General features: G+C 43.9%; 2 protein-coding genes across 9 annotated transcripts; one reads left to right on the top strand and one right to left on the bottom strand.

Moving 5' to 3' along the window:
- Nucleotides 1–12,270: 12,270 nt before the first annotated feature.
- LOC106612817 (calcium-binding protein 8) lies at nt 12,271–74,738 on the top strand. 2 transcript variants are annotated; one of them, XM_014214341.2, is made up of 6 exons: nt 12,271–13,012; nt 28,929–29,053; nt 33,242–33,385; nt 37,712–37,824; nt 70,309–70,465; nt 72,781–74,738. In XM_014214341.2, the coding sequence occupies exons 2-6, from the start codon at nt 28,936–28,938 to the stop codon at nt 72,906–72,908; spliced, it is 660 nt and encodes a 219-aa protein (XP_014069816.1). In that variant the 5' UTR covers nt 12,271–13,012; nt 28,929–28,935; the 3' UTR covers nt 72,909–74,738. The 2 variants fall into 2 exon arrangements, with proteins under 2 accessions (XP_014069816.1, XP_014069814.1); XM_014214339.2 differs by lacking the exon at nt 12,271–13,012 and adding an exon at nt 13,999–14,541.
- Nucleotides 74,739–80,858: 6,120 nt separating this feature from the next.
- On the bottom strand, nt 80,859–93,465 carry LOC106612816 (polypeptide N-acetylgalactosaminyltransferase 17). Of its 7 annotated transcripts, none has more exons than XM_045724604.1 (13): nt 92,755–93,464; nt 92,148–92,557; nt 91,618–91,801; nt 89,234–89,400; nt 87,087–87,282; nt 86,392–86,589; nt 86,110–86,227; nt 85,565–85,750; nt 83,601–83,738; nt 83,304–83,399; nt 81,598–81,759; nt 81,393–81,474; nt 81,015–81,146 (listed from the first exon to the last, which is right to left on the bottom strand). In XM_045724604.1, coding segments are annotated over exons 2-13 (1,767 nt in total). In that variant the 5' UTR covers nt 92,386–92,557; nt 92,755–93,464; the 3' UTR covers nt 81,015–81,144. The 7 variants fall into 7 exon arrangements, with proteins under 7 accessions (XP_045580558.1, XP_045580556.1, XP_014069807.1 ...); XM_045724603.1 differs by having other exon boundaries at nt 81,017–81,146; nt 81,344–81,474; XM_045724602.1 differs by having other exon boundaries at nt 80,859–81,474.
- Nucleotides 93,466–144,179: the final 50,714 nt, after the last annotated feature.

Consider the following 144,179-nt stretch of genomic DNA (forward strand, 5'->3'; position numbering starts at 1 on the left):
GAAACCCAGAGGACAATCCATCCAGGAATTTTTTGTTGTTGTTGAGGTCATTGGACTTTTCAATGCTTTTCTATGGGGAAGACTAATTATTAGGACCCAGATTGCAGTTCCTATGGCTTCCACTAGATGTCAACTGTCTTAGAAATTGTTTGATGTTTTTTTTTTTTGAAAATGAAGAAGTATTCTTTCTAAGTGTCACTCAGAAGGACTCTAGTCTTTCGGTGCGCGTGAATGAGTGTGCACTCCTCGTTGTTTTTCTCCGGTATTGAAAACAGTTTATTCCGTCTTAAATTTGATAGATTATTTACATATTAGGGTACCTGAGTTTGGATTAGAAACATTGTTTGACATGTTTGGACCAAGTTTACAGGTAACGTTTTAGATTCCTTTGTAGGCATGTTGGGCGAGTTGGAACAGGTGTATTTCTGAATCAAACGCGACAAATAAACTTACTTTTTTGGGATATAAAGAAGGACTTTATTGAACAAAACGACCATTAATTGTGTAACTGGGACCTTTGGGATTGAAAAAAGATGAATAATTTTTTTTTCTCGCTATTTCTGACTTTCGCGATGCATCTGCTTGGTTGGAAAATGTTTTGAATGCTTTTGTATGCGGGGCGCTGTCCTCAGATAAACGCATGGTGTGCTTTCACCGTAAAGCCTTTTTGAAATCTGACAACGCGGCTGGATTAACCTGTTGGGGGTAGGGGGCAGTATTCACACGGCCGGATAAAAAACGTACCCGATTTAATCTGGTTACTACTCCTGCCCAGTAACTAGAATATGCATATAATTATTGGCTTTGGATAGAAAACACCCTAATGTTTCTAAAACTGTTTGAATGGTGTCTGTGAGTATAACAGAACTCATATGGCAGGCAAAAACCTGAGAAGATTCTGTACAGGGAGTGGCCTGTCTGACAAGTTGTTGTTCATCTTGGCTCTTTTTATTGAAGACTGAGGATCTTTGCTGTAACGTGACACTTTCTACGGCTCCCATAGGCTCTCAGAGCCCGGGAAAAAGCTGAATGATATCGAGGCAGCCCCAGGCTGAAACACATTTACGCTTTTGGCAAGTGGCCGATCAGAGGACAATGGGCTTAGGCGCGTGCCCGAGTCGACCCCGTGCTTTATTTTCTTTCGTCTGTTTACCTAAATGCAGATTCCCGGTCAGAATATTATCGCTTTTTTACGAGAAAAATTGCATAAAAATTGATTTTAAACAGCGGTTGACATGGTTCGAAGTACGGTAATGGAATATTTAGAATTTTTTTGTCACGAAATGCGCCATGCTCGTCACCCTTCTTTACCCTTTCGGATAGTGTCTTGAACGCACGAACAAAACGCCGCTGTTTGGATATAACTATGGATTATTTGGGACCAAACCAACATTTGTTATTGAAGTAGAAGTCCTGGGAGTGCATTCTGACGAAGAACACCAAAGGTAATAACATTTTTCTTATAGTAAATCTGACTTTGGTGAGTGCTAAACTTGCTGGGTGTCTAAATAGCTAGCCCTGTGATGCCGGGCTATCTACTGAGAATATTGCAAAATGTGCTTTCACCGAAAAGCTATTTTAAAATCGGACATATCGAGTGCATAGAGGAGTTCTGTATCTATAATTCTTAAAATAATTGTTATGCTTTTTGTGAACGTTTATCGTGAGTAATTTGGTACATTTTTTGTAAATTCACCGGAAGTTTGCTAGTTCTGAACGTCACATGCTAATGTAAAAAGCTGGTTTTTGATATAAATATGAACTTGATTGAACAAAACATGCATGTATTGTATAACATAATGTCCTAGGTGCGTCATCTGATGAAGATCAGTGCTGCATTTAGGTTAGTGCTGCATTTAGCTGTCTTCTGGGTTTTTGTGACATTATATGCTAGCTTGAAAAATGGGTGTCTGATTATTTCTGGCTGGGTAATCTGCTGACATAATCTAATGTTTTGCTTTCGTTGTAAAGCCTTTTTGAAATCGGACAGTGTGGTTAGATTAACGAGAGTTTTGTCTTTAAAATGGTGTAAAATAGTCATATGTTTGAGAAATTGAAGTAATAGCATTTCTAAGGTATTTGAATAACGCGCCACAGGATTCCACTGGCTGTTACGTAGGTGGGACGATTTCGTCCCGCCGGCCCTAGAGAAGTTAACAAGAAGTTAAGCTTTTAAATAATGTATGACAGTTGTATTTTCATGAATGTTTAATATTACGATTTCTGTCATTTGAATTTGGCGTTCTGCAATTTCACCAGATGTTGTCGAGGTGGGTCGCTTGAGGCACGTCTAGCCCAAAGAGGTTTAAGATACTTCGAGACCTGTATTGAGAGCCTAGTTCTTCGACTCTGCTCATCCATTGTTGACACTAAGCATCTGGCAGGCTGTTGGCTCAGTTTTGACCCTGAGTGTTCAGCGAGCAGTGTAGTGTTTTGACTGGGATCACAGGCTTCACATGGTGGCATGGCACACACTCAGGGGACGGCCTTGATTGGCCTTAAGGCTAATCCTCTTGTTAACTGAGAGGAGTCAATTAACCAAATGACCGCCGTTTGAACAAGGTGTCACACATCTTTGTCTCTGTGGCATATCAATGTTTTTCTGAACAGAGTAATTGCATTTTAGCAGCATAATTAACTCAACAGACTAATGACTTGCAGTGAATCACAATGAATCACTGATAAATATATAATCCATCTCAATAGTAAGCAGAGGAATGCGGGATGCCATACTCATTAGTACAGATGTGATAATTGTGTGTTGTGTGTTCTTGATTTCTGTCAGTCACATGTGGGAGTGTGAACCAGTCAGGGGTGACCCATGTTCTGTCTTTTAATGCATGATGGTTGCATGTGTGTGATCTATAAATGTTTATTGTCCCCAAAGGAGAAATCCGTTTGCAACAATTACGTACATATCCGGTTTCTATACTTTTGTATATATAGTGTATTTATACTCCAGACTCCGATATTACTCGTCCTAATATTTCTACATTTCTTAATATTATTAGTTTACTTTTAGATTTGTGTGTATTGTTAGATATTACTGTACTGTTGGAGCTAGCACAAACACAAGCAGTAACATCTGCTAAACATGTGTATGCGACCAATGATTTGATTTGATCAGAGGAGAGTTGTGGGAGGAGCTATAGGAGGACGGGCTAATTGTAATAGCTGGAATGGAATAAATGGAACGCTATCAAACACATCAAACATATGGAAACCACTCTGTTTCATTTTTTCCATTCAAGGCCTTACAGTGAGCCTGTCCTCCTATAGCTCCTCCCACCAGCCTCTTCTGGTACACATGTTTGTGAGTGTGCAGATTTAGTATGTGTTATGGTATTATGTTTCCTACAGATGTGTTTTCAGGCAAGGAGCCAGCAGCTTTCTAGGCTGAATCACACCACTGATTAAGACACATCACACTAACGTAAAAATAAAGGTCTGGTTTCTGATGCTACAGTGAGAGGTGGGTTTCTGATGCCACAGTGAGAGATGGGTTTCTGATGCCACAGTGAGAGGTGGGTTTCTGATGCCACAGTGAGAGGTGGGTTTCTGATGCCACAGTGAGAGGTGGGTTTCTGATGCCACAGTGAGAGATGGGTTTCTGATGCCACAGTGAGAGATGGGTTTCTGATGCCACAGTGAGAGGTGGGTTTCTGATGCCACAGTGAGAGGTGGGTTTCTGATGCCACAGTGAGAGGTGTGTTTCTGATGCCACAGTGAGAGGTGGGTTTCTGATACCACAGTGAGAGGTGGGTTTCTGATGCCACAGTGAGAGGTGGGTTTCTGATGCCACAGTGAGAGGTGGTGTAACGATGTACACTGAGAGTCGGGAAGCAAGTTCAGGGAGTGAATACATTTAATAAATTAATGAACAAAACAAGAAACACGAACAGGTCACCGAAACAGGAACAATGACGACTGGGGAAGAAACCAAAGGGAGTGACATATAAAGGGCAGGTAATCAAGGAGGTGATGGAGTCCAGGTGAGTGTCATTATGCGCAGATGCGTGTAATGCTGGTAACAGGTGTGCGCCATAACGAGCAGCCTGGTGACCTAGAGGCCAGAGAGGGAGCACACGTGACAGGTGGGTTTCTGATGCCACAGTGAGAGATGGGTTTCTGATGCTACAGTGAGAGATGGGTTTCTGATGCCACAGTGAGAGATGGGTTTCTGATGCTACAGTGAGAGATGGGTTTCTGATGCTACAGTGAGAGATGGGTTTCTGATGCTACAGTGAGAGATGGGTTTCTGATGCTACAGTGAGAGATGGGTTTCTGATGCTACAGTGAGAGATGGGTTTCTGATGCTACAGTGAGAGATGGGTTTCTGATGCTACAGTGAGAGGTGGGTTTGGGTGCCAACTTTGCATCCCCATGTTGTTCTCAGCTTCCAGAGCCAACAAAACTGTCAATGTCCAGGTCACAATGTTCTCAGCTTCCAGAACCAACAGACCTGTCAGTGTCCAGGTCACAGTGATCTAAGCAAATAGGCTCTCAACAGTAGAAGCGCAGGAGCTGCTATTGCATAAGAAGCATCACAATTACAAGTTACGCAAGGTTGCAGAATTGGTATGCATTTCAGTGTCTAGTAAGACATGGTGGGTGATGGGGATGTGAAGGTGGGAATTGGTTGCTTTGTACGTTAAATGCTTAACTGCCTCTAGTCTCAGTCACACTTCATGACGTTTCACTCAGAGCGGGTTGAACTATGCCATGCCATGAATGGATTTTATTGCATACGTGGACTCTACTGAGGGGTTATGAGAAAATGTTCTTTGGGCATTGGTTATGTCTGTCATATGAATAACATGTCATCGATTTCCTTCTCCTCCTTAGACATGGTCAAGGCACACCTGTGGCATCTCGTAAGCTGATTTACATACAGTGTATTTTTACAATAAAATGTTAACATATCTCAAATATAATAAAATGAAGGTGAGGAAATAGAGGAGAAGCTGGATAAGACTGTCTGCTAAATGACTAAACTGTCAATGTAAATAGTTCTATTCCAGTTCCTGAGGCCACTAACAACACATCATCAGGGCAGTAAGACTGGCCTGAGATGCCTCCTGCTTTAACAAAGATACAGCCTCTTGTTAATGTGTTGATACACAGCTCCTACAGCAGCTATCAGGGAACCTCCCGAGACGGCAGGGTGAGGAGAACACTAGTTGTATGTACTTTTAATGATCAGAATGGTTAAGACTCACACACAAAGGAGCACGAGTCATTTTTAACGGCACCTATTTGTTGGCAATTTTCGCTGCTGTGTCTACCGTATCTACAGTAACAGTCAGTCTGAGTGTCCAAGGACTGGTTCCCTACGTCATCTATGTTGCTGCTGTGCCAATCAGCCTGTGAGATGTTTTTGTTGTCAACCTGTGTGAGCTGTACAGAACATCACATTCTTTCCACCTTGGTGCACCAAGTTGTTAATCTAACAATTCAGCCTGAATGTATTGTTGGATGTACTTCTATTTTATCTAGTTGTCTCATCTGTTGGCTAATTGGGTTGGTTAAAGTGCAATGCAGTCAGGTGGGTCATCAGCTGTTGCAGCAACAGCTAGGTTCTGGTCACAAAACCAAGCTAATTGATGATAATGGTGTGATGTAAGATACTGCTCTAGCAAAGTGTGTCAATTGACAACATCACGGCTACTTTCATCTGTTGAGATAATTTACATTTACATTTAAGTCATTTAGCAGACGCTCTTATCCAGAGCGACTTACAAATTGGTGCATTCACCTTATGATATCCAGTGGAACAACCACTTTACAATAGTGCATCTAAATCTTTTAGGGGGGGGGTTAGAAGGATTACTTTATCCTATCCCAGGTATTCCTTAAAGAGGTGGGGTTTCAGGTGTCTCCGGAAGGTGGTGATTGACTCCGCTGTCCTGGCATCGTGAGGGAGCTTGTTCCACCATAGGGGTGCCAGAGCAGCGAACAGTTTTGACTGGGCTGAGCGGGAACTGTGCTTCCTCAGAGGTAGGGGGGCCAGCAGGCCAGAGGTGAATGAGCGCAGTGCCCTCGTTTGGGTGTAGGGACTGATCAGAGCCTGAAGGTACGGAGGTGCCGTTCCTCTCACGGCTCCGTAGGCAAGCACCATGGTCTTGTAGCGGATGCGAGCTTCAACTGGAAGCCAGTGGAGAGAGCGGAGGAGCGGGGTGACGTGAGAGAACTTGGGAAGGTGGAACACCAGACGGACTGCGGCGTTCTGGATGAGTTGTAGGGGTTTAATGGCACAGGCAGGGAGCCCAGCCAACAGCAAGTTGCAGTAATCCAGACAGGAGATGACAAGTGCCTGGATTAGGACCTGCGCCGCTTCCTGTGTGAGGCAGGGTCGTACTCTGCGAATGTTGTAGAGCATGAACCTACAGGATCGGGTCACCGCCTTGATGTTAGTGGAGAATGGCAGGGTGATGTCCAGGGTCACGCCAAGGTTCTTAGCACTCTGGGAGGAGGACACAATGGAGTTGTCAACCGTGATGGCGAGATCATGGAACGGGCAGTCCTTCCCCGGGAGGAAAAGCAGCTCCGTCTTGCCGAGGTTCAGCTTGAGGTGGTGATCCGTCATCCACACTGATATGTCTGCCAGACATGCAGAGATGCGATTCGCCAACGGGTTATCAGAAGGGGGAAAGGAGAAGATTAATTGAGTGTCGTCTGCATAGAAATGATAGGAGAGACCATGTGAGGATATGACAGAGCCAAGTGACTTGGTGTATAGCGAGAATAGGAGAGGGCCTAGAACAGAGCCCTGGGGGACACCAGTGGTGAGAGCACGTGGTGCGGAGACAGATTCTCGCCACGCCACCTGGTAGGAGCGACCTGTCAGGTAGGACGCAATCCAAGCGTGGGCCACGCCGGAGATGCCCAACTCGGAGAGGGTGGAGAGGAGGATCTGGTGGTTCACAGTATCAAAGGCAGCAGATAGGTCAAGAAGGATGAGAGCAGAGGAGAGAGAGTAGCTTTAGCAGTGCGGAGAGCCTCCGTGACACAGAGAAGAGCAGTCTCAGTTGAATGACCAGTCTTGAAACCTGACTGGTTTGGATCAAGAAGGTAATTCAGAGAGAGTTAGCAAGAGAGCTGGCCAAGGACGGCACGTTCAAGAGTTTTGGAGAGAAAAGAAAGAAGGGATACTGGTCTGTAGTTGTTGACATCGGAGGGATCGAGTGTAGGTTTTTTCAGAAGGGGTGCAACTCTCGCTCTCTTGAAGACGGAAGGGACGTAGCCAGCGGTCAAGGATGAGTTGATGAGCGAGGTGAGGTAAGGGAGAAGGTCTCCGGAAATGGTCTGGAGAAGAGAGGAGGGGATAGGGTCAAGCGGGCAGGTTGTTGGGCGGCCGGCCGTCACAAGACGCGAGATTTCATCTGGAGAGAGGGGGGAGAAAGAGGTCAAAGCACAGGGTAGGGCAGTGTGAGCAGGACCAGCGGTGTCGTTTGACTTAACAAACGAGGATCGGATATCGTCGACCTTCTTTTCAAAATGGTTGACGAAGTCATCCGCAGAGAGGGAGGAGGGGGGGAGGATTCAGGAGGGAGGAGATAATAGAGATAAGAGAGACTGTTGAGATGTTTTCATCTTTCTTTTTGACAAATGTTTTGACACGTTTTAATTTTACATTTTTTACAATTGCTTTGTTTATTTCGGAGTCAAATTATTGTGATAGCTCCCTGGTTTAAAAACGAGATGTTGGTGGGAGTTGCATTGTATGCCACTTTGCCTTCTCCTTACCTCAAATCCTCATCTCAGAAGCATCTCTAGCTGTGCAAAAGCAATGGTCATTGTGGATTAGCCATGGTCATTTTACATTTCCACTCAGTTACCTTCCTCTGCCCAGCTAATGGAAATCATTTTCCTATTTTTCAGTCACTGAAACTGACACAAACCTCAGAAATGCAGGTATTTTTAGACACTTCAGTCATTTTAGGTATGGTGGATATTTGAGGCTATAACTGTAACCGTGAGTGTAAAAATGTTGCCACTACGAAAGTAAAATAATCAATTTATGTGCTTTCAATTTGAGCTATTAGGTAGCTATCAGAACCATCAGCCCTATCTAGCCATGGTTATATTGACCATGAGCAGTGCTTGATATTTTTATTTTTATTTTATTTATTTTATTTAACTAGGCAAGTCAGTTAAGAACAAATTCTTATTTACAATGACGGCCTACCAAAAGGCAAAAGGCCTCCTGCGGGGAAGGGGGCATGGGATTAAAAAATATAAATATAGGACAAAACACACATCACAACAAGAGAGACAACACAACACTACATAAAGAGAGACCTAGACAACAACATAGCAAGGCAGCAACACATGACAACACAGCATGGTAGCAACACAACATAACAACAACATGGTATCAACACAACACAGTAGCAGCACAAAACATGGTACAAACATTATTGGGCACAGTCAACAGCACAAAGGTCAAGAAGGTAGAAACAACAATACATCACACAAAGCAGCCACAACTGTCAGTAAGAGTGTCTACGATTGAGTCTTTGAATGAAGAGATTGAGATAAAACTGTCCAGTTTGAGTGTTTGTTGTGCTCGTTCCAGTCGCTAGCTGCAGAAAACTGAAAGGAGGAGCGACCCAGGGATGTGTGGGCTTTGGGGACCTTTAACAGAATGTGACTGGCAGAACAGGTGTTGTATGTAGAGGATGAGGGCCGCAGTAGATATCTCAGATAGGGGGGAGTGAGGCCTAAGAGGGTTTTATAAATAAGCATCAACCAGTGGGTCTTGCGACGGGTATACAGAGATGACCAGTTTACAGAGGAGTATAGAGTGCAGTGATGTGTCCTATAAGGAGCATTGGTGGCAAATCTGATGGCCGAATGGTAAAGAACATCTAGCTGCTCGAGAGCACCCTTACCTGCCGATCTATAAATGACATCTCCGTAATCTAGCTTGGGTAGGATGGTCATCTGAATCAGGGTTAGTTTGGCAGCTGGGGTGAAAGAGGAGCGATTATGACAGAGGAAACTAAGTCTAGATTTAACTTTAGCCTGCAGCTTTGATATGTGCTGAGAGAAGGACAGTGTCCTTCTAGCCATACTCCCAAGTACTTGTATGAGGTGACTACCTCAAGCTCTAAACCCTCAGAGGTAGTAATAACACCTGTGGGAAGAGGGGCATTCTTCTTACCAAACTACATGACCTGTGTTTTGAAGGTGTTCAGAACAAGGTTAAGGGTAGAGGAAGGCTTGTTGGACACTAAGAAAGCTTTGTTGTAGAGCATGTAACACAAAATCCGGGGAAGGGCCAGCTGAGTATTAGACTGTATCATTTGCTGTACCCTCAATATAGTAATCCTGCAAATATAAACAGTGCAGCACACACAAGCTCCCAATAATGCCTACATTAACCTGGCATAAATTTAAAAGAAAATGTTTTTGACTTTCTTCCACAGAGTGAAAATTGAGGTAGGCTATTACATCAGTGCATGGAACATGACACAAATGTTGATGAATGTGTCTGTGTTGGAAGTTCCTGGGGTATTGGGAGCTTTGAGGGACAGGAGGCCTATCTCCAAACGCCCAGACATGGGTTGATTAGAGTGGGAGTGGTAATGCACTAAACACCTACAGGGATGCTCCCTCACTTTAAAAACAGCCATAGCATGTCAACTCGGTTTATAGTCAACCTTCACATCTGCACCACAATAGTGTAAATCCTAAAGGGGACCATTTTCTTAACTCCTAAACTGTATGGAGGATTTCTCAGGACATAATCCATACATTTACTCTGTCCCTTGACACTATAGCTTCCCTCTCAGAATCCATACATTTACTCTGTCCCTTGATGCTATGACTAAACCCAATTGAAATGTCTTTGCAGGTAATCTTGGTTTTCACTGATTGGCCGAACGACCTATTTCAACAGCGTTAGCAGCAGGCCTGATGATGCAGCCTGCCTGGCACCATGTCCAATGGCCAATATCTCATGATGCCGTTGGATTGGCAGGAAGATCCTATGTTGTTACAGATATGGTTTAGAAATGCCAACACATCTCCTCAGCTGTTGTCAGGTGTTTTGGGCCAGATTTGATATTTCAAGTCAGCTAATCCACAGCTTCCTTCGCTCCAGATCCAGCCTCCTTCACATGATATTGGCTAACCTTGGCTGTCTCAGTGGGAGTCGGGATATCCAAAAAACATATTTCCAAATCACACATGTGTATAATACACACTTGTATGTGTGAAACAGGACACATATAAGGTACCTACCAAATTCTATAATCATTATTATGCACACACAGGGGTCACTGTTATTTCAGCAAGCCATGACGCCAACCATCTCAGATTGTTCTAAAATTGTTTCCGTAGATATAGACATTATTCACACACACACACACACTCACACGCACAAACACACACACACACACACACACACACACACACACACACACACACACACACACACACACACACACACACACACTCAGCTCACATGAGATGAGCCTTCTGAGGCAGCTGGTGGAGAGATTGAGCTGAGAGCTAATGGAAGGTGTGAGAAGTGTGGGGGATTCTCATTTACGCGTGTGTGTGTGTGTGTGTGTGTGTGTGTGTGTGTGTGTGTGTGTGTGTGTGTGTGTGTGTGTGTGTGTGTGTGTGTGTGTGTGTGTGTGTGTGTGTGTGTGAGAGAGAGAGGAAAAGGTTATAATGAGGAGTGAATTAATTAACAAAATCTTGAAAAGGAAAACAATCTCCACTGTACTTTAATATTATACTTAATTAGCTTTTGCTGTATGCTTAATTTGCTTGAATAATGAGCTATCAAGTGGTTCAGTTGCTATCTGCAAATATTCCCACAGCACAGACAACACAGCAGCCAGAAAGGATTCACAATTGTATCTGGTATTTTGCCACATTTTGCCTGGATCCACATTGTCTCTGTAACACCTACAGTGATGAAAGACTGTAAGTAAAGGTATTTGTAACAGTATAGCTTCCGTCCTTCTCCTCACCACTACCTGAGCTTGAACCAGGGACCCTCTGCACACATCGACAACAGCCACCCTTGAAGCATTGTTACCCATCACTCCACAAAAGCCGAGGCCCTTGAAAAGCAAGAGGAAACACCTACTTCAAGGTCTCAGAGCGAGTGACCACCGCTAACTAGCTAGCCATTTCACATCGGTTACATATTCATGAAACTAATGAGTGTGGATACAACAACTTTGTGGGTGTTAAAAATTAGTTTTACAATTCACAACTGTAGCTTAACATTGCAATGTCCACAGCAGACTCATGAAGAGTCTTTCTCAGTCACAGGAGTGAACAATTATGTGGAACTTGAAGAGGATAGAGATGCTTTCTAATTTAACTATCTAAATTACCATGAAATTAAAAATGTGATAAGTATGTCAAACTTAAAGCTGGCTGCCTCTATGCTACAGGCCTCTCACAAGTTCCAAATCAAAACTGACTTTTACTATGACATAAGCAACTTTTCTCTCCCAATCCAGACACATGGGATTTAGCCGCACATTTAATGTAATCTTTATTATGAAGCTACACGAATCCCTGGGATATATTTTTATTAAATATTAATAGAAACCAACTTATTACTGATTGTGGGACCACTCAGCTATAGAGCCATAGGGAATGTGATGTTAACTGGGTATATATTTTTTGCTCAGGGGGCCTGTCTAACATGGGTTTTTAGCACAAAATTATCATTATCTGGCAAGAAAAATGTGGGGCCCTCTAGGAAAAAAATTGCAGTGTGGGGCCTAAAGGAAAATAATTGCCTGGTGTGTCAGAAATGCCAGAGACAATTTTTGGTCCCAGTCTGCCCCTGTTAACCAGGGAGTAGTGGCTGTCTAGAGAATTTCTGGAGATACTGTTCAGTTTAGTGGAGAAGATGAAAATTATTCTGTTGGTGACTGTGAAATCCATAGCAGTCTTTATTCATGCAGGCTATAATGTTGCAACAGGAGTCTCCGGAATGTTAATTATACCGTGCATTTAATCTTCTGAAAATGAATAACCTGAAAGTCTAAAACAGCCAAAGGGAAGATAAAACGAAGTATTGAAGAACATGAATGAGCTGGATTTAGGTGACCAATGACCATATCATATAAATTGACTCAAATGTATGGATGAGAATTGATAGGCTATGTTAGCCCTTTGTAACCTCAAAAGGGCGTAGGCTATGCATAATTTAAAAAAAATGAATAGTTAAGTTCCCTAATGGTTGCAGATTGGGATGCAAATGAGCCCACATTTCAATAAGGCGCGCAGACCTAACGGATAGTAAGTAAGCAGTGCTAAAGCAGAGCAATGACTCTCCGCTGGTCAGTCGGTCCTTGTTGAGTGCAGGCGGCACATTGGTTAATAACAACAGCTTGTGGAAGAAGAAATTATGACTGAACCGTTTTCGCAAGGATAAGACCTGTTATCCGTAGAAAAACCTAGAATTGACACCGAAAGGTGGATTGGAGAGGCAAACAACCGTTAAACACCGAACTCTAAAGCGTCCTGAGAAATTGATTGTGTAGGAGCTTCGCCTTGAACGCCGCTGAATGCTCTATCATCAATCTCTCCAGGCGTTTGGCACCAATAAATCTGCCAGCTATAGGACAGTTACACGAAACAAACGGCTTGGGTTACTTAGACAACCTTTTATGAGCGGTGAGCACCTATATCACTGTAGCATATGGATATGGTGTGGACGGATAGGGGCTGTTAAAATTGATGGGACTTGGTCCAAAAGTGCAACTGTTTGATTGCGCCGGCTGGAACTGGGTCAGTGAATGTTCCCAGTAAGCTACGCATGGACTTGTCAATATAAAGACGATCAACCAACGCATCCTTTTGTTGTGGTGGAAAAATTGTTCCACATTGTAGCTTGTTGTAAAAACAACCATCATTTATGAGCATTCAGGCGAGGTATTTAAACTGGATCCCAGTTCGTCTAATTCGGGGATCCTATCGACTACGGATTTGATTAATCGCTTTCAAAGACAACCCACTGCTCCCCTGAAAGGTAAATCTGGAATTCAAAAATACATTTGAATCATTTTCAGTAACATTTGAACTTATCTGTACCCATTGGAAATAGCCTATTTCTGACTGCCTTAGTGTTTAGTGGTTCTTATACACCTGTTGTTATTTAATAGCCTACGTTCCTCTGTCTAGCATGATTGACCATTATTTGATGGAGTGAAGATAATTTTGAATGGATTGACAGTTTCAGTATGATGTTTGAATTTTCAAATCGCCTAAATGTGTGCTATATCTTTCAAATGTAATCGAATTTATCCTGACCTGATTTCAGAGTAGGCTTAATAGAACAGTCTTCATCAGACTATCATAATTACATTTTTCTATTGGTGTTATTAGAGAATAGGCTTGATTCTAAAATCGATAAATAAAACATTTATTTTGATATTGTGGAGTAGATAAAGAAAAAACTGTAGACTAATCACAGAACTGCATCATCATTTCGATCTTGTAGGGCAGGCCTACCATGGCATGAATTGGCGAGTTATTTTCACAAGACACTGCACATTTCAATGTAAATACGAAAAGACCCAGCAAAATGCCATGACATTTCAGTGACTGATGGAGATGGATAGTTGATCCCAATGCATTATGATTATCAGATCATTCCATGTCAACACTGACCCTCTATCATACTGATGATGAGTGTGTGATTAACAATTTACCAGAAATTCTTCTGGATAGCTGTGTTGATCTGGAGGTGTGAATTTCTATTTTCACACATCTCATTAGAACAGCGAGCTGAGTGTCCCTCCCGCGGGGCTGTGAGGCGCTATGGGTGCTACTCTGCCTGTGTCACCGCTGAGTCTTCCGTGACGCCCGCTTTTTACGCGTGCTTATCATTGTATGTCACTTTTTTTTTACACATGTCGCGCACCAGGTAGGCTTTTGCGACATTTGTTATCGCGCAGGATGCCGCGACGCACTGTGAATACACTCTGAGCAGGAGCGCAGCCGCAGACTAAAGGTTCTTGCGGTCATTGGGAGTCAGGACTCACTAATGAGTCTTCAACCTTGTTTCCACATGTGGAGGAATGTTTGCCTGAGTGTTTGAGTGAGTGAGTAAAAGAGAGAGAGAGAGGGAAAGAGAGACAGAGAAAGAGAATGAGAGAGGGAGAGAGAGTCAGTGGTGAGTGAGTGAGTGAGTGAGCCAATATACTGCCTCTTTCACGGCTCAAATATTATCAACGGATTTCCGGATACTGATGCTGCTGCTTTGGGAGAAGCCCAAATTCGTGAGGCAGCAGTCGGGCTCAGTTGTCCGGGGACAGGCAGCCTGCTGCTGCAGCTGTGTTTAGGACTAGGAGTCTGCCTGCAGAGACGTCTGATGGAGGTGACGGAGCAGGAGCCTCAGAGTCGGACAGAGGAACCTGTACCTGAGGTAGGAGGAGAAGGAGAGGGAGAGTTACCGGGTTCAGGAACCCCTACCCCCAGAGACATGATGGAGAGCCCGGTGAAGGAGCCTGTTGTGCTGCATCTGTACCCCACCACAGAGTATGGGGATCAGTATGGGTAAGCAACAGAACAGCAGGGACTGGGAGACTGGGATCTCTAACAACCTTCTGCTCATATACACGTATAACCTGTGTAGTGGACTGGGCTGGCAGTTAGGATGGCTGTGGGATGTGTATTCCTCTCATTTTAGGAAGTATTACTTCCCTTGTCATGTGGTACCAGAATATATGTTTTGTTATCTTCACTCTTTTTTACTTTCCTTTGTCACTTGACTGTAACAGAGTTGTAATCAATATTGGTGGCATACTTTAACATCAGTTGTCTTCAATCATAGTTTAGTGTCTGACCTTCTGTGGCTAGTGTTTAATGGCATTATTGATGGGTTTTTAGAGTTCAGATTAAAACTGTAGAGCTCATAGCAGACGATTACTCATAGAGTTCGTTCCATTTCAGCAAGCCATGACACCCACCATCTCATATTGTTCTAAAAAACCATACAAAACTATAACATAAGTATTCCGGAAACATTATTTTGTTGAAATATAATTTGATCTCTGAGAAATTAAGCTAATTGATTGCACACAAATTGGCCATTTTTATTTATAGTACTCATATAATATTCAACAGTTATAGTACCTAACATCAGATTTGGACCCAACTTTTTTCTAACAATGAGTAAGACATGAGGATCCAAAGAAATGGTCAAAAGCCACCCACTCCAATCCAACCCCATTATATAGTATCACATCTCTGTCTGACAAGTAGTATGGAGCTGCGGCTCTGAGTATTGTTTTCTCATCCTATTTAATGTATTGTCAGTGAATTTGGTGATTGTTTTTTGCCCTGTTCAGTGAAATTAGTCATTGAAGTTGTTGGGTTTATGTCCCATCCAACATCCTGATATTACCAATTTCAGACCACTAGATGGTGCCGTTTCTGCTATTAGGTGATTATTTTTTAAGGATGTTAAAGGGATTGTTCATCCAAATGACAATGGACATATTGCTTTTCTTACCCTGTAAGCCGTCTATGGACCAGGTATGACAGCAACCCATGCTTTGGTTTAGTTTACCTGGCCACTGTTTCAAATGTAAACTTTTTAGCATTTGTGGTACAAATCCAATGCAAGTCAATGGTACCTACAGCACCAGTCAAAAGTTTGGACACACCTACTATTTCTACACTGTAGAATAATAGTTAAGACATCAAACCTATGAAATAACACATATGGAATCATGTAGCAACCAAAAAAGTGTTAAACAAATCAAAATATATTTTATATTAGAGATTCTTCAAAGTAGCCACCCTTTGCCTTGATGTCAGCTTTGCACACTTAGCATTCTCTCAACCAGCTTCACCTGGAATGCTTTTCCAACAGTCTTGAAGGAGTTCCCACATATGGTGATCACTTGGTGGCTGCTTTTCCTTCACTCTGTGGTCCAACTCAGCCCAAACCATCTCACACTGGGCCCCCGAGTGGTGCAGCGGTCTAAGGCACTGGATCTCAGTGATAGAGGCGTCACTACAGACCCTGGTTCAGCAGTCTAAGGCACTGCATCTCAGTGATAGAGGCGTCACTACAGACCATTTCTTTGGATCCTCATGTCTAACTCATTGTTAGAAAAAAGGGTGGTCCAAATCCGATGTTAGGTACTATATTTATTGAATATTATATAAATCTTATAAATTAAAATGGGCAGTGTGACTGCAATCAATTAGCTTAATGTGTCAGAGATCCAATTATTTTTCAACAAAATAATGTTGCAGGAATGTTAATCTTATCTATTTCTAACAATAGATACGATTTCAGAACAATTTGAGATGGTGAGTGTTGAAATCCTATTTTCTAGTGCTTTTTGAGGTGGAACGACCCAACCAGACTACACTTCACATAAGGTGTCATGAGGAAATGTATCATGTCATTGTGCCATTTAGACTTCTCCACTGGAGGAAATGCAGCAGAGGTACTACTGTTGTCACCCCGCTGTACTTTACCTTCAGTAGTTGGCTAAAGGCTTTCTACTGTATACTGTATTTATTTACACCAGACTAGTCATGGTGAAGGAGGCATCATGTTGGCTTTGGGTTTAGTTACTCTGTTAATCATATATCCTGATGCCTAGTCATCATACCCCTATACATAACCACCTCTATCACTCCAGTATCCTTGCACATTGTAAATATTGTATTGGAACTGACCCTATATATAGCTTCTTACTTTCTAATGTTCTTATTTTTATTTCTCGTGTGTTTCTGTTCTAACTTATGTTATTTTTAGTGCTACATTGATATTAATTACTGCATTGTTGGGTTTGGAGCTTGCAAGAAAGACATTTCACTGTACTTGTGCACATGACATTAAAACTTGAAACTTTAGTTATGTGTTGACATGGCTCGTCAATAGAGACTGCTGAAGGACTAAATTGTGTTGTCAAGTATGGACAGGTTTAAGACCTTGGGTTAACTATCAGGCATGGCCACATTGGCCAGTGTCAAGCCACAACCTTCATTTAAAGCTTCAGCTTTCATTGATACCTCATGTATCATTGCTTACTGTACAGTATGTGTAGGATTGATCAACAAAAACATACTTTTTTGGGGCAATATATACTGTATACACACCGGTCAAGGGTTGTCATAACTAGAGATGTTTTAAAGCAGTGTGTTGAGGGTTTGTCTTTTGACCTCTCATGAGCAGAAGGAACTATCAGTATAAACTACATGATGAATATTCAGCACCATACGTCTTTAACTATATAACAGTTACAACCTTGGCTATAGGCTCTCTTGCATTGTGCTGTACAGCTGCTGCTGCACTGTAACTTACAGTACAGTATGTGAGAATCAACTTAAGTTCGATCATATTTTACACATGAAATGCATCTTTCAGAAGTTTGTTGGGAATTTTGTTTTGTGTGACCCTATGATCATTTTGTGTTGGTCTGATCCAATTCAGAGTATTCTCAACATCATACCATACTATGTCCAACTCCATCATACAGTTGACTTTGTGTGTGTATGTGCGTGCTGTGGATTTGGGAGTGAAGAATGGCCATCGGGTATCCCCGGGCATCACACAGAAGGCTAATGCATAACACTGCTGCTGCCTGAATATTCAGCACCATGTCTTTAACTATATAACAGTTACAACCTTGGCTATAGGCTCTCTTGCATTGTGCTGTACAGCTGCTGCTGCACTGTAACTTACAGTACAGTATGTGAGAATCAACTTAAGTTCGATCATATTTTACACATGAAATGCATCTTTCAGAAGTTTGTTGGGAATTTTGTTTTGTGTGACCCTATGATCATTTTGTGTTGGTCTGATCTAATTCAGAGTATTCTCACACACACAAACACAGTTGGGGTCTTCACTGACACAGCAGGTTGATTGGTCATGCCTTGCTCCCCTCTATATGCCTCAATACATTAGTGCGGTTTTGGGAGAAGTAACAGGATGATTAGTCATGAATAGCCTCTGGACACAGGCACAATCCTAAATGAGACAACAGGTTGATTAGTTATGCTTTCCAGCACTCCCTTAGGACTGAGGTTAGGTCCCCCTTTAGGTGGCAGGCTAGTGATCATACTTTTCCTCCCCCTCTCTCCTCCAGGACATATGCATATGCATAGCCTTCTGACCCACTCCTTGAGGGCAAGCCAGAATATACAGTATCATTTGTGGTCTAGTGAATCTGTGGTCCCTGATGCATAATATTCCAAGCTGGAGGAATGTAGATTCTCGCTCTCTCTGTCTCTAACAGGTTGGTTTCAAAGCACACCATTAGTAATGAGTTTGCCATTAGTAATGGGTATATGACAAATAACAAATCGTTATACAGTACACTGTGTTCAGTCTCACAGAACCATTTCAATTAGGTCTTGATTTGGCTGCTGTTAAAGGAATTGTCGCTATACACTGTTGACCACAGCTAGTGCTGTACACTGTCCTGATTTCTCTACCAATTTAACAGTCTAGCTAAATACAAATCTAGATCTCTGTTTGGGCTATGATGCATTGGTTTACATTACAGACTGGCTGCCAGAGTCTTTGTTTTACGGTCTATTACTAATGCAACTTAAATATGATACATCTTTTGAAGACATCTGTAAAAAAGACCACTGCCGTAGACAATATGCAGGCTTTCTTCCAGCGTTAGAGACAAAAGTTTGCATACTGAAGTCTAGCCTACAACAATCTGAAATATTGATGCTTGAACTAATAATTATATCTAAATGTGAGGCATTTCTGCTGCCTGGTTTATTAGGCTGTAAATCTTAAAGTGAAAGCCAGACCACCTCTGCTTTCTCTATTGTACGCCCATATAGTAACTAAAGGGTGTAACATTATGCATTTGAATCATAAGCAAATAAAATAAGTAGTGGGTTTTGTTGCCACTTCTGGTCGATCTACTGCAGTGTCTGCAGCACAACTCTCTGTGTTTGTGTGCGCGTGCGAGCGAAGAGTACACTGTTTCCCACTTATGTTTGTTCAACACTGTCCTGCTGTTAGAACAATGCATACAATACAGTAGCGGATGGTTTAGTTGGCTCAACTCTGTGCTGTCTCTCTGGACTCATACACACATCTTGTTTCAGTTGCATGTAGTTCTGTTTTATCCATGGTCATTTTATTCATGGTCATAGATTTACTAACCTATACTCTCACTTGCCAGACTCACAGTGCTACACCCGCAGAGATATAGGGGCTGTGGGAAGAGAATCACTAACCTACCCCTGGGTCTGGAGGAGACCCCAAAAGTAGGAATGACCTCTCTGGTTATCCTCTCCCTGCTCTGTATTCTACTCCATGTCTGCTGCAAAGCTCTGGGTTCCACAAGCCTTTTAAACAGAGTAGCTCTTAAAGTGTGAGAAACGTGAGACAAATCCTAATGTATAGTAGGACCATAGAGTTACAATATACTGTATATAAACACCAAAGTGAGCCAATTATATTTCTTTGCACAAGGGGATGCCATTGATTGATATTAAATACCCAAGATAAATTAAAACTAGCACTCAATGTGGCCCTACGATAAGTAAAACATTTCAATAATCTTATCAATACTGTTCGTATGGGGTGCATCAGTATTTCAGAGATCAGAGCGCAGTAGTATGTTACACAGAGAAATAATGCCACGAGACAGATGAGTTAGCCTAGTTATAGAATTACAGGAAAATAGACAAGACTGTATTAGCAGTGACAGAGTACAGTTTTTTATTCTTTGATTGTTCCAATTTGCCGTCTTTGTTTCTTAATTAATCAATCTTAAAATCTCACAAAAAGCGATCTTTTGCACAGTAGCAATCAATGGTACACTCACTTTCCCGTTTACTGACAAACTGTCACAGGTCAGGTTTTCTCCCTTGAGTGTACTACTTGAGGTTGCCACTGGAGTGTACCCTTGGGTTACTTCTAGTATCCAGGTGACCCTGATTGGGCTTATCGGGATCACCTGCTGGATGACTATTTAGGTTCCTCTGTGGACTGGGCCAGTTTCTCAGGTCTCATGTTTGTTCAGTGTTCTCATGTGCCCTTGCTTTGTTGTTTTGCTATGAAGACCTTAAGTAAATATTCTGGATTTACCCTTACCTCTCCCTGCTGTGTTTCTCTGCACCTTGGTCCGAGTTCATACTAGCACTAATGTCACAGTAGACCTGAGCCTCAAAATGGATCCAGCAGAGATTTCCCCGTCGTCCGAGGGACATTCCGAGCTCCACCACTTACGGTCGGCTCTCACTCACCATGGAACAGTGATTGGTCACCATGAGGCGTGGCTGAAGACATTGTCGGAGGATTTAGGAACTCTTGTGTTCACTCTGCAGACGGGACAGACAGGAGCAACTGTTGCTGCACCTGTTGCGGTTTCTAACCCTCCACTTCCTACCAGCTCATCGTCTTCCTCCCCTCGGGAGCCTCATCTCCCAGCACCGGAGCTCTATGAGGGGCATCCTGGGAGGTGTCGTGGGTTCCTGCTCCAATGTTTGCTGGCCTTCGAGCTGTAGGCATCAACGTTTCCCACCGAGCCTTCCAGAGTGGCATATGTCATCTCCTTGCTCTCAGGACAGGCTCTGGCCTCGGCCACGGCCATCTGGGAGCAGCAATCAGACATTTGTTTCAATTGGTAAAGCTTCACTCAGGAGATGAGGAGTGTTTTTGATCACCCCATCAGTGGTAGGAATGTTGCTCAAAGACTCATTGAGCTGCGGCAGGGCAGCCGGAGCAGAGCTGATTACGCCATTGACTTTCGGACGCTCACCGCTGAGAACAGTTGGAATATAGAGGCACTTCACTCAATCTTTCTGAACGGACTCAGTGAGGTTCTCAAGGACAAACTGGCTTCCCGGGACAACCCTGACACTCTGGAGGAGCTTATCGTTCTGGCCATCCGGATTGACAACCGGTTTCGGGAACGTCGTCAGGAGAGGACGGAGGGGTTCCGAGTTGGATCCAGTGTTTTGGGCCCTGCTGAGGGAGTCGATTCTTTATTTGTTCCAATGCCGTATGCTGGGCCTGCTTGTCCTGTACCCCGTCAGGGTTCTCAATTCGGCTATGGTTCTCCTTCATATCCTTCAGAGGAGCCGATGCAATTGGGAGGCACCAGACTTGCCTCTCCGGAGAGTCAGATACAGTCTCCTGCGGCCGATACGGTACGCACCTTGCTTCCGGCCAACCTGCGTTGGGACAATGGACAGTTGGACATTCCTGCTTTCATAGACTCTGGGGCTACTGGCTGTTTTCTGGATCGCACATTAGCTCACCAACAGAAGCTGCCACTCACTGAGCTGGACACTCCGTTGTCGGTCACTGCGCTGGATGGTCAACACCTAGGGTCTGGGAAGGTGAAGCAACTCACCATGCCTATTCAGCTACGAGTTCTGGATGACCATGTGGAGCTTATCCAGTTACATCTGGTGAACTCTCCTGAACTTCCCCTGGTTCTTGGACATCCGTGGCTTTCCACCCATAATCCTCAAATTGACTGGCCTTCGGCAAGAGTTCTGGGATGGAATCCTTCATGCCAGTTCACCTGCCAGCAACTCTCTCCACACCTTTCCGGTCCTGCTCGTCTGGAGACTTATGATCCTCCTGTTCCTCTGGCTGGGTTTGACAAGCGTGACCTTTCCCGAGTACCTCGGGATTACTGGGATTTGGGTCAGGTCTTCAGCAAACAAAGGGCCAGCAAACTACCTCCTCACAGGCCCTACGATTGTGCCATCGACCTCCTGTCTGGTACCACTCCTCTGAGAGGAGGGCTGTGTTCTCTCTTAGGTCCAGATACTGCAGCCATGAACAGTTACAATGAGGAGGCGCTGGCAGCTGATGTTATTCGGCCGTCCACTTCACCTACAGGAGCGGGTTTTTTCTTTGTTGGGAAGAAGGATGGGAGATTACGTCCCTGTATCGATTACCAGGGTTGAAATAACATTACCGTCAAGAACCGTTTCTCCCTTCCTCTTATGTCATCAGCTTTAGAGAGACTCCAGAGAGCTACGGTTTTCTCTAAATTGGATTTACGGAACGCGTACAATCTGGTGCTCATCAGACAGGGAGATAAGTGGAAGACACCGTTCAACCCTCCTAATGGACATTATGAGTACCGGGTCATGCCGTTTGGACTTACTAATGTTCCAGCCTTTTTCCAGGCCCTGGTTAATGATGTGCTGCGCGACTTCCTTCACCAATTCGTTTTTGTGATGCATCTCTGAATCCTGAAATTAGTTCCCCAAAGGTTGGAGAGTGGTTGCAAGTCAAAGCATGACAAATATCCCTCTATTGAGAGTGGTGGTTGGGGGAGTGTTCAGTTGAGTGTGTACACTACCTTACCCATTGGCCTATGAGATTTAAATACACTGCTCAAAAAAATAAAGGGAACACTTAAACAAGACAATGTAACTCCAAGTCAATCACACTTCTGTGAAATCAAACTGTCCACTTAGGAAGCAACACTGACTGACAATAAATTTCACATGCTGTTGTGCAAATGGAATAGACAACAGGTGGAAATTATAGGCAATTAGCAAGACACCCCCAATAAAGGAGTGGTTCTGCAGGTGGGGACCACAGACCACTTCTCAGTTCCTATGCTTCCTGGCTGATGTTTTGGTCACTTTTGAATGCTGGCGGTGCTTTCACTCTAGTGGTAGCATGAGACGGAGTCTACAACCCACACAAGTGGCTCAGGTAGTGCAGCTCATCCAGGATGGCACATCAATGCGAGCTGTGGCAAGAAGGTTTGCTGTGTCTGTCAGCGTAGTGTCCAGAGCATGGAGGCGCTACCAGGAGACAGGCCAGTACATCAGGAGATGTGGAGGAGGCCGTAGGAGGGCAACAACCCAGCAGCAGGACCGCTACATCCGCCTTTGTGCAAGGAGGAGCAGGAGGAGCACTGCCAGAGCCCTGCAAAATGACCTCCAGCAGGCCACAAATGTGCATGTGTCTGCTCAAATGGTCAGAAACAGACTCCATGAGGGTGGTATGAGGGCCTGACGTCCACAGACGGGGGTTGTTCTTACAGCCCAACACCGTGCAGGACGTTTGGCATTTGCCAGAGAACACCAAGATTGGCAAATTCGCCACTGGCGCCCTGTGCTCTTCACAGATGAAAGCAGGTTCACACTGAGCACGTGACAGATGTGACAGAGTCTGGAGACGCCGTGGAGAACGTTCTGATGCCTGCAACATTATCCAGCATGACCGGTTTGGCGGTGGTTCAGTCATGGTGTGGGGTGGCATTTCTTTGGGGGGCCGCACAGCCCTCCATGTGCTCGCCAGAGGTAGCCTGACTGCCATTAGGTACCAAGATGAGATCCTCAGACCCCTTGTGAGACCATATGCTGGTGCGGTTGGCCCTGGCTTCCTCCTAATGCAAAACAATGTTAGACCTCATGTGGCTAGAGTGTGTCAGCAGTTCCTGCAAGAGGAAGGCATTGATGCTATGGACTGGCCCGCCCATTCCCCGGACATGAATCCAATTGAGCACATCTGGGACATCATGTCTCGCTCCATCCACCAACGCCACGTTGCACCACAGACTGTCCAGGAGTTGGCGGATGCTTTAGTCCAGGTCTGGGAGGAGATCCCTCAGGAGACCATCCGCCACCTCATCAGGAGCATGCCCAGGCATTGTAGGGAGGTCATACAGGCACGTGGAGGCCACACACACTACTGAGCCTCATTTTGACTTGTTTTAAGGACATTACATCAAAGTTGGATCAGCCAGTAGTGTGGTTTTCCACTTTAATTTTGAGTGTGACTCCAAATCCAGACCTCCATGGGTTGATAAATTGGATTTCCATTGATTATTTTTGTGTAATTTAGTTGTCAGCACATTCAACTATGTAAAGAAAAAAGTATTTAATAAGATTATTTCTTTCATTCAGATCTAGGATGTGTTGTTTAAGTGTTCCCTTTATTTTTTTGAGCAGTATATATATATATGTCACACATAGCCTCTTTCTTTCAACTCCTCATTCGAACGAATTGCAAAAATCACTGAAGCTGGAGACATATCTCCCTCACTAACTTTAAGCATCAGCTGTCAGAGCAGCTCACAGATCACTGCACCTGTACATAGCCCATCTGTAAATAGCCCAACCAAATACCTCATCCCCATATTGTTCTTTTTTGTTTTTTATGCTCCTTTGCACCCCAGTATCTCTACTTGCACATTCATCTTCTGCACATCTATCACTCCAGTGTAAAATTGCTCAATTATAATTACTTCGCCACTATTTATTGCCTTACCTCCCTAATCTTACCTAATTTGCAAACACTGTATATAGATGTTTTCCTATTGTGTTATTGACTGTATGTTTGTTTATTCCATGTGTAACTCTGTGTTGTTGTTTGTGTCGCACTGCTTTGCTTTATCTTGGCCAGGTCACAGTTGTAAATGAGAACTTGTTCTCAACTGGCCTATTTGGTTAAATAAAGGTGAAAAAAATTAATAAATTCAATTTCAATTTCCATTGGCAGCAATTACAGCCTCGAGTCTTCTTGGGCATGACGCTACAAGCTTGGCACACCTGTATTTGGGGAGTTTCTCCCATTCTTCCTTGCAGATCCTCTCAAGCTCTGTAAGGTTGGATTTGGAGTGTCTCTGCACAGCTATTTTCAGGTCTCTCAAGAGACGTTCGATTGGGTCCGGGCTCTGGCTGAGTCACTCAAGGACATTCAGAGCCTTGTCCTGAAGCCACTCATGTGTTGTCTTGGCTGTGTGCTTAGGGTCATTGTCCTGTTGGAAGGTGAACCTTCGCCCCAGTCTGAGGTCCTGAGCGCTCTGGAGCAGGTTTTCATCAAGGATCTCTCTGTACTTGGCTCCGTTCATCTTTCCCTCGAAGCTGACCAGTCTCCCAGTCCCTGCCGCTGAATAACATCCCCACAGCATGATGCTGCCACTACCATGCTTTACCTTAGGGATTAGCCAGATTTCCTCCAGACGTGACTCTTGGCATTCAGGTAAAAGAGTTCAATCTTGGTTTCATCAGACCAGAGAATCTTTTTTCTAATGGTCTGAGAGTCCTTTAAGTGCCTTTTGGCAAATTCCAAGCAGGCTATCATGTGCTTTTTACTGAGGAGTAGCTTCCGCCTGGCCAGTCTACCATAAAGGCCTGATTGGTGGAGTGCTGCAGAGATGGTTGTCATTTTGGGTGGATCTCCCATCTCCACAGAGGAACTCTGGAGCTCTGCCATAGTGACCATCGGGTTCTTGGTCACCTCCTTGACCAAGGCCCTTCTCTCCCAATTGCTCATTTTGGACGGACAGCCAGCTCTAGGAAGAGTCTTGGTGGTTCCAAGCTTCTTTGATTTAAGAATGATGGAGGCCACTGTGTTTTTGGGGATCTTCAATACTGCTGAAATGTTTTGGTACCCATTCCCCAGATCTGTGCATTGACACAATTCTGTCTCTGAGCTCTACGGACAATTCCTTCAACCTCATGGCTTGGTTTTTGCTCTGACATGCACTGTCAACTGTGGGACCTTATATAGACAGGTGTGTGCCTTTCCAAATCATGTCCAATCAATTGAATCTACCACAGGTGGACTCCAATCAAGTTGTAGAAACATCTCAAGGATGAACAATGGAAACACGATGCACCTGAGCCTCATTTTGAGTCTAATAGAAAAGGGTCTGAATACTTATGTGAATAAGGTTTCTAAACCTTTAGAACATTTCTAAAAACCTGTTTTACACTTTTTCATTGCGGGGTATTGTGTATAGATTGATGAGGGAAAACTATAATTTAATACATTTTTTTAATAAGGCTGTAACGTTACGAAATGGGGAAAAAGGGAAGAGGTCTGAATACTTTCCGAATGCACTGTAAATATATTTTTGTAAATATATATTATTTTTAATATATATTTGTATTATTAAATATATTTTCCTTATTTATTATTTTCCCCTAACCCTACCACCCCTCCCCTAATTGGAGTAAACGAATGGACAACAACACTTAGGCTTCTACTTCCAGCTTATACATACTACAGTATATACATTTTATCTGTGAAAATCCTCCAGTTTTGATTTGTAATTGCCATATACACTACATGACCAAGTATGTGGACACCTTGTAGTCAAACATCTCATAAAAATGTATGGGCATTAATATGGACTTGGTCCCCCCTTTGCTGCTACAGTATAACAGCCTCCACTCTTCTGGGAAGGTTTTACACTAGATGTTGGAACATTGCTGCAGGGACTTGCTTCCATTCAGCCACAAGAGCATTAGTGAGGTCAGGCACCGATGTTGGGCGATTAGGTCTGGCTCATAGTCGGCGTTCCAATTCATCTCAAAGGTTTTTGATGGGGTTGAGGTCAGGGCTCTGTGCAGGCCAGTCAAGTTCTTCCACACAGATCTCGACAAACTGTTTCTGTATGCACCTCACTTTGTGCACAATGGCATTGTCATGTTGAAACAGAAAAGGGTCTTCCCCAAACTGTTGCCACAGAATTGTCTAGAATGTCATTGTATGCTGTAGTGTTCTCCTGGCATCCGCCAAACCCAGATTCGTCCGTCGGACTGCCAGATGGTAAAGCGTGATTCATCACTCCAGAGAATGTGTTTCCACTGCTCCAATGGTGGCGAGTCCAATGGTGGCGAGCTTTACACCACTCCATTCGACACTTGGCATTGCATATGGTGATCTAAGGCTTGTATGCGACTGCTCGACCATGGAAACCCCTTGTGCTGACAATGCTTCCAGAGGCAGTTCGGAACTCAGAAGTGAGTGTTGCAACCGAGGACAGACGATTTTTACGTGCTACGTGCTTCAAGACCATTCGTTCCCGTTCTGAGAGATTGTGTAGCCTACCACTTCACGGCTGAGCCATTGTTGCTCCTAGATGTTTCCACTTCACAATAGCAGCACTTACAGTGTACCGGAGCAGCTTTAGCAAGGCAGAAATTTGACGAACTGACTTTTTGGAAAGGTGGCATCCTATGATGGTGCCATGTTGAAAGTCACTGAGCTTTTTAGTACGGGCCATTCTATTGCAAATGCTTGTCTATGGAGATTGCATGGCTGTGTGCTTGATTTTTTACACCTGTCAGCAATGGGTGTGGCTGAAATAGCCAAATCCACTCATTTGAAGACGTGTCCACATACTTACTTCAGCAAGACAAAGGAGCTTATCGTGAACTACAGGAAATGGAGGCCCGAGCACGCCCCCATCCATATCGATGGTGCTGTAGTGGAGCGGATCGAGAGCTCAGTTCCTAGGTGACCACATTACTAAGGAATTATCAAAGTCCACACACACCAACACAGCTGCACCATTGAGAAGATCTTGACTGGCTGCATCACCGCTTGGTATGGCAACTGCTTGGCATCAGACTGCAAAGCGTTACAGAGGGTAGTGCGTACGACCCAGTACATCACAGGGGCCAAGCTCCCTGCCATCCAAGGACTCTATGCCAGGAAGGCCCTGAAACCAACAGGACCCTGAACAGGTTATACCTCAAGCCATAAAACTGCTAAATAGTTAGTTAAATATTCTGAACAAAACTATAAACACACATGTAAAGTGTTGGGTCCATGTTTCATGAGCTGAAATAAAAGATCCCAGAAAGTTTTCATACGCACAAAAAGCTTATTTCTCTAAAATGTTGTGCACAAATTTGTTTACATCCCTGTTAGTGAGCATTTCTCCTTTGCCAAGATAATCCATCCACCTGACAGTTGTAGCGTATCAAGAAGCTGATTAAACAGCATGATCATTACACAGGTGCACCTTTTGCTGGGGACAATAAAAGGCCACTTTAAAATGTGCAGTTTTGTCACACAACACAATGCCACAGATGTCTCAAGTTTTGAGGGAGCGTTCAATTGTCAGTACGTCCAACCGGCCTCACAACCTCAGACCATGTATAGGGCATTGTATGGGCGAGTGGTTTGCTGATGTCAACATTGTGAACAGAGTGCTCCATCGTGGCATTGGGATTATGGTATGAGCAGGCGTAAACTACGGACTACGAATACAACTGCATTTTATCTATGGCAATTTGAATGCACAGAGAAATGTGACAAGATCCTGAAGCACATTGTCGTGCCATTCTTCCGTTGCCATCACCTCACGTTTCAGCATGATAGTGCACATCCCTATGTCACAAGGATCTGTACACAATTAATGGAAGCTGAAAATGTCCCAGTTCTTCCATGGCCTGCATACTCACCAGACATGTCACCCGTTGAGCATGTTTGGTATGCTCTGGATCGACGTGTATGACAGCGTGTTCCAGTTCCCACCAATATCCAGCAACTTCACCCAGCCATTGAAGAAAAGTGGACCAACATTCCACAGGCCACAATCAACAGCCTGATCAACTATATGCGAAGGAGATGTGTCGCGCTGCATGAGGCAAATGGTGGTCACACCAGATACTGACTGGTTTTCTGATCCCCACCCCTACCTTTTTTTAAGGTGTCTGTGACCAACAGATGCATATCTGTATTCACAGTCGTGAAATCCATAGATTAGGGCCTAGTGAATTTATTTCAATTGACTGATTTCCTTATGAACTGTAACTCAATAAAATCTTTGAAATCTGCATTGACCCTTTTTTGCACTAACTCTTTTGACTCATCACATACACGGCTGCTTCTGTTTATTATCTATCCTGTTGCCTAGTCACTTTATCCCTACCTATATGTACATATCTATCTCAATTACCCAAGTTACCGTTACTCATTCTGTATTTAGTCTTTGTGTTATTATTTTTCTATTATCTATTTTTCTCTCTGAAATTGTTGGGAGGGGCCCGTAAGTAAGCATTTCACTGTTAATCTACAGCTGTTGTTTAATGAAGCATGTGACACATAACATTAGATTTCTCTCGCTCTCTCTCTCTCGCTCTCTCTCTCTCTCTCTCTCTCTCTCTCGTGTTCTGATCTAACTGTTCCTAAACTAATCCCCCCCCACCCTTTTTCTCTCTCTCAGGGACAAGATGCCGTTCCACCATGTGACGGCAGGGCTGCTGTACAAGGGGAACTATCTGAGTCACTCTCTGTCTGAGGACAACGACTGTGACCAGCTGGCCAGCATCTCTGTGGAGGAGCTAAATGGTGAGTCCCCTCAGGGCTTGGGCTGGTACTACTGGGGCTAGGTTGGGTCGGGCTTGGTTCGATTACGTTGGGTTGGTTTGGTCTTGGTTGGGTTATGTTGGGTTGGGTCAGGCTTGGTTGGGTTACGTTGGGTTGGGTTGGGCTTGGTTGGGTTACGTTGGGTTGGGTTGGGTCGGGCTTGGTAGGGTTACGTTGGGTTGGGTTGGGTCGGGCTTGGTAGGGTTACGTTGGGTTGGTTTGGGATTGGTTGGGTTACGTTGGGTTGGTTTAGGCTTGGTTGGGTTACGTTGGGTTGGGTCGGGCTTGGTTGGGTTACGTTGGGTTGGTTTAGGCTTGGTTGGGTTACGTTGGGTTGGGTCGGGCTTGGTTGGGTTACGTTGGGTTGGTTTGGGCTTGGTTGGGTTACGTTGGGTTGGGTCAGGCTTGGTTGGGTTACGTTGGGTTGGTTTGGGCTTGGTTGGGTTACGTTGGGTTGGGTCGGGCTTGGTTGGTTCGGGTGAGAGGGGATAGAGATTAGAACTGGGACTGTGGATTTGGCTGGTGAGAGGCATAGAGGGACTTTGAGGAAGGCTGGGATTTGGGTGTTTGATATGGGCAGGATAAACAGTAGGCTAGAGATAGTAATGGGATAAGTAGTAAGACAGTATTCTGAGCCTAAACACAGTTTTGGCATGAATCAGTGAGGTTGGACCAGTCAAAATAATTATTGACAAACAACAGTTGCTCCTGTCGCTGGAGCCAACAAACCGTTGTCTTTATAAACTATGAACCTTCTTAACTATGACTACATTTTCTTAACATCACTTATCACACCAGTAGAATTCGATTCATGGGCTTTTGCTCTCTCTGTTTTTGACATTAATTAGAGGCAGTAGCTGAGTCTGTGTTTATGAGTCTGTGTTTGTCTTGTCTTTTGTGTGTTCTGTACGTCGTTCTGAGACTAATCACGCCACTGGCCAGGCCGGAGGTGGAGCCCAGCCCAGGCCTGATCGATATTATCCTATCCTCTGCTGGAATGAATAACATCATCACAGTGCTCATAGTGAACTACACTAGATGCTTCAACCACAAATACTGTATTAATCCAATGATGTCACATTAAAGGAAACTTCCACCCTAAAACTATCTTTTGGCATTTGTTTCAGTAGTCCATTGTTGACATAGTCCCAAAATGTTTTGCTTGTCAGCAATCAGGTTTTCAAGATATGTAACTTTCAAAATACAGAAATCGTCACCTTATGATACATTTTGCATGATGCAAAATGTATCATACAGCGACGATTTCTGTATTTTGAAAGTTTTCCTTTAAGGTGTCTATGGAAAATTGGATGCAGAGTGCACCGTAAATAGCTAATAGCCACCTACTCTTGTCAAAGTCGGAGTGATGTTATTATGCTACAGCAATATTGGCAGTTTGCACTGCATGGCTTTCTCTAGTTTGATTTGTTAAGTTGTTTTGGGACAGCGGTAATGTATTGGGTAAATGTAATGAATTGGGTAATGTATATAGTTCTTATTGGGAGGTCCTTATAAGGTCAATCAATGCAATAGACAAATACGCATATACTGCACCTCTGTCAGCAGAAATAAAGACAAAGTTATTGATCATATATACACACTACACTACAGTAATGATTAGCAATCATCTCCTTGGCTTATTAGTTTATCCATAGTAGCTTACACAAAGCTACCATTTAGCATGTTCACCATTTCCACCATGGGGATATTTACTGAGGCAATTTGGTGTTCCTACCTGTAAGTGTCTATCTATGGCCATTAAAGTGATACAGTGTAACTGCACTATCTGACTCACCACATACGGCACGTTGTCGTCAGACAGCTTTAGCACAGCTACACATTGTTAACCTCTCAGCCTGTTGGAGAGGGGATGTAGTTTCCCTTTGTGTCTTGTTCTGCTAGCGTGATGTGGACTGTCTGATTTGTATGTGGTTGGTATGTGTGTGTGTGTAGTGCTCTGAACGCTGCAGCGTGTAGAATAGATGTTGGTCTGGCTAGAGATCTTTGTGTACCAGGTAGTCTTGCCTCTGTCGATCTGTGCTGCTACTGCTTCTGCTGCTGTGTCTGAAAGGTCAGGCAAGATGTGGATATGAGATTAGATTTTACAGAGACATACAGCACCGACAGCACTAACTTTATATCACATAGCAAATATCACTCATTATAAACACTGGAAAAGTAGGGATAAGTCGTGTTTAGTAGGGAGAAAATGTTTTCAAACCAGGAGCTACTACTTGAAGTTGTCCAATTAGAACAAATATTTAAGTTTTACATTGTAAAAAGTTTTACTACGGTGTGCCCTACTGAACATGAGTGTGCTGATGCACTCGGCCTAGATTGCAAGCATGGTGCTGTTGAAGTGGCTCTAAAGTATTTTTTTACTCTGATTTATTTCTCTGTCTGAAATTTTCCTTAGGTATTCCTGTTCCTTTGGTAGTACTTTGTCATCCATTCTTTGGCATCGTTCTCCGCGGTAAAGCTTTGGTTTTCAGAGCATCAGAAGATGGCCCTAATGGATATGGGAGCAGTGGTGCGTGAAATAGCAAAATAGCGGAAGAGATCTGTATGAATATATGACACGTGGTCTGAATGTTGTTATTGTGTTCAAATGGGCCCAAGTCCTCAGACACAGGAACCTATTCTACAAAGGCTCACAAAGGCTCACTCACTGCTCTGTTCTGATCTGCTCCTCCTGATGGGTTTATTCATGAGACGCTCATTTCAGTGTACCAAAATAAATCCATACACCTTTATTGTGCTTGTGTTGTTCTCTGTTTGTTGTGTTATGCTGTGTGTGTGTCTCTCTCTCTCTCTCTGTGTGTGTGTGTGTGTGTGTGTGTGTGTGTGTGTGTGTGTGTGTGTGTGTGTGTGTGTGTGTGTGTGTGTGTGTGTGTGTGTGTGTGTTCTCTAAAGCAAGCGTCTGGTTGGAACAAGCTTTTGTACTGCGTTATGAATGATAATGGCTAAGTGTGTTTGCTCAGGCCAGATGTTTTGGGAAGCAGGGAATAACAAAATACTGTTCAGAGGCTGGTAGAATGACTAACCTGAGCCCTCAGTAACATCTGAGTGCTTTTAATGACCCGAAATATAGTTTCTCATTTTACGAGGTGATTTAAATACAGAGAAAAACCATTACATTTACACACCATTGTCCTCCTTGCACCTCAGAGCACCAAATAATTTCTACTCCCCTGACTGGCTATGAAGGAATGATAGCTTCTCAGTAGATGATTGACAGATGATTGACCAAGGATAGGCTAAAGATTGGCAGCATGGGCAGGTTACCTCTAGGATGAAACTTTACTTCATGCTTGGGTTATCTTTGGACTACAATAAGTGTAAGTTAACCTGTTGTTTGCTCTTTCTCATGGTTTCAGCCAAGAACTCTACCACCACTATGCTTTGTTTATCGCATGGTCTTTTCAAGACTGGACCCGTAATATCCATGTTCTTGTTAGCACCTGTGTTCTCAAAAAGTGTATGACATTGCATCCCATATCTGGAACACGTTTGGACTTCATTCATGTTTGAGTTAGACTGGGTCTTGGGTAACTTCCTCTTTCTCTCCCTGGTCCTGGTGAGTTAAAGCCATGTATTCCAGTAGTACCCATCTTCAAATTATTCAGTATTCAGTAGTGTACTGAAGCATACCATGCAAACATAGTGTCCTTTAGAGATCTGAAATTCTACCTTTAATTAAAAATACCCGTGGCTGCCTTTCTCTCTTTCAATCTCTCTGCATCTCTCTCTTTCCCCGCTCTCTCTTTCTCTCTATCCCTCTTTCTCTTTCTCTCTCTGTCTCTCTCTCTAGTTCTCTCTCTCTCTGTCTCATTCTTCCTGCTTACTGCCTCCCAGTCATAAGACCTCTCCTCTCTGTAGACACACTAATAAAATATGAATTCTTAAAAGCACAGTGGAGCCTGCTGACTTTTAGGCTCAGCGCTGACGGGTATGTTAAAAACGGAAGGGAAGGAGTAACACAGACACAGTACAGCGGCTTGTCGTACACACAGGGAAAGCTTATTTGACACCACCATAAAAGTTGCCTACCGGTTATTGCAGATGTCATTTGCCTTGTTCTTGAGCTAAGGCACAGAGCTAAAAGAATCCCTAACCATGGTGGATGCTCCCTCTCCTCTCCCTTCTCCTTGTGTGTGTTTGTGTTGACAGAGATCCGGGAGGCATTCAGAGTGTTGGACCGGGATGGGAACGGGTTCATCTCCAAGCAGGAGCTGGGCATGGCCATGAGGTCTCTGGGATACATGCCCAGTGAGGTGGAGCTGGCCATCATCATGCAGAGACTAGACATGGATGGTGAGTTACCTTCAGTACACATTTCACACATTTACAGTACACAGACACATGCAGTTGCACGTGTAACAGAAGGTCCCATGTTCGAGTCCAGTTAGAGACAGGAACGGGACCTACTCTGTTACTCGCACACACACATATTTAAACATAAACAGATCCCTTCCTTCCTGTTTTCACACCATGATCACGCACACACAAAGACAGGGACAGGGTCATAGACACACTATCAGACACACACATATACATAAATAGATCCCATTCCTCCTTTTTTACACATTCATACACATGGGCCTACCTATGACTACATAATCACAAGCATAATCAATACATTTACATGAGTACTCATTCACCATTATGCACACACATTTTCATGTACATGCGGTACATTATATGCACACAGAAATGTGCACTCATTCGCACCATACATTCAAATCATGACTTTTACACTTTAAATAAGCATGAAGGATCCTACTATCCAAACACACACCGGAAGAGCACTTAACACATCCTATAGTCCCACTGTAGCAATATCTATCTCGAAGCTGTAGATGTGTAACATGTTGGCTGTGGTCCCTTGCTCCATTTCATCTTAATACACCGTATTGCACATATTTACGCTAACACATTCATGCACAAACACGCACGCACCATGCACGCACACACACAACACATGTGATTACAGTAGGTCACACAGGTGGTTTCTGTGCTGAAGCCAGTCCCTACCTGACAGAGAAGGTCTACAGTGCCTTCAGAAAGTATTCAGACCCATTGACTTTATCCACATTTTGTTACGTTACAGCCTTATTCTAAAATGGATTCAATAAAACAATTCCTCAGCAGTCGACACACAATAGCGCATAATGACAAAGCAAAAACAGGTTTTTAGACATTTTTTGCAAATGTATTAATAAAAACAAAAAACATAAATACCTTATTTATATAAGGTTTCAGACCTTTTGCTATAAAACTCAAAATTGAGCTCAGGTGCATCCTGTATCCATTTATCATCCTTGAGATGTTTCTACAACTTGATTGGAGTCCACCTGTGGTAAATTCAATTGATTGGATTTGGAAAGGCACACACCTGTCTATATAAGGTCCCACAGTTGACAGTGCATGTCAGAGCAAAATCCAAGCCATGAGGTCAAAAGAATTGTCCGTAGAGCTCCGAGACAGGATTGTGTCGTGACACAGATCTGGGGAAGGGTACCAAAGCATTTTTGCAGCATTGAAGGTCCCCAAGAACACAGTGGCCTGCATCATTCTTATATCAAAGAAGTTTGGAACCACCAAGACTCTTCCTAGAGCTGGCCGCCTGGCCAAACTGAGAAATCGGGGGGAAAGGGTCTTGTCACTCTGACAGAGCTCCAGAGTTCCTCTGTGGAGATGGGATAAACTTCCAGAAGGACAACCATCTCTGCAGCACTCCACCAATCAGGCCTTTATGCTAGCAGCCAGATGGAAGCCACTCCTCAGTAAAAGGCCCTTGACAGTCCGCTTGGAGTTTTCCAAAAGGCACCTAAAGACTCTCAGACCATGAGAAACAAGATTCTCTGGTCTGATGTAACCAAGATTGAACTCTTTGGCCTGAATGCCAAGTGTCATGACTGGAGGAAACCTGGCACCATCCCTACGGCGAAGCATGGTGGTGGCAGCATCACTGAATGTCCTTGAGTGGGTCAGCCAGAGCCTGGACTTGAACCCGATCCAATATCTCTGGAGAGAACTGAAAACAACTGTGCAGCAACTTTCCCCATCCAACCTGAAAGAGCTTGAGAGGATCTGCAGAGAAGAATGGGAGAAACTCCCCTGATACAGGTGTGCCAAGTTTGTAGCGTTTCATACCCAAGAAGAATAATCGCTGACAAGGTGCTTCAACAAAGTACTGAGCAAAGGGTCTCAATACTTATGTAAATGTGATATTTCAATTTTTTTCTCCATTATGGGCTATTGCGTGTAGATTGATGAGGTGAAAAAAACAATCTAATCCATTTTAGAATAAGGCTGTAACATTACAAAATGTGGAAAAAGTCAAGGGGTCTGAATACTTTCCGAAAGGCACTCTACATTTACATTTTTTTGGGTACAGGCTTTAATTGTTTAAAGATCTTATGAAAAAGATTGGTGTGTTTTTTCACTATCTAATCATGACATGGGGTTGTTCAATGACATACATGTGTTTTTTTTTAATCTATCACTTGATGGTTTCATTTCAGAGAGACAAATAATCATGTTTTTTGCTAAATGCTACATATCTGCCTCAGTCTCAGAGAAATAAGTACTACTTCTAAGATTTACACAGTCAAATGTAAGAAATAACTACTTTTTATAAAGAACTGTAAAAATGCTATATTTGGGACATTCATATTTAACAAAACATTTTACAAATGTTTTCAATACAGTAATACGAGATCTGTAAGTAAAACATTTACATTTTACATTTTTGTCATTTAGCAGATGCTCTTATCCAGAGTGACTTACAGTATTAGTGCATTCATCTTAAGATAGCTGGGTGAGACAACCACATATCACAGTCAAATATACAGGATACGACCATTCCATTCCAGCTAAACAATGGAAATAAGCTAGCGTTTTGCAAAAAACACATTTTCATTTTCACACATGGGTATACATGAAGGTACCCATAAGCAATCACTTCTGATGAAAAACACGTAAGGAATTGGTGGTTATAGCATTTTGGAAATAAACTCTTCAATTGGAAGCCATCACCTTCTGTGGAAACATTAGATGTGTCCACTGTAATAGCCATACACATTATGTAACATGGCATTTGCTGGCCTTATGTTTCAAACACTACATCATTGAAAAATATTCAAGTTTTTCACCCATTAGTCTTTTTATACCTTGCATTCTCCACTCAAATGTTTGTTGTTTGTTTGTTTTGTTTTGTTTGGCAGAATTGCAATAAAAACTGTAGTGTGTTGGAATGGTGCAGAGAAGGATAGAAAGGTGATAACTGAATGCTCAAAGATGTGGACTGCTTCCTATTGCTTCTCCACTTGAGATACAAATGAATAGCAAAACAATTTCTCCTCCTGTTAAAGTATACCTGCTATCAAATTAAAGGTTTGTTTGAAATATTGCTTTCGTCTCCTGCTATGGCAAGTTAGAACATCTAGGATCACCTATCTGTCATATTTGTTATAGATACTGTTTGTACATTCTGAGGTGTGACAGCAATCAATATATGAGTCCCTGTTGGTTTGGTAGAGGGGGAGAACTGGAGGACCATTTCTCATCTGCGATGCCTTTGAAATCGTCAGTTGATTTCACTCGCTGTGACTGAGTGAAGATGTTCCTTCAGAAGGAGATAAACTCGCTAGCCAAGATAAGAAGGGTTGGCTGGATTGTTGTTGCTGTTAAGTCTCCATTATTACAGTGAGAGATGTTTTAAAAACATACATTTGTGTTCTGTTCAAAGCAATTTGCTTCAATCTCATCTCATTTTCATGTCTGTAGACACAACACAAAAGACCAGGGTGATCAAACAGAGGAGGCATCCATAGCCAAGAACATTGCCAGATAAATGGGATTTGAGGGTGTTTATTATGTCTTTGCCAAGCTAGCAGCTGTGTGAATTAGAGACACGTGACACATTCACGGATGGCCATTGATTCTTTCTCTCTGAGCAGCAGCTGCAAAAGTCCAGCTGATCACTATAAAATATGGATTGACTCATTGAGTTGATCTGATAATCTGTTCTACTTTCAGAACGATCCCTCAGATTGTTATCCAGCTCAGCAGAATGCCCTTGGTGGATTGCTTAGGAGCTTGTGGTCTTTGTTCGAGATCTCAGCATTGCAATTGCTCCATTTGCTTTTTATAGTGGTGTAATGTTTGTAATACATGATGCCTGTCATCAACTGCTTTTGTTAGGAAGTGTTTATGGTTTAAATCACATCCATCCGTCCGTCCATCCATTCATCCATCCATCACGATAGCTCAAGGGCCCTGACTGCACTGGCTACACTGGCTGACTGTCCCCAGTTATGAGGCAGGATGCCACTCTGCATATGCATGGGCACAGAGAGGGACAATCGATGGCATCAAATGTGACAGTGCCAGCGTGCCTTAAGGAGGTCACCCCTGTCAGGGGAGAAGGAGGAGAGGAAGAGTGAAGGGGCAGATTGAGTTACCCTGCATGGGCAGCACATAACCTCGTCTGCAGGGAAATGAGGAAGAAGAGGGAGGAGAGAGTAGAGGTATAGAATGGAAAGAACACAGACTCAAATTAACATATAGTTCTTGTCCTTCTTACTGATTTGCAATCAAACTTTGTGAATAAGACATGTCATACTGTGTGTCTAGGAGACGGGCAGGTAGACTTCGATGAGTTCATGACGATCCTGGGACCCAAGCTCCTGTCGTCTGAAACCAGGGAGGGCTTCCTGGGGAGCACAATAGACAGTATATTCTGGCAGGTAAGGACTTCTCTCTTTTAACCTCTATCTTCTATCACCTTTCCTTTACCAAGCACTGGCCTGCAATAGCTGCAGTCATGGCCAGGCTGTGCAATAGCTGGCAATGAAATCAAAGAGGCAGAGTGTATTGTTTCAGTGTGTAGTGTGAAGGGGTAGAGTGTAGTGTGTGGAGGCAGAGTGTACTGTGTCAGTGTGTAGTGTATAGAGGCAGAGTGTAGTGTGTAGTGTGTAGAGACAGAGTGTAGTGTGTCAGTGTGTAGAGACAGAGTGTAGTGTGTAGTGTGTAGCGACAAAGTGTAGTGTGTCAGTGTGTAGTGTGTAGAGGCAGAGTGTAGTGTGTCAGTGTGTAGAGGCAGAGTGTAGTTCCTGATGGCCAGATGTTGTCTTGTCTGGTGGCAGTGCCTCCTGCCTTGGAGATGGTGGCAGGACATAATCCATGCGCCGTTTGGCCAGATGTTATTGCACTGAAATGGAGGGGGAGAGGATGATAGCTACGCAGGGAGTCAGAGTAGTGAGTGGAAGTGACAGGGTGAGAAGTTTCGAGCGAGTAACAGAAGTAGGGGGTGAAAGCGAATGAATGAAAGAGGGAAAGAGTGTAAGGGAGAGAAAGACAACGAGAGCGAGAGAAAGAACAACACTTAGAGAGAGAGAGAGGGAGAACCACACTCAGGGAGAGAGAGAGAGGGGGGAGAGCGAGAACAGTCCAGGAGGGAGAGAGAGAAAGAGAGGGACATTTGGCTCTGTGGAGCACACTTGGCAGGGTTCTCTCTCTGATGCTATCATGGCTGTGACCCAGTCTGTCTCTGGGGAGCAGGAGCTCTTGGTTTTCACTGTGAGGACATGCTCTTTGGTGCTGCAGGTGCAGACACTGTGGTCTCCGTGCCAACCCTGTTTTGCTGAGATGAGCTGCTCTGACCTTGGCTTGCTGATATGAGGCGGGAGGATGGAGACCAGAGCGGGTGGCTGTCTGGAATTGTTGTATCTTTCTGAGAAGTGGGGGGAAATCAGGGAATTGGAGTTGCTCAGATGATTTATAGCTACTCCTGTGTCTATAGTTGTCTTCCAAAGAGGAGGGTTGGAGTTGGTCTTGTGTCTTTCGAGGAATTGGTTCCCTCATATTCATACTCACATTTTTAATTGTTTGATAATCTAATCTTGTTTGTGATGATACACAGTATACAGTATCTCTGTTTGCTATTCAGAAAATAATATCTTAATGTGATTCCATCCTGATAATCCCGCCTCATTCTCCATGGTCGATGTATTGTAGCCTACAGTTTTGCATTTTAATGTTCAGTTTCCTGATGTAACTGGCATGAACGAGTGTGTGTGTGTAACACCTGTTTTTGTTGCTCAATGGTTCCCCCTCCCAATTTCCTGTTTACAGTACAATACCTTGTCTCTCTGAGTCAGAAACCTTTTCTGTGTAGTAGTTGGTCTCTTTCTGAATTGAGCTCCCTGCGCTCTGAATGAGTTTGACAGAATACATTTTCAATTTTTCTACTTCAATATCTCTGCATGCAAGTCTAACAAAAAAACAGACATTTCTATTATCTTTGCTTCACAGCGATTGAAATGGTTAATTTAATTCACTTCATCTACATCTTTATCATTGACATTATGGGGTTTGTTGGCAGGTGTAAAAACAGAAGTACCCTTTGGAACTCTTTGGGATTTGAACTTGCAACACTCTGTATTTTCACCCAAGTGTTTTCCTAACCAGACCACTAAGCAGATATTATAGAGAAGCAACAAGGCTCTAAAAAAATGTCCTCTTCAGAGGAATCATCCAATTAAGTAGTTTGAGAGAAGAGAGAGTTAGAGAGAATAACACTGAACCAGCATGTCCTGTAGTTAAAACTAGTCTGACTACAAGTCTCTTTAGCTAACATTCCACTCCTTCCCACTACTTGTCATTACCAAAGGTCTTGGCTAGATGGGATCCAGCCTTTGTCAAATTAACGTCATAATTGACTTTTAGTGGCAGGTTAGGAGAACTTACGTAGCAGGTTAGGATAATAATGTATCACGTTAGGATAATTAGGTAAAGGATAGGAAGAGGGTTAGGGTTAGCTAAAATGCTAAAAATGTCAACTTCTTACGTTAATTTGACAAAAACTTTGTACCTTTCTAAACATGATCCAATCTCAATGTTCAATATGCTCTGAATTTATGACTTCATTCATTGCTTCAAATAACGTTAATATTTTCCATGGCATGAAAACATGTGGAGCCTCAAATAGCATTAGTAACAAATTAAAATCCTCTGCTCTTCTCAAGCTCATTAATGATAGAACGTTCATATTTGAAAATGGCAGAAAGGCCAGTCTCTTTGGCACATGACACGGAGTACAGGGAGTGGCTTAGCTGAAGAGACTGGTACCTAAGCTAAGTTAAGACTGCATAAAAAACAACTGGCATTGTTGTTCTTTGCCAATCAAAGAGTAAAAGTGCAGCTTATCGTTCTTGGTAAATGCAAACAATAACCATATGGGCACTAGCCCAACTTCCATTCCATATTGATGTGTTTCAGTTACAGTAAATAGAGTGCAAACACTTAACCTTAATGAACATAGTACTCTATACCCGCTGGACACAGACGTTATTTCAACATCCAGTTTTGATTTATATTTGATTGAGTTGTCAACCTATGTGAATTTGAATAAAAAGCATGAGCTGACGCACACGCAGAGAAAATTATTTTATGTAGAGGTGCTGACTAAAGGCGAATAAAAAAATAAGCTATAAAAATAAAGAGTCGCATACTCTCTCTCTCTCTCTCTCTCTCTATATATATATATATATATATATAGCATATATATATATATATATATATATATATATATATATATATATATATATATATATATATATATAGAGAGAGAGTATGCAACTCTCTTTATATATATATATATATATATATATATATATATATATATATATATATATATATATACAGTGTCAGTGATGCCGAAACATTGGTGATTTACCCAATAAATTACTGGGAGTTTATATACATAGAGAGTGTGCGACTCTCTTTATTTTTATAACTAATGTGAATTCAACATGAAATCAACAAATATTTGAAACATGTTATTGGATTTAGGTTAAAAGTTGGGTGAAAAAAACACATACATTCCCAAAAGTCCTTTATGTTGTTGACTTTTTGCAAATCCAATCTGTTTTCCATGTTCATTCAACGTAATCATACACATTTTTTGTTGTTGAAATACTTGGAAACAACGTTGATTCAACCAGTTTGTGCAGAGTGGGTATTTAGTATATCTGTTAAGCACTTTGTTGATGTAAAAAGAGCTTTATAAAATACATTTATTTGATTGATTGATGGAAAGAAAACTAGACAGAAGCTATGATGAACAAGAACAAAGTAACAAAGTGATATAAACGCCATCAGCAAACAAGACCGGCAAAGCTTGCACATCACAGCGTTATGACTGTGCCTCTTGGCAGAACACATCCGAGGTGAAATCTGAATACATTTGAATAGCCAACCTGTTCCATAAAACATGAATCAGGATGACGGGGTAGACGCACAACAATTCTGTGACACTGAAAGCATTAGCCGGGAGACGAGGAGAGTAACCTTATGAACGTTCCTGGCTGTCAATGCTTCTGCTGGCGTTTCATAAATCTCTGATGCTTCGGAGGGGAGGATGGAGGATGAGGACGGTGCTTTTAAGTATTTATTCTCTGTGGCATGTTGCTTCAGGGTCTTTCTCCATCAGGAGCTATGTGTGTCACCAAGCAGGCGCAGGGCTTCTCGGCTCAGTCTCTCTGAGAGACACAAGGCTGGTGTTTGTGTGTGTGTGTGTGTGTGTGTGTGTGTGTGTGTGTGTGTGTGTGTGTGTGTGTGTGTGTGTGTGTGTGTGTGTGTGTGTGTGCGTGTGTCACCAAGCACAAGGCTCTTCAGCTCAGTCACTCTAAGAAGCAGGCTGAAGAAGGCACAAGGCAGATAACTTATTTAAGACACTTCAGACTTCAGAGGTCTTCAGGGGTTCTGCAACTGGTGCCTCGGCAGAGGAGTTCTTAAGCCCAGTGTCCTGTTTTTCTGTTATCTGAAAGCTAAACAGTCAACTTTATTTTTTGCAGTTGACTACAAAACCCTATGACATACTGTGTCATCCAATCTAAGTGAATGCTAACTTCCTCAAGTCGAATTTTAACTTAGTCATACATTAAAGTCAATGGAGTAAGTTCAAGTTTATGATTTGCTGGGTAGAACAAGTCAATCTACTAATGTTAGGGTGGTGATGTCACACTCACATCCTTCCCAGTTGTAGAGGTTGGTTGGTTCAGTAAGAAATTATTTAACATTCTGTCATGGCTCTCACCTACCTACTCACTCATGTCTGCTCTTGTAGAAGTTCTTAATGTACCAAATTATCCCATTGGGTGAATATGTGCATGTAATTAGACAACAGCAAACGTCTCACGTGCGTGTTGATGTTAATCATCTGTCTCTCGCATTCACAGGGTTTCTCTAATGATACCACAATTACAGTCACGCCTCATCAGCTTTTCATGTGGTTTGGGGCTTGAGTGTCATTACTTTGATATTCTCTAATTTAAGTAAGAGTCTCCATCTTTTAAGTATTCCTGAGAGCATAAAAGGCATGACTCTCCATCTTCCTTTCCCTCTCCCTCTCCCTCTTCATCTCCCTGCCTCTGACCAGCACACAAATAAAGCAAAGATACAAAGTAAACTTGCGTTATGAGAGCTTTATGTATCACTCCTTTACTCTGTTTCTTAGCGATGTCTGGGTTGACTCATAACACGCTGTCCCTGCAGGCGGGTTTAGTGTCATTAAATATTGTGTAGATGAAGGGCAGGTGGGTGGAGGGCAGGATGAATAAAGAGAAAACAATACCTTAAAAAATCCATAAATGTATACATTTTGTGCACATAGGCTACATTGAAGTTTTTCTTTAATTATTTTAGGCTAACTGGCATTAGTGTGTAAGCTTTAGGGCCTAACTGTACCCACGCTAAAAAGCTTACATGCCAATCGCCAAATGCTTTTGGGAACAACAGAAAAGTTTAGGTTGATCCACAGAGGCAAAAAGGACAATGTCGGAGTTTGATGCAATAAGAGAAAAGCTGTGAATTGGAGAGTTGAAAATAAAGAGAAGGGAGGGACAGAAAAGTCATGTTTGTGGAAGATTTGTTGAAATGGTAAAAGAGGATGCTAGCAGTTATGTTATGTGCAGTGATTGTGAGGCACTATATAAATTCAACAGTCACAAGACAGGGACTTCAACTAGTCCTATGACAAGTAAAGGGAACTGTAGCCAACTGTTCAGATGGGTTAAATAGAAACTGAAATCTGGACACTGACTGTAGGTCTAGAACCTCTCATACAGCCTTAATATTAACTAATTAAGCATTCTCCTTTTTACCTCTGTATTTGGAGGTTGGCGTGTAGTCATTTCACGTGTGTACAGTTACATTCAAATAAAATAAAATACTAAATAAATCACAAGGCCTATAGGCTATTTTGTATTTGTATTTATTAAGGATCCCCATTACTACTCTTCCTACTCTTCCTGGGGTCCAGGAACATTAAGGCAGTTATATACAATTGAACATTTTACATGACATTACATTTCATAACACTACCCAATACAGGCCACTACTCCACTATCACATATTTACAATACAACATCCATGTGTGCGTGTGTAGAGTCCGTTTCTTATCATGTGTATGTGTGTATGTGGTGGCATGTCTTGTGGGGTATGCATGGGTGTCCGAGCTGTGTGCTAGTATTTTAAACAGACACCTCTGTGCATTCAGCTTGTTAACGCTTCTTACAAAAACAAGTAGTGATGAAGTCAATCTCTCTTCCACTTTGAGCCATGAGAGATTTACATGCATATTATTAATGTTAGCTCTCAGTATACATTTACATTCCGATGTCCCTCTTTGTGGCACCTGACCACACGACTGAACAGTAGTCCAGGTGCGACAAAACAGGTGTTGACACAAACACTTATAAACAAAATTAAAATAAAATAAAATAAAAACTTCATAAACAATAGGCCGAAATAACAGGTGGAGGCGCAGAAGGCTTCCACCCGGTTACGTAACCCTGCACCTTAGAGGCTGCTGCCCCATACACATAGACTTGAAATCACTGGCCACTTTAATAATGGAACACTAGTCACTTTAATAATGTTTACATATTTTTGCTTTACTCATCTCATATGTATATATTCTATTCTACTGTATTTTAGTCTATGCCACTCCGACATTGCTCATCCTAATATTTATATATTCCTTAATTCCAATCTTTTACTTTTAGGTTGTGTGTACTGTGTGTATGAATTGTTAGATATTACTGCAATGTTGGAGCGAGAAACACAAGCATTTCTCTACACCCGCAATAACATCTGCTAAACATGTGTATTGTGACAAATACAATTTGATTTGATTTGATGTGAGGTATTTGAGTTCGTGACAGGAGTTTGTGGAGTTCGTGACAGGAAATTATTGTGATTCAACACAGCAACCTCTGGTCTCTCATACTCTGTTATTGGAGAAATCTATTCTCTGAAGGGATGCAGTGCCAACCTTCTTTCTATGCCTACATTGTGTTGTAAATCTGAACTGAAAAACATTTCAGGCTATTCCGTTAAAACAACTACAGCCTATGCGCATGATGTAATCAAAATTATAATCCTAATTGGCACATTTTAAACTGTCCCTTTGTGAGGCGCAGCTGGGAACTAGTTCTGTAGGCCCTGCGATGGCAAGTGGTGGGGTCAATAAACCAGAATTGGAGAATCCTCCATCATTGTTTAAATCTCCAGTTTGGTAACATTTTGGCTTCCCAGTAGATTACAACGGCGATGGACTGAGAGTTGTGGATAAAATGTTAACAGTATGGTGCCACGCTCAACAAGAATAGCCTATGCAGCTGCCAACACCTCATATGTTGACACATTTACATCGACATCACCCCAGTACACCGAAGCAAGACAGAAACGCAAATAAACTACAACAGCATCTCCCCTCTGCATTCAACCAGCCCTTGGCAGTTTATTCTGACCATGCCAAAGAAATGACAAATGATTTGTTTATATTTGTCACTAACTAAGGAAATGGCCTCTATAACAGCATTTTCATGCTGTAAGTTTCACAGATCCTCATCTACGACATTCACTCCCCAAGCGTACTCCACTACGACCCCAGTGGTTGAGCTGACCATTTTAAAGGACGTCACTGTGCTTGCTTAGCTGTATCTCTTTCCCCCCAATCCACCTCATTCTGACAATCAAACTCTGGACCTTTACAGATCCCCATCTGCTACATATGCACAATATGCAGTCTCTTTAATGATCTCAAATTCTGGCCTTTCTCTCTGGGCTTTATATCATGTGAGACCTTAATTAACTCTAGAGACCATTCTACTCATTATCACCAAACCTTTGTATGAGCTACTGCTTTATAAAAGCTGTATATAAAAGCTGCTTTCATACAGCCTCAGTGAACTGAATCTGTGCAAGAGACATTACCATTGCATTATTCTCACAGCCCACACTCAGTCAGTCAATGTCTCTCTCCCGCCCTCTCTCTCTCTCTCAAAATATGCTTATTATTTAGGCATGACATTTTGCTGGACTGTTATACATCCTAAAATATTAAATCAATGTTTAATGGGTAACTTCAGGCATTTATGTTAGTCAATTGAATTCTGAGAGAGAGAGAGAGAGAGAGAGAGAGAGAGAGAGAGAGAGAGTCAGCATGTTTGAGAGGAATACACAAGTTCATTTCATTACTTTTAAAAATGTAAAAGGTTGCTCTTTCTCTTGCACCAGAGTTTTGGCTGTTCTGAAAAGGTAATAATCCTTGAATAAAGATCAAGCCAGATTCTGATTAGATAGGAACTCACGGACCTTGGCATCATAAAGTTTCAATAATGCTTAAATCTTAAAGAGATACATGTATTACCCCTGAAACAGTTCATTTTACATTAGCCTACCCTACAATGTCACCTTAACACTTCTCGTTTCAGATCATCTCACCTCCAGGGCCCATCTAAAACAATATTCTCAGAGTATGAGTGCTGATCTAGGATTTGTTTTGTCTATTAGGTCATAATGAATAAGATTACATGGACAAGGGGGTACAGCACTCCTACTCTGAGATACTTTACAAATGTGGGCCCTTGACTTCAGTTTTCCGTTATTCTGGAAACTCCTACCTGTTTTGAATAATTTCGAGCACCCTACAGGCACACACTGGTTGAATAAACGTTGTTTCCATGTAATTTCAATTAAATTATTTTAAACCAACATGGAATAGACATTGAATTGTTTTCTGTGCCCAGTGGGACAGGTGAAATTAACTGATCTGTCCGATGTTAATAAATGGGCTCAGGGGTAGCCAGCAGTACTCTTACTAACCGGCTGAATGTTAAACAGAATGTCTGTGTCCTGCACATCCAGATACTGTGAAGTAAAGTATATTTTGTATTTTTTTACATTCTTCCGAAGGCAAGTTGAGCAAAGACTAATGTAAGTTTTGGCTGGCTTGTGCCTAACATAACAATACCCTGTAGCTGGGATAATTGACAGCCAGGTGAGATGACTGATTAGGACCTGCCTAGAGAAGGATTGACAGAGCACCGCATGGGGTGAGACCATTATTGAGAGGTTGAACCTTTCTAATTATTCACACAACCTCACATACTTCTTCTTCTTCTTCATCATCCTCTTCCACACCAGTCTTTAACAATGCTTATTATTACATTCAGAAAGTTTAAAAACTCTTACTAAGTAAATGCATTTCCTTTTTCCCTTGTATGATACGAATCTCTGAAACGCACAAACAATTACCAAAATGCTCCTTTTTTATGTGACTTTGGGAGTTGTGAGATTATTCTCTGTAGCTTTCTGGAACTCAGCAGCAGATTCAAGCTGCTGATTTAATTGTCTCTGGCTGTGATGATTCATCCTACGATTCTATCAATTCCAAATTCAGAACCTCATCAACTAGTTCGTTTCACATCATCTAAATAAGAAATGTCAAATCTAATTAGTAGAATCTATTTAATGTTGTTTATTTACAGTTTTGTTTTTATCATTGAGGTTTACAGTTTTGCACCCTTGTGTACTAGGCAGTAAGTGAAACTCACTACACATGAGCACAGTTTACATGATTTGTAAACTGTGCAAATCATGTAAACTGTGCTCATGTGTAGTGAGTTTCACTATCGCACAGATATGAGGACCAACTGTTTTCCCTCAGCCATTGTGTTGCAGCCAAATGTCTATAAAGCTGAGGGATGAGACTGGGGAAATGTACCACTTTCCAATTAATTGAGCTATGATTGAACTATGGATGCAAGGACTGACAATCCATTATGGTTTTTAACACATTCTGAAACTATACATTGTTTTTAGATTTGCTGATGTTTTGACACAAACTGTTTTCCCTTGAAATAAGAATCTTGGGCTGTATCTAATCTAGGCCTATAGCTAGGTTTTCTTATTCTGATCCCAGCCATATTCAGACAGTTTAAGATGTGTTGTGCAATGTGTTGTGCATTAGCTGGCACTCTGTCTGAAGCCTAATACATTTTACTCTCATCAATAAATCACTTCCGTTAATCTTTCATTTTCCTTCCCTTTGTGCAGGGGCATCTCTTTTTTTAAGCAAATCAAATATGATGAATTATACATAGACCACAATCATTTTTCTGAAGAGAGAAAGAGGAGAGAGGAGAGAGAGAGGCAGACAGACAAACAGACAGACAGACAGACAGGGAGGGAGGGAGGGAGGGAGGGAGATAGGCAGGGAGGGAGGCAGGGAGATAGGCAGGGAGGGAGTCAGACAGACAGGTAGGGAGACAGGGAAACCAAGAGAGACGGAAATATTTTTTTTTATATCCCGGGCCTCATCAGTTACACAGTGGACATTTTAACTGGGTGAGTTAATTATTAACTAATAATAATTGCTTCTCTGGGTTATGATTTGTTATAGGACATAAGGAACATTATTTAACAGGCTTCTCTCACAGCGCTGATAGTGATGTACTAATGGACAGGAAATTGAATGGCAGTAATGGTATACATATTTCTGACTTCTCATTTCCATGTTATGAGAAGAACTCCACAAGTGCCCTCAGCTATTCTTTGTTAGTCTGCATGTCTGCCATATTCTCTCTGGTGACAGTTGGACTATAATTTGAAAACCTAAACATCAGTAGCTCAGAGTTTTCCTTTTCGATATTACATGAATTTATTCCCTATTTCTTCACATGAAGAAGGTACTAAAGGTAGCCTGCAACCTTTGGGAAGGAAGACCAGACTCATAAAACTATTTGCTCGGGGCAACTAAGATGAAGATAAAGTTACAAAACATGCTCTGATATTGTGCATCAGTAAACACATCCTCTAAAAAATACTGTAAAGTATATAATTTCCTATTGAAAGTTTCTGTAGAGAATTGTTTTTGTCACATACACAGTTTACAGCAGGTATAAAAGTTGCAGTGAAATGCTTACGTGCTAGCTCCTTCAACATTGCAGTACAATAATCGATATCAATAAGTGTTTTGGTCGAGCACTTGAATAAATAGTACAGATGCATTATCTTAATTTGACCATGCTTCTCACAGCAGGCAAATAATCCTGCACCAACAGGAAATGTGAATTATTATGTGGATTATAATTAATGGACATTTTTGAAAGGGTTGATCCATTTTTTGTTAGGGCAAATCAAATCTGACATTTTTAAAGTGGAAATTACAAACGTAAAACCTTGAATGCGCTACAATTTGCATTTCCTGCTACGCAGAAAATTCTCTGCGACGACAGAGTGATCAAATTACAGTAGATCTGTGTATAATAGAACAGCAGCATTGATGTAACGATGATGCTGGGAGTCAGGAAGCAGGTGCAGGTGGTGAGTTTAATAATAACGAACATAGCGCTATACAAAACAAGAGAGCTTCTGGACAGGAATACAGAACCAATACTGGCTGAAGAGTGATGCTAGGGAGTGCTAGATAAAGGGGGAGTAATCAGGGTAGTGATGGAGTCCAGGTGTACCTCATGATGGGGAGCAGGTGTGTGTAATGAGGGTAGCCAGGTGTGCGTAATGATGGGTTGCCAAGACTGGTGGTTAGTAAACCGGTGACGTCGAGTGCCGGAGCGGGGTAGTGGAAGTACACGTGACAGTTGACTGTGTGTGTGTGTGTGTGTGTGTGTGTGTGTGTGTGTGTGTGTGTGTGTGTGTGTGTGTGTGTGTGTGTGTGTGTGTGTGTGTGTGTGTGTTGGATGTGTGATGACTCAGTCCAAGTAGTCTGTAAGGTGTATATAGTCTCTGAGGTACAGATAGTCTCTGAGGTACAGGTCGGGGAAAGAATACAGCTTGGGTTTTGAAGTTCAAAAAAAGTTTGTTAGCCAACAGTAAACTATGACCCTTTAGGATCCAACACTAGTTATTTAAGCACAATATCCGAGTAGATGGCTCCCTTTAGGTCAAACACAATCAGAGCAAAGCAAATCAATATCTCAACCTTAGACCATCTCTGACCATACATCTGTGAAATGATGCTGGGTATAAAGAGAGAGAGTATAAAGGATTATGGGTATAAAGAGAGAGAGTATAAAGGATGCTGGGTATAAAGAGAGAGAGTATAAAGGATGCTGGGTATAACGAGAGAGAGTATAAATTATGCTGGGTATAAAGAGAGAGAATATATAGGATTTTGGGTATAAAGAGCGAGACAGTGGACAGTGCTGATCTACAGTCCAAACTGATCCTACAGTATATCAACACTCCTACTCCAAGACTATGGTTGTGTCCCTAATGGCACCATATTCCCTATAGTGTACTACTTTTGACCAGAGAACAGGGTGCCATTTGGAACAAAGCCTATTTGTTAATTCAGTCCCTGATGTCGCCACAGTCCCCCCTCTCTCTAACTCTCTCTCCAGTAATGCCTGACACACTGTGACAGTTAATGACATGGCCGGTGCCGCGCCTGGGATGTTACTGCACTGTGGGGGCGTCCTCCCACATGCTCTGCCTAAGGAGAGAGAAAAAAGAGAGGAGAGAAAAATATTAGTAATATTCCTCCGTGTCAAACGACGTGTCTCTGCATACCAATGAAGGAAGAGACACAGCGGCACAGCAGACATAGCCAGCTAATCGACGACACACACACACACACACACACACACACACACACACACACACACACACACACACACACACACACACACACACACACACACACACACACACACACACATACTGTATACAGTGGGGAGAACAAGTATTTGATACACTGCCGATTTTGTTTTCCTACTTACAAAGCATGTAGAGGTCTGTAATTTTTATCATAGGTACACTTCAACTGTGAGAGACGGAATCTAAAACAAAAATCCAGAAAATCACATTGTATGATTTTTAAGTAATTCATTTGCATGTTATTGCATGACATAAGTATTTGATCACCTACCAACCAGTAAGAATTCCGGCTCTCACAGACCTGTTAGTTTTTCTTTAAGAAGCCCTCCTGTTCTCCACTCATTACCTGTATTAACTGCACCTGTTTGAACTCGTTACCTGTATATAAGACACCTGTCCACACACTCAATCAAACAGACTCCAACCTCTCCACAATGGCAAGACCAGAGAGCTGTGTGAGGACATCAGGGATAAAATTGTAGACCTGCACAAGGCTGGGATGGGCTACAGGACAATAGGCAAGCAGCTTGGTGAGAAGGCAACAACTATTTGCGCAATTATTAGAAAATGGAAGAAGTTCAAGATGACGGTCAATCACCCTCAGTCTGGGGCTCCATGCAAGATCTCACCTCGTGGGTGAGGAAGGTGAGGGATCAGCCCAGAACTACACGGCAGGACCTGGTCAATGACCTGAAGAGAGCTGGGACCACAGTCTCAAAGAAAACCATTAGTAACACACTACTCCGTCATGGATTAAAATCCTGCAGCGCACGCAAGGTCCCCCTGCTCAAGCCAGCGCATGTCCAGGCCCGTCTGAAGTTTGCCAATGACCATCTGGATGATCCAGAGGAGGAATGGGAGAAGGTCATGTGGTCTGATGAGACAAAAATTGAGCTTTTTGGTCTAAACTCCACTCGCCGTGTTTGGAGGAAGAAGAAGGATGAGTACAACCCCAAGAACACCATCCCAACCGTGAAGCATGGAGGTGGAAACATCATTCTTTGGGGATGCTTTTCTGCAAAGGGGACAGGACGACTGCACCGTATTGAGGGGAGGATGGATGGGGCCATGTATCGCGAGATCTTGGCCAACAACCTCCTTCCCTCAGTAAGAGCATTGAAGATGGGTCGTGGCTGGGTCTTCCAGCATGACAACGACCCGAAACACACAGCCAGGGCAACTAAGGAGTGGCTCCGTAAGAAGCATCTCAAGGTCCTGGAGTGTCCTAGCCAGTCTCCAGACCTGAACCCAATAGAAAATATTTGGAGGGAGCTGAAAGTCCGTATTGCCCAGCGACAGCCCCGAAACCTGAAGGATCTGGAGAAGGTCTGTATGGAGGAGTGGGCCAAAATCCCTGCTGCAGTGTGTGCAAACCTGGTCAAGAACTACAGGAAACGTATGACCTCTGTAATTGCAAACAAAGGTTTCTGTACCAAATATTAAGTTCTGCTTTTCTGATGTATCAAATACTTATGTCATGCAATAAAATGCTAATTAATTTCTTAAAAATCATACAATGTGATTTTCTGGATTTTTGTTTTAGATTCCGTCTCTCACAGTTGAAGTGTGCCTATGATAAAAATTACAGACCTCTACATGCTTTGTAAGTAGGAAAACCTGCAAAATCTCCCCACTGTATACATGCGCACACACACACACACAACCCCTCATTATTTCCATATCCATAATCACCCTCCTTTAAATTAGTCTAATCCACTTTCAGTAACGGTGGTGTAATGTGCTCCTCTCATCCCTTGGTTCCAGCTAGTGTTAATGTCACGACTTCCGCCGAAGTTGGTCCCTCTTCTTGTTCGGGCTGCGTTCGGCGGTCGACGTCACTGGCCTTCTAGCCATCGCCGATCCACTTTTCATTTTCCATTTGTTTTGCCTTTGTTTTACACACCTGGTTTCAATTCCCCAATTACATGTTCATTATTTAACCCTCTGTTTTCCCCATGGTTTTTGTGAGTGATTGTTTTATTGTAAGTTCGGTCCGATGTTTGTGGGCTTGGTATTACTTAATGTATTTGGAATTTTTTAGTAAAGTTCATTGTGTTACTCATCTCTGCTGTCCTGCGCCTGACTCCTCTGCACCAGCTACACCCAGAACCTTACAGAATCACTCACCAGAAAATCAGAGTCAGCAGAAGCAGACAACCCCTTTGGCGGTCGAGGAGCGCGTCCAGCAGCATGCGACGATCTTGCAACGTCTCGGCATCGCCATGGATCGCGTGCTGCAGACGATGGACCGATGGGAGAGAGGAGGAGTTCTGCCAGCGCCTCCACCGGCATCACTACAACAGGCACCACAGTTCACCCCTCCTTCACCCGGTCCCAGTGGGATTCGGCTCGCGCTCCCGAGGGAGTATGATGGGATGGCTGCCGGATGCCAGGGGTTCCTACTCCAGCTGGAACTCTACCTGGTGACCGTCCACCCGGCTCCTTCGGGACGTGAGAGCGTGTCTACCCTCATCTCCTGTCTCTCAGGGAAAGCCCCGGAGTGGGACAACGGCGTATGGGGTGAAGGAGAAGCGGTGTTGGACAATTAGTTCACCCGCCGCTTTCGGGCAGGTGAACGTCTGCTCCACTTGAGGTAGGGGACGAGGAGCGCACAGGAGTTCACCTTGGACTTCCGGACCCTGGCCGCCAGCGCGGGATGGAACGACAGGGCCCTGATCGATCACTATCGGTGCAGTCTGCGTGAGGACGTCCGTCGGGAGTTGGCCTGCAGGGACACCACTCTTACGATTGACCAGCTGGTGGACCTGTCCATACGGCTGGATAACCTGCTGGCTACCCGCGGACTTCCAGATCGGGGCCTGTCAGTTCCATCCCCCAGCACCACCGCTCTGACGTCCATGGAGCTGGGAGGTGCTGCACTTAGGGCAACCGGAGGAGGGGCCGTTCCCTGTACCATCTGTGGCCGCAGAAGGCAGGGCACTCTCGTGTCACCCCAGGTGAGTCGGCACCTGGCTCACTCAGAGCCCCCTGTTGCTCACATGTTTTTGCTTATACATTTTCCTGAGTTTTCCCCGCATTCCCAGCATGAGGCGCTCGTAGATTCAGGCGCAGGTGGGAATTTTATTGATAGAGCATTTGCCCATAGTTTAGGGATCCCCATTGTTCCTGTGGATATGCCCTTCCCTGTGCACGCCCTAGATAGTCGACCATTAGGGTCAGAGGAAATTAGGGAGGCCACCGCTCCACTGGGCATGGTTACGCAGGAGGGTCACAAGGAGAGAATTAGTCTTTTCCTTATTGATTCTCCTGCGTTTCCTATGGTGCTGGGCTTACCCTGGTTGGCCTGTCATGACCCCACTATTTCGTGGTAACAGAGGGCTCTCAAGGGGTGGTCATGAAAGTGCTCGGGGAGGTGTTTAGGGGTTTCTATCGGTGCTACTACGGTGGAAAGTCCAGACCAGGTCTCCACCGTGCGCATCCCCTCTGAATATGCCGATTTGGCTCTCGCTTTCTGTAAGAAGAAGGCGACTCAATTACCACCTCATCGACGGGGGGATTGTGCGATAAATCTCCTGGTAGACGCAGCATTTCCCAGGAGTCACATGTATCCCCTGTCACAGGAGGAGACGGTGGCTATGGAAACATATGTCTCCGAATCCCTGGGGCAGGGGTACATTCGGCCCTCCACTTCACCTGCCTCCTCGAGTTTCTTTTTTGTGAAGAAGAAGGATGGAGGTCTGCGCCCGTGCATTGATTATCGAGGTATCAACCAAATCACTGTGAGGTACAGCTACCCGCTGCCTCTCATATCAGTGCGATAGAGTCAATGCACGGAATGCACTTCTTCACAAAATTGGATCTCAGGAGCGCTTACAACCTGGTGCGTATCCGGGAGGGGGACGAGTGGAAGACGGCATTTAGTACCACCTCAGGCCACTATGAGTACCTCGTCATGCCTTACGGGTTGATGAATGCTCCATCAGTCTTTCAGACATTTGTAGACAAGATTTTCCGGGACCTGCATGGGCAGGGTGTAGTGGTGTATATTGACGACATTCTGATATACTCCGCTACACACGCTGAGCATGTGTCCCTGGTGCGCAGGGTGCTTGGTCGACTGTTGGAGCATGACCTGTACGTCAAGGCTGAGAAATGTCTGTTCTTCCAACAGTCCGTCTCCTTCCTAGGGTACCGCATTTCCACGTCAGGGGTGGAGATGGAGAATGACCGCATTTCAGCCGTGCGTAATTGGCAGACTCCCACCACGGTAAAGGAAATGCAGCGGTTTGCCAACTACTACCGGTGGTTTATCCTGCGGCTTTGGTCAGGCAGCGGCTCCCATTACCTCACTGCTGAAGGGAGGACCGGTGCGACTGCAGTGGTCGGCTGAGGCGGACAGGGCTTTTGGTCACCTGAGGGCTCTGTTTACCTCGGCTCCCGTGCTGGCTCATCTGGATCCCTCTTTGGCATTCATAGTGGAGGTGGACGCTGGGATAGGAGCCGTGCTCTCTCAGCGCTCCTGTACGCCACCAAAGCTCCACCCCTGTGCTTTCCTTTTGAAGAAGCTCAGCCGGTGGAGCCAAACTATGATGTGGGGGACCGGGAGCTGTTGGCTGTTGTCAAGGCTCTGAAGGCGTGGAGACATTGGCTTGAGGGGGCTAAAAACCCTTTTCTCATCTGGACTGACCACCGCAATCTGGAGTACATCCGGGCAGCGAGGAGACTGAACCTCCACCAGGCAAGGTGGGCCATGTTCTTTACCCGTTTTGTTTTCACCTTGCCAGGTTCCCAGAACGCTAAGACAGACGCACTGTCCCGGTTGTATGACACAGAGGAGCGGTCCATAGATCACACTCCCATACTTCCGGCCTCTTGCCTGGTGGCACCGGTGGTGTGGGAGCTGGACGCGGACATCGTTACGTACAGAGCCCACTCCCCCCCCAGTGTCCAGCTGAGCATATGTATGTTCCATCTGCTGTCCGCGACCGTTTGATCTATTGGGCCCACACGTCACCCTCCTCTGGTCATCCTGGCATCGGTCAGACAGTGCGCTGTCTTAGTGGGAAGTACTGGTGGCCCACCTTGGCCAAGGACGTGAGGGTTTATGTTTCCTCCTGCTCAGTGTGCGCCCAGAGCAAGGCCCCTAGGCACCTGCCCAGAGGGAAGTTACAGCCCTTACCCGTTCCACAACGGCCGTGGTCGCACCTATCATTGGAATTTGTCACGGATCTTCCTCCCTCACAGGGCAACACCACGATCCTGGTCTTTGTGGATCGGTTCTCTAAGTCCTGCCGTCTCGCGGTTTGTGGGGCCATTCAAAGTCCTGAGGAGACTGAACGAGGTTTTCTACAGGTTACAGCTTCCCCCAGATTACCATATTAACACCTCGTTCCATGTGTCTCTCCTCAGGCCGGTGGTGGCTGGTCCACTCCAGGAGTCTGAGGTGCGGGAGGTTCCTCCGCCCCTTTTGGACATCGAGGGGGGCCCCAGCGTATGCTGTTCGAGCCATAGTGGACTCGAGGCGTCGGGCAAGGGGCCTTCAGTACCTCGTGGAGTGGGAGGGGTACGGTTCGGAGGAGAGATGCTGGGTGCCAGTGGAGGACGTTTTGGACCCTTCGTTGCTGCGGGAGTTCCACCGTCTCCTTCCGGATCGCCCTGCGCCTCGTCCTCCGGGTCGTCCCCGAGGTTGGTGTCGACACGCGGCTCGTCAAGGGGGGAGTACTGTCACGACTTCCGTCGAAGTCGGTCCCTTTTCTTGTTCAGGCAGCGTTCGGCGGACGACGTCACCGGCCTTCTAGCCATCGCCGATCCATTTTTCATTTTCCATTTGTTTTGTCTTTGTTTTACACACCTGGTTTCAATTCCCCAATTACATGTTCATTATTTAACCCTCTGTTTTCCCCATGGTTTTTGTGAGTGATTGTTTTATTGTAAGTTCGGTCCGATGTTTGTGGGCTTGGTATTACTTAATGTATTTGGAAATTTTGAGTAAAGTTCATTGTGTTACTCATCTCTGCTGTCCTGCGCCTGACTCCTCTGCACCAGCTACACCCGTTCTGGGTGTAGCTGACCTTACAGTTAAAGGTCGAGGGTCTGGATTACAGGCTTCTTATTGCTGTGAAAATGACTCAATTTGTCTTTATCACTTCACACCTTGCTAACTGTCATCATTACGGTTCATCTGAGAAAAGAGAGGCAGACACACACACCAACACACATACACATCTGAGACATTACAACAGTCCCTGGTTGTGGCAAAGTGGCAATCTAGATTCCCTCTTGTCATTTTCCCACACTTTTTTTGGAGCACATTGTACAGATAATAACCTATGTATGAACTTAAACAGTTAACTTTCCGAAACACCGACAGCCATAGGGAACAGACTGTAATATTCATTAATGAAAGAAGATATTAGCATGAGGTAGAGAATGTGTGGGAAGTCTTTAGCTACTGCTGATGGAAGAGTAAATTTCACACAGTCAGATGCTGAATAATCAGTCACTTTGTGTGAGCTCTGCAAGAGGTTGATATGTAGCAGTGTAACTGTGTGTGAAATGGTGAGTCTGATACTCTGAGTATCATTTAACTAATGATCCTTTGAGACAGACACAAGAAACTCCTCAACATGTGCCATAAAAGATGCCATTGTCTTTCAACATTTACCTTCTGATTGCCTCATTAAAGTTGACTTTTTGACCAGAGATGACATAGTTCTGTTGTTATTATATATAAAGTTCAATAAAAAACATGAGCTGGCGCACACCCAGAAAAAAATATTTTATAAAGTTAACATGAAAACAGTTTTCTGTGAAGAAAGAGTACGGTCTGAAGAAGTGGAAACATGGTGTGTTGTATTGTACTGTATTTTGTATGTTCCTTCTCTCATTGCTCAGATCAGAGGTTCCAATGTTTGATAGAACTTCCGCCTCCTGCTGAGAAGCAGTACTATCACATACTCAAAAGCACTCAGCTTGAGATGTAATATTTATTTTTCTTAAACCTTTTCTGACAAGGGGAGAGAAGGAAACCACAGTGCGTTCTGTCTCTCTCGCTCTTTCTCCCTCTCTCTCTCTCTCTCTCTCTCTCTCTCTCTCTCTCTCTCTCTCTCTCGCTCGCTCTCATTACATAAATTACAGCTTAAAATCATGAACATTTTGTTATCTCACAGACTATTATTTTATTTTATTTAACCTTTATTTAACTAGGCAAGTCAGTTAAGAACAAATTCGTATTTTACAATGACGGCCTGCCCCGGCCAAACCCTCCCTAACCCGAACAACGCTGGACCAATTGTGCGCTGCCCTATGGGACTCCTGATCACGGCCGGTTGTGATACAGCCCAGGATTGAGCTAGGGTCTGCAGTGACGCCTCTAGCACTGAAATGCAGTGCCTTAGACCGCTGTGCCACTCGGGAGCCCAAAACAAGACTCAGGGTAATCTAATAATCATGGTTAAAATTTTATCATCATGCGTCATAAAGATTTATTGGCCCGGCTAATTGAAACTCCTGGATCTCAGTGTTGTTTTGTTTACAAAGCTGCTAATTGATGGGAAAAAAAACAGAGTTGACAGGTTGAAGTGGTCATAGAAAGAGATGAGACGCTACATGACAACAGAGTGATAAATTACAGATGCTTTTTATGTGTACTGTAAATTAAAGGCTCAAGTAGTGAGGTATGATGGTATTAATAAAATGTTCACTAGTGTTCTTCTGTAATGAATGAAATGGGGTGCCACACTGCACAGGCTAGCCAAGGCAGCTGAGAATGAACTCTAGATTACACTTTAGTGCTTTCAGCTAGGAAATAAATTCTACTGTAACTACTGTGGCAGTTGTTTATTTTTTTAGTATTTTACCCCCTTTTTCGATCTTGTCTTATCGCTGCAACTCCCCAACGGGCTCAGGAGGCGAAGGTCGAGTCATGCGTCCTCCAAAACATGACCCACCAAACCGTGCTTCTTAACACCCGCTTGCTTAACCCGGAAGCCAGCTGCACCAATGTGTCAGAGGAAACACTGTTCAATTGACAACTGAGGTCAGCCTGCAGGCGCCCAGCCCGCCACAAGGAGTTGCTAGAGCACGATGAGCCAAGTAAAGCACCCCCGGCCAAACCCTCCCTAACCCGGACGACGCTGGGCCAATTGTGCGCCGCCCTATGGGACTCCCGATCATGGCCAGTTGTGATACAGCCTGGGATTGAACCGAGGTCTGTAATGACGCCTCAGACCACTGCGCCACTCGGGAGGCCCATATAGGATGACAAAAACAGAATATTAGAAAAGAGTCGTAGGATGACACAAACAGGATATTTTATGAGAGTTGTAGAATGACAAAAACACTTGTTTATCAGAGGGAATAGGACAGTATAAAGGTCTTGTCTGTCAGCTGTCTGTTGAACATCAGAGGAGTCTTATCCATAATATTTTAGAGAGAAATCACATGACTGGCTTGAACTTTCTTGACATATTCAGAGAGAGAGAGAAAGGGAGATCTGCACAGAGGGGAGGCCTGCGATGGCTCAACCTGGTTATTAATACTGGACACTTTGTAATGTGACAGCCTGCTGTCTTCATCACCTAATGCCATCTGTCATTCCTGTCCATTTCCAAACCTCCTGATGTAACCGACTGGGTTCAAACTTGGGTCTGATGCACACCGATGAGCTTTTCTTTACAACACTACAGGAACCTCACTTCACCCCTAGGACCAGCAAGGCTTCCTGACATTTTGGAGTTGTTGCCCTAATAGCCCTATTATGGATCATTCTGGACCGTCAATAGTGTCCAATGTTGTATCGGCTTGTCATCGTACACTCTGTGCCCCTGGTGGATCATGGACCCAATGTCTGTTTCACACCCTGTATGGAATCTGGCCAATGGCCCAATTAGGCGCTGTCAACGCATTTAGGGACACACACCAGACACGGACACACACACTGTCAACACCCTCTGCTTTAGTCTAATGATTGGTTGAGACATAGCTGTCACAATTAATTTTCTTGTGCGCCGTTGTCGTTGTAAGCGCACGCTAATGTTACATTTTGTTGTCCAATGACAGGTCGGTGAGCTGTGATAATAAAGACATAAATATCGTCTGATGGCACAGGTTCTTACGGGGGATATGCTGTTTAGAGGTTGAGATCGATACTGTTGCTGAGCTGCCATTGCTGAGCTGCAACTACCACGTCAACGTTTAGGACATAAACCCATGACTAGAAATAGCAAGCTGTCAGAACAGAATTAATTAACATGAGTCTTCTTCAGGTTGGAGCGTAGAAATTCAGTTGAGATTATAATCTTGCATAATGAATGAAAAGATTGGTTTGATAGATCAGAAACCTGTATAGTTAGGCTACATACAGTAGTGTAAGGCTTGTGGAGTTACATCATGACTTATATTCTAGTACAGTCAGTCAGTGCTCATTAGGCCTCTTCTTTAACATGAACAGACTAAAAGCTGTCAAGGCCTTTTCCTATCAGCATCCTCAGTCCATCGCAAGCTGTTAGGCAAGAGCAAAGAAGTATGACACAGCAGACTGGAAAACATACAGTAACTTCAGAAATCACATAACTAAACTAAACAAAAAGAACAAGAAACTATACTATGGAACAAAGATAAATTATATAAAGAATGATAGTTAAAAGCTCTGGAGTACCTTAAATAAAATTATTGGCAATTATTGTTTTCTGTTTTTACTAATGACCTTCCACTGACCTTGAATAAAGCCTGTGTGTCTATGTACGCTGACGACTCAACAGTATACACATCGCCTATGACAGTAAAACAAATAACTGACACCCTTAACATAGAGCTCCAGTCCAGTGAGTTTTAGAATGGGGGACTGGCAAGGGGCTTGTGCTAAATATCTAAAAAACTAAAGGCATTGTTTTTGGGACAAATCACTTGATAAACCCAAAACTTAATCTAGATCTATTATTGAATAATGTGGCAATTTAGCAATTTGATTAGACTAAACTGTTGGGTTTAACCCTAGATAGCAAGCTGTCATGGTTAAAACATAGACTCAATGGTTGCTAAAATGGGTAGAGGTCTGTCCATTATAAGGCGCTGCTCTACTTTATTGACATCTCAGTAGACCAGACAGGTCCTACAGGCCCTAGTTTTGTCGCACCTGGACTACTGCCCAGTTGTGTGGTCATCTGCAGCAAAGAGGGACATAGGTAAATTGCAGTTGGGCTAGAACATAGCAGCACATATTGCACTTAGATGTACACGGATGGCTAATGTCAGCAACATGCATGTCAATCTCTCCTGGCTCAAAGTTGAGGAGAGATTGACTGCAAGGTTTTGATGTGTTGAAGGTACCGAACTGTCTGTTGAAGCAGTTGGTACACAGTTCGGACACTCATCAGTACAACACAAGACATGCAACCAAAGGTCTCTTCACAGTTCCCTGTTCCAGAACAGAGGCTGGGAAACGCACAGTATTAAATAGAGCCATGACTACATGGAACTTTCTGCCATCCCAAGTAAATTAAGCTATAAATAAAAACAGACTTGGACTGTTGGCGCATAGGGACTGTGAAGAGACACAGCCATTTTCATATATTTTTATTGTAATTTGCACTGTATTATCTATTGTATTATGTAGGTGGGTGGCCTTGTTCGAGCCTTGGCTTGTGCGAGCCGGAACGGATCATAGGGCAGGAGACATCTCTTGTTTCTGAAGCGTGATGTACATTCAAAAGTTTGGGGTCACTTAGAAATGGCCTTGTTTTTGAAAGAAAAAAAAGTAGTCCCTTAAAATAACATCAAATTGATCAGAAATACAGTGTAGACATTGTTAATGTTGTAAATGAATAATGTAGCTGGAAAAGGCTGATTTTTAATGGAATATCTACATAGGCGTACAGAGGCCCATTATCAGCAACCATCACTCCTGTGTTCCAATGGCACGTTGTGTTAGCTAATCCAAGTTTATCATTTTAAAAGGCTAATTTATCATTAGAAAAACATTTTGCAATGATGTTAGCACAGCTGAAAACTGTTGTCCTGATTAAAGAAGCAATAAAACTGGCCTTCTTTAGACTAGTTCTTTAGACTAGCATCAGCATTTGTGGGTTCGATTACAGGCTCTAAATGGCTTGAAACAAATAACTTTTGTCACGCCAACTCCTGCTCTTCCCCCCTGGAGCTCGAGGGCGCCAGGCTCCCCAGCATTGCGCACTCCTGCCACCATCATGTTTCTGTCTTGTTCTGTCTTGCTCTTTGTCTGTTCCTAATTAAATGTCAACTCCCTGTACCTGCTTCTCGTCTCCGGCGTCAGTCCTTAAAGAATGCAGCAGCTATCATGCGAAGCATCGGGGAGTGCTGACGTTCCAGTTGGTCGTGACGTCGGGTCCGGGGCCCGACAACAGATGGAACTGGGGGTGCCTAAGCCAGCTCGTCGGGCAGTCACGCCCTAGCTGGCTCGAGAGGTTTCTGTGCCCCGGTTGGCTCGGAAGGGGCCCGTCCCATGTCAGGCCTCAGCCGGATCGTCAGGTTTTTACACCCAGTCGGCTCGTCAGGCTGCTACGCCTCCACCGGATCATCAAGGCTCCCTCGCCTCAGCCAGCTTGCCAGGCTCTCATGCCTCTACCGGTTCGTTGGGGTTTCACGCCAAGCTGGCTTGTCCAGCGCCCGTGCCTCGGCCGGCCCGTCAGGCTCGCCCAGGTGGGACGCCGGGTGGCGCCCCTAGAGGGGGGAGTACTGTCACGCCTGCTCCCGCTCTTCCCCCCTGGTGCTCGAGGGCACCAGGCTCCCCAGCATTGCGCACTCCTGCCACCATCATTACGCACATCTGTCTTCCCCCGTCACGCGCATCACCGTTTATTGGTCTCACCTGGACTCAATCACCTGTTTATTACCTCCGCAATATTTGTCAGTTCCCCAGCTCTGTTCCCCGCTGCTGCATTGATTGTCGTTTGTCATTGTGTATCCGTGGGCTGACGCTGTTTCTGTCTTGCTCTTTGTCTTTTCCTAATTAAATGTCAACTCCCCGTACCTGCTTCTCATCTCCGGTGTCGGTCCTTACAACTTTCTTCTGAAACTCGTCAGTCTATTCTTGTTTTGAGAAATGAAGGCTATTCCATGCGAGAAATTGCCAAGAAACTGAAGATATCGTACAACGCTGTGTACTACTCCCTTCACAGAAAAGCGCAAACTGTCTCTAACCAGAATAGAAAGAGGAGTGGGAGGCCCCGGTGCACAACTGAGCAAGAGGACAAGTACATTAGAGTGTCTAGTTTGAGAAACAGATGCCTCACAAGTCCTCAACTGGCAGCTTCATTAAATAGTACCCACAAAACACCAGCCTCAACGTCAACAGTGAAGAGGCGACTCCGGGATGTTGGCCTTCTAGACAGAGTTGCAAAGTGAAAGCCATGTCTCTGTCCAGTGTCTGTTTTCTTTTGCCCATCTTAATCTTTTATTTTTATTGGCCAGTCTGAGTTATCGCTTTTTCTTTCTCAAACTAGACACTCTAATGTAATTGTCCTCTTGCTCAGTTGTGCACAGGGGCCTCCCACTCCTCTTTCTATTCTGGTTAGAGCCAGTTTGCGCTGTTCTGTGAAGGGAGTAGTACACAGCGTTGTTTGAGATCTTCACTTTCTTGGCAGTTTCTCACATGGAATAGCCTTCATTTCTCAGAACAAGAATAGACTGACTAGTTTCAGAAGAAAGTTTTTTTTTTTTTTGCCTTTATGAGCATGTAATCGAACCCACAAATGCTGATGCTCCAGATACTCAATTAGTCTAAAGGCCAGTTTTATTGCGTCTTTAATCAGGACAACAGTTTTCAGCTGTGCAAACGTAATTGCAAAAGGGTTTTCTAATTATCAGTTAGCCTTTTTAAATGATAAACTTGGATTAGTTAACACAACGTGCCATTGGAACACAGGAGTGATGGTTGCTGATAATGTGCCTCCGTACGCCTATGTAGATATTCCATTAAAAATCTGCCATTTCCAGCTACAATAGTCATTTACAACATTAACAATGCCTACACTATATTTCAGATCAATTTTATGTTATTTTAATGGACAGAAAAATTTGCTTTTCCATTACTAAGTGAACCCAAACTATTGAACAGTAGTGTATATTGTGTATTTTATTTGTTGTTTTATTTTCTGTTTGGAGCCCAGGACGAGAAGGCATTGCCTTGGCAGCGGCTAATTGGGAATCCTAATAAAATACTAAAATACTACTAAAATAATACTACTACTTCCGACGGCCATGTTAAAATAATGTATTACTGAGCTGTAAAACAATGTTATTTTTGTAATAGGTGTTGTCATAACCCTTTGGAAAATTAGCAGCTTACAGGGTTCCTATATTTGGGTAACCGTGGTGATAATGGCAAACTGATGGTTGGGTAACCGTGGTAATAATGGCACAGAGATGGTTGGGTAACCATGGTGATAATGGAACAGTGATACAGTGTCCCCCTGCTTAATGGGTTCTGGAAATGAGATAAGAAACAGTCTGATCCCTGAGGATTGGGAGCCTTTCTAGTGGCTTGTTAAATGGTAATACTTTACTTAAAGCCTTCAGGTGTAACCCATTATGATGCTGAGTCTTGCCTAGACTTTGTTTTAACATGTAAGACAAACTTATTTAAGATTATATGTAGTTTCCACCAACCTTTGTTCCACCAACATCCCTTCCTTTGCTCACCATCTAGAGCATCCTGACCGGTTGCATCCCCGCCTGGTATGGCAACTGCTCGGCATCTGACCGTAAGGCGTTACAGAGGGTAGTGTGTACGGCCCAGTACATCACAGGGGCCAAGATTCCTGCAATCCAGGACCTATATAATAGGCAGTGTAAGAGGAAAGCCCATAAAATTGTCAGAGACTCCAGTCACCCAAGTCATAGACTGTTTTCTTTTCTACCCCACGGCAAGCGGTACCGGTGCACCAAGTCTAGGACCAAAAGGCTCCTTAACAGCTTCTACCCTCAAGCCATAAGACTGCTGAACAATTAATCAAATGGCCACCGGACTGTTATATTGACCCCCCCCCCCCCATTTGTTTTGTACACTGCTGCTACTCGCTGTTTATTATCTATGCATAGTCACTTCACCCCTACCTACATGTACACATTACCTCTAACCTGTATCCCCACACACTGACTCGGTACCAGTACCTCCTGTATATTGCCTCGCTATTGTTATTTTATTGTGTTACTTTTTATCAATTATATTTTTTACTTTAGTTTACTCGGTAAATATTTTCTTAACTCTTCTTGAACTGCATTGTTGGTTAAGGGGTTGTAAGTAAGCATTTTACGGTAAGGTCTACACTTGTTGTATTCGGCGCATGTGACAAATACAGTTTGATTTGATTTGATTTGACAATACACATTTACGCAGCCGACAGATTCAATGTTTGTTTGTTTTCTCAACTAAACTACTGCCAAACCCCTGTTGGCCTACTTTGGGTCCCAAGCCGCACTATCCTGCTGCCTGTGATGATGAGAATGCACTTTGTTGTGGCAGCCAACTCTCCTCAGGTGCTCATATTTAAGCTGTAACTGCTTTGCATTCCTGTCAGTGTCTGTGTCCCAGCAGAAATATACAGCAGAGAGAGACCATCACCAGGGTAATGCAGGGAGTACCAGAACAGTCACTGTGATACAGCTATTGCTGCTACATGAGAACACAGGGACACAGGGACCGGCAAGAAGACAATTAAACACGTAGCCTCGCCAAGTACCACTAGCTGCGGAGACTCACTTACAATGACATTATCTCAGACATTCAGTAGGTCACGTCATTGGGGATAGTACAGAATAAAGAAACAGAAAAACTCAGGGGCTGAGGAATTCAAATGCACAGCTTCCATATTTGCTCTCACTCAAACACCTGCAGTTTGAAGGTTAGAGATAACATTGCAATGGAGGGAAAAGAGGAGACAGGTAGAGAAAACATTTTGACAGAAGAATATGGAAAATATAGTTGTGTTTGGTGAAAAAATGGGAGAATATTCCCTATTATATGCTGGTGCTTCATTGATGCTTCTTCCTGTGCCTTGCATAAGGTAGAAGCAGTACACATGGGGGTGCGGGGTGAACTTCACTCTGTCTAGTCTGGCTGTATTGGACCCGTGGTGTTCAGACCAGCAGGAGGAATCAGGTTAATGTGTCACAAATTGCCTTTAAGTGGATTGATGTGCAAAGTGGTCAGAATACATCGACATAGTTAGTCTGCTCCAGACAGTGGATTCAGTCGGAGAGTGCCAATTTCTTTTCACTGGTCACAGTGCATAGAACCCCATCCCCATCCCTCTCTCACTCTGTCTCTGTCTCTCTTTGTCTCTGCCTCTCTCTCTATATGTTTTTTTTCTTTGTCTTTCTTTATCTCCCACCATCTCAATTAAATGCCATTTGATTTACTATGGATGCTACAGCAGACATGGATTGTCATTAGCACACCATGGTCGACTGTCTGACTTCTGTGACTCATTCAAATGGGTTCAGTATTTAGCCTGTCATATACATCCGACAGAGCCTGTCTTTTGGGAATTTACTCTGGTCTTTCTTTTTATTTATTTTTTATTTCACCTATATTTAACCAGGTAGGCCAGTTGAGAACAATTTCTCATTTACAACTGCGACCTGGCCAAGATAAAGCAAAGCAGTGTGACACAGACAACACAGAGTTACACATGGAATAAACAATAAACAAGCCAATAACACAATAAACAAGTCAATGACACAGTAGAAAAAAAAGAAAGTCTATATACAGTGTGTGCAACAGGCATGACGAGGTAGGCAATAAATAGGCCATAGTAGCGAAGAATTACAATTTAGCAGATTAACACTGGAGTGATAAATGAGCAGATGATGATGTGCAAGTAGAGATACTGGTGTGCAAAAGAGCAGAAAAGTAAAAAAAACAGTATGGGGATGAGGTAGGTAGATTGGGTGGGCTATTTACAGATGGACTATGTACAGCTCAGATAGCTGATGTTTAAAGTTGGTGAGGGAAATAAAAGTCTCCAGCTTCAGCGATTTTTGCAATTCGTTCCAGTCACTGGCAGCAGAGAACTGGAAGGAAAGGCGGCCAAATGAGGTGTTGGCTTTGGGGATGATCAGTGAGATATACCTGCTGGAACGTGTGCTACGGGTGGGTGTTGTTATCGTGACCAGTGAACTGAGATAAGGCGGAGCTTTACCTAGCATAGACTTATAGATGACCTGGAGCCAGTGGGTCTGGCGACGAATATGTAGCGAGGGCCAGCCGACTAGAGCATACAGGTCGCAGTGGTGGGTGGTATAAGGTGATTTGGTAACAAAACGGATGGCACTGTGATAGACTGCATCCAGTTTGCTGAGTAGACTATTGGAAGCTATTTTGTAGATGACATCGCCGAAGTTGAGGATCGGCAGGATAGTCAGTTTTACTAGGGTAAGTTTGGCGGCATGAGTGAAGGAGGCTTTGTTGCGAAATAGAAAGCCGATTCTAGATTTGATTTTGGATTGGAGATGTTTACTATGAGTCTGGAAGGAGAGTTTACAGTCTAGCCAGACACCTAGGTCTCCTTCCCTCCCCTCTGCTTCTTCCTTCCTCGTAACCACTCACTCTTAAAGGTCACTCACTCTGCCAGGCAGCATATAAATACAGAGAGAGAGAGAGAGAGAGAGATAGAGACTGGTGCTGCTCATGAATGGTAATATGGACTTACAATACAACTCATGTTGTCCAAATGCAGTATCTTGGACCAGGTGGATTGGAATACTGCCCGTGTTGTGTGACATACCTGATCGGTAATGTGAAACAAGGTATTTGAACATGTCAAGCTCTTTCTGTCAAGTGGTTTAAAGGTTGGGGAGCTCCACTTTCCTTATAAAGGTGTCGTTGTCCCCCTCCTCATTCTGTTGCATGCTCCTCATACTAATATATTACCAATACTTCAGCAATGTCATCAATTCACTTTATATACAGTACTAGCACACACTTAGAAATGCAAGCCCAATACATTGAATCAGTCTAACATTGAATGATTAAATTATAAGTAGTACGATTCAAGTGTGGATATTGGGACAGAGACTACAATATACTGCATCATTGTCAACTTGATAATTTATTCTACCTTATTTACATATTTCCCAGAATGCCTTGCCTTTCGTGGGAATTATAGTTACCATAGTTACCACCCATTACTATTTGTTAGCGACAAAGACATGGTTGTTGTATTCAATGGTTTTCAGTACTGTAGCCTTCACCAAGTGAGTGTCTAAGTGAATATGTTATCTTTAAAATGAAACTCTTTATGACAATACATTACATACAGTGGGGGGAAAAAGTATTTGATCCCCTGCTGATTTTGTATGTTTGCCCACTTACAAAGAAATTATCAGTCTATAATTTTAATAGTAGGTTTATTTGAACAGTGAGAGACAGAATAACAACAAAAAATCCAGAAAAACGCATGTCAAAAATGTTATAAAATGATTTGCATTTTAATGAGGGAAATAAGTATTTGACCCCTCTGCAAAACATGACTCAGTACTTGGTGGCAAAACTCTTGTTGGCAATCACAGAGGTCAGACGTTTCTTGTAGTTGGCCACCAGGTTTGCACACATCTCAGGAGGGATTTTGTCCCACTCCTCTTTGCAGATCTTCTCCAAGTCATTAAGGTTTCGAGGCTGACGTTTGGCAACTTGAACCTTCAGCTCCCTCCACACATTTTCTATGGGATTAAGGTCTGGAGACTGGCTTGGCCACTCCAGGACCTTAATGTGCTTCTTCTTGAGCCACTCCTTTGATGCCTTGGCCGTGTGTTTTGGGTCATTGTCATGCTGGAATACCCATCCACAACCCATTTTCAATGCCCTGGCTGAGGGAAGGAGGTTCTCACCCAAGATTTGACGGTACATGGCCCCATCCATCGTCCCTTTGATGCGGTGAAGTTGTCCTGTCCCCTTAGCAGAAAAACACCCCCAAAGCATAATGTTTCCACCTCCATGTTTGACGGTGGAGATGGTGTTCTTGGGATCATAGGCAGCATTCCTCCTCCTCCAAACATGGCAAGTTGAGTTGATGTCAAAGAGCTCCATTTTGGACTCATCTGACCACAACCACAACACTTTCACCAGTTGTCCTCTGAGTCATTCAGATGTTCATTGGCAAACTTCAGACGGGCATGTATATGTATTCTTGAGCAGGGGACCTTGCGGGCGCTGCAGGATTTCAGTCCTTCACGGCGTAGTGTGTTACCAATTGTTTTCTTGGTGACTATGGTCCCAGCTGCCTTGAGATCATTGACAAGATCCTCCCGTGTAGTTCTGGGCTGATTCCTCACCGTTCTCATGATCATTGCAACTCCACGAGGTGAGATCTTGCATGGAGCCCCAGGCCGAGGGAGATTGACAGTTCTTTTGTGTTTCTTCCATTTGCGAATAATCGCACCAAATGTTGTCACCACCTCACCAAGCTGCTTGGCGATGGTCTTGTAGCCCATTCCAGCCTTGTGTAGGTCTACAATCTTGTCCCTGACATCCTTGGAGAGCTCTTTGGTCTTGGCCATGGTGGAGAGTTTGGAATCTGATTGATTGATTGCTTCTGTGGACAGGTGTCTTTTTTACAGGTAACAAGCTGCGGTTAGGAGCACTCCCTTTAAGAGTGTGCTCCTAATCTCAGCTCGTTACCTATATCAGAAGCTTCTAAAGCCATGACATCATTTTCTGGAATTTCCCAAGCTGTTTAAAGGCACAGTCAACTTAGTGTATGTAAACTTCTGACCCACTGGAATTGTGATAGTGAATTATAAGTGAAATAATCTGTCTGTAAACCATTGTTGGAAAAATTACTTGTGTCATGCACAAAGTAGATGTCCTAACCGACTTGTCAAAACTATAGTTTGTTAACTAGGGAGCTTGTTCCACCATTGGGGTGCCAGAGCACTGAACAGTTTTGACTGGGCTGAGCGGGAACTGTGCTTCCTCAGAGGTAGGGAGGCGAGCAGGCCAGAGGTGGATGAACGCAGTGCCCTTGTTTGGGTGTAGGGCCTGATCAGAGCCTGAAGGTACGGAGGTGCCGTTCCCCTCACAGCTCCGTAGGCAAGCACCATGGTCTTGTAGCGGATGCGAGCTTCAACTGGAAGCCAGAGAGAGCGGAGGAGCGGGGTGACGTGAGAGAACTTGGGAAGGTGGAACACCAGACAGGCTGCGGCGTTCTGGATGAGTTGTAGGGGTTTAATGGCACAAGCAGGGATCCCAGCCAACAGCGAGTTGCAGTAATCCAGACGGGAGATGACAAGTGCCTGGATTAGGACCTGCGCCGCTTCCTGTGTGAGGCGGGGTCGTACTCTGCGAATGTTGTAGAGCATGAACCTACAGGATCGGGTCACCACCTTGATGTTAGTGGAGAACGACAGGGTGTTGTCCAGGGTCACGCCAAGGTTCTTAGCACTCTGGGAGGAGGACACAAGGGAGTTGTCAACCGTGATGGCGAGATATGGTTTGGCTTGGAAAGATTTTTTTGCCTGGTCACAGACAGAAGATGTATTGTGCATTGAAGTCCACAAGCGAAGAGAAAAGGTGAGATGAGGAATGCGTATAGATGTGAGAAAGAATACAACGTGGTTGCTATGAAAGTGAACAGTGTTTACGTGTGATCAGGGGTATGTTCATTCCGCCGACACTGTTGAAAAACGTTTCTTAAACGGAAGCAAACAGAACGAAACGGGGATAAACATACCTGAATTTGTGCAATAGAAACTCTTGTTTGCAACTGTTGGACTAATGATTTCAGCTAGATGCAGGCAAGAGTGTGCAAGGCAGTATTGAATGTGTTACTGTCTGTCCATATGTCACTGTCTTTCGCCTCAAATTTTTCTATCGACCTGTGTGCACTTACATTGTAAACTTTTATTCATAGTCTAGGTTGTAGCAACCTCATTATGGATATAGGGGAAATTAGAGTATCATGTAGTAGCCTAAACCTATGAATGACAGTCATTCAATATGCTTTAATAGAAATAAGGCCATGCTCATAAAAAAAAAGAATCATCCTCCATCCTCCATCATCTTAAACGGCACTGTATTGAAGTATGAAAATAGTTACAGAAATAGTTGCATGCATCCATCAGACAAAAGGTATCCCTGTAGAGTAATCAATACTGTTTTATACCTTTTGTAAAACTGAAAATAATAATAACAAATGTACAATTGATTTGGGAACCTACATTCCAGTCCCCCAGTGTCTATGTAGCAAAGGAAAGTTTGTTGTTAGCTTTCCCTCTCTTCAAAACATTTACCTCACTACTCTTTTCCTCCCCTTTCCTCCCCCCTACAGTTTGACATGCAGCGCATCACCCTTGAGGAGCTGAAACACATCCTGTTCCATGCCTTCAGAGACCATCTGACCATGAAGGACATCGAGAACATCATCATCAACGAGGAGGAGAGCCTCAATGAGAACTCGGGACACTGTCAGGCAGACTTTGAAGGAAGTGAGTAGAGTAGATTCTGTAGTCTATGGAGAAAGAAGGAGGGAGGGTGGTGTGTCTGTTAGAGAGAGAGAGAGACAGAAGAGAGAGAGAGAGAGAGAGAGAGAGAGAGAGAGAGAGAAATGCTAGCTGTCATTGGCGGAGCAGAGCGTGCTGCACACCCATCCTCCTGTCAGGACGGATCTGACTCCATTACTGTCATAGACTCCACCTGCTGATTTATTGATTGAAGGTGTTTATGGTGTAGGAAGTCATGTGGTCCCCTGGGCTATGGCTAGCAGTGATTAAATATGCATAGCCTGGCTCTGCAAAAATATGTCTTCAGGAAGTTATGAATACCGCAGCAGCAGAGAAGGGTGTTTAGGTTGATTTGAATCTTTATTTTATGTTTGTTATTTGGTTGTTCCACAAAAAGAGTGACTTTTGTGTCCCTTTGATATTTTAAGTAGACATTTTGTACCAATATTGAATTTTAAAAGCCTGCTATATTAATTGAAGTGCCATTTAATATAGACAACATGGAATATTCAATAAATCAGATTTTCTATATGAATAAAGGCTTGCTAAAGTGCCAAATCTTCTAGGAAGAGCATAACACATCAACCCTGTTACCCATAGATAGACAAGCTGGAAATGTTTTAGCAATTTAATTGTTTTGGTTCAGCTTGCATTCAATTACCACTCCCTGTTGCACACAAACTTCCATTCCCCCATTCACAATGGGATTTATGGCTGATTTAGGATGCAATCGTCAACCTGTTACGGTCAACTTTGTGACTTTATTTGGCATTTAATAGGCACTTACTATAATCAAATAACATTTTATTGGTCACGTACACATATTTAGCAGATGTTATTGTGGGTGTAGCAAAATACTTGTGGTGTAGCGAAATGCTTGTAAAGTCTAGTTTTATATTTAATCTCTTGAGGGGAAAACATGTTTTTTATGAAGTCGAACATGTGCTCTTTTTGACAGAATGTTAAAATTAGGTGAAATCAAAAGTATTTTTGGACTAAGTTACACTTTTCAAAAGGCACTGTGGAACAACCCTGCAACGACCCTTTTCAAAAGGCACCGTGGAACGACCCTGCAACGACCCTTTTCAAAAGGCACCGTGGAACGACCCTATTATGTCGGTAGTGAAGATAATACAACAGTTGAGTGTCAGGAGCAGGAGACCAGAGTTCAGATGAGTAACAAAACAAACATTTAAGCATTTCCCCTGATGTTCTTTGAGTATAACTACTCACACCTTCCCCAGTAAGCTGTTGGTTCTGTAGCCTTTCAGGTTAGAGCCACTCTGAGGTCATTCTCTTTTTAATCTCCTTCTGTGGCAGTCTGAGACACACTGCTCCTTGTGAAACTGGAAAGACTGTATGATGCTGCAGAAACAAAATGGCCTCTCATGGTAGATTTACTGCTGTTTACTGCTGAGTGGCAACAGATAGCAGGGCTGGATATGGTTTGTAAGGAGCTTTATTAGGTGCAAATCTATACATTTTAGCTCATTTAGATTACCCAAGTTTACTTTTGTGTCAGTAGTGATGATTTCAGTGCTTTATGACATCAGAGTTATAAATAGCTTGTGAGAGTGAGAGAGTGAGATGTAAAGGAGTCGGGGACTCTGTACCTGCAGGTCATTGGCCCAGCCCACCTAATTACCACGGTTACCACGGCCCCATAACCCAGCTCCGCTGTTACCAGGTCACTGATTGGCCAGGGGGAGGGAAACTTGCTGACTTACCATTCTATGCCGGTGGGAGACTGAACCGGATAATGATATCACAGCCTAAAGTTGGCTTGGCTTTCAAGTGTGTGTGCGTGCATATCTGTCCATATGTACTATATATTTGTGTCAGTTCTATTTTCATCTCGGGTCCCACTGCGCTTCGGATACAAACACAAACACATCATGTGACAAAGAGCAGAGCCTCAGCTGCTGCATAGGATTAATCTCACCTCTGCATTCTCTCTGCCAGAGTCACACTCCCCCTACCACTCACTCCCTTCTTTCCTTTCTTCCATCCCTCCCTCATTCACTTTCCAATACAAATAACTAATTTCTCCAACCTAAATCAGATCCCACCTAAATCAAGTGATTCAGAAGAGAGCCTGGTGCAATTTGTTTAATAGTAATTTCTCCCCATCAACATGGCAGAAAATGAATTGGTATTAGGCTTTCTCTTTTTTCTTTTCTTACAACAGAGAACGGCAAATGGCAAGAATGTGATGTGCCAGCTTGAAATGGATTTTGGTAATAAACCTCTATGCACCTTTATCTTTCTTTCTCCCTTCCCCCTTTTCTCTCTTCTATTAGTCCATTCTAAAAATAAGAACCGGCAGACGTGCGTGAGGAAGAGTCTGATCTGCGCCTTCGCCATGGCCTTCATCATCAGCGTCATGCTCATCGCGGCCAATCAGATGCTGCGGAACGGCCTGGAGTAGCCACACCCAGCCACGCCCTCTGTGAGCGGGAAAAACTAACCTGCATGTGCATGATGAAAGTGGGTGAGGTCATTTCCTGTTTCTTTAGAAAGAAAAAAAAACGACTTCAAAAATGCCTCACTGTTGGTGACAAAAAAACAAAAAACACTGACTGATAAACCATCAGATTTTTCTGAGTGGATGACAGTCCGACGTCCATCGACACTGAGAAGCCAGCATGAGGAGTCCAGCAAGACCCCTCATAACCCCATTACTCTGGCAGGGACATTCAAGGGCTGACTTTCGCTTACTCTGCTGTCTCTGTTCCCTAATGCAATAAAGACACAAGTACAGGAGTTCAGTACTCTTCCTCTCTTCCCTACCCAGAGTCTTCATATGAAGGTACCTTGGAATTCAATTTGAACTTCTTGCCTCAGAACGCAGAATCATGGTGGATTGAGACATGCCCTCAGTGTATTTGTAGAAGGCAGCATCCTTGTGGATTGAGACATACCCTCAATTGGATCTGTGTGAGAGAGAATTGAGCTGTGCCTCCTGCAGTGCAGAGAGCCTGATTAGCTACAGGGCGCACCGCTGCAGTCTGGCTACGCACACACGCTCTTACGCACGCATCTACGCATGTACTTCCACACACACACACACACACACACACACACAATAATTGGCCTGTTATTCTAGTTTCCTGAGGGCGGGTGGAAGCCAGCTCACCACTGGAGCATACAGTAAGGCTCTGGATGCGACAGGCATGATGGTGCCGTCTGCTGTAAGGCTGTTGTTTAAGCTCTTCTAGAAGCTTTCATCCAGAGTTCCGGAGTGAAATCGGTGGTTATTCCTGTGCCCAAATTCCTCACTGTTACTGTATCTGTGTACATTCCCAGTGCTAAACAGAACAGTGTTTGAAAGACCATAGCTGTGAAAAGTCTGGGCTGTACTGTACCTATGATCTAATTCCTCTTGAGGTAGGTAGGTCTGAACTCCTGTATTGTATTGACTCTCATGGTAATATTTAAACCACCTACAGTTTTGCTGAAGACTGCTTGAAATAGCTACAGTACTGCATGTGATCAAGTCTACGTCGATATGTAAATATGTATGTAACCCATGTTGTTGTTGTCTACGTGTATAGGGTGACGGTGTTCTACTCTGTATGTGCATGATTGTTGGTAGACTCTACTCCTGCAGATTTAGAGGTGGAGGGAAAGAGAGAGCACTGTGAAACCAGAGGCTGCTGCCTTCCAAATCACAATACACAGGCAGGCGGGCAGACAGACAGACACAAAGCTCTCTATGTTCCCCTCACCCTCTGGCCAAAGCCATAGAACTCAATAGAGATGTACTGACTGAAGAACACTACATGGTTGTTGTTGTTTTCCGTTACAAATGTGTATTTTCAGTAGGAACAGTCCATCCTTTGTGCATGCTGTTGGGTTCCTTCACCCACCCTTTTGCGCTGTACAATCATTTCCATCTATCCCCAGGAACAGAACGGAGAGTAGAATTACAGACTGGTGTAAGAGCCCCATCTAGAGGTTGGCTCAAAAATTCTGATATTTTTTGTAACACAATGTGCTCTCCTGGCTCTGGTACAAATGCAGCCTGCAAACCTTGGTAAAAACAGTGTGCAGGTGAGGTTGGAAGCCCAAAAGGGATTATATGAAAACAACACCACAAATATAAGTACAAAAATATAAGTTTGTTCAATTAGTTAACAAAGCATATTAATTATAATTGTACATGATCAACTCAGTATACAAGAAAAGCCATGTTTGTGTGTGTGTGTGTGTGTGTGTGTGTGTGTGTGTGTGTGTGTGTGTGTGTGTGTGTGTGTGTGTGTGTGTGTGTGTGTGCGTGTGTGTGAGAGAGAGAGAGAGAGAGAGAGAGAGAGAGAGAGAGAGAGTTGGCTACTTAGAGGGGATTATTGGGTAGTTTGGTTCATCAGGCTGACCCCCAGTCTTTGCTTGAAGTTGATGAGGTTTTGGCAATGTGAAGATAAGAATTCCAGTGTGGTACCTCTGTATCTGATAGAGAATTGACTATGTGAGGTGCGGTAGTGGGGAGGGTGAAGGTTATTGCAGTGGCTTGTGTTAAATAGATGGATTTCAGAATTACCTGGAAGAATCCATTGAAGGGTTTAGGTAAACTTTCTGGGAGGTATGAGTATTTGTAGATGAAAGTGCATAATTGGCATACATTAATGTTGTAAATAGACAAGATATTGAGTTTCTTAAACAAAGGTGCAGATGGAGCCAGATATTTAGAGGATGTGGCTAGTCTTACAAAATCTATTTGTATGATGAGTAATTTGTGTAAGTAGGAGGCATACAGTGCATTCGGAAAGTATTCAGACCCTTTGACTTTTTTCACATTTTGTTACGTTACAGCCTTATTCTAAAACGGATTAAATTGTTTTGTTTTTTCCTCATCAATATACACACAAGACCCCATAATGACAAAACAAAAACATGTATTTTTTTATTTTTGCAAATGTATTAAAAACATTTACATAAGTATTCAGACCCTTAGTACTTTGTTGAAGCACCTTTAGCAGCGATTACAGCCACGAGTCTTCTTGGGTTTGACGCTAAAAGCTTGGCACACCCGTATTTGGAGAGTTTCTCCCATTCTTCTCTGCAGATCCTCTCAAGCTCTGTCAGGTTGGATGGGGAATGTCGCTGCACAACTATTTTCAGGTCTCTCCAGAGATGTTCGATCGGGTTCAAGTCCGGGCTCTGGCTGGGCCACTCAAGGACATTCAAGGACATTCAATGACTCGTCCCCAAGCCACTCCTGCGTTGTCTTGGCTGTGTTCTTAGGGTCATTGTCCTGTTGGAAGGTGAACCTTCACCCCAGTCTGAGGTCCTGAGTGCTCTGGAGCAGGTTTTCATCAAGGATCTCTCTGCACATTGCTCGATTCATCTTTCCCATGCTCTGACTAGTCTCCCAGTCCCTGCCGCTGAAAAACATCCCCACAGCATGATGCTGCCACCACCATGCTTCACTGTAGGGATGGTACCAGGTTACCCCCAGACGTGAAACTTGGCATTCAGGCCAAATAGTTCAATCTTGGTTTCATCAGACCAGAGAAATCTTGTTTCTGTCACGTCCTGACCAGGTAAAAGGGTCATTTGCCATAGTAGAATGGTCAGGGCGTGGCAGGGGGGTTGTTTTGTGTGTTTTGGGGTTTGTTGGTTTCTAGGGGAATGTGTTCTAGTTTTCATTTTCTATGTTTCGTTTTCCAGGTTTGGCCAAGTATGGTTTCCAATCAGAGGCAGGTGTCTTTCATTGTCTCTGACTGGAAGCCATACTTAGGCAGCCTGTTTTCCTTTGGGTTTTGTGGGTGGTTGTTTTCCGTTTAGTTGTTGTTCCCTGACGGAACTGTTGGTTGTTTGTTATTTTGTTATTGAAGTGTTTTCATTAAAAGGAAGAATGAGCACTATACACGCTGCGCCTTGGTCCCCTTTCATCGACCGCTGTGACAGTTTCTCATTGTCTGAGAGTCCTTTAGGTGCCTTTTGACAAACTCTAAGCTGGAACTCTGGAGCTCTGTCAGAGTCACCATCGGGTTCTTGGTCACCTTCCTGACCAAGGCCCTTCTCCCCTGATTGCTCCTTTTAGCCAAGCGGCCAACTCTAGGAAGAGTCTTGGTTGTTCCAAACTTCTTCCATTTAAGAATGATGGAGGCCACTGTGTTCTTGGGACCATCAATGCTACAGAAATGTTTTGGTACCCTTCCCCAGATCTGTGCTTCGACACAATCCTGTCTTGGCGCTCAACAGATAATTGCTTTTAGCTCATTGCTTGATTTTTGCTCTGACATGCACTGTCAACTGTGGGACCTTGTGTTCCAAATCATGTCCAATCAATTGAATTTACCACAGGTGGAATCCAATCAAGTTGTAGAAACATCTCAAGGATGATCAATGGAAACAGGATGCACCTGAGCTCAGTTTCGAGTCTCATAGCAAAGGGTATGAATACATATGTAAATAAGGTATTTCTGTTTTTTTTTTTTTTTTTTTTTTATTTGCACAAAAAATTAAAACCTGTTGTCGCTTTGTCATTATGGGGTATTGTGTGTAGACTGATGAGGAAAAGGCTGTAACGTACCGAATGTGGAAAAAGTCAAGGGGTCTGAATACTTTCCAAATGCACTGTATGTACTGGCCCAGACAATATTGCAGTAAATGGGATATGGTTGAATTAAGCTATAGTACATGAAAGGTATTTGGAAATGTCAGGAGAATAATCAATGCCTTGTATTGAGATGTCTAACCATCAGAACATGAAATGTTGAAATATAATATTATGATTCTTCTCTATTCTATCTGTATAGAAGGTTTTATGAAATGATGAATGTTCTATCTAAATAATTGTTGGTTTGATTAACTGCACTGTTTGTGGGACATAGATAGTAGTCTTTTATTGGAATTCTGTGTCTTGCCCATGGCAGAAAATCTCCTTTCTTATCACCTTGAAGAGGTTTGCATTAAAGTATGATCAATGAATGTCCCCATTAATTATAACATCATGTTTGGACGGATGGCTCCTCTGTGAGGTTTCCAAGTTTGTTTTATGATGTCAAAGTAAAAGCACTGATTTGTGTGCAATATCATCTTGCAAATACAGTAGGCTACACTGGATTTAATATTGTGGAGACCCCCAATTTAAGCTTAATAGGTGCAAATTCTCACCTCATTCATTATATAATGTATTCTGTCAAACTGGAGTTTGTTCCTTATTTAGCTGTTTTGAGCTGTCACCCTTGTCTGCTTCATTAATGGCACCCTAATACATATGTAGTGCACTCCTATTGACCAGGGTCCATGGGGCTCTAGTCAAAGTAGTGCACTATAGAGGGAATAGTGTGTCATTTGGGACACTACCCTGCCCTAACCCCACAATACACTGTAATACCAGGGTATAGTCTGAACCTTGTGTTGATGAATAAATAAATACATGTTAGACCACATAAAAGGCTCTGGCCTGGGTATACTATACTGTTACAGGGGATGGAGCTGTACTTGCCCTCACAGAATCAGTGCATGTCTTGATCATTAAAATTGATGGTGAATGAGACTGGAAAACTAACAGTCTCACTTCAGTAGCATGGTGTTTGAATTGCACATGTATGTGCTGTATGGACACTACATAAAATGCATAGATATACACAGTGCTTAATTTGAGCCGGATCCTGCCGGAACACCTCTCCATTTTGGACTGTTTTGTTCAGGAAACTATTTGGCCCGATCCGGTACCTCTTGTGGCATGGAAATGTACAAGAAGTACAACGTAAAAATTCGAATGAAAGTTCATTCGAGTTGCTTCTTCCTTAATTCTCCTACCCTCACAAAAAAACGTGAAAAAGTAGATTTTCAGCCCTGGCCTAATATTCTAAGTGTTGATTTGGGTTGGGCCGGCCCGGGTTTATGGTTTGCGCAACATTGTAACCTATGTTTGAGCCCAACGCCTGGCGGTGGCTGTGTGAAAAGCGCGCCATTATCTCTCACATAACTGGAATGAGATTCACTTTGTATGATCTCTCTCCCTCTCTGCTCTGATCGACATGAGCCTGCAACTCTCATCTCTCCGTTGCACTTCATGTATTTCGTTATTGATTCATAGCCGCGGGAAGGGTTCTGAAGGAACTGCAGCAGCCTACAGTCGGGAACGCGCGCCAATATGTCAGTGAAAAAACAGTACGCAGACCAAACAGGCCTTTCGTAATATGTCAAATACAATCGAGGTAAAACACAGGTTGGGAAGCAAATGGCTCCAACAGAAAAGATAAGACTCTATGCTGTAGGTTACAAAAATATTTTATCGATTTCCAAATATTGTTCTACAAAAGAGAGCGAGAGGCAGAGAGGCCAGTTAAACTGGAAAGCATTTTTAGGACTATAATTTCTTCCTCATATTGTAGCCTACAATATGCATCTACACACCTAGGCCTAGGCTATTGATGGATTCAAGACAATGTCGTTTTTGTTGATCTCAGATTCTGTTTGTCAGTGTCAGTAGCCTGCCATTTCGATAATATGTGCTGTATTAAAAAGGATTCTGCCAAGGTCTCCAGTCATGGACCCTAAAAATGCTCCCCATGTGTGCAACTTCTGTAAGTGCCTCTACTCTACTGCTCTATTCTACTACGCAAATGCGATGATATGCATGTAATGCTTTATTATAATGGCGATTTCTTTTCTCATGCGTTCCGGTACCTCAGAACTCCCCAGGTCACCCCCTCTCACGCTCACTTTTTGTTCCGGCACCTCCCGATTTACAAATTTAGCACTGGAATACAGTACATACATATACACACGTGAACTGTGCATGCACACCATTAAAACATGTAGGGGCAGTTTCCCGGACACACATTAAGCCTTGTGCTGGACTAAATAGCAAGATCAATGGAAAATCTCCATTTATAGTGCTTTTAAGTCCAGATTTAAGTTGTATTATTAATAATAGCCTGAATATTATATCTGTAAATACTGAAATCGGTACAAAAGTAAATGGAAAGCATTTATGCAATAAAACATCTCTTTTTTGGTAAATGTTGCTGTATCTCATTGTCTTCCATCAGATATGACTAGTGTTGTTTAGAAGACCACAAAATGGAGGTATAACCAGTACATCAGTATGCTGTAACCCTGGTTGTAAATTATAGATCAGCGCCCATATTTACAAAGCATCTTAGAGTAGGAGTGCCGATCTAGAAGCCATGTTCCGATCCCTGTCCATGTAATCTAAAAGGCTAAACCGATCCTAGTTACAAGGTCAGACAACTGTTATGGAACTGATTACACAGCCTACTGTGGCACTATACTCGCGGAGTCTAGGGTCCCTAGGCGCAAGCCTAATTGTTCTGTAACCTCAATAGGTGTGTGCATTAACATGGAAGTATGAGTGTGTGTTTCCCGGAGGGCAGCGGGCTTGCTTACCGTGGATAGCTCTGGCGTGACTCCGTGGTCGGGCCAGCACAAGCGGGTCGTTGATGTTTAAATTGGTGTGAAATAAATAATACAAAAACAACATGGCATTTCAAACGAAATGTACAAAATAAAATAGGCAGGTGAGAGCACTCTCCTTCAGCTCGCTAGCTCCCTCATTTTTATTTATGATCTAAAAGTTAGAACTGATCCTAGATCAGCATTTCTAATCTGAGGCCTTATGAATACAGGCCCTGGGTCTGTATTCATAACGCGTTTCAAAATAGAAGTGCTGATCTGGGATCAAGTCCCTCTGTCCATGCAATCTTCTTCGTTATGATCTAAATAAGACTAAACTGATCCTAGGTCAGCACTCATGTTCTGAGACGCTTGCGGGCCTCGACTGCCTCCTTGTTTTTAATGGCTGCCTCCTCCTTTACTCCCACAGACACACTACATAGTGAATGTGTTTGTTCTATTCATACCTTAGCCGCATTCTAATGGCTCTGCTAGCAGTATCCTCCGCTGATGCTAGCCAGCTGGGATAAAGCTGAATGGAAAAATGGGACAGTCTCTTTTGAAATCAATTAAAAATGATTTTGGATGCGCTCATTGACAGTGAAAATATATATTTTTTAACAACAGTAAATAAATAGAGGACTAACAAAGGTCACAGTTGTAAATGAGAACTTGTTCTCAACTGGTCCTACCTGGTTAAATAAAGGTGAAATAAAAACAAATAAAAAAAACAAATGAAGAACACAAAGCATGGTGTGTCAGAGATAGTTGTGCTGAATCCGTCACAAAACAGTTTGGTCTTAATGCACTTTTCATATTTGTTTCTTTTCAATTTGGAAATATCTTAATAGGTTGCTGAAAAGGAAGGGCTAAAACCCTTTCAAGAAATCCAAACATTGAAGTTCAATAAATCTGTTGTAGGCTGTGATGGGTTAATATTGTGTCAACTTAATCACCCCATATAGTATTTGAATACACAACTTAAAAAAAAAAAAAAAAATTAAAATACCATCAGACCAGCAGTTTATTGGAAGACAATCTTGGAAAAGTCCAACTGATAACACCAAGTGAATAATTGTAATAATACAGTATGACATCTGATACAATTCAGTACAATAACACTATCTTGGCCAAAGAAGAATTCTGCATCATGCTGTGGCTACTGCTTCATTGTGTTTTTGATGTTCCACCTCTGTCCGGAGCAGGTCTGAAGCACCAGCGAGTGTCCGAAGTAAACGTTAGCCTGTATCACCTCCAGACAGCGACCCGTGGCTCTGTTGATGATCGACTCGTTCTGAAGGACAGAGGAAATAGAATTTTCTCAATTGAGTAGGCTACCTTCATGGGACCTCAGAGTATTCATAAAGCTTCTCAGACTAAAAGTGCTGATCTAAGATCAGTTTAGCCTTTTACATTATAATGAATGGACAGTGGGGGATCTGATTCTAGATTAGCACTCCTACTCTTAGATGCTTTATGATCAACAGTCACCTCCAGGCAGCTTCTATCATTTTTTATTTCCGACTTCACAGGTCCTTACAATGTGGTGTTATTACAGTGTTACAACACAGGGTTAACCTGCGCAGGTCTGGCATGGCAGGGGCTCGCTGCGGCCCTATGCTCTACAGGGAACGAAGAGGAGTAAATAAGTAAGTAAGTAAGTAAGTAACACGGTATAAGATAAACTTAAATGAAAGGAATAAAAAATAAAATTAAAATAAAAACGATGTAAAAGTGAGTCTGACCTGAGAGAAGTGCCATGTGGTCAGCCTGGTGTTGGAGACTTTGTCACAGTTGAGGAGCTGAGGGAAATTGGAGACCTGGTCGTCCATCAGACAGCGTGTTTCGTCCCCTGTACTGCCCAGAGCGCCGAGGAAAAAATGGCCCTCCTTGGTGTACCGACCCAACTGGGAGGAACAGGGATACACTACTGTGAATGGCTGGTCAAGGGTTATCAACAACACTATATGTGTTCTCCCCTGTACTGGCCAGAGCACCCAGGAAGAACTGTCCCTCTTTGATATTGTGACGTAGAAGTCCGTCACTGGCCGCGGGCAGCATTTGGTACTTTAACGCACGCACACATTCATCACTCCTCCCTGCTCCGTTATCAGATAAGTTAACAATGTGGGTCGACACACAAGTTAACGTCTCTATCTTAGTACATACATTTCACACTTACTTCAGTAACCAGTTAGGGTATAAAGACAGGTGTTCATATTTAATATAAGCAATATTTAGTATACTTATCGATGTTATGGATGAGCGCGGTTGTTTGTTCTGTTCCTCTCTCTCTCCATCTCTGTAGCTTCCAGGTATGCTGGATAAGGACCCGAGCTAAGGGAATTGGGCTTACTTTGTAGTGCCTGTCCGGAATGGCTCATTAATGTAAACGGGCATATTGGAAGACACTGTCAGTAGTGATGTAATTTTGTAAATGTTATTTTGTGATGTTGTTTCATAAACGTGTTGCAATGTATATATTTTGGTATGTTTAGATAAATGGAAACTGTATGTTGAATAGGTAATTGCTTAATTAATTAGTGTTAATTGTTCTGAGGGGAGGGGCTACCCCTACAAAAGGAGCCTCTCTTTCAGTTCATGGAGAGGCATTTTGGATTGAGCTGTGGGTGGGGCAGCTTTGTTTTTAAGCTGTCCCATAAGGTATACGTTTGATGGCAGTACTGTTGTTTTGTTCCGGAATCACTATGTAAATAAACACCGTTGCACAGAAGAACTTTTGCGGCTCCGCCATCTTTTTATTTTTTATAGAGGTTAGGTTTTCCAGTTTAGCCTTCTGGCCTACTCTACGTGACAGATATACTGACACAACTGGTAGGAGAGAGACACAGGGAGACCAAATTAAGTGGTGAATGGTAAAGGGCTATCAACAACAACTAGCTGTGTCCTCCTCAACTCAACTGGGAGGAACACACAGAGAGACAAGTTACAGTAGTATATGGCTAAAAAGTCAAAAGTAATCAAATATTTTTATTTCACAAACACTAACAAATTATTTTCTGACACTGAAGTCTGGTAGATTGTTTCGACCGCAGTTGTTGTATTGCGTTTCCGGCAGAGCAAGTTGTTTCTATTTTTTTAAATCAATTGAAATGATTTGTGATATGATATTATATCCGCTCTCATTCAAAGTGGGTCTTAAAAAAATGCATTAACATGATATGATTGAGACATTTTGTCCGCATATTTTATTTTGACTGTAGAACCTGTCATGATATCCGCTACATTTGTGTCACAGGGGCAAAGGACTACATTCTGGTTAAATAAAAAAGTTCCCCTGCAGATTTTTCTCTCACAGCTTGCAGGCACAGTGCCTCTCTAGTGAACCTAGAATGTGTCCCAAATAGCACCCTATTTCCAATATAGCGCAATACTTTTGGTCAAAGGTAGTGCACTAAGTAGGGAATAAGGTGCCAGTTTAATCGGTTACCTGAGGTCCCATTCCGTGACAGGGGTGCAGGGTGGCCGTGTGGTTTACCTTCTCTCCCTGGTCCATACACAGATGGGTCGCTTTGCTACTACGAATCTACAGGGAGGGAGGGAGAGAGAAAGAGAGAGAGAGGGGGGGATGGAGGGGGTAGAGAGAAAGAGAAAAAGACAAAGAGAGAAAGGGTGGGAAACTTTTTATGAGGGGAAAAAGCTACTTGGCTGCTAAAAGCATCTTATGAGTGTTTGATGAGTGTTTAGTAAAATTTGGTGTATAGGCCCTGTCGCCAGTAAAACTCACCTCCCCATAAAAGAGAGTGTTGTTGTACCTCCTCATCTCTGGATAGACGTTGTCCAGGTACCACTCAAAGTTCTTACAATGCAGTGACTTCCTCAAGGCTACCCTCTGAGAGATGTCCCCATAGTCTATCCCATGGTTCTGGAACAGAGAGTGGTTGATTACAGAATGTGTCCCAAATGGCACCCCAAAGTAGCCTAGTGAGCCATCCTGATCTCGCAAGCTTACAATAATGTTTCGCTGTACGGAATTCCAGATGGCTCGCGAGGCTAACACCATAGGGCTCTGGTCAAAAGTAGTGCACTATATGGGGAATGGGGTGCCATTTGAGACGCACACACAATTACAAATATGTAACATTAGCAATGAAATGGATGGTGTACATATACTGCATAATGTAGTAGGATAATGAAGAGATGAATTGAAATAGACTACTGAAAATCTAGGTAGGGGAATAGGCGTTTTATCTGAACATACACTACCGTTCAAAAGTTTGGTGTCACTTAAAAATGTCCTTGTTTTTGAAAGAAAAGTACATTTTTTGTCCATTAAGATAACAAAATTGGTCAGAAATACAGTGTAGACATTGTTAATGTTCTAAATGACTATTGAAGCTGGAAACGGCAGATTTTTTATGGAATATCTTCATATGCGTACGGAGGCCCATTATCAGCAACCATCAGTCCTGTGTTCCAATGGCATGTTGTGTTAGCTAATCCAAGTTTATAATTTTAATTGATCATTAGAAAACCCTTTTGCAATTATGTTAGCACGGCTGAAAACTGTTGTTCTAATTAAAGAAGCAATAAAACTGGCCTTCTATAGACGAGTTGAGTATCTGGAGCATCAGCATTTGTGGGTTCGATTACAGGCTCAAAATGGCCAGAAACAACGACCTTTCTTCTGAAACTCGTCAGTCTATTCTTGTTCTGAGAAATGAAGGCTATTCCATGCGAGGAATTGCCAAGAAACTGAAGATCTCGTACAACGCTGTGTATTACTCCCTTCACAGAACAACGCAAACTGGCTCTAACCAGAATAGAAAGAGGAGTGGGAGGCCCCTGTGCACAACTGAGCAAGAAGACAAGTACATTAGAGTGTCTATTTTGAGAAAGAGACGCCTCACAAGTCCTCAACTGGCAACTTCATTAAATAGTACACACAAAAAACCAGTCTCAACGTCAACAGTGAAGAGGCGACTCCGGGATGCTGACCTTCTAGGCAGAGTTGCAAAGAAAAATCCATATCGCAGACTGGCCAATAAAAGTAAAATATTAAGATGGGCAAAAGAACACAGACACTGGACAGAGGAACTCTGCCTAGAAGGCCAGCATCCCGGAGTCGCCTCTTCACTGTTGACGTTGAGACTGGTGTTTTGCGGGTACTATTTAATGAAGCTGCCAGTTGAGGACTTGTGAGGCGTCTGTAATCGAACCCACAAATGCTGATGCTCCAGATAATCAACTAGTCTAAAGAACACCAGTTTATGGCTTCTTTAATCAGAACAACAATTTTCAGCTGTACTAACATAATTGCAAAAGGGTTTTCTTATGATCAATTAGCCTTTTAAAATGATAAACTTGGATTAGCTAACACAACGTGCCATTGGAACACAGGAGTGATGGTTGCTGACAATGGGCCTCTGTATGCCTATATAGATATTCCATTAAAATCAGCCGTTTCCAGCTACAATAGTCATTTACAACATTAACAATGTCTCCACTGTATTTTTGACCAATTCGATGTTATTTTAATGGAACATTTTTTTGTTGCTTTTCTTTAAAAAACAAGGACATTTCTAAGTGACCCAAAACTTTTGAATGGTAATGTATGTCCGCAAAACTGATCATAGATCAGTGTATAGGGTTCAACTTCACCTCACTCCCTGATCTGGAGTTCTATCTGAACATACATGTTCATATGCCCCCCCCAAAATGACCTCAAATCACTATGTAGGAGCAACTAACCTCCATTGGGATGTTCCAGGCCAGGTAGACATGGGACTTAAACTGGTCCATCCAGACCTCGGCCACGCGCAGGGCATTACGCCGCGTGCTGGAGGCTATGTTGCTGTGGTAAGGCTTCTTCATCCTGGCGATGTGAGCCACTCTGGAGCAGGGCAGCACCTCCATACTGCCCCCACACAGCCACACCTGGTAATGCATGTTGGTGGAGAAATAGTATGAGAACAGAGCACATACCTTCACACAAAACAAATGTTCTGCAGGACTAACACAAATAATTAAGAAAGCAAGTAGACAAACACACGAACAAACAACCCAATGCTTAGCTCTACTCAAAGAACCACAATTACATACTTGCTAAAATAGGACAAAACACAACAAATACAAGATACAGAATGCACTATTCACACACTAGTCACCCTGCCTCTCGCCACCCTAACATACAATAACTGCATCCAAAATGGCACCCTATTCCCTTTATAGTGCACTACTTTTGACCAGAGCCCAATTATGCTCAGCCTTCACAGAGAAATGGGTGCCACACAAACCTTGATCCCCAGTTCGATGTTCTCTCCTCCGTAGACGTCCATGCCAGAGTCCAGCAGCCCCAGGTGCCCAAAGTAGTCCCGGTTCACCACAAAGGAGCAACCAATCATTGCAGGAGTTCTGAGGGGGGAAGTGGGGATAGTGTTTCCCTTATTTTGGCAATTGGGTTCTCTAAATTCAAGTGTTTATTTAGTTGTGTGTATGCGTTTGCGTGCCCCTGTGTATGTGTGTGTGTGTGTGTACTCGTGCGTACACGTGCCCGTGCGTGTGTGTGTATAGCCTACCTAATGGGTGCGGAGGTGTCCCCGTCATCCCACCACTGTTTGGGGGGGTTGATGTACATGCACCACAGCTCCCAATTGTAGCCATGGCCAGAGTTCTCGTAGCGCTCCAGCTCAAAAGTCTCGTGCTTGATGTTATCGATGGAGGGCAGGATGATCCTCTTGTGGTCTTCTTTGATTCTGGTCAGAACCGGCTCAGCCCTGACATAGAGAGACAGAAAGATGAGGCCGGAGGTTTCTTAAGATTTACTGTCTCCTTCTCTCCCTCTCTGCCTCCCTAAGCCTCCAAGTCAGTCCCCCTAGTTCTTCTGAGTTGAGTCAAGTTGAGTTGAGTCAGAAGCAGTTCCCTGTGTAGTGGGTAGTTTTTCTGTGTATTTGTGGGCCCTGGCCAACTCTAGTGTATACATAAGGAACATACCAACACCGTGACTGTACGTGAATACTAGGCCTACTTTTAATACTGTCAGTTGATAAAAGTTTATGGCAATTCAGTTCTTTAGACTATTATTACAAATATGGTCATGCAGATATTCTAGATGGATAGAAGTAGTATGCAATTCTTTCATCTGGAAAATCTCACATTGCTGCTTGACCAACTGCTGAAGTATTCCTTCTGATCCCCCCCTTTAAGTCAAAGTTTATTAAACCATCGATCCCAACAACTGAAAGTTCAAGTTGAAACCCACACATACACTCACCAGGAGGGTGTGAACTCAACGTGGGCATCGAAGAAACCTGTCACCTCGCTACTGGCTGCCTTCCAGCCCTCGATGCGGGCACGGATCAGTCCCTCTCGCTTCTGGTTCCTCACGATTTTCACCATACCTGGGTAACGCTTGTTTACATAATCCTCCAACGGCCCTTTCAGTTGTTCTGGGACACAACCAAATATAACTAAGCAACACACACAGACAAACATAAGCAAGCAGACACACACAGAAGCACACCCACAAACACTTTCAGAAAAACACTTAGGCGCATGTGCACACACACACACACATACACACACACACACACACACACACACACACACACACACACACACACACACACACACACACACACACACACAGAGAGAAGAGATGTATCTGTTTTCATGGGCCCCAGCGTTGCAGTGCTTTCTAACAGTCTCACAACAACACCAGGGGGAGTTGGGTGCTTCCTGAGCTATGGCTTCTGCGCTATGAGCTTTTTCCCCCTGGACACACTCTCAGAACCCCCACAGCCCTCACTCAAACACACACTGGCAGATCTGCTCAATAGTATGCAAATGGAGTCCATTGGCTCCTACATGAACGAGCACGACATCTTCATGCTTGTGATATTTTTAAATGTGGGTCAAAAGAGAAATAAAAGTATTATCCGAGTTTAGACAGTGTCATTCACTCTCGCCTGCCGAACACATGCCCTCACCGTCATTAACAGAACGGCGAGGAAATAGTGCCCGACAGGTGAGGGCGATGGACACTGTCAACCGATTGACCCCGCCTCCCCAGCAGGCCGGAGGCTGGGGCAACACCATGTGCGAGCTAACTAGCTCACTTGTTAGCGACACCGTGTGCTAGCTTGCCAGTTAGCAAGAAAACGGTGTGGCCCCCACCTCCCTCCTGCTGTGTGCCAGAGAAAACCGTGCATGACAGGGGGGGCGAAGGACACTGTCTATCGGAGTCGCCCCCGCCTTCCGCTAGCACAGCAGATGGGAGGATGGATTGACACTGTGTGGTAGCTAACTAGCTAGCTTGCTAGTTAGTGACACCGTGTGCTATCTTGCTAGTTAGCTAGCACACGGTGTTGCCCCCGCCTCCCGTGTACCGGACTAGCTGGCTAAGCTAGCACACAGTGTCCTTCGCTCCCGCCTGCCGAACACCTGCCCTCGCCGTCGTTACCTGAACTGTGGAAAAACAGTGCCCGACAGTCGGGGGTGAAGGTCACTGTCTACCGGTGTACGGCTAGCTAGCTACCATTGTCGCCCCTGCCCCTTCTGTGGGGTTTATCGGCGGCTGGGATCCAACGTTATTGTGCATTAATGCTACCTACTATACTGGAGCACCCCTGCCTCCAGCCTGTCCTAGCTTAAACATTTACAAATAGTATAAAAAGACATTCCTGCAGATGCAGGTATACCCACATGCAGGAATGCCCTTCTCGATGTGCTGGCGGATGTGCAGTGCATGTGTGGCTGAGAGAAGACTTATGCAGACAGTAAGAGGGTCTGTGTTATTTGTTTGCATGCCTCTCCATCTCAACCACTGCAATATCTTATTTCCCCCCCTCCATGATGGATTGCTGCCACCCTGCCGTGCCAGGAATGTGGGGGAAATTGAACCGTTTTTCTCTACTTTTTCTCTTTCCCTCTCTGCCCCTCACTTTCTACTAAACTCCTCCACCCTTACACTCTCTCCCTCTACCCACATCTCTCCCTCTTCCGTTCTATATCCACCTTTCTGCGCCTATAATTGTCTCTCTTCCTCTCTCTAACCACCTCTCTCTCTGCTCACTGCTTACTCTCTTCACAACTGTCCCTCTCCTTGGATGGATTTTGTCAAAAAGACATCTTCTCTTGCCTTGATCTGACTGTCCTGTCCGTGCAGCAAAACAGCTTGTTGGACAAGGAAGTAGAATATAATTTAATTAAATGCATAAACCAAATATATATTGTATCAATGTATATTGGATGTGTGTGTATGTGTTCTCATACCATTTCTTCACCAACATGCCCTTTCAGGTATGAGTGTGTGTGTGTGTGTGTGTGTGTGTGTGTGTGTGTGTGTGTGTGTGTGTGTGTGTGTGTGTGTGTATGGCAGTGTGTGTGTGTGTGTCTGCGTGCCTGTGTATTTCTCCTCACCGTCATCGCTGTAGTCGTCCACCAAGATGATCTCTTTGAGGAGGTGAGCCGGTGTGTGATTGACAGCTGAGTGGACGGAGCGGAGGATTACTGACAACGCCTCATTGACAAAGATGAAGATAAGGGAGATGTTTGGAAGATCCCTGGGGAAGCTGGCCTTTTTACACCTGGAGACCACACACACACACACAAAGACCAATGCAGACACACATGCACACACACACAGAGAGACATACACGCACACATCATTAGCTATTGTCATTAATGACATCAAACATTAATACATCCTTATACATTATAGATAAAGGCAAACGGTGAGTCCATCATTCAATATTCAGGAACATGGTACTTTAACACTCCTATGTAAAGCTAATGTCTTAAGTAGCCCTATATAATAATAATATGTGTATAGTTAAGCAATAAGGCATGGGGGGTGTGGTATATGGCCAATATACCACGGGTAAGAGCTGTTCTTATACACGACGCATCGCAGAGTGCCTGGACACAGCCCTTAGTTGTGGTATATTGGCCATATACCACAAACCCCCAAAGTGCCTTATTGCTATTATAGACTGGTTATCAATGTAATTAGAGCAATATAAATAAATGTTTTGTCATACCCATGGTATACGGTCTGATATACCATGGATGTTAGTCAATCAGCATTCAGGGCTCTAACCACCCAGTTTAAAATACAATGTAGCCCGCCCTTATGGCGGAGGGCTCATGTAAAGTACTACCCAACATTCCAGTGTAGGTTTCCAAGTTTATCACCACCATGCAAGCTGCTTCTTCTCCAAGTCTCTTCTGTACATGTTGATGATGACCTGACACATTTTGGTTTGCAATTGAAAATGAGAACCATGTGCCTCTTCCTGTTCCCCACAATCACGTTTTTCACAAGTCTCAACACACCCCCTCTCCCTAGCCTCCCAGCAAGTACACTGTGGGAGAGAGCGATAGGAAGTCTATTTTTACTGTAGCATTTGTTATAACGAGAGCCAACACTAATGAGAGGAAGTGAGGAATCTGTGGCTGGCTATGTCCTAATAGTTCAAAGTGGCTTTTGTTTTGAAGTTTTTACTCTTCGACTATGTGTCGGTATCTATCCTTCCTCTTATCGCCTTTCCCTCAACTGTGCTGGTCTTAAAGAATTGGACAGTTGAGAGCAAGTCAGCAGTCACTTTCGACTGCTGAGATACATCCGAAGAATTGCGATACAGTACATCCAAGTAAGTAAGGAAAGGATTGGATGATGTTAGTCAATTTCATGGCTCTAACTCCTAGCTCTTTCTGCTGCAGGGCATAGAGAGAGATACCCAATAGAGAGAAGGCTTCCATTGTAGGAGGTAGCTAGACGATACTGTTCTGTTACCAAGCAAAGATATACCAGAAAGAGAAGGCTCCCATTCTAATGTGTTACCATACAAAGAGAAATCACACTCTACATGCATCATGGTCCTCTTAGAGCTCGAAATAGAGAAACTAAATTCCAAATGCGTGTGTCTGTGTGCTAGTAGATGTGAGTGTGGGTGTGTTCCCATTCCCTGCGGCTGCCGGCGGGTGTGTATCACAGCTGGTGGGTGAGCAGAGCTGGGGCGAGGGAGTTCTCATCAGGGGCTTTCAAATGGGGTCTGCCTGCTAACCAGCACAGCATTGGGGACAGATAGAAATGTCTCTTTAGAAAAGTGCGTAAAAGAGCTGCACTGCTAATGTTCAAACATACATTTGTTTCTGTGTGCTGATGGGTTGTGTACACGCACAAACATAATGTGTGTGTGCGTGCGCGCACTTCCGACGTGTGTCCAAGTGTCAATTGCCGCATTAGACTGCAACTTCCATCACAAATAAGACCGCAAAAAACAACAAAGAAAGAGGGATTAGACTACAGAGATAATACTAGATGGTTTTAAGAATATTGTATTTTTAACCACAAAGCTAAGTGGTGCCAAAACAATAACATCTGCTGTCAAATCTTTAATCATGACTCTCTGACCATGGCAACAATCCAGTAGCAGCGAAACAACTAACAGACCAAGGTATACACTACCATGTTTATCACTTCTGATTAGATCATGAGCCCAAGATATGGCTGAGATCCAGAGATGGGTATCAAATAAAACAAAGTGCACACACACACAGACTAACGCTTGCAACTTGCAGCTTACAAACCCAAATGTAATGTTTTGACACAATCCTATGTGGATTGGTCTTTGGAAAACATAAAAGCACATGAAAATTGTAGCGGGTCTATCGTACTGAAACACGGTTGTCAGCTGAGCTATAGTAAGAGTGGCCCTGGTCAAAAGTAATGCTGCACTATATAAGGAATAGAGTGCCGTTATGGGCCAAAAAGAGTGCAATATAGGGTGCCGAAAACTTACTTGCTAGGCCGGAAGTCTGGTATGGACCGGTCCAGTGATATCTTTTGGCTGAGGTAAGCATTGTATCCATATTTCTCCCTCAGTACTTTGGCGTCAGCCTCTTCTTTTGAGGCTAGGGTGGCAGGGAAACCCCCTTTACCTCGCCCCCCAAAACCTTCAATCAGCCCCAGGGACTTGGACAGACCTGAAGTTCACAGTCAAGAAAAGGTCACTATGCTATAACACATTTGCCTCGTTGTTTTGTGAATCATTGACTTTTAACAAAGGAGGTACAGTAGCTGTATACTATATATGTCCCAAATGGCACCATATTCCCTATATAGTGCACTAACCTGTGGGCCCTGGTCAAAAGTAGTAGTACACTAATTATAGAGTGCCATTTGGGAGGATCCATTTGGGAGGATCCTTAGCATCAGCCAATGTAAATAACAGCAATCATGGTAGGTTTTGAGTGACATACAAAGTAACCAATGAGCCATAGTCATTGTTTTTAAGTGGGTAGGCTAGAGTGCTAAAGAGTCATAGCCTACCATTAAGCTGTCTGTAAACCACGTCCTCCAACGACCCGAGTCTCTTTAGCAATACTTCATGACTGATGCTCAAACCTTGAGCAGTGCCGTTAGATCGTGATTGTCTTTTCACATCGTCCTGACCGATGGTTTTTGCTACTCGGGTGTGGGTGCACTTGGTCCAAAGTGTCATGAACCCCGCAACCGCAACCACGTTCAGCACCAATAACACTCTCCATCTTCTTAACACAAAAGCCATTAAAGTTGTTGATGTCCGGTATCCAAATTGCAGTATTTTTGGGGCGATTCAGGACAAATTCAGGAGTCCTCCTCGTTGCGATGTGCAATAAGGTTCAATGTAAATTTGTGTTGATGAAGGCATTTTTTGTATGTATATACTGTAGGCGACATTCCAACTGGAGAAGCTGGTGCTGCAAATCAACAGTAGATAATTGCTACAGTGATCAAATTGAACTGTGTGCGCATTGATAGGCTAGGCTACTATCTGCCGGACGTTTAACAGATAAACAAAGCTGAAACATAGACTCTATTTCAGATTTCGATTGCTCATATTCTAACATAACTTAGGCTAATTACAACGTTTCAATAATAAGCGTTAACCACCTACCATTTCGCATTGGATCAATTTTTAGGCTGCGTCCTCGTTCGGGGTAATTTTGGAGCCTGGTCATGGGCTCTCATACGTGACTTCTCTGTTTAAAATGTATTGTTAGAAGATCGAGCGTAGAAGATGTTAGACAGAGACTAGCATATCTTCAGTTTTGAAGAGTCCGGTTTCTTAAATATTTAAAGAGTCAGAAGGCTATCTCAAGTCTGTCTTTCTTTCTTTGCATCCAGCAGAAGTGGGCTATGACTCTGACCTCGGATCCTCAAAATCATAGCAGATAAATACTGACCACATAAAACGCCTATCCCATGTTTAAGCATTCTCTGTGCAGCTTTGATCCTCCACGTGTAGGAAAAATAATTGTGAGACGTTTTGAGCGGTGCATTGCACGAATAGACTGCTACACAGCCAGCCAGCCAGCCTAAAATATAACCGTCCGCAGAATGCAGCAGCGCCGATGAAAGACACCTCAAATGCAGAACATAAATGCGGATGAAATAATTCCAAACGAGGTGTCGTCTCACATTCGGTCTATTGAAAGTAATGCAAAACGTGTTTCCCCTATACCCGTATTCTCACTGTTTTCTTATTTTGTCGTTTTGTCTAATTTTGCCGAATTATTCAAATGTGCTAGCAAGATAGCGCTTAATAACGGCACGCAGGAAAACAGGGAATGGAGTTCCTAGGAAGAGATTTGTTTTGAGCGTGCCTGGTTAGTGTGCCAGCCAGTCACACAGTGAAGAAAGCAGTTCGTTGATGCAGACTGATGGGCTGAGTTGACTCGCACCAATTATCTGCAATTATGGTGCATTCAAATCATATTTTGTCTGAAACTTTCCTCCCATGATTATTGTAAGCTACTGTAAGCCTATGTCCCAAGCGAAATAATGCATTTGAAATAACATAAAACTGTGATATAATGAACAACATTTCTTCTATCTTCCCAAAACTTCCAAAGAACACATAGGCCTACCTATTTAAGAGTTACAAAACTTATCAGAATACTGAAATCGTTTTTATTCTGCTATTTAAATGTAATTATTGCAAGCTTAAAAAGAGAGCAGAGGCTGTGGATCTGACTTTTCTGGACCCCTCTTCCCGACAGCTAAAGGTCCCAAAGCTTCTGTGCATGTGATCTTCTATGAATCGCTTCCATAATGTTAGCTGTCACGTTAGCTAGCTAATTGTTGTTCAGAAGAATGAACATAAATGTTAGAAATCCGGGTTTGACCGTTGTATGAACAAGCTACAGTGAGGGAAAAAACTATTTGATCCCCCGCTGATTTTGTACGTTTGCCCACTGACAAAGAAATGATCAGTCTATAATTTTAATGGTAGGTTTATTTGAACAGTGAGAGACAGAATAACAACAAAAAAATCCAGAAAAACCCATGTCAAAAATGTTATAAATTGATTTGCATTTTAATGAGGGAAATAAGTATTTGACCCCCTCTCAATCAGAAAGATTTCTGGCTCCCAGTTGTCTTTTATACAGGTAACGAGCTCTTAAAGGGAGTGCTCCTAATCTCAGCTTGTTACCTGTATAAAAGACAGCTGTCCACAGAAGCAATCAATCAATCAGATTCCAAACTCTCCACCATGGCCAAGATCAAAGAGCCCTCCAAGGATGTCAGGGACAAGATTGTAGACCTACACAAGGCCAACTGGGACCATAGTCACCAAGAAAACAATTGGTAACACACTACACCGTGAAGCACTGAAATCCTGCAGCGCCCGCAAGGTCCCCCTGCTCAAGAAAGCACATATACATGTGTAACCGATGTGAAATGGCTAGTTAGTTAGCGGTGGTGCGCGCGAATAGCGTTTCAATCAGTGACGTCACTCGCTCTGAGACTTGAAGTAGGGTTTCCCATTGCGTTGCAAGGGCCGCGGCTTTTGTGGCGCGATGGGTAACGATGCTTCGTGGGGTGTCAGTTGTTGATGTGTGCAAGGGTCCCTGGTTCGAGCCCGGGTTGGGGGCGAAGAGAGGGACGGAACCTACACTGTTACACATGCCCGTCTGAAGTTTGCCAATGAACATCTGAATGATTCAGAGGACAACTGGGTGAAAGTGTTGTGGTCAGATGAGACCAAAATGGAGCTCTTTGGAGAAGGAATGCTGCCTATGACCCCAAGAACACCATCCCCACCGTCAGACATGGAGGTGGAAACATTATGCTTTGGCGGTGTTTTTCTGCTAAGGGGTCAGGACAACTTCACCGCATCAAAGGGACGATGGACGGGGCCATGTACCGTCAAATCTTGGGTGAGGACCTCCTTTCCTCTGCCAGGGCATTGAAAATGGTATTCCAGCTTGACAATGACCCATAACACATGGCCAAGGCAACAAAGGAGTGGCTCAAGAAGAAGCACATTAAGGTCCTGGAGTGGCCTAGTGTAACGGCTGTCTTCATAAATGGACCAAGGCGCAGCGGGTATGTGAATACTCATATTTAATTACAAATAAGGAGTAAAGCATCCACTTAACAATACAATAAAGGTGACAACAGCTACAGTTCTGCAGGCTAGAAACACAGTGCAAAAACAACCACCCACAACCCCAAAGAAAAACACACACACCTATATAGGACTTCCAATCAAAGGCAACTCAACACACCTGCCTTCAATTGGAAGTCCCAATCAACAATACAAACATTCCCCATAAACAAAACTGCCACGTCCTGACCCCAAAACTAAAACAATAGCTCCATCTGCTGGTCAGGACGTGACAGTACCCCCCCTCAAGGTGCAGACCCCGGAATGCACCTACCAACAGAAAACACCAACAAAAAACCCATAAACAATAACCCCTAAACAATAAGGGAGGGAAGGGAGGGTGGCTGCCGTCACCGACGGCACTGTGCTACACCCTCCCTCCCCAACCCACCTATCCTGGAGGTGGCTCAGGTGCAGGACGTGGACCTCGCTCCACCTTCGGCGTCGCCCACTTTGGTGGCGCCGATAGCTGCGCCGGGCAGACGGGCCACTCGGGCTGACCCTGGCAGACGGACCACTCGGGCTGGGTCGGAAGGCATGCGGGCCACTCGGGCTGGGCCGGAGGGCAGGAGGGCCACTCGGGCTGGGCCGGAGGGCAGGAGGGCCACTCGGGCTGGGCCGGAGGGCAGGAGGGCCACTCGGGCTGGGCCGGAGGGCAGGAGGGCCACTCGGGCTGGGCCGGAGGGCAGGAGGGCCACTCGGGCTGGGCCGGAGGGCAGGAGGGCCACTCGGGCTGGGCCGGAGGGCAGGAGGGCCACTCGGGCTGGGCCAGAGGGCAGGAGGGCCACTCGGGCTGGGCCGGAGGGCAGGAGGGCCACTCGGGCTGGGCCGGAGGGCAGGAGGGCCACTCGGGCTGGGCCGGAGGGCAGGAGGGCCACTCGGGCTGGACCGGAGGACAGGAGGGCCACTCTGGCAGATCCTGACAGGCAGGGCACCCTGGCAGATCCGGGCAGTCTGGCCACCCTGGCAGAACCGGGCAGTCTGGCCACCCTGGCAGAACCGGGCAGTCTGGCCACTCTGGCAGAACCGGGCATTCTGGCCACTCTGGCAGAACCGGGCAGTCTGGCCACTCTGGCAGAACCGGGCAGTCTGGCCACTCTGGCAGTACCGGGCAGTCTGGCCACTCTGGCAGAACCGGGCAGTCTGGCCACTCTGGCAGAACCGGGCAGTCTGGCCACTCTGGCAGCTTCTGACTAGCGGGCAGCTTAGGCGACTTACGACTAGCGGGCAGCGCTGGCGACTTACGACTGGCGGGCAGCTCTGGCGACTTACGACTGGCGGGCTGCTCTGGTGACTGTTGACTGGCGGGCAGCTCTGGTGACTGTTGACTGGCGGGCAGCTCTGGTGACTGTTGACTGGCGGGCAGCTCTGGTGACTGTTGACTGGCGGGCAGCTCTGGTGACTGTTGACTGGCGGGCAGCTCTGGTGACTGTTGACTGGCGAGGCTGGGCTGACACACTAGACTCCTGATGCGTGGGGCTGGTATTGGACGTGCCAGCCTGGAGACACGCACCTCCATGCTAGTGCGTCTAGCGGGAAACACCGGACCGAAAGCGTGCACTGGCGGTCTTGAGTGCAGGGTTGGCATCACCCCTTCCGGCTCGATGCTCACCTTGCCCTGGCACCTGCGGGGCGCTGGTACTGGGCGAACTGGGCTGTGCGTCCGTATAGGCGAGATGGTGCGTACCTCAGCGTAACATGGCGCCCTCCACCTCATTCGCACCTCCCTGTAGTCACGGGTAGCTGGCTTACGGCTCTTCCCTGGCCTGGCCAAGCTACCCGTGTGCCCCCCCAAAACAAATTCTTGGGGGTGCCTCTCGGGTTTCCTACCCAACCGTGTTCCAGCATAACGTTCCGGTTGGTTCCTCTGTCCAGCTGCCTCCACTATCCTGAGTGCCTCCACCTGTTCCCATGGGAGGCGATCCCTTCCGGCCAGGATCTCTTCCCAGGTGTAGGCTCTCTTGCCGTCCAGGACGTCCTCCCATGTCCATTCCTCCCTTTTCTTCTCCTGTGGCTTCCTCCTCTTCTGCTGCTTGGTCCTGGTCTGGTGGGTGGTTCTGTAACGGCTGTCTTCATAAATGGACCAAGGCGCAGCAGGTATGTAAATACTCATATTTAATTACAAATAAGGAGTAAAGCATCCACTTAACAATACAATAAAGGTGACAACAGCTACAGTTCTGCAGGGTAGAAACGCAGTGCAAAAACAACCACCCACAACCCCAAATAAAAACACACACACCTATATAGGACTTCCAATCAAAGGCAACTCAACACACCTGCCTTCAATTGGAAGTCCCAATCAACAATACAAACATTCCCCATACACAAAACTGCCACGTCCTGACCCCAAAACTAAAACAATAGCTCCATCTGCTGGTCAGGACGTGACACCTAGCCAGTCTCCAGACCTTAATCCCATAGAAAATCTGTGGAGGGAGCTGAAGGTTCGAGTTGCCAAACGTCAGCCTCGAAACCTTAATGACTTGGAGAAGATCTGCAGAGAGCAGTGGGACAAAATCCCTCCTGAGATGTGTGCAAACCTGGTGGCCAACTATAAGAAACGTCTGGCCTCTGTGATTGCCAACAAGGGTTTTTCCACCAAGTACTAAGTCATGTTTTGCAGAGGGGTCAAATATTTATTTCCCTCATTAAAATGCCAATCATTTTATAACATTTTTGACATGCGTTTTTCTGGATTTTTTTGTTGTTATTCTGTCTCTCACTGTTCAAATAAAACTACCATTAAAATTATAGACTGATCATTTCTTTGTCAGTGGGCAAACATACAAAATCAACAAGGGATCAAATACTTTTTTCCCTCACTGTACTTAGCTAACGTTAGCTAATTTTATGCCATAACTAGGCAGAACTAGGTTTTTATTGTTTACTGAACAATATTCTGCCCCATATATTGTATATCGTTTACATAAAGCCAACATTGCTTTACACTCATTAAAGTAAGTTTCCAATCTAGAGCAGTTTTCTCACTTTTGTGATGAATAGCTAGCTCCGTTGATGTTAGACAGCTAGCTAGGTTACTAAGGACGTTGACCTGTCAAGACGAGATGTCACGACGACGAACCAGTGTTGCCAACTCCTCAGTAAGGAAAGTAGCTATTGGCTGTCCAAAAAGTTGCTAGAAGTTGCTAAATGACGTCATCGCCTAATTTGCATAATTGGCAATGTGCATGTAATTGTGATGGACGCTGTAGGAGAGAGGAATAATGTCGTGGGAGAGACAAAAAAGTGAGTAAAAAATACCGTAAATATGTTTAGAACTACAAATTAACTTTCTTCTGTTGATTCCTGTTTTTTATTTTATAAAATTTTTTAGTTTTTTAGTTTCGTTTTTTACATTTTACATCCCGCCGTGAATGTAAGCCAGGGCGGGATCAGCCAGCGGCGGCTTCCCGCATGCGCGATTCATTTGCAGTCTGGATGCGGAGGGGTGAACATCTCCTGCTCTGACTGCAGCTGGGAGGGACTGCTGCGCGAGGATTGGGCCGCCTGTGAGTGCTTTGGGACAGGGGTGGGACCCACGGCAGCACCCGCTAGTCGCTGTTTTGAAAATGTGTCGCTAGAGGGGTCTGAATACTCGCTCAATATAGCGACAAAGTCGCTAAGTTGGCAATACTGCGATGAACTAAATCTGTCAATGGGGGGCTTCCTCTTTATATAGCCTGCTACAGCATGCAATACCATCATGAACTCAGAAGGGGGCATAATATTACATGTACAATACCATCCCCTTTTGGAAACGTTACATGTTTGCCACCTTGTGAAGGGAAATTAATAGCTTAAGATGGTAGCTAGCTAGATGGGATTCAAATGCATAATGTTATTAATACAGTGACTAGACTACCTCTTTTCTATTTATGCATGCCCTTCAGAATCCAAACACAGTATTGCCAAGCAGAAAAATGTTGTTTATAGTCTTTCAAGTAAGCCTGATAAAATATTGAACACTTTGTGTACAAAGATAGCTTGAAATTTGATATTAGGCCTGTATGGCAGTGCTTTTACTGTATATCAGTACTGTATTAACGAGTTCTTTCTCCAATATGTTAGTCTATTTTGCATTCAACTGTATGTCGATGGCATTTTTCTTTCAATATTTATTACGATATATATATTTTTTTAAATGCTTGTAAGACTATTATTTGACACATTTTCCCTGCCTTTAAAATTCTTCCTAGGACAGAACATGGACACAATGCAATTGGGATCAAGAAGAAGGTCTGGATATGTTGTAAGACAGCTGCACTTGAAGTGTACATTTAACCTACATAGCAGTCAATACAAACTGAAATCTATGAGCATACAAATGGATTTCAAATGTTTTTGGTGAGTTGGTTTTGGTAATTTCATGGTTATTCCTCGTAGGGACAGGATATGTGGTGCATTTGCATAGCCTAACTGGACTTCGGCATGAAACCTGATTCTGTTGTTTCTTTTCAGAAATTCTAAAGTATCTGGATGGTCAGTGGAGAATGTCTGCCAGTGACTTCAGAAAAGTCAGTTGGAGGACTACACCCCTCCTTTCCAAGGTTTTTAATTTAAATACATTTTTTACCGTCAATTGCATGCAAGGTCCAACCAAAACTCGACTTCCGCTTTTAACCCAACTACCGGGTAGCTCTTGTTGTGGGGGTGTTATAACTGACTTGCACAAGGACAAAACAACAGATTTTTTCACCTTGTCAGCTGGACGATTCTAAAGCTTTAACTGCTAGGCTACCTGCCAGTCAACACCAGTCAAAATGCCTGCTTTGTACAGCGCATTCAGAAAGTATTCAGACCACCTTACCCTTTTCCACATTTTGTTACATTACAGCCTTATTCTAAAATGTATTAAATAAATACAAATCCTCATCAATCTACACACATTACCCCATAATGACTAAGTGAAAACAGGTTTTACATTTTTTTGGCTAATTTATAAAAGTAAAAAAGAGAACAGTTTTTACATAAGTAGTCAGACCCTTTGCTATGAGACTAAAAATTGAGCTGAGGTGCATCCTGTTTCCATTGATCATCCGTGAGATGTTTCTGCAACTTGATTGGAGTCCACCTGTGGTACATTCAATTGATTGGACATGATTTGGAAATGCACACACCTGTCTATATAAGGTTCCCACAGTTGACAGTGCATATCAGAGCAAAAACCAAGCCATGAGGTTGAAGGAATTGTCCGTAGAGCTCCAAGGAAACCTGGCACCATCCCTACAGTAAAGCATGGTGGTGGCAGCATCATGCTGTGGGGATGTTTTTCAGTGGCAGGGACTGGGAGATGATGAACGGAGCAAAGTACAAGGAGATCCTTGATGAAAAACTGCTCCAGAGCGCTCAGGACCTTATACTGGGGCGAAGGTTCACCTTCCAACAGGACGACCCTACGCACACAGCCAAGACAACGCAGGACTGGCTTCGGGATAAGTCTCTGAATGTCCTTGAGTGGCCCAGCCAGAGCCCGGACTTGAACCCAATCAAACATCTCTGGAGAGACCTGAAAATAGCTGTGCAGCCACACTCCCCATCCAAGCTGAAAAAGCTTGAGAGGATCTATCTGCAGAGAAGAATTGGAGAAACTCCCCAAAACTCATACCCAAGAAGACTCGAGGCTGTAATCGCTGCCAAAGGTGCTTCAACAAAGTACATAGTGAATGGTCTGAATACTTATGTAAATGCGATATTTGTTAACATTTTTAAAAACCTGTTTTTGCATTCTCGTTATGGGGTTTTGTATGTAGATTGATGAGAATATATATATTTTTTATAAATTTTAGAATAAGGCTGCAATGTAACAAAATGTGGAAAAAGTCAAGGGGTCTGAATACTTTCCGAATGCACTGTATAACTGCCCAATATGCAATAAGCATTTTTGTCCGCTCATAAAAACAGATTCGCCACATTGGTCTGTATCACCAGAGTGAACCAGGGTTCCTGTAAACATATTGGAGATTGCATGAAAACAGGTAAATGCTTTGCATCATATAAGACACATATATACAGAAAACATAAAGATTTGCTGACAGATAGGCATAATGGTTCTCGTAATCCCTGTGCCTGACAACATTGAGGAAAATGTGAACGATGATGACTCTGATCTCGCGTGGGCGCCTGCAACTAATGTTATTGAGTCCGTGAACTTCAAAATTGAAGACCTGGTTAGTAGTCATAAGAGAAACCTCTGCCTTTTTATGTTGAAGATCAGAGAGAGAAGCATTGTGTTCCTGCGACTGTGCAGAACAGTATAGTGGAGGATCTTCATTATTTTTTTGATTCATGTACAGCGTTGCCTTGAAATTCCATCTTCGAAACATTCACTTCAATGTAGATGAGGACGATGACTTGTGTGAGCTTTTAAACCAGACAAAGGGTTTTGAAGAGTGCATGAGAAGCATCAACACAGAGTGGATGCTGGAGCAATACTGCTGTGAAGAAATGGGAATAGTTAGTACGAGAGACACATCTGAGTGGTGAAGAACAAGATAGGGGCAGTTTTCCATAAATCCCATACCTGACCTTTGGAAGAAGGTGTCACAAAATTAAGATGTTTGGGCAAACTTAAATAGAGAAGAAGAAACTGCCAACAATGAAATCTTGAGTGATTTCACAGATGGGGATTTTTTTCAAGAACAATCCCTTGCTCACGCAAAAACAAACTGCAGCTTCATTTTTATATAGAGAAATTTGAGGTTGTCAATCCACTTGGATCAAAAAAAGGAAAACGAGCTTTCAGCTGTGTATTTCAAAATTGCCAATCTTGACAAGAAACACACATCTCAGCTGCAAAACATTTACCTCTCCACCCTGATACAACACAAGCTAATTCAGAAAGGAGTAGCAAGTTATGATGAATTCTTCCAGCCTCTGCTTGATGATACTACTGGAGACACAAGGTGTTTCTTTGGAGTGCAACGGAGAAAGCAAGGTATTTCATGCCACCATTTCCACAATCTCCGCCGACAACCTCTCTTCCAATGATGCTGCTGGTTTATCAAAAAACTTAAGTTCAGGAAGGATCTGCCGCTTTTCTTCTAAGTTTACAGAGGGGGAGTTCACTATGCGTGACTCAACAAATTACAGCTACCACCTGCAGGCAGTCCAAGAAAACCCAGAAAATGCAAGTCTATGGTGTCAGAAGTCCATGCTGCTTCTCTGAGATGACATATGCACCTTCAGCCATTATGTATTTATTTCCCCCTGATGTGATGCATGACTTCCTTGAGGGCATCATACCTGCTGTATTGAGGTTTGTGTTACAGGAGCTTGTGAAGAGAAAACAGATCACTGTGGCCCAGCTAAATTACGAGATTGATGACTTCCCCTATGGCAACTACGACAGATCATCCAGACCATCACCACTACCTGAGCATGTCCTGAGGAATATCTGGGTATCTGGCTGGTAGTGCATCTAAGAAATTCACCGTCTTTAGATTGCTTCCCCAAATGATTGCGTCGCAAATATCCAGCTATGATGCATGGAAAGTGTACCTGTTACTGAGAGAAATTGGGGACATAATCATGGCACCTACCATCAAAAGGTATTGGGTATCATACCTTCAAGAGGAAATTATGGAATGTCATGCTCTTTTTCAAGAAGTCTTCCCAAACAATCAAACACCCAAGATGCACTTTCAGATCCGTTACCCCCGACTGCTGATGGCATATGGACCACTTATCCATCTGTCGTGTATGCGCTTTGAAGCCAAACATCAGTACTTCAAGATAATTGCATGTCATCTGCAACTACAAAAACATTGCAAAGACACTGGCCAAAAGACATGCAATGCTGGGAGCAGTCAAAGAACACATGCTTAGGAAGCACAGTACCACTCTGCGCAGACACAAGAGACATCCCAATTTGTGCCATTGTCACTTTTGCTCTGCAGGCTAGATTTGGTGGAGGATCTGAATCAAGACTATGTCAGCAAAACGAAGTGCCTCACTGTAGACAGCGTGTCATACAAGATTGGTGATTGTCTCGTGATTGGGATGGCGCACACTGAGGAGATACCAGTGTTCTTCAAAGTAAACCACATATACGGCATATTGGGCAGCTGGTATTTGTGTGGAAAGCTCATGACATCCTCCAGTTTCAAAAGCCATGCACATGCCTATGTGGTTGAGGACAATCTCCAGTGGGCAGCTGTGGTGCCTGGGGAGGAACTGGCATCCCATGGTCTGGACAGCTACCTTGATCCCGAGGGTAGACTCACAATCCCTGTCCAGCACTGGATTTGCAGGTGATTTTGATGGAGTCTTGTGTCTTGTGTTTCAGCATTTAAACTGGTTGTGATCGCGTCATAGCTTTTGATACCCTAGTTCTTGGTTTTAAGAGGATGGGTTTTGGTCTGTAGACTTGGCTCCAGTCTTGACTACCATGCAATATATAATCCTGTAAAATATGAATATCTCATATCTAATACAACTTTCTCAACTTTACTCAACAGACCACCTCATCGATGGTGAGACACATGGGCTTAAACAATAGTATGATCAAACAGCTGTTTCCTGTCATGAAAACTCAAGTTTGATTTGCTAAATTAATTGGACATTTTAAAAAGGATGTAACTATGAGGTAATTATCAGCTATTTTTCAATTTAATTATCTCTACATAAATGTTCCTTGTATGACAAAGCTATTGAACTTGTAATACCATAACAATAATTCATACCTTGTTTCTTGCTGTATAGATTTTACAATCTGCTTTGTGTTTGTGACGACAGAACTAAACATGTAAACTTATATGCTTCTATGGCTCAGATCTCTCCAACAAGACCAACCCACTACAGTTTGCTACCAGCCCCAACTACCAGCCAACAACCAACAACCACCATCCACCAACCAACACAAAACTGTGGTCCACAATATTCACCCTCCCTGAGTTCCCCACAGTTCTGCAGTATAAACTTAACCAACAGAGTGAAGATTTCCACTCTCCCACTCATCGGTCCAAGTGGAGGAGCCAAATCATCTACGTTTTACTTGATACCATGTGCACATATACCTGTTAACTTTTTTAATTGGCACATCATGTGAGTTTGTGTGTGTGTAGTCATGTGATGTGTTATGCTATAATGGAACACTACATTGATTTACTCTTCAAAGATACCCTACAAGCAGACAATATACCAACGTCTGGACATCATTGGTTTTCCAAGCTCCCATTTCTAAGGGACCGTACAGGACAAGGATACGTGAGTAATATTTTTATAACATTTTTTTTTACACATTTCACAGTAATGTGTGATCATTACTAATAACTAAATCTCCATTCTCCTTTACTAAGGAATCATGGCATGGGATGATAAAAAATACATTAAGAAAAGAAAGGCAACCTCTTGTCTGAAAAACAATTATCAGAGCTAAATTCACACAGAAAAGGAGTTCTGATGGGATTGCAGGCCCAGCATCCAAGACAGCCAAGGTTTGTGGCTAACCTTACCACTGTCCATAAACCTAAACCTAACCTTAGTTTCAGCAAGTGTTTGCTTGTCAACAAAGTTGCAGTTAATAGCTTGTGAGTATACTTTGAGAATATATGGACCATACATGTGACTCTCTGATGAAGTGGGAACATTCTTTAAAAATCAAGGACTTTACCTGTGCATATGTGTGTTTGTGTCATAGGTGATTAATGGCACGCATGATGTGGAGCTACTTGGGGGCCTGTCTGCTACACCACTTTTAAACCAAGTAAATCACTTTTTAGTGACAGGGGGCAGTATTCGGAAATTCGGATGAATGACGTGCCCAAATTAAACTGCCTATTACTCGGGCTCAGAACGTAGGATATGCATATTATTAGTAGATTTGGATAGAAAACACTGACGTTTCTACAACTGTTTGAATGATGTCTGTGAGTATAACAAAACTCATATGGCAGGCAAAAACCTGAGAAAAATCTAAGCAGGAAGTGGGAAATCTGAGAATTGTAGTTCTTCTTTTGAATCCCTATCAAAACTACAGTGTCTGTGGGGTCACGTTGCACTTCCTAAGGCTTCCATTGGCTGTCAACAGCCTTTAGAAACGTGTTTCATCCTTCTCCTGTTACTGGGCAGAGAATAGGAGCTCAGTCAATGAGTGGACTGCCTGAGGAGGACAAAGGACTTGGTTATGCGTGAGCCCGCGAGCGCGCTGTTCCTTCTTTTTCTTCTTGAATGAATACGCTATTGTCTGGTTGGAATATTATCGCATTTTTATGTTTAAAAGACCCTAAGGATTGATTGTAAACAATGTTTGACATGTTTCTACGAACGGTAATGTAACATTTTGACTTTTCGTGTCTGTATTTACGCTCGCGCATTATGCGCACGAACAAAACGGAGGTATTTGGACATAAATATGGAGTATTTCAAACAAAAATATATTGTGGAAGTAGGAGTCCTGGGAGTGCATTCTGACGAAGATCAGCAAACGTAAGAGAATATTTATAATACTAATTCTGAGTTTAGTTGACCCCAGAACTTGGCGGGTATCTGTATAGCTTGCTTTGATGGCTGAGCTATGTACTCAGAATATTGAAAAATGTGCTTTCTTCGTAAAGCTATTTTAAAATCTGACACAGCGGTTGCATTAAGGAGAAGTATATCTATAATTCTTTCAATAACTGTTGTAAATACTATCAACGTTTATGATGAGTATTTTTGTAAATTGATGTGCTCATTCACCAGAGGTTTGGTGGGAATACATTTTCTGAACATCACGCGCCAATGTAAAATTGGGTTTTTGGATATAAATATGAACTTTATCGAGCAAAACATACATGTATTGTGTAACATGAAGTCCTATGAGTGCCATCTGATGAAGCTCATCAATGTTTTGTGAATATTTTAGCTGTATTTTTGTTTTTTGTGATGCATGTCCTTGCTTGGAAAATGGCTGTGTGGTTTTTCTTGTGAAGTTTATGTCCTAACATAATCTAATTTTATGCTTTCGCCATAAAGCCTTTTTGAAATCGGACAATGTGGTTAGATTAACGAGAAGTTTATCTTTAAAATGGTGTAAAATAGTTGATTGTTTGAGAAAATGAAATTATGAGATTTTTGCTGTTTTGTATATATATTTGCTATTTCACTGGATGTTGAATAGTGTGTCCCGCAGGTGGGATGCTAGCGTCCCACCTAGCCCAGAGAAGATAACAGTCATAATTGTCAACATATGCTCATTATTCTGACAAAATTGGCTGGTATTGTACTAACCTCTACTAGACACTGATACAGAGTGCAGAAAACTCCTTCAGTGTGACAAAGCACATCGAAAGAATGAAGGCAGAATGCAAAAGAAACCATCCTGACCTTAGCCTCCTGCAGGACAAAATGAAGAGGATCTTGGTGGAGACAGACCATTTTATCGGCACCCACCACACCAAAAAGAGCCTTAATGAGTTTCCTGCACTGTGTCACTTCAGCATTGTGAGTTAGGTCACACATTTACAATTTTTTTAAAGTCTATGTGAATCAAGATAAACCTCCAGAAATACAATGTGTGCAAAGTATCTTTTCAGATCTTCTCAGAAATGAATCAAGTCCATGGAATGAATATAGATCAAAATATAATTTAAGGACTGCGCAAGGCGAGGTGCAAAATTCTAACAATCAAGCTGGCCTTTGATGGGGAGAACATCCACGCCGTTAAGGACATCTCCATGGGACTTGGGTCTCTGCTAGTACTGTATTTTTTATTTTCAGTAAAAATTTCCCAAAACTGTCAGAAAAATACTTATGTTCTTAAGTTACGGATGGTGGACTGAACACAGCAGTGTAGATCACCTCAAGATAAAATTGCCACCACTTGTTTAGCAGTCTTATGGCTTGGGGGTAGAAGCTGTTGAGGAGCCTTTTGGTCCTAGGCTTGGAGCTCCGGTACCGCTTGCCGTGCGGTAGCAGAGAAAACAGTCTATAACTGGAGAGACTGGAGTCTCTGACAATTTTATGGGCTTTCCTCTGACACCGCCTATTATATAGGTCCTGGATGGCAGGAAGCTTGGCCCGGTGATGTACTGGGCCGTTCGCACTACTCTCTGTAGCGCCTTATGGTCAGATGCCGAGAAGTTGCCATACCAGGCAGTGATGCAACCGGTCAGGATGCTCTCGATGGTGCAGCTGTAGAACCTTTTGAGGATCTGGGAACCCATGCCAAATCTTTTCGGTCTCCTGAGGGGGAAAATGTTTTGTCGTGCCCTCTTCATGACTGTCTTGGTATGTTTGGACCATGATAGTTTGTTGGTGATGTGGACACCAAGGAACTTGAAACTCTCGACCCGCTCCACTAGAGCGGGTCGAGAGTTCGGCCCGCCCTTTCCTGTAGTCCACGATCAGCTCCTTTGTCTTGCTCACATTGAGGGAGAGGTTGTTGTCCTGGCACCACACTGCCAGTTCTCTGACATCCTCCCTATAGGCCGTCTCATCGTTGTTGGTGATTAGGCCTACCACTGTTGCGTTGTCAGTAAACTTAATGATGGTGTCGGAGTCGTGTTTGGCCATGCAGTCGTGGGTGAACAGGGAATACAGGAGGGGACTAAGTACACACCCCTGAGGAGCCCCAGTGTTAAGGATCAGCGCGGCAGATGTGTTGTTGCCTACTCTTACCACCTGGGGTCGGCCCTTCAGGAAGTCCAGGATCCAGTTGCAGAGGGGGGTGTTTAGTCCCAGAGTTCTTAGCTGAGTGATGAGCTTTGTGGGCACCATGGTGTTGAACACTGAGCTGTAGTCATTCAACAGTATTCTCACATAGGTGTTCCTTTTGTCCAGGTGAGAAAGGGCAGTGTAGAGTGCGATTGAGATTGTGTCATCTGTGGATCTGTTGGGGTGGTATGCGAATTGGAGTGGGTCTAGGGTGTCCAGGAGGATGCTATTGATGTGAGCCATGATCAGCCTTTCAAAACACTTCATGGCTACCGACATGAGTGCCATGGAGTGGTAATCATTTAGGCAGCTTACCTTCGCTTTCTTGGGCACAGTGACTATGGTGGTCTGCTTGAAACATGTAGGTATTACAGACTCGGTCAGGGAGAGGTTGAAAATGTCAGTGAAGACACTTGACAGTTGGTCTGCGCAGCTTTGAGTACACGTCCTGGTAATCCATCTGGCCTAGCGGCTTTGTGAATGTTGACCTGTTTAAAGGTTTTGTTCACATCGGCTACCGAGAGCGTTATCACACAGTCATCCAGAACAGCTGGTGCTCTCGTGCATGCTTGCCTCGAAGTGAGCATAAAAGGCATTTAGCTCATCTGGTAGGCTCGTGTCACTGGGCAGCTTGCGTCTGGGTTTCCCTTTGTGGTCCGTAATAGTTTTCAAGCCGTGCCACATCCGATGAGCGTCAGAGCCGGTGTAGTAGGATTCAATCTTAATCCTGTACTGACGCTTTGCTTGTTTGACGCTTCATCTGAGGGAAAAGCGGGATTTCTTATGTGTCTGGATTAGTCTCCCTCTCCTTGAAAGCGGCAGCTCTAGCCTTTAGCTCGATGCGGATGTTGCCTGTAATCCATGGCTTCTGGTTGGGATATGTACGTACAGTCACTGTGGGGACGACGTCGTCGATGCACTTATTGATGAAGCCGATGACTGAGGTGGTGTACTCCTCATTGCCATTGGATGAATCCCGGAACATATTCCAGTCTGTGCTAGCAAAACAGTCCTGTAGTGTAGCATCTGCGTCATCTGACCACTTCCGTATTGAGTGAGTCACTGGTACATCCTGCTTTAGTTTTTGCTTGTTAGCAGGAATCAAGAGGATATAATTATGGTCAGATTTACCAAATGGAGAGCGGGGGAGAGCTTTGTATGCATCTCTGTGTGTGGAGTAATGGTGGTCTAGGATTTTTTTATTCTCTGGTTGCACGTGACATGCTGGTAAAAATTTGGTAAAACTGATTTAAGTTTGCCTGCATTAAAGTCCCCGGCCACTAGGAGCGCCACTTCTGGGTGAGCATTTTCTTCTGTGCTTATAGCCTTATAGAGTTGGTTGAGAGCGGCCTTTGTGCCAGCTTCGTTCTGTGGTGGTAAATAGATGGCTACTGTCACGTCCTGACCATAGAAAGCTTTTATTTCTATGGTAGAGTAGGTCAGGGGGTTTTGTCTAGTTTATTTATTTCTATGTTGGTTCTAGTTTATTTTTTCTATGTTGGGTTTTGTCTAGTTTATGTATTTCTATGTTGGTTCTAGTTTCTTTTTTCTATGTTGGGTTTTGTCTAGTTTATGTATTTCTATGTTGGTTCTAGTTTGGGATTTTTGTATGATTCCCAATTAGAGGCAGCTGGTTATCATTGTCTCTAATTGGGGATCATATTTAAGTTGTTGTTTTTCCCACTAGGATTTGTGGGAGATTATTTTGAGTTAGTGTATGTTGCATCTCTTCGTCACGATTTGTTGTTTATTAGTTTATTGTTTGTATTGCATAGTTTCACAGATAAATAAAGATGTGGAACGATACACACGCTGCGCCTTGGTCTCCATCATACGACAAACGTGACAGAATCTCCCACCACCAACGGACCAAGCAGCATGGTCAGGAGGACTGGACCTGGGAGGAAATCCTGGATGGGGCAGGACCCTGGACAAGGCCCAGGGAGTATCGCCATCCAAAGGAGGAGATTGGAGCAGCGAGAGCAGAACAGCGATATTACGAGGCATTATACCATCAAGGCAAGCACGAGAGGCAGCCCCAAAAAACTTTTTTTGCGGGGGCACACGGGGAGATTGGCAGAGTCAGGGTTCAGACCTGAGCCAACTCCCCGTGCTTACCGTGGGGAGCATGTGACCAGTCGGGCACCGTGTTATGCGATGATGCGCACTGTATCTCCAGTGCGCATTCACAGCCCAGTGCGCTCGTTGCCAGCGCCCTGCATTTGCCGGGCTAGAGTGAGCATTCAGCCAGGAAGGGTGGTGCCAGCTCAGTGCTCCTGGTCTCCAGTATGCCTCCTCGGTCCAGGATATCCTGCGCCGGCTCCTCGCACTGTGTCGCCAGTGTGCATTCACAGCCCAGTGCGTCCTGTGCCAGCGCCCCGCATTTCCCGGGCAAAAGTAAGCATCCAGCCAGGACGGGTTGTGCCAGCTCTACGCTCAAGACCTCCGGTACGCCTCCACGGCCCAGTGTATCCTGTACCTGCCCCACGCACCCGGCTTCCAGTGAGTCTATCCAGCCTGGTAACGCCCTGTGCCTGCTCCTCGCACTTGCCCTGAGGTGCGTGTTACCAGTCTGACGCCACCTGTGCCAGCCCCATGCATCAGGCCTCCAGTGCGCCTCCACGGCCCAGTATATCCTGCACCTGCTCTCCGCACTCGCCCTGAGGTGCGTGTTACCAGTCTGGCGCAACCTGTGCCAGCCCCACGCATCAGGCCTCCAGTGCGCCTTCCCAGTCCAGAACTTCCGGCGACAGTTCCCAGTCCAGAGCTTCCGGCGACAGTTCCCAGTCCAGAGCTTCCGGTGACATTTTACAGTCCGGAACCTCCTGAGATGGCCCACAGTCCGGAACCTCCTGAGACGGCACACAGTCCGGAACCTCCGGAGACGGCCCACAGTCCGGAGTCTCCGGCGGCGGTCCGCAGTCCGGAGTCTCCGGCGGCGGTCTGCAGTCCAGAGCCTCCGGCGATGATCTGTAGTCCAGAGCCTCCGGCAATGATCCGCGGTCCGGTGACACAAAAGCGGAGGGAACAGCTGGTGGAGCGAGGGCTATGCCCCAAACCGGAGCCGCCTCCTATGCTGGCGGATAAGCAGAATGAGAGGGTTCTTCGTCCCGCACCAGAACCGCCTCCGATGCAGGAGGATCCGCGGGATGAGAAGGTTTTTTGTCCTGCATGAGAGCCGCCACCGACATTAGATATAAGAGATTTATATGTTTAAATGTAATGATTAAATAATTCTACCCTGAAACTTAACTAATAGTGATTATTAGTTATGTAGCATGTATAATGAATGATTAAAGTACTAAATGTAAGTCCCATAAGGTTTAGTAGATACCTGTGATGAAGAGAAATGTATGTGTGTATGTGTGTGCCTAAGAGAATACCGAGAACAATGAAGACTGTGTTTGGCTCGACCTGGCTAGATGATAGGACAGGGAGTACTTCTCAAGGTTCCTCTAATCTCAGGGGAATGGAACGGACAACGCTGGGTAGTGATTAACAGTGGTGAGAACTCCGGGGAGGGATACAACTCACCTACTGTTCGTGTGTATGTATGTGTGTAGGATATCTACTGTTTGTGTGGAGGTATGTGCGTAAGTAGGGAGTGAGTTATAAAATGAATGTCTTTGCATAATGGACTTCAGAACGTTCTCTGAATAAACTGTACGAACCTTTTGCAGAAGCTGAGTCTTTGCCTAATTATTCTTAACCCAGTGTCTTACAAACCTTGGGGATTAGTCAAAGCTTATTGATTGTTTGTTATTATCATTGGGATTGAAAATTCCCCTGACACCCTCCCTGTTTTTTTTTTGTTGTTTCAGGTTTTGCGTTCGGAGTCCGCACCTTTGGGGGGGAGGTACTGTCACGCCCTGACCATAGAAAGCTTTTATTTTCCATGGTAGAGTAGGTCAGGGCGTGAGAGGGGGTTTTGTCTAGTTTATGTATTTCTATGTTGGTTCTAGTTTCTTTTTCTATGATTCCCAATTAGAGGCAGCTGGTTATCGTTGTCTCTAATTGGGGATCATATTTAAGTTGTTGTTTTTCCCACTAGGTTTTGTGGGAGATTATTTTGAGTTAGTGTATGTTGCACCTCTTCGTCACGGTTTGTTGTATGTATTGCATAGTTTCACAGATAAATAAAGATGTGGAACGATACACACGCTGTGCTTTGGTCCGCTCCTTCATATCAAATCAAATCAAATTTATTTTTATATAGCCCTTCGTACATCAGCTGATATCTCAAAGTGCTGTACAGAAACCCAGCCTAAAACCCCAAACAGCAAGCAAAGCATGAGAAAGAAGCACGGTGGCTAGGAAAAACTCCCTAGGAAAAACTCCCTAGAAAGGCCAAAAACCTAGGAAGAAACCTAGAGAGGAACCAGGCTATGAGGGGTGGCCAGTCCTCTTCTGGCTGTGCAGGGTGGATATTATAACAGTTAAAATGTTCATAAATGACCAGCATGGTCAAATAATAATAATCATAGTAGTTGTCGAGGGTGCAACAAGCACGTCCGGTGAACAGGTCAGGGTTCCATAGCCGCAGGCAGAACAGTTGAAACTGGAGCAGCAGCACGGCCAGGTGGACTGGGGACAGCAAGGAGTCATCATACCAGGTAGTCCTGAGGCATGGTCCTAGGGCTCAGGTCCTCCGAGAGAAAGACAGAAAGAGAGAAAGAGAGAATTAGAGAGAGCATATTTAAATTCACACAGGACACCGGATAAGACAAGAGAAATACTCCAGATGTAACAGACTGACCCTAGCCCCCCGACACAAACTGCTGCAGCATAAATACTGGAGGCTGAGACAGGAGGGATCAGAAGACACTGTGGCCCCATCCGATGATACCCCCGGACATGGCCAAACAGGCAGGATATAACCCCACCCACTTTGCCAAAGCACAGCCCCCACACCACTAGAGGGATGTCTCCAACCACCAACTTACCGTCCTAAGACAAGGCCGAGTATAGCCCACAACGATCTCCGCCATGGCACAACCCAAGGGGGGGCGCCAACCCAGACAGGAAGACCACGTCAGTGACTCAACCCACTCAAGTGACGCACCCCTCCCATGGACGGCATGGAAGAACACCAGTAAGCCAGTGACTCAGCCCCTGTAAAAGGGTTAGAGGCAGAGAATCCCAGTGGAAAGAGGGGAACCGGCAAGGCAGAGACAGCAAGGGCGGTTCGTTGCTCCAGCCTTTCCGTTCACCTTCACACTCCTGGGCCAGACTATCCTTAATCATAGGACCTACTGAAGAGATAAGTCTTCAGTAAAGACTTAAAGGTTGAGACTGAGTCTGCGTCTCTCACATTGGTAGGCAGACCATTCCATAAAAATGGAGCTCTATAGGAGAAAGCCCTGCATCCAGCCGTTTGCTTAGAAATTCTAGGGACAATTAGGAGGCCTGCGTCTTGTGACCGTAGCGTACGTGTAGGTATGTACGGCAGGACCAAATCGGAAAGATAGGTAGGAGCAAGCCCATGTAATGCTTTGTAGGTTAGCAGTAAAACCTTGAAATCAGCCCTTGCCTTAACAGGAAGCCAGTGTAGGGAGGCTAGCACTGGAGTAATATGAATAATATAGATGAGAAATCTCTTGGTTGATAGTGTGGTTTACAGCTTGTCATAAGGTACTCTACCTCAGGCAAGCAATACTTCAAGCCTTCTTTAATATTAGACCGCGCAACAGCTGTTAATGACAAATAGACACACACCCCCACCCCTCATCTTACCAGAGGTAGCGTCTCTGTTCAGCCGGTGCATGGAAAATCCTACTAGCTCTATATTGTCCGTTTCGTTGTTCAGCCACGTCTCGGTGAAACATAAGATGTTACAGTTTTTGATGTCTCATTGGTAGGATAATCTTAATCGTAGGTCATCAAATTTCTTATCCAATGATTGCACGTTAACAAGAAGAACGGATGGCAGTGGGCATTTATTCACTCGCCTATGGACTCTCAGAAGGCTTCCCGATCTACGGCCCCTTTTCCTGCATCACGCAAAAGGTGGGGATCTGGGCCTGTTCCAGTGAAAGCAGAATATCCTTCTCGTCAGACTCGTTAAAGGACAAAGCTTCTTCCAGTCTGCTGTTCTGATGTCCAGAAGTTATTTTCGGTGATAAGAGATGGTAGCAGAAACATTATGCACACAATAAGTTTAAAAATAAGTTACACAAAATGCTAAAAAACTAACAAAATAGCACAATTGGTTGGGAGAATGTAAAACGTCAGCCATGTTCTTCGGAGCCATCTTTTCCTTAAGACTAGAGAAATGTATCGAGAAATATTACAAAAACAAGCAACAGCCAAACATGACGGAGAGTAAAACAGGGGAACTAATCCCGAAAAGAAAACGTGACTCTTCGACAGACACAGATGATTTAATCTTTTCACCACCGGGAATGGTAGAGGTGGAAACCGATCTGTTAAAATCAATAAATTACAAACTGGGCATACTTGAATTAGTCAGCAAGGATATAAAGGTGTTGAAGGCAAGTAACGAAAAAGCTGTGACATTGGAGAAAGATACAAACAAGCTAAAGGGGACAGTCAATAAGATTGAAACCGATGTTAATGAACTTAAAATGGAGAACATCTTTCTGAGAGAAGCCTTACTTGACATACTGACTAGATTCATGAGAGAAAATCTGGTACTTAATGGTATCCAAGAGAAAGAAGGAGAGATTCCTGAGGGTGTAGTTAGGGAGTTCCTCCTTACAGCTCTTCAGATCCCATGCAAAGCTGTCGACAAAATCCAACTCGAATGTGTACACCGTTATGGACAGAGAGGGCAGAGACATGAATGCCCAATTGTTACCAAATTCGTTTTTTTTAAAGATAAATGAATGGTTAAAAGCCTGGGTAAAAGACTTGCTGGCAAAAATAGGCATGAATGACCAGTTCCGAAGGAAATTGCAGAACGGCGCAAAGTTCTGTATCCAATCTTCAAGGAAAATAGATTGAAGGGAAGCGTGAAGCTCGCGTAGTCGATAAACTGTATATTGATAACCAAATGTTCAGAGATACAAAGACTACTCCATGGTTATTCTAAATATTACAAAGTTCCCATAGAGGAATCGAATAATGGAACACACAATACTAGACATGGCAGGGATTGTAATAAAAAAAATATTGTCACGAACGTCGTTGTAATCATACTCAGACCAAGGCGCAGCGTACGTAGAGTTCCACATCTTTATTAAATGAAACTCACAAAAACAATAAAGAGCAACGAACACGTGAAGCTATGGCGCGCTCACAGGCCACTACACATAAACAAGATCCCACAAAAACCAGTGGGGAAATGGCTGCCTAAAAATGATCCCCAATCAGAGACAACGATAAACAGCTGCCTCTGATTGGGAACCATACCAGGCCAACATAGAACTAGACAACCTAGATAGGAACACCCCCCTTAGTCACACCCCGACTGTAACGGCTGTCGTGGTGAATGGATGACCAAACCGCAGATGGGATGTGAATGCTCATCTTTCCTTTTAATTAGAATAAAATGAACACAAAAAACAAGAAACAATAGACCGACAGGACCAGTTAGCAGGCTAACATAAAGCAGTGCTAAACCAACAACCCACAAACCCCAGGTGAAAAACACACTCCTAATATATGACTCCCAATCAGGAACAACGATACCCAGCTGTTCCTGATCAGGAGTCACAAGACTAACACAGAAACAGACATACTAGAAAACACAAACAGACTTCTTCTGCCACGTCCTGACCAAAATACTACAACTACTCCCTCTGCTGGTCAGGACGTGACACCGACCTAACCAAAATGGAGAATAAAAAAGGCTCTCTATGGTCAGGGCGTGACAAATATGTAGAAAAGCAATAAAATACAACAATTGTTAAAGAAATAAACTACAACTACACTATAACATTCTAGATGGGGAATGTTGGAAATAATTCGTTTTAGACTTTCATAAATTGATAAGACAGCATTAGAAGAAAGGATAATTAGCAAAATAATACATCTTAAAATATAAGGAACTGGAACACAAAAGTATTCAATCAACATGGTAAAACACAGAGGACATAGAAGGCACAGTATGTGGGTGTGTGTGCATGTATTGTGATGGAAGGTGGGGTGTGTGTTTTTGTGTTTGGAAAAGTGTGGAGTTAAGTGAGTGAAAAAGGTTACAGGTTGCAAATCCCAGAGCCCATGTGTGTTTGTGAGCAAGGGTTATGAGAGAGAGCTTTCAATTTTGTGCAGATATGGGATATACATTTTAAAATAAATGATTAATATGTATTTATTTACTGTTCTATCATGATAGAATGGTCCCCAACCCTATACCCACCTGAGAGACCCATACAACTAAGGAGAAGTCCTTATCTGTTTTATAGGCCTACTGTAAGTAGCCTATACACAGCCAAATCAGAAAGGTGAATGTGGTCAGAGACCTACTAAAGCAGCACTGCCCCCTCAAGATTCTGAGCCTGCCTGGCAGGGTTGGTCCTACAAAGCCAACACATCTTGATGGGAGAGCAAAATATACAAGGAAATACTCAAAGCTGCTAATGAGAACCTTGTCAACCTTGTAACTAACTGGTGGGGATTCCGGTGGGATGCCCCCACCCTGGCAGTGGCATTGCTGGCAACACTAGCTGCAGTAACCCATGCAGAAGGGGTCACACTCGGACATTCAGAGAGGGGGCATATTATTGTGGCCCTGGTTGCACAAAATCATCAAAGGTCTGACTGCACAGAGATGCTTGGGAATATGATCACAATGTGTGGGTGTTTCAGGGGAAGGAAGTACAGTTGAAGTCGGAAGTTTAAATACACTTATGCTGGAGTCATTCAAATTCGTTTTTCAACCACTCCACAAATGTATTGTTAACAAACTATCGTTTTGGCAAGTCGGTTAGGACATCTACTTTGTGCATGATACAAGTAATTTTTCGAAAAATTGTTTACAGACAGATTATTTCACTTATAATTCACTGCATCACAATTCCAGTGGGTCAGAAGTTTACATACACTAAGTTGACTTTGCCTTGAAACAGCTTGGAAAATTCCAGAAAATTATGTCAGGGCTTTAGAAGCTTCTTATGGGCTAATTGACATGATTTGAGTCAATTGGCGGTGTACCTGTGGATGTATTTCAAGGTCTACCTTCAAACTCAGTGCCTCTTTGCTTGACATCATGGGAAAATCAAAAGAAATCAGCCAAGACCTCAGAAAAAACATTTTAGACCTCCACAAGTCTGGTTCATCCTTGGGAGCAATTCCAAATGCCTGAAGGTACCACGTTCATCTGTACAAACAATAGTATGCAAGTATAAACACCATGGGACCACGCAGCCATCATACCGCTCAGGAAGGAGACACATTCTGTCTCCTAGAGATTAATGTACTTTGGTCCGAAAAGTGCAAATCAATCCCAGAACAACAGCAAAGGACCTTGTGAAGATGCTGGATGAAACAGGTACAAAAGTATCTATATCCACAGTAAAACGAGTCCTATATTGACATAACCTGAAAGGCCGCTCAGCAAGGAAGAAGCCACTGCTCCAAACTGCCATAAAAAAGCCATACTACGGTTTGCAACTTCACATGGGGACAAAGATCGGACTTTTTGGAGAAATGTCCTCTGGTCTGAAGAAACAAAAATAGAACTGTTTGGCCATAATGACCATCGTTATGTTTGGAGTAAAAATGGGGAGACTTGCAAGCCGAAGAACACCATCCAAACCGTGAAGCACGGGGGTGGTAGCATCATGTTGTGGGGGTGCTTTGCTGCAGGAGGGACTAGTGCACTTCACAAAATAGATGGCGTCATGAGGATGGAAAATTGTGTGGATATATTGAAGCAACATCTCAAGACATCAGTCAGGAAGTTAAAGCTTGGTCGCAAATGGGTCTTCCAAATGGACAATAACCCAAGCATACTTCCAAAGTTGTGGCAAAGTCAAGGTATTGGAGTGGCCATCACAAAGCCCTGACTTCAATCCAATAGAATATTTGTGGGCAGAACTGAAAAAGTGTGTGCGAGCAAGGAGGCCTACAAACCTGACTCAGTTACACCAGCTCTGTCAGGAGGAATGGGCCAAAATTCACACAACTTATTGTGGGAAGCATATGGAAGGCTACCCGAAACGTTTGACACAAGTTAAAGAATTTAAAGGCAATGCTACCAAATACTAATTGAGTGTATGTAAACTTCTGACCCACTGGGAATGTGATGAAAGAAATAAAAGCTGAAATACATCATTCTCTCTACCATTATTCTGACATTTCACATTCTTAAAATAAAGTGGTGATCCTAACTGCCCTAAAACAGGGAATTTTTTCTATGATTAAATGTCAGGAATTGTGAAAAACTGGGTTTAAATGTATTTGGCTAAGGTGTATGTAAACTTCCGACTTCAACTGTATATCTGATCTCTATCACCTAGGACATGACAATGGTTAATCAAATCTCCCCATTTTTGCCCATTTTTGCTCAATTTTGCATGCCTTCTCATAATTCGTAAATCAAGGCATTTCTTGAGTTAGGCTCTGGGATGAAACAGCTATTGAGCATCTGAGAGTATGGTTGTTTGTTGGGGAAAGGGGTTGAGTGTGTATGAGTGTTTGTGTGTGTCTGTGTCTGTGTGTATGTATCCCACAACTGTTGCTAGGGAGTAAAGATGTTATGAACAATATAGAATGAATCACAATAATTGTTTGCTAAAATTTATTTTTTAATAACTATATATAATACAAATTGAAGGGCCGCAGTTTTGTGTTGGTCTGTGATTAAAGGAGCAATAAAACTGGCCTTCTATAAACTAGTTGAGTATCTGGAGCTTCAGCATTTGTGGGTTCGATTACAGGCTCAAAATGGCCAGAAACAAAGTACTTTCTTCTGAAACTCATCAGTCTATTCTTGTTCTGAGAAACGAAGGCGAGTCCATGCAAGAAATTGCCAAGAAACTGAAGATCTTGTACAACGCTGTGTACTACTCCCTTCACAGAACAGCGCAAACTGGCTCTAACCAGAATAGAAAGAGGAGTGGGAGGCCCCGGTGCACAACTGAGCAAGAGGACAAGTACATTAGAGTGTCTAGTTTATTTATTTATTATTTATTTATAATTATTAATATGTTCTGACATGCACTCTAAAAAGAAAAGGTTCCTGGAGTATCCTTAAGGAGTTATTCAAAGAACCCCTTTTAAGAACCCCTTTCAAACTCCTTTGGTTAATTTTTGAACTACCCCCCTACCCTTCCCCTCTTATTATCATCATTATTATTAATAAGCATAACAATAACAATAACACCATATTTTAGTTGTCAGTGTTTACTATGATTTTAGTGGCAAAGCAGAATAAAAAAATCGAAATATGAAGTAATCTCCCAGCAGAGCCCCAAGTTTAATGGATATATCCTCTGGCATGTTGATGTTCTCCGTATCCATAGCCAGAATGATTTTGCGGTGCATGGTGATCGAACAGGATTCATGTTATATTCGTCAGAAGTGAGAGAAAAAAATGTACTATTCACACAATCATCCTAAAATCTCAGAAGAAATGAGGTGGTATTTTTTGTCTTACAGTAACGTTATACTATGCTATTGTATTCAGTTATGTTATGTAGAAAACTATCACTATGTGTTTTTGCAGACATTGATTCAGCTTTGATGTAACTTTATTAAATGAGCACCATTCACCAGAGTAGCCTGTTCTCGATGAGTAGAGCAAACACCGTGGATGAAGTAGAGAAGACAATCCTCCATGAACAGAACCTTCGGGACCTGTCGGGAAGAGGGGTCCAGAAAAGTCGGATCCGCAGCCACTCCATAAAAAGACAGCAACTTGACTGAAAGACAAGACTTTAAAGATAGTGTGGGAGCTATACTCCCCCTCTAGACTGTGGATGGTTGAGTTACTGTTGAAATATGCTTTACTTAATATCAAGGTATTACAATCCATGAGTATGAACAGACATAGGTCACCGAGATAGCTGGAAGAATCAAGGAGTCTAGTAACTGACCAGCTAACGGAAACATGCCATCTCTATCTACACAGGCACTCAGCGAAAAAGGAATGAGAGGGAGAAAGGGAGAGATTGGTGGATAGAGGTAGGAGAGAGAGAAGAAGGAGAGACGAGGGGAGATGGGGAAGGGAGAGAGAGGGAGGGGCAGAGAGTCAGGGATAGTGGTAGGAGAATGGGAGAATGAAAAGAGAGGATAGAAAGAAATTCATAAAGGCAGAGAATGGACATAAGAGAGGAGATGCAGAGAGAAGGGTCTGAGAGAGAGAAGAGATGCTGAAGCACAGAGAACTATGCGACAGAAAGAAAGGGACAGCATAGATTGAGGGAGAAAGGGGGAATGAGAAGCTACTCGATATTTACTGAGTGGGTTGACGTAACCTAATCTCAAGCACTCTTGTCACACCCTGTCAACCGAAGATACTGGAGAAAAATGAATTGATCACAATGACTTGTTCATCTTAAAGGCATCTTATTCTCTTATCCTCTGGACACAATCTAATTTATCTTAGTTCTTCCTGACTTCAGGCCCTTTGCTGGTCGTTACAATTCAGGCTGAGGTTATTTTAGTGCTTGATGATAATCTATTCTACAGCATCTTTCAGCAAGAGATAATGTTTTGTCGGTTGTTAGACATCTAAAGGTACTACGTATCCTCTGATGACAGATTTGTTGACCATTATAGAACATCCACTAAAAGATTATTGATGCAAAATCCAAACAGTCAATGTTGTATGAAGACACACAGAGCATTGTGTACAGTAAATATGTCTAAACGTATGGGAATACTTGTACATATTTACACATTAAATATTATTATATTTTCACACTTCATGCATTAGTAACCCAACGACTTAGCCTGAAGCCTTTGTCAAGGGTATAAAAGGCTAACTGGTTTACTTTAGCTTAGATGGAAAACAAATTGACCACCTTTACAATACACAATGATCTCACAGGCAGGATCTGAGAACAGGATGATTTTTCTATCACCAACGCCCAAAAGCCAAACAATGCGACAAGCGCTCACAGTCTCACATCAGAATTAGACGATCATTCGTGTTTCTCAAACTTCAAATTTCGAAGTTGTTCCAAACGTCAAATTTCGTGATGTTTAAGATTAAGTTTAGGCATTAACTCTGAATTTTGAAGGTTAGGGTTAAGTTTAGACATTAACTCCGAATTCATAAGGTTAGCTACTAACTCAGAATGGTTAAGGTAAGTGTTAACGTTTAGGATAGGCTAAAAACAAAAATCCACAACTCCCTAGCAAAACTGAAACCTAATTGAAGGTAACAGCGCTCACTGTTGCCCCTAGTGGCCGGTTTTCCGTGTAATCTCCCGACGTCCTCAGACATGGATGGATGTCGAATACTGACTTGTATTATGGGTGACCTGCCTGAACAACAAGCTTCTAAATGATATAACAGGAAGTTACATTATTGGTCAGGGAACTGAATCGCAGTGAAAGTAGATTACATACACACACAGTGGCAACCAGTCATTCAGGTCATAAGTATTCAGGTTAGGATTCAGGTTAGGGAATTCTTAATGTTAGGTATTAACTCAGAATGGTTAAGGTAAGTGTTAAGGCCTCACTCCCCCCAAACTGAGATATCTAGTGCAGCCTTCATCCTCCACATACAACACCCGTTCTGCCAGTCACATTCTGTTAAAGGTCCCCCAAAGCACACAAATCCCTGGGTTGCTCGTCTTTTCAGTTCGCTGCAGCTAGCGATTGGAACGAGCTGCACCAAACACCCAAACTGGACAGTTTATCTCTTCATTCAAAGCCTCAATCATGGACACTCTTACTGACAGTTGTGGCTGCTTTGCGTGATGTATTGCCTCTACTTTCTTGCACTTTGTGCTGTTGTCTCTGACCCAATAATGTTTGTACCATGTTTTGTGCTGCTACCATGTTGTGCTGCTGCCATGTTGTGTTGCTATCATGTTGCTGTCATGTTGTGTTGCTGCTATGCTATGTTGTTGTCTTAGGTCTCTCTTTATGTAGTGTTGTCTCTCTTGTCGTGATGTGTGTTTAGTCCTATATTTTTATTTAATTTATTTTTATTTTTAATCCCAGCCCCCGAAGGAGGCCTTTTTGCCTAGTTAAATAAAGGTTAAATAAATACCAGAAAAATAAAATTCAGACCCTTTACTCAGTACTTTATTGCAGTACTTTGGCAGAGATTACAGCCTCGAGTCTTCATGGGTATGATGCTACAAGATTAGCACACCTGTATTTGGGGAGTTTCTCCCATTCTTCTCTGCAGATCCACTCAAGCTCTGTGAGGTTGGATGGGGAGCATTGCTGCACAGTTATTTCAGGTCTCTCCGGAGATGTTCGATCAGGTTTAAGTCTGGGCTCTGGCTGGGCCACTCAAGGACATTCAGAGACTTATCCCGAAGCCACTCCTACGTTGTCTTGGCTGTGTGCTTTGGGTCGTTGTCCTGTTGTAAGGTGAACATTCGCCCCAGTCTGAGGTCCTGAGAGCTCTGGAGAAGGTTTTCATCAAGGATCTCTCTATACTTTGCTCCGTTCATCTTTGCCTCGATCCTGACTAGTTTCCCAGTCCCTGCCGCTGAAAAACATCCCTACAGCATGATTCTGCCAAGGTACAAGGTTTCCTCCAGACGTGACGCTTGGCATTCAGGCCAAATAGTTCAATATTGGTTTCATCAGATCAGAGAATCTTGTTTCTCATGGTCTGAGTCTTTAGGTGCCATTTGGCAAACTCCTACTGGGCTGTCATGTGCTGAGGAGTGGCTTCCATCAGGAAATTCTACCATAAAGGCCTGATTGATGGAGTGCTGCAGAGATGGTTGGCCTTCTGGAAGGTTCTCCCATCTCGACAGAGGAACTTTAGAGTTCTGTCAGAGTGATCATCGGGTTCTTGGTCACCTCCCTGACCAAGGCCCTTCTCCCCCGATTGCTCAGTTTGGCAAGGCAGCCAGCTCTAGGAATAGTCTTGGTGGTTCAAATTTCCTCCATTTAAGAATGATGGAGGCCACTGTGTTCTTGGGGACCTTTAATGCTGCAGAAATGTTTTGGTACCCTTCCCCAGATCTGTGCTTCGAAACAATCCTGTCAACTGTGGGACCTTATATAGACAGGTGTTTGCCTTTCCAAATCATGTCCAATCAATTGAATTTACCACAGGTTGACTCCAATCAAGTTGTTGAAATATCTCAAGGATAATAAATGGAAACAGGATGCAACTGAGCTCAATTTCAAGACTCATAGCAAAGGGTCTGAATAATTGTAAATAAGGTATTTCTGTTTTTAGTTTTAATAAATTAGCAAAACTGTCTAAAACTGTCACGTCCTGACAGTAAGAGGTCATTTGCCATAGTAGAGTGGTCAGGGCGTGACATGTGGTTGTGTTGGGTGGTTTGGGGTTTTCTGTTTATATGTGGGGTTTTTCTAGTATACTATTTCTATGTTTTGTTTTCCATGTTTTGGCCGGGTATGGTTTCCAATCAGAGGCAGGTGTCTTTTGTTGTCTCTGATTGGAAGCCATACTTAGGCAGCCTGTTTTTCCTTTGGGGTTGTGGGTAGTTGTTTTCCGTTTTAGTCTTAGTACCTGACGGGACTGTTGTTGGTCGTTTTCTTGTTTTGTCAAGTGTCGTGATTAAAAGCATTGAAAATGAGCACTATCCACGCTGCGTCTTGGTCACCATTTCACGACCCCTGTGACAGAACTACCCACCACCAACGGACCAAGCAGCGTGCATTCTCCAGGAGGAAAAGCAGGACCAAGCAGTATGGTTCAGAGGAGTGGACCTAGGAGGAGATCCTGGATGGTAAAGGATCCTGGAGGTGGGAGGAGATCCAGGCTGGAAGGGATCGCCTCCCATGGGTACAGGTAGAGGCAGCGAGGGCGGAACGGCGATACTGGGAGGAACGGCTAGGCAAGCAACTGGAGGTCGAGAGGCAGCGGCAAAACATTTTTTTGGGGGGGCATACGGGTAGATTGGCGAAGGCGAGGTTAAGACCTGAGCCAACTCCCCGTGCTTACCGTGGGGAGCGAGTGACGGTAGAAGCACCGTGTTATGCGGTGGTGCGCACGGTGTCGCCCATGCGCACTCACAGCCCGGTGCGCTCAGTGCAAACTCCTCACCGTTGCCGTGCTAGAGTTGGCCGACAGCCAGGAGAAGTGCACCGGTTCAACGTATCTGGTCTCCAGTACGCCTCCATAGCCCAGTACGGCCGGTGCCTGCTTTGAGCACGCGGGTCTCAGTGGGTCTCCCCAGTCTGGTGAGACCGGTTCCAGCTCCCCGTAGGAAGCCTCCAGTGATGATCAATGGTCCGAAGCCTCCAGTGATGATCCAAGGCCCGGAGCCTGTAGTGTTAATCCATGGCACGAAGCCTCCAGTGATGATCCATGGCCCGGAGCCTGTAGGGATGATCCATGGGACGAAGCCTCCAGTGATGATCCATGGCCCAGAGCCTGTAGGGATGATCCATGGCACGAAGCCTCCAGTGATAATCCATGGCCCGGAGCCTCCAGTGATGATCCATGGCACAAAGCCTCCAGTGATGATCCATGGCGCGGAACCAGTAGTGATGATCCATGGCACGGAGCCTGCAGCGAAGGTCCCCAGTCCGGAAGCTACAGAGACGCTCTCCAGTCCAGAGCCTCCAGCGACGCTCTCCAGTCCGGAGCCTCCAGCGACGCTCCTCAGCCCGGAGCCTCCAGCGACGCTCCTCAGCCCGGAGCCTCCAGCGACGCTCCTCAGCCCGGGGCCTCCAGCGACGCTCCTCAGCCCGGGGCCTCCAGCAACGCCCCTCAGCCCGGGTCCTCCAGCGATGCCCCTCAGCCCGGAGCCTCCAGCGACGCCCCTCAGCCCGGGGCCTCCAGCGGCGGTCTGCAACCCGGGGTCCTCCAGCGACACCTCTCAGCCCGGGGCCTTCAGCGGCGGCCTGCAGCCCAGATGCTCCAGCGGCGGCCTGCAGCCCAGATCCTCCAGCGGCGGCCTGCAGCCCAGATCCTCCAGCGGTGGCCTGCAGCCCAGATCCTTCAGCAGTGGTCTACAGCACAGAGCTTCCGGTAAGGATCTACAGTTCGATTCCTCCGATAATGATCCACAGGCCAGGGTTACAGAAGCGGAGGGATCTGCAGGCGGAACGGCGGTTACGCCCTGATCTGGAGCCACCTCCGTTGCTGGAGGATCAGAGGCAGAGGACGGGTCTGGGTGTAGCGCATGAGCCGCCATAGACGTTTGTCACCCTCCCTTCCCTCCCTTTGTGTTTGGGGTTGTTTTTGTTGGGTTTTTGTTTGGGTGCAGACGGGGTCTGCACCTTTGGGGACATCTACTTTGTGCATGACACAAGTAATTGTTTACAGACATATTATTTCACTTATAATTCACTGTATCACAATTCCAGTGGGTCAGAAGTTTACATACACTAAGTTGACTGTCTTTAAACAGCTTGGAAAATTCCAGAAAACGATGTCATGGCTTTAGAAGCTTCTGATAGGCTAATTGAAATTATTTGAGTCAATTGGAGGTGTACCTGTTGATGCATTTCAAGGTCTACCTTCAAACTCAGTGCCTCTTTGCTTGACATCATGTGAAAATCAAAAGAAATCAGCCAAGACCTCAGAAAAAATATTGTAGACCTCCACAAGTCTGGTTCATCCTTGGGAGCAATTGCAAACGCCTGAAGGTACCACATTAATCTGTAGAAACAATAGTATGCAAGTATAAACACCATGGGACCACGCAGCCATCATACCGCTCAGGAAGGAGACGCGTTCTGTCTCCTAGAGATGAATGTACTTTGGTCCGAAAAGTGCAAATCAATCCCAGAACAACAGCAAAGGACCTTGTGAAGATGCTGGATGAAACAGGTACAAAAGTATCTATATCCACAGTAAAATGAGTCCTATATTGACATAACCTGAAAGGCCACTCAGCAAGGAAGAAGCCACTGCTCCAAACCGCCATAAAAAAGACAGATTACGGTTTGCAACTGCACATGGGGACAAAAATCGGACTTTTTGGAGAAATGTCCTCTGGTCTGAAGAAACAAAAATAGAACTGTTTTGCCATAATGACCATCGTTATGTTTGGAGTAAAAATGGGGAGGCTTGCAAGCCAAAGAACACCATCCAAACCGTGAAGCACGGGGGTGGCAGCATCATGTTGTGGGGGTGCTTTGCTGCAGGAGGGACTGGTGCACTTTACAAAATAGATGGCATCATGAGGATGGAAAATTGTGTGGATATATTGAAGCAACATCTCAAGACATCAGTCAGGAAGTTAAAGCTTGGTCGCAAATGGGTCTTCCAAATGGACAATGACCCCAAGCATACTTCCAAAGTTGTGGCAAAGTCAAGGTATTGGAGTGGCCATCACAAAGCCCTGACTTCAATCCTATAGAATATTTGTGGGCAGAACTGAAAAAGTGTGTGCGAGCAAGGAGGCCTACAAACCTGACTCAGTTACACCAGCTCTGTCAGGAGGAATGGGCCAAAATTCACACAACTTATTGTGGGAAGCTTATGGAAGGCTACCCGAAACGTTTGACCCAAGTTAAACAATTTAAAGGCAATGCTACCAAATACTAAATCATTCGAGAGAATTATAGTATTATTCTGACATTTCACATTCATAAAATAAAGTGGTGATCCTAACTGTCCTAAAACAGGGAATTTTTACTAGGATTAAATGTCAGGAATTGTGAAAAACTGGGTTTAAATGTATTTGGCTAAGGTGTATGTAAACTTCCGACTTCAACTGTATATGGATGGGCCATGACCGACCGGCATAGACAAGATGCAATAGATGGCATAAAATACATTATATACATCTGGGATAGTGCAAGATTTGTAAACATCATTATTAAAGTAGCATTAATAAAGTGACCAGTGATCCATTTGTTAGAGTTGCCAATGATTTCAAGTCTGTATGTAGACAGCAACCTCTCTGTGTTAGTGATGGCTGTTTAACAGTCTGATGGCCTTGAGATAAAAATAGTTTCTTAGTCTCTAGGTCCCAGCTTTGATGCACCTGTACTGACCTTGCCTTCTGGATGGTAACAGGGTGAACAGGCAGTGGCTCGGGTGGTTGTTGTCCTTGATGATCCTTTTGGCCTTCCTGTGACATCGGGTGCTGTATGTGTCCTGGAGGGCAGGTAGTTTGCCCCTGGTGATGCGTTGTGCAGACCGCACCCCCTCTGGAGAGCCCTGAGGTTGTGGGCGGTGCAGTTCCCGTACAAGGCGGTGATACAGCCCAACAGGATGCTCTCAATTGTGCATCTGGAGAAGTTTGTGAGGGTTTAAGGTGACAAGACAAATTTCTTTAGCCTCCTGAGGTTGAAGAGGCACTGTTGCGCCTTCTTCATCACACTGTCTGTGTGGGTGGTCCATTTCAGTTTGTCCGTCATGTGTACGCTGAGGAACTTGAAACTTTCCAGCTTCTCCACTGCTGTCCCATCGATGTGGATAAGGGGGTTCTCCCTTTGCTGTTTCCTGAAGTCCACGATCATTTTCTTTGTTTTGTTGACATTGAGAGGTTATTTTCCTGACACCACACTCCAAGTGCCCTCACCTCCTACATATAGGCTGTCTCGTCATTGTTGGTGATCAAGCCTACTATTGTTGTGTCGTCTGCAAACTTGATGATCGAGTTGGAGGCGTGCATGGCCACTCAGTCATGGGTGAACAGGGAGTACAGGTGGGGGTTGAGCACGCACCCTTGTGGGTCCCCAGTGTTGAGGATCAGCGAAGTGGAGATGTTGTTTCCTACATTCACCACCTACAGGCGGTGGGAGAGATTGAATATGTAGGGAGAGATTGAGGGAGAGATTGAATATGTCTGTAAATACACCAGCCAGCTGGTCTGCGCATGCTCTGAGGACGTGGCTAGGAATGTCGTCTGAGCCGGCAGCCTTGCAAGGGTTAACTCGTTTAAATGTCCTACTCATTTTGGCCACGGAGAAGGAGAGGGGGGGCCCATCAAGCGCTATGATGAAACTGGCTCTCATGAGGATCGCCACAGGAAAGGAAGAACCAGAGTTACCTCTGCTGCAGAGGATACGTTCATTAGAGTTACCAGCCTCAGAAATTGCAGCCCAAATAAATGCTTCACAGAGTTCAAGTAACAGACACATCTCAACATCAACTGTTCAGAGGACACTGCGTGAATCAGGCCTTCATGGTCAAATTGCTGCAAAGAAACCACTACTAAAGGACACTAATAATAAGAAGAGACTTGCTTGGGCCAAGAAACACAAGCAATGGACATTAGACCGGAAATCTGTCTTTGAAATGTTTGGTTCCAACCGCTGTCGCTTTGTGAGACGCAGAGTAGGTGAACGGATGATCTCCGGAACGGATAACGTGTGGTTCCCACCATGAAGCATGGAGGAGGAGGTGTGATGGTGTGGGGGTGCTTTGCTGGTGACACTGTTGGTGATTTATTTAGAATTCAAGGTACACTTAACCAGCATGGCTACCACAGCATTCTGCAGGGATACGCCATCCAATCTGGTTTGCGTTTAGTGGGACTATCATTTGTTTTTCAACAGGACAATGACCCAACACACCCCCAGGCTGTCTAAGGGTTATTCGATCAAGAAGGGGAGTGATGGAGTGCTGCATCAGATGACCTGGCCTCCACAATCACCTGACCGCAACCAATTTTAGACGGTTTGGGATGAGATGGACCGTAGAGCGAAGGAAAAACTGCGAACAAGTGCTTATCATATGTGGGAACTCCTTCAAGACTGTTGGAAAAGCATTCCAGGTGAAGCTGGTTGAGAGAATGCCAAGAGTGTGCAAAGCTGTCATCAAGGCAAAGTGGCTACTTTGTAGAATTTGTTTAACACTTATTTTTGGTTACTACATGACTCCATATGTGTTATTTCATATTTTTGATGCCTTCACTATTATTCTACAATGTAGAAAATAGTAAAAATAAAGAAAAAACCTTGAATGAGTAGGTGTGTCTAAACTTTTGACTGGTACTCTAAATATTTTTCATGTTATGTTGGCATTAATACGTGTCACATATCATTTTGCAAACAATGTAAAAAAACATTTTTTTTAAATAATTGAGTTATTAAAGCCGCATACAAACTTGGTCGCTTTTTCGCTTTCTTGAGTAATGCAGCTCCAAAATGCAGTTGTTTCAGCCAGGCTCAGAACTATCTGTGGTATTGAGGCAGCCATCATAAAATGTTGAGCATAAGGGTTGGTAATGTTCTCTAGTTGTGCCATGGTTGGCTCAGTGTTCTGTCACTCATGGGGACACTATGTTAAAAATCTACAGGTAGAGCTTGAAAAATTCAAGCCCCTTGGTTGCTGCCATAGAGTTTCATTAGAAGTGCCCATCCAAGAAGGCTCAAGGTCATTGGCCACAAATAAAATTATGTTAAATCAGGTTTTATCTACAGTAGCTTTGATTGGACTGGTCATGTCAACATCATACTTTCAAAATCTTAGCTAGCAAGCTAGCAGTCATCATCATTAATCAAGTTGACAATCTACTGGCATTAAATAGTATCCGCAAAACATCAGTCTCAACGTCAACAGTGAAGAGGCGACTCCGGGATGCTGGCCTTCTAGGCAGAGTTCCTCTTTCCAGTGTCTGTGTTCTTTTCCCATCTTAATATTTTATTTTTATTGGCCAGTCTGAGATATGGCTTTGTCTTTGCATCTCTGCATAGAAGGCCAGCATCCCTGAGTCGCCACTTCACTGTTGACGTTGAAACTGGTGTTTTGCGGGTACTATTTAATGAAGCTGCCAGTTGAGGACTTGTGAGGCGTCTGTTTCTCAAACTAGACACTCTAATGTACTTGTCCTCTAACTCAGTTGTGCACTGGGGCCTCCCACTCCTCTTTCTATTCTGGATAGAGCCAGTTTGCGCTGTTCTGTGAAGGGAGTAGTATACAGTGTTGTACGAGATCTTCAGTTTCTTGGCAATTTCTCGCATGGAATAGCCTTCATTTCTCAGAACAAGAATAGACTGACGAGTTTCAGAAGAAAGTTCTTCATTTTGAGCCTGTAATCGAACCCGCAAATGCTGATGCTCCAGATACTCAACTAGTCTAAAGAAGGCCAGTTTTATTGCTTCTTTTATCAGAACAACAGTTTTCAGCTGTGCTAACATAATTGAGAAAGGGTTTTCTAATGATCGATTAGCCTTTTAAAATTATAAACTTGGATTAGCTAACACAACATGCCATTGGAACACAGGAGTGATGGTTGCTGATAATGGGCCTCTGTACGCTTATGTAGATATTCCATAAAAAATCTGCCGTTTCCAGCTACAAAAGTAATTTACAACATTAACAATGTCTACACTATATTTCAGATCAATTTGATGTTATTTTAATGGACACATTTTTTCATTTTCTTTCAAAAACAAGGACATTTCTAAGTGACCCCAAACTTTTGAATGGTAATGTATATTGACTACGTCTGTCCTAGCTCGCTCATTAATGTCTTATTCAAAATTACGGATTGCCTCTTATCTGCTCGTCATCCCTTTATGCCATAGTTTGTCCATCTCAATTGTCAGTTGAAACCACATTGGTTAAAGCAAGTCAGCCATATCATCTATGTTTTTTTAAAGGCAGTAAATGAGTGAATGAACTGTTTTGCTGCTAGACAAGGCTCTGCTGATGGCTAGGTGTAGCAGTGGTAAGGTGTTGAGACTGCTGTTGGGACTCTGCTGTTGGGACAGCTTTATGTAGGCCCTAACCGTTTGTGGGCACCGTTTGTCACTGTTATAGTGCAATTAATGTAATGTTTAGTGTTGTGTTGTGTTCTGTAGTGGCTTTGCTGGCAAGCATCCCAAAAAAATGTGGGGAGTTTGTCCCACCAAGATTTACATGCTAAAATCGCCACTGCACACACATACACACACACACAAGCGCACAGGGAACTACAGTGAAAGAAATGTACAAAGTCTTGGAGATAATCAGAAGTGTGAGGAGGGGCTGGAGGGGAGCTAACTCCATGGCTGGGAGGGATTGCATGAGATTATCCTATAATTAGTGTATAATCCGGAAACATTGTTGAGTCATCATCACCCAAGTCTACAAGTCTGGCACACTTGTGATAACACTGCACTATCGTAGAGTTGGTCCTAAACATACTCTATTCTCCCCAATCCGCAGAATGTTCAGAGTATGATGCCATATTGTCTCTGAGTGGATCTCACTGGATCATTTCAGTGAGTGAATGGGTTGGATTCGGAGTCACTGCTTTAGAACAAAAGGCGCAAGTCTTTCTCCATGTTAAACATACACTGGAAACACATAGTGACGTTTTGGTCAACCATAACCTTTATTGGAATTATAATTGTTGGAATTGGAAGGGGATCTATGTATTCTGTATTCTACGGTAGAGGTCTAATCAAAAAGTCCAGTTCCATCTCGTACCAATCGCCTGCTCATTTATGCAATGATACATTTATCAGTCCCATGGGATGGTATGCCTCTAAGCACTGATTCTAACACACAATTCAGTGAGGTTTAGTTGGCTTTGGCGGATACAGAGACAAATTGACCTTCACGTTGGATTGAGCTAAATCTTTTCCCCAGTGATCTGGGTGGGTGTGCTCTATGTACAGACAGTGCATGGGGCCTCGGAGGACCTCAGTACTTCTCCGTGGAGCTCAGAGACAGAAACAATGTGTAGTTTTGTTTGGCCGTCCAGAGAAGCAGTCAATACTCAGCCTCCTTCCACTGCATCTCAGTAACGGTTAATTAATACCTTACAGAGTTCGAAGAAGACCTAAAGTACCAGTCAAAAGTTTTAGAACACCTACTCATTCAAGCGTTTTTGTTTATTTTTACTATTTTCTACATTGTGGAATAATAGTGAAGACATGAAAACTATGAAATAACACATGGAATCATGCAGTAACCAAAAAAGTGTTAAACAAATCCAAATATATTTTATATTTGAGATTCTTCAAATAGCCACCCTTTGCCTTGATGACAGCTTTGCACACTCTTGGTATTCTCTCAACTAGCTTCACCTGGAATGCTTTTCCAACATTCTTAAAGGAGTTCCCACATATGCTGAGCACTTGTTGGCTGCTTTTCCTTCACTCTGCGGTCCGACTCAACCCAAACCATCTAATTTTGGTTGTGGTCGGGGGATTGTGGAGGCCAGGTCATCTGATCGCATCACTCTCCTTCTTGGTTAATTAGCCCTTACACAGCCTGGAGGTGTGTTTTGGGTTATTGTCCTGTTGAAAACAAATGATAGTCTCACTAACCCCAAACCAGATGGGATAGCATATCACTGCAGAATGCTGTGGTAGCCATGCTGGTTAAGTGTGCCTTGAATTCTAAATAAATCACAGACAGTGTCACCAGCAAAGCACCCACACACCATAACACCTCCTCCTCCATGCTTTACGGTGGGAAATACACATGCGGCGATCATGTGTTCACCAACACCGCATCTCACAGAGACACTGGTAACTCTGGGACATTCCTCTGGCGGTCCTCATGAGAGGCAGTTTCATCACAGGGCTTGATGGTTTTTATGACTGCACTTGAAGAAACTTCCAAAGTTCTGACATTTTCCGTATTGACTGACCTTCATGTCTTAAAGTAATGATGGACTGTCATTTCTCTTTGCTTATTTAAGTTGTTCTTTCCATAATATGGACTTGGTATTTTACCAAATAGGGCTATCTTCTGTATACCCCCTACCTTGTCACAACACAACTGATTGACTCAAACATATTAGGAAGGAAAGAAATTCCACAAATTAACTTTTAAGAAGGCACACCTGTTAATTGAAATCCATTCCACCTGTGTGCAATCTAAGTGTCACATGATCTGTCACATGATCTCAGTATATATACACCTGTTCTGAAAGGCCCCAGAGTCTGCAACACCACTAAGCAAGGGGCATCACCAAGCAAGCGGCACCATGAAGACCAAGGAGCTCTCCAAGCAGGTCAGGGACAAAGTTTTGGAGAAGTACAGATCAGGGTTTGGTTATAAAAAATATCAGAAACTTTGAACATCCATTCTTAAAAAAATTGAAAGAATATGGCACCACAGCAAACCTGCCAAGAGAGGGCCACCCACCAAAACTCACGGACCAGGCAAGGAGGGAATTAATCAGAGAGGCAACAAAGAGACCAAAGATAACCCTGAAGGAGCCGCCAAGCTCCACAGCGGAGATTGGAGTATCTGTCCATAGGACCACTTTAAACTGTACACTCCACAGAGCTGGGCTTTATGGAAGAGTGGCCAGAAAACGCCATTGCTTAATGAAAACAATTGGTGTTCGCCAAAAGGCATGTGGGAGATACCCTAAACATATGGAAGAAGGTACTCTGGTCAGATGAGACTAAAATTGAGCTTTCTGGCCATCAAGGAAAACACTATGTCTGGCGCAAACCCCAAGAACACCATCCCCAGCTTCTATCTCAAGGCCATCAGACTGTTAAATAGCCATCACTAGCCGGCAACCCTGCACCTTAGAGGGTGCTGCCCTATATACAGTGTCTTGCGGAAGTATTTCCTATTTTGTTGCCTTATGACCTGGAATTAAAATGGATTTTTGGGGAGATTGTATAATTTGATTTACACAACATGCCTAACACTTTGAAGATGCAAATTATTTTTGATTGTGAAACAAACAAGAAGTAAGACAATACTTATTTCCCTCATTAACCTGTTGGGGGTAGGGGGCAGTATTTACACGGCCGGATAAAAAACATACCCGATTTAATCTGGTTATTACTACTGCCCAGAAACTAGAATATGCACATAATTATTGGCTTTGGATAGAAAACACCCTAAAGTTTCTAAAACTGTTTGAATGGTGTCTGTGAGTATAACAGAACTCATATGGCAGGCAAAAACCTGAGAAGATTCCTTACAGGAAGTGCCCTCTCTGACCATTCCTTGAGCTTCTTGACTCTGTTTATTGAAGACTGAGGATCTTTGCTGTAACGTGACACTTCCTACGGCTCCCATAGCCTCTCAGAAGGCGGGAAAAAGCTGAATGATGTAATTCCAGCCCCAGGCTGAAACACATTAGCGCTTTTGGCAAGTGCTCTATCAGAGGACAATGGGCTGAGGCGCGTGCACGAGTCGACCCCATGTTTTTATTTTCTATCGTCTTTGAACCTAAACACAGATTCCCTGTCGGAATATTATCGCTTTTTTACGAGAAAAATTGCATAAAAATTGGTTTTAAACAGCGGTTGACATGCTTTGAAGTACGGTAATGGAATATTTAGATTTTTTTTGTCACGAAATGCGTCGTGCACGTCACCCTTCTTTACCATTCGGATAGTGTCTTGAACGCACAAACAAAACAGAGGATATTTGAACATAACTATGGATTATTTTGACCCAAACCAACATTTGTTATTGAAGTAGACGTCCTGGGAATGCATTCTGACGAAGACAGCAAAGGTAATAACATTTTTCTTATAGTAAATCTGATTTTGGTGAGTGCTAAACTTGGTGGGTGTCTAAATAGCTAGCCCTGTGATGCCGGGCTATCTACTGAGAATATTGCAAAATGTGCTTTCACCGAAAAGCTATTTTAAAATCGGACATAGCGAGTGCATAGAGGAGTTCTGTATCTATAATTCTTAAAATAATTGTTATGTTTTTTGTGAACGTTTATTGTGAGTAATTTAGTAAATTCACCGGAAGTTTGCAGGGGGTATGCTAGTTCTGAACATCACATGCTAATGTAAAAAGCTGTTTTTTGATATAAATATGAACTTGATTGAACAAAACATGCATGTATTGTATAACATGATGTCCTAGGGTTGTCATCTGATGAAGATCATCAAAGGTTAGTGCTGCATTTAGCTGTGGTTTGGGTTCATGTGACATTTTATGCTAGCTTGAAAAATTGGTGTCTGATTATTTCTGGCTGGGTACTCTGCTGACATAATCTAATGTTTTGCTTTCGTTGTAATGCCTTTTTGAAATCGGACAGTGTGGTTAGATTAACGAGAGTCTTGTCTTTAAAATGGTGTAAAATAGTCATATGTTTGAGAAATTGAAGTAATAGCATTTCTAAGGTATTTGAATAACGCGCCACGGGATTCAACTGGCTGTTGAGTAGGTGGGACGATTTCGTCCCGCCGACCCTAGAGAGGTTAAAATGCAAATCAATTTATACAATTTTTGACATGCGTTTTTCTGGATTTTTTTGTTGTTATTCTGTCTCTCACTGTTCAAATAAACCTACCATTAAAATTATAGACTGATCATTTCTTTGTCAGTGGGCAAACGTACAAAATCAGCAGGGCATCAAATATTTTTTTCCCCTCACTGTACACTTCCTGATGAACTCAATCACCGTGTCCGTGTAAACGTCAATGTTATTCTCAGAGGCTGCGTAATCTCCCAGTCTGCGTGATCAAAACAATCTTGAAGCATAGATTCCGATTGGTCAGACCAGCGTTGAATAGACCTTGGGACGGGTACTTCCTGTTTGAGTTTCTGTCTATAGTAAGGGAGGAGCAAAATGGAGTTGTGATCTGATTTGCCGAAGGGAGGGCAGGGGAGGGTATTTGTTGGCATCTCGAAAAGGTGAGTAGCAGTGCTCTAGTGTTTTTTCTAAGCGAGTACTACAGTCAATGTGTTGATACAACTTCGGTAGCGTTTTCCTCAAATTTGCTTTGTTAAAATCCCAACCTACAATAAATGCGGCCTTAGGATATGTGGTTTCCAGTTTGCATAAAATCCAGTGTAGTTCCTTGAGGGCCATCGTGGTATCGGCTTGAGGGGGAATATACACGGCTGTGACTATAACCGAAGAGAATTCTCTTGGGAGGTAATACGGTCGGCATTTGATTGTGAGGTATTCTAGGTTGGGTGAACAAAAGGACTTGAGTTTCTGTATGTTATTTCACCATGAGTAGTTAATCATGAAATATACACCCCTATATTTCTTCTTCCCCAATAGTTATTTATTCCTGTCTGCTGAGAACCCAACTGGCTGTATGGACGGGAACAGTATATCCAGAGAGAGCCATGATTTTGTGAAACAGAATATGTTACAGTCCCTGATGTCTCTCTGGAAGGAGATCCTCTCCCTGAGCTCGTCTACTTTATTGTCCAGAGACTGAACATTAGTGAGTAATATACTTGGAAGCGGTGGATGGTGTGCCTGCCTCCTGAGGTAGACTAGATGTCCACTCCGAATACCTCTTCTCCCCGGTGGCGTCTTGGAGTTCAATTGCCCTGGGGGGTATGAACAAAGGATCCAATTCGGGAAATTTGTATTCCTGGTCGTAATGCTGGTGAGTTATTCACCACTCTGATATCCAAAAGTTATTTCCGGCTGTATGTAATAACACAAAAAACATTCTGGGCTAATGGAGGAAACAGCAGCAGGTCCTGTTGGGCCTGTGTGTGTGGGGCTACGGATGTACTTCCTTTTCTCATTTATCCTGCCCTAGTTACTGCCATGCCTGAAGGCTTCAAGGTAATGAGAGCCAATGATGCTGTCATAACTCTCCGAAGGATCAGGTTACAGTGGGTCCATTCTACAGCGTGCTCTCTCTCATAGAGGGGGAGAGCGGGAAGTCGGCTGTTTTATGGTCAGTCATAAAATACGCTGCCCCTATGCTCTGTAGTGTTCGAGAATGGAATGTAGTCTGTGGAACACAGAGACACTTGGACATCAAAAGTTTGAATAATTAAACAATATTTCTATTTTTGAGAACGTGGGAGTGGTCCGTGAACACTTAAGGACAGTCATGACGAGTGTGTTTCATTTGGTGATCTCATGAAGGACAGGAAACACATATAACTGTATCTCTTAAAGTGTACATTTCCCAGCTGTCAGGTTTACATCTAAATATTGTGAAACATATGTGATTAAACATGAAACTATTTGTGAAAAGGTGTAATGTGATGTTAACCTTCTAAATGAGAAAATATGGGTTTTCATATAAAGTTAACCAAATCAATGGCCACGCCCACGTGAGCATAGACATTACGTCGGGGTCATGGACCGCCCTTTTCCCACTCCTGACGAAATGTACATTAGACCAGAAAATATGGAGCTGACGCTACATGTTGAAATGCTTAACCTCTGTAGGGTATGTGGGACGAAATCGTCCCACCTATTCAACAGCCAGTGGAATCCCGTGGCGCAATATTCAAATACCTTAGAAATGCTATTACTTCAATTTCTCAAACATATGACTATTTTACACCATTTTAAAGACAAGACTCTCGTTAATCTAACCACACTGTCCGATTTCAAAAAGGCTTTACAACGAAAGCAAAACATTAGATTATGTCAGCAGAGTACCCAGCCAGAAATAATCAGACACCCATTTTTCAAGCTAGCATATAATGTCACAAAAACCAAAACCACAGCTAAATGCAGCACTAACCTTTGATGATCTTCATCAGATGACACTCTTAGGACATTATGTTATACAATACATGCATGTTCTGTTCAATCAAGTTCATATTTATATCAAAAACCAGCTTTTTACATTGGCTAGCGGAACGTCTAGATGTAAGAGGTTAAGAATTATAGATACAGAACTCCTTTATGCAATCGCGGTGTCAGATTTTAAAATAGCTTTTCGGCAAAAGCACATTTTGCAATATTCTGAGTAGATAGCTCGCCATCACGGGCTAGCTATTTTGACACCCACCAAGTTTGGCACTCACCAAACTCAGATTTACTATAAGAAAAATTGGATTACCTTTGCTGTTCTTCGTCAGAATGCACCCCCAGGACTTCTACTTCATCCACAAATGTTGTTTTGGTTCAAAATAAGCCATAGTTATGTTCAAATATCCTCTGTTTTGTTCTTGCGTTCAAGACACTATCCGAACGGTGACGCGACAAAAAATGTCTAAATATTCCATTACCATACTTCGAAGCATGTCAAACGCTGTTTAAAATAAATTTTTATGCGATTTTTCTCGTAAAAAAGCGATAATATTCCGACCGAGAAACCCTGATTTCGTTCAAAGACTCAAAGTTGAAAATGGAGTCGTCTCGTGCACGCGCGCCCCCGTCTCATTGTTCTCAGATCGACCACTTACCAAATGCGCTACTGTTTTTCAGCCATGGGCTGCAAAGTCATCATTCAACGTTCTGGCGCCTTCTGAGAGCCTATGGGAGCCTTAGGAAGTGTCACGTTACAGCAGAGATCCTCAGTTTTCAATAAAGAGAGTGTAGAAGGCCAAGAAATGGTCAGAGAGGGCACTTCCTGTACAGAATCTTCTCAGGTTTTTGCCTGCCATATGAGTTCTGCTATACTCACAGACACCATTCAAACAGTTTTAGAAACTTTAGGGTGTTTTCTATCCAAATCAAACAATTATATGCATATTCTAGTTTCTGGGCAGTAGTAATAACCAGATTAAATCGGGTATGTTTTTTTTATCCGGATGTGAAAATACTGCCCCCTATCCTAGAGAGGTTAAGAACTACAACTCTATAGGCCACGGAGACCATACAGCTGTATGTTTGGCTACACGGCTGGAAATGGTTAAACTCTGAGACTATCAATCACTACAGAATAAGAGTAAATCCTAGACGTATAATTACTAGTCTGCAGCTGGAAATGACGTAAGTCTAGTACAAGAATACCGACAACCGCGGAAGCGTCTATTCTATGCAACGACCATCTGTAGACCTGACGTATCCATTACAACAGACACTATCCGGAGCCGCGGAGAAAGCTACAACCACAAAGGACATTGTGACTTCTGGGGAAGTTAACCAGAGACTCTCCGATGAACTGACTTTCCAGCAGACGGACCGGCGATACCAACAGGGAAGACAACAACGCCATATGGGCATAAATATTTACATTGCAATTATTCTCGAATGAGCGGCTGTTCATGTGCAAAGGATTAGCATTTCAATTAATATAATTATCAACTGTGTGTATTGAATCCATTTTGTCTTTCCCGCTCTTTCTCAGTCCCCACCCATTTCCTTTGTCTACCAAGCCGTCATATCGGCTTCATCCGCTGGGGACTTTTTTTTGTTTCATGTAGTAACCCAAATATCTACTGTTTGTTTGTTATGTATTTCTGTGATTATTTAGTTAGCTAGTAAATAAATAATTAATCCGATTTGTATATCGCTGATTCATCATTTAGGCTAGCGTTCGTGCAGATATCCAAGGGTTTACGACGTTCAGTAATGAGAACTGATGAGGTAATAATAATTCATTAATAAGCGACTGTTTTGATAAGATATGAAAATATCTGAAGTGTCGATTGGGGAAATAGAGACTCTATAAACATTTTCCCGTGGTGCCCCGACTTCCTAGTTAATTAAAGTTTACATGATTAGGTTAATATTGTAATAATAAATACACATAGAGAATGGACTTGATAAAAGACACGACAATGCTCTTAGAAGTCTGTTCCCATGCAGCAGTATGGAGTAGCCTGAGCATTAGAGAGGAAAGATTCACTACATGACCAAAAGTATGTGGACACATGCTCGTCGAACTTCTCATTCCAAAATCCTGGGCATTAATATGGAGTTGGTCTGCCCTTTGCTGCTATAACAGCCTCCACTCTTCTGGGAAGGCTTTCCACTAGATGTTGAAACATTGCTGCGGGGACTTTCTTCTATTCAGCCACAAGAGCATTAGTGAGGTTGGGCACTGATGTATTAGAGAGGAGAGAAAGACTACATGAGCAAAAGTATGTGGACACCTGCTTGTCGAACATCTCATTCCAAAATCCTGAGCATTAATATGTAATTAGTCTTCCCTTTGCTGCTATAATAGCCTCCACTCTTCTGGGAAGGCTTTCCACTAGATGTTGAAACATTGCTGCAGGGACTTGCTTCCATTCAGCCACAAAAGCATCAGTGAGGTTGTGCACTGATGTCGGGTGATTAGGCCTGGCTTGCAGTCGGCGTTCCAATTCATCCCAAAGGTATTCGATGGGGTTGAGGTCAGGGCTATGTGCAGGCCAGTCAAGTTCTTCCACAACCGATCTCGACAAACCATTTCTGTAGGGACCTCGCTTTGTGCATGGGGGCATTGTCATGTTGAAACAGGAAAGGGGCTTCCCCAAACTGTTGTCACAAAGTTGGAAGCACATAATCGTCTAGAATGTCATTGTATGCTATAACGTTAAGATCTCTCTTCACTGGAACTAAGGGGTATAACCTGAACCTGTCACAGGCGTCGTAAGGATTGGACCAAGGCGCAGCGGGTAAAGTGCTCATCTTCTTAATTTATTTAAAGAAAACACTTAAACAAAATAAACAAACGACGAAAACAGTTCCGTAAAGCAACACAGGCTATACAGGAAAATAACCACCCACAAAACACAAGTGAAAACAAACCCAACTGAGGAGCTGAGGAGCATCGCTGGAGACTCAGGGCTGAGGAGCATCGCTGAAGGCTCAGGGCTGATGAGCGTCGCTGGAGGCTCAGGGCTGAGGAGCGTCGCTGGAGGGTCAGGGCTGAGGAGCGTCGCTGGAGGCTCAGGGCTGAGGAGCGTCGCTGGAGGCCGAGTGCTCAGAGCAGGCACCGGCTGTACCGGATTATGGAAGCGCACTGGAGGATGAGTGCGGGGAACAGGAACAGGATGTACTAATGGCAGAGTGCTCACTGCAGGCACTGGCTGTACCGGGTTATGGAGGTGCACTGGAGGGTGAGTGCGCGGAGCAGATACAGGACGTACTGGACTGGGCAGGCGCACTGGAAGCCTGGTGCGTGGGGCTGGCTTAGGAGGCGCCAGACTAGTAACACGCACCTCAGGGCTAGTGCGAGGAGCAGGAACAGGAGGTACTGGACTGGGCAGGCGCACTAGACGCCTGATGCGTGGGGCTGGCTTTGGGGGTGCCAGACTAGTGACACGCACCTCAGGGCTAGTGCGAGGAGCAGGAACAGGACGTACTTGACTGAGCAGGCGCACTAGAGGCCTGATGCGTGGGGCTGGCTTTGGAGGCGCCAGACTAGTGACACGCACCTCAGGGCTAGTGCGAGGAGCAGGAACTGGACGTACTGGACTCGGCAGGCGCACTAGAGGTGTCACGACACCGACGGATGGTGGCGCCCCTCCTCGACCGGGCGGCGCTCGGCGGTCGTCGTCGCCGGCCTACTAGCTGCCATCGATCCTTTTTGTTTCACTTTCTGTTGGTTAGGTCTAGGTAGGCACGCACCTGTTTTGGTTTAGTTATTAGTAGGGGGGGTTATTTAGTCTAGCAAGGTATGTCTGTGTTTGTGCGTGATTATTTTCGTCAGGTTGTACGTCTGGGGAACAGGTGTTTTTTCCCTTCTGCCTGTAGGTTTTGTGGCAGTGTGTTTTGGGCTGCGTCCCTACGCTGTGTTTGGGCTGTTTATGGGTATTTGTTTTACCTTGCCCTGCCCTACCTGTTTTTGGCAAGCGTGGATTATTTATTAAAAAGAAACGAGTGTTCACGGACTTGTGTCTCCTGCGCCTGACTTCAACCCTCCTGCTTCCTTGAGCATTCTGACAAGAGGCCTGATGCGTGGGACTGGCTTTGGAGGCGCCAGCCTAGTAACACGCACCTCAGGGCTAGTGCGAGGAGCAGGAACAGGGTAAACTGGACCGAGGAGATGCACTGGTGGCCAGATGCGCTGCGCCGGCGCACTTCTCCCTGGCTGCCGGCCAACTCTCGCCTGGCAACGCTGCGGAGCCCTTATTGACCGCACCGGACTGTGCACGCGTATGGGCGACACAGTGTGTATCTCCGCATAACAAGGTGCTTGCTTGATCCGTCGCTCCCCATAATAAGCACGGGGAGTTGGCTCAGGTCTCCATCCTGACTCTGCCCAACTCCCCGTGTGCCCCCCTCCAAAACGTTTTTTGTGGGATGCCTCTCGGCCTCATCTAGCTCCCTTTGTTTCCTCTGCCAGAAACGTTGTTCTGCCTCCCACGTCCATCCTTCTCTTCGGTGCTCCAATCCCCGCTGCTTGGTCCTTGTTTGGTGCTCCAATCCCCGCTGCTTGGTCCTTGTTTGGTGTGTGGTTCTGTCATAGGCGTTGTAAGGATTGGACCAAGGCGCAGCGGGTAAAGTGCTCATCTTCTTAATTTATTTAAAGAAAACACTTAAACAAAATTAACAAACGACGAAAACAGTTCCGTAAGGCAACACAGGCTATACAGGAAAATAACCACCCACAAAACACAAGTGAAAACAAACCCAACTAAATATGGCCTCCAATTAGAGACAACAACAACCAGCTGTCTCTAATTGGAGGTCATTGCCAAAAACCCAACATAGAATTAGAAAACTAGATATACACATAGAAATAGAAAATATAGAACATAAACCAAAAACACCGAAACACACAAAACAAACACCCCCTGCCACGCCCTGACCAAACTACAATGACAAATAACCCCTTTTACTGGTCAGGATGTGACAGAACCATTAAAAACAGCCCCAGACCATTATTCCTCCTCCACCAAACTTTACAGTTGTCACTATGCATTGGGGCAGGTACCGTTCTCCTGGCATGTCCAATGACGGCGAGCTTTACACCACTCCAGCCGATGCTTGGCATCGCACATGGTGATCTCAGGCTTGTATACTGCTGCTCAGCCGTGGAAACCCATTTTATGAAGCTCCCGACGAACAGTTCTTGTGCTGACTTTGCTTCCAGAGGCAGTTTGGAACTCGGTAGTGAGTGTTGCAACCAAGAACAGATGATTTTTACGCGCTACGTGCTTCAGCACAAGAAGCCGTTGTTCCCAGACATTTCCACGTCACAGTAACATCACTTACAGTTGACCTTCTCTAGCAGGGCAGAAACTTGGCGACCTGACTTGTTGGAAAGGTGGCATCCTTTGACGGTGCCACGTTTAAAGTCACTGAGCTCTTCAGTAAGACCATTCTACTGGAAATGTTTGTCTATGGAGATTCATGGCTGTGTGCTCGATTTTATACACCTGTCAGCAACGGTTGTGGCTGAAATAGCAGAATCCACTCATTTGAATGGGTGTCCACATACTAAACTGCAGCATTGAGGACAACAGATTGGATATTTACTGTGTTTGTAGGGGTGGAAACTTTCAAATGTGTGTGGGGTGTTTTAGAATGTGTGTGTGTATGTGTGTGTGTGTTTGGGGGGGGGGGGTCTAGGACATTCAAACAGTGGGAACAAGAGCTAGAAGTTGCATCAACGCAACTTTTGTAGTGTCTCTGCAATGCAAATCCCATGAATCAATCCCACAGCTCTGTGCACAGCAAATAAATAAATAATGACATCTCTAAAAGGTTTCCACAGGGACAGATACACCATTCTCCCTTCCTCCAGGAAATACATGTAAGTGCTTGTGTAATCCTGATGATGGTGGATAGGCCCATAACTGCAGTGTTGCACTTGATAATTGCTATCACTGCACAAGTGGTCGTTAATGCAACATTGGCTGCCATCTTTCCCTCTCTCTCTCTCTTTCTCTCTCAGTGGTGGTGGAGTGAAAGTAATTACGGTGAATATTTATCCGAGAGCTCCTGCTCCTCTCTCTGTTTCTGTGAGAGAAGGCAGGCAAGGCAACCAAACCGACTGCGAACGCCGCACATTAAAAGAGTAGCAGACGTATTGTTATGGGCTTTAACAAAAAGGAGAACAAAGTCAGATCAGGTTCTGCTTCTTCTCTCTCAAGAGCGCTGGGATTCTTTTAATGCCTCTCCTGGAAGACATACAGTACCAGACAAAAGTTTGGACACACCAACTCATTCAAGGCTTTTTCTTTATTTTTTACATTGCAGAATAATTGTGAAGACATCAAAACTATGAAATAACACATATGGAACCATGTGGTAACCAAAAAAGTGTTATACAAATCAAAATATATTTATATCTTCAAAGTCGCCACCCCTTTGCCTTGATGACAGCTTTTCATTTTCTCAACCAGCTTCATGAGGTAGTCACCTGGAATGCTTTTCCAACAGTTTTGAGGGAGTTCCCACATATGCTGAGCACTTGTTGGCTGCTTTTCCTTCACTCTGCGGTCCAACTCATCCCAAACCATCTCAATTGGGTTGAGGTCGGGGGATTGTGGAGGCCAGGTCATCTGATGCAGCACTCCATCACTCTTCTTCTTGGTCAAATAGCCCTTACACAGCCTGGAGGTGTGTTTTGGGTCATTGTCCTGTTGAAAAACAAATGATAGTACCACTAAGCGCAAACCAGATGGGATGGCATATCGCTGCAGAATGCTGTGGTAGCCATGCTGGTTAAGTGTGCCTTGAATTCTAAATAAATCACCAACAGTGTCACCAGAAAAGCACCCCCACACCATCACACCTCCTCCTCCATGCTTCACGGTGGGAACCACACATGCGGAGATCAGCCATTCA

Source organism: Salmo salar, chromosome ssa09 (genome assembly GCF_905237065.1).
Source record: "Salmo salar chromosome ssa09, Ssal_v3.1, whole genome shotgun sequence".
NCBI lineage: Eukaryota > Metazoa > Chordata > Actinopteri > Salmoniformes > Salmonidae > Salmo > Salmo salar.

Excerpts from the sequence above, each read along its gene's own strand:
- LOC106612817 (XM_014214339.2), top strand. The coding sequence starts at position 14,357 with ATGGAGGTGACGGAGCAGGAGCCTCAGAGTCGGACAGAGGAACCTGTA. Across the intron at positions 29,054-33,241 it reads CTCTGTGGAGGAGCTAAATG|AGATCCGGGAGGCATTCAGA; the intron begins GTGAGTCCCCTC and ends TTGTGTTGACAG. Across the intron at positions 33,386-37,711 it reads GCAGAGACTAGACATGGATG|GAGACGGGCAGGTAGACTTC; the intron begins GTGAGTTACCTT and ends CTGTGTGTCTAG.
- LOC106612816 (XM_045724600.1), bottom strand. The coding sequence starts at position 92,385 with ATGGCTTTTGTGTTAAGAAGATGGAGAGTGTTATTGGTGCTGAACGTG. Across the intron at positions 85,751-86,109 it reads ACATCGAACTGGGGATCAAG|GTGTGGCTGTGTGGGGGCAG; the intron begins GTTTGTGTGGCA and ends ATGCATTACCAG. Across the intron at positions 81,147-81,597 it reads CCACATGGCACTTCTCTCAG|AACGAGTCGATCATCAACAG; the intron begins GTCAGACTCACT and ends TCTGTCCTTCAG.